This window comes from Arvicanthis niloticus, chromosome 30 (genome assembly GCF_011762505.2).
Source record: "Arvicanthis niloticus isolate mArvNil1 chromosome 30, mArvNil1.pat.X, whole genome shotgun sequence".
Taxonomy (NCBI): Eukaryota; Metazoa; Chordata; class Mammalia; order Rodentia; family Muridae; genus Arvicanthis; species Arvicanthis niloticus.
Genome location: NC_133438.1, coordinates 19,061,611 through 19,198,700, shown reverse-complemented (window position 1 = coordinate 19,198,700; position 137,090 = coordinate 19,061,611). Strand labels below are relative to the sequence as shown.

The following is a 137,090-nucleotide window of genomic DNA, read 5'->3' as shown; positions in this document are numbered from 1 at the left end:
ACTCTAACTCTATTTGATGTGCTTATTTCTAAAGCAGAACGTGAGCAGTGGGCAACAATTCTTGATGGGTTTTTGTTTCACCTCTGATTCTTCAGCTTTTATGCACCCCTTCCCACTAGCAAAACCACACCTCCCAGAACCCAAAAGCAAAAGCGATGTGACCTGTGACCGAACAGAACACAATGACTAAGAAAAATCACTGATTCACAATTCATCTTTTACTTGCTTTGTTTACATACATCACATTCACATGTGAAAAACAGATGCTTAACGGGTGTAAATTGGGTTTGTCCCCTTTAAAACTGTCAGCGGGGACTGGGAGAGCCATCAGTAGGTAAAGTTCTGCATTAGCAAGGCCGAGGAGCTGAGCACAAATCCCAGACTCCAAAATCCCGGTATCCTGAGTTTGTAACTCCAAAGCTGGGAAGCAAAGACGAATGGATCCCAGGGATAGGCAGCCAGCTAGCCTAGCCTGTTTGCTGAGCTCAAGGCTAGTGAGAAAGGGTCTCAGAAAAAAAGTGAGCTGCGCTTCAGAAGAACGGCAACCAACAGTAGTTTTGAGTTCCACTCTCATGCATGTGTGTAGATACGAACACGAACACAGACACACAGGCAGAGAGAGAGAGAGAGAGAGAGAGAGAGAGAGAGAGAGAGAGAGAGAGAGAGAGAGAGAGAGAGAGAGAGAAATTAAAATAATGTGGACACTTTCAATTTATACTGACGTCATTCATTTAGACATTCAATAATGAATCTTACAATGAATGCCATATGTATAAAAAATGAATGTGTGTGTGTGTGTGTGTGTGTGTGTGTGTGTGTATCATTGAAGCAAGGGGCTAGAGTTGGATCATAGAGAGAATGATCTGCATATAGGAACTCAAGCCACACACGAAATATGAGGTTAGGACTGATGATTGACAATGGAAGAAAAGCTCCCCCCCCCAAAAGCAATCTTAGTTATTTTTTATTATCATCACCAACGAGTCAGCTTAGCGGCCACCCACGAGAAACAGGTTCACTATTTCATACTTAAACATACTTTTTTACGCCAAACTTGGTTCTGATTTTTTTTAATTTGAATGTTTCCAAAAAAACAGATTGAAGGCCAAAGTTTTGCTCCATTGAATCTGGCCAAATACATGTCAACTTTTCTAAAAGCATTCAACAGACACTTTCCAAAGTGGCCTTGAGTCTGAAAGAAAAATGGAATAAGTGTATTGTCAGCAACCCAGAGCAATTAATGACGTTTCTGCTGTCCTCACTGGAAAAGTCAATGTGATCTTCAAGGTTACAGTGTCTCAAGCATCTGGGAACAACCAGGAATCATTAAGGAATAAGGCCCCCTACAGACAAGACAGAGTGAGCACATTGGCCTGTTGGCAACCGGTATAACAGAGTTATACAAAGGTTATATGCCTAAGGTGCAGACTTTCTTTGAGAAAAAAAAAAACAAGCAGGACATGTAAATGTTTTTGTGAGTGTTCTAGATCACAAAATGTACACACACACACACACACACACACACAGAGTCTTTAACCACTTTTAAAGCCAAACACAGTGTAGCACATCTGCAGGGTGGACCTGGGAGACAGGCCATCAGGATGTGGCTTCTGCCCTGTGTTGATGCCTAGACTGCACTATTTGGGTTTTTATATGTAGTTATGAAAACCTAATTAAAATTCTAAAATCGGAAGAATACAACCATGTCCAGCATGCCACTCATGCTGTTGAGCCACAGATATTATACTGCCTGTGATAAAAGCTTGCCTCAGTCTTGTTCATTCTGAGTGGTCAGGGCCACAGAATCTTATTCCAGAGTATAATAAGATCACAGCACATAAAACATCAACATGTCTTCTCCGGGTACACCAAAGGTAAAAAAAATTAGGGTTTGGTCTCTAGGTAGACCTAAATCATTGGCTTCTGGAGCTAAGGGCTGAACTTATCACAATAGCAGAGATGGTACCCTAAGAACGGAAAAGATTTTTATTTTATTATAAATTGTAAACATTTAAATTTGCCCATCTTGGTACCTAAAATGATAGATATTGCTATCAAACCAAACCAATCCGTCTGCCCTGGAACTGTACTGTCTGGAGGCTGAGAAACATCCCTTGCTTTTCAGCTTTGAAATGAGTTTAGCAGCAGCTGCTTCATTCTCCAGCTCTGTCCTCCTGGCCAGTCTAACACTGAAAACATCAAGGCAGCTCTAAAAGAAGAAAGCCACAGAGGGCTCTCATCTGTACGAGGCCCAGGAAAAAATAATATCGTGGCTTCTGATTATGTTTACAATTTTATACGACATCCTTATTTTTCTTTCTTTTAATTTTAAATACAACCCTCTGCAGCAAAGGTTGGGTGACTTTGAACATATTCCTAGTCTCTGACCCCTAGTTCCTTCACTTATAAACAGATAGGGAATTTTACTTTTGTCTCTAAGTGCCAAGGGATTGATCTGCATTCCCCCAACTTTTATCTGAACATTTCAGTTTACTCTTTCCATAGTTAAATCACGCAATCACCATGCCTACAAGAATCCAGAACTATTGCATAAATTATGTGTATTTTATACACAATCTTGAGGAAGAGAGTTGCTTTGGGGAATGAGTTTCAACAAGGTGGGGAAGGCAATTCTTTACATCAGGGCTGTACGTAATCTTCACCACCGCCAACGCCCCTTCTCCATTCTTCCTCATATTTATCTCAAACAAAACCTGACATTGGTAGATAATTAAAATTTATTGACTTTATAAAATCCCCTAATGTTTATTAGTAAATACTTATTAATATTTATTAATAATAATATTTCTTGACAAATAACTTTTTTTTTTTGGTTTGTTCGAGATAGGGTTTCTCTGTATAGCCCTGGCTGTCCTGGAACTCACTCTGTAGACCAGGCTGGCCTCGAACTCAGAAATCCACCTGCCTCTGCCTTCCAAGTGCTGGGATTAAAGGCGTGCGCCACCACCGCCCGGTGACAAATAACTTATTAGTAAAACATACATAGTTTTACTAATGTCTACATTTTAACATTTATCCATACGATTGAGTAGTTATTAACACAACCAGGATAGAAAACTTTTCATCACCTGAGGAAGTTTCTTCCTACACATTTATAGTCCAAAACCTGCTTCTGAGCAAGAGAGATGACTCAGCAGTTCGGGGCACAAACTGATCTCTCGGACAACTGGAGTTCAATTTCCAAATTACATCTGCTTGTAAATCCAGCTCCAGGGAAACCAAACGCTTCCGGCTCCAAAGGTTCTGACACACACACACACACACACACACACGTGCATGCACACACTTAAAAAATAATAAAAATAAATCTGAAAAATACTGTTTCCACTTCAGCCCCAACTTTTAAATCTGCCCTATTTCTCATTTATGAGCTTGTCTTTTCTAAGAAATTCATGTAAATGGTATCCTACAGTAATTTGTGTCTGACTTCATTCACTCAGCAGAACACTTAACATTCCATCCCTACTTGCACATTTACCAGTGGTTCTTTACACTGAATAGATGTACCATATTGTATCTTTTCACCAGCCATTGAATGTTTGTATCATTCCCAATTTGAGCTATTATTAAAAAAACAAACAAAAAACAACAACAACAACAAAGCTGCAGTGGCCCCTCACAATATGTCCTTGAGAACTGGTACTTTCTGCAGAGTAAACAACCAGGAGTAGAAATGGGGTTGCTGAGCCAGACGTCAAACATGGTTTTAACTTTTTGAAAGATTCATTGTGACAGTTACTTTTCTCCTGGCTGCGACAAAACTCCTGACAAAGACAAGGAAAGGATGAGTTTATTTGGAGTCGGGGTTTGAGTGGCTGAGAGAGTTGGTACAAAAATACTGGTCCCTGGTCACATTGTATCCATAAAGTCTAGAGATGAGTGATGGTATTTGCTTTCTTCTATGTATTCAGTCCAAGAATCCAACCAATGAGAGGGAGCTTCCCACATTCAGGATGGATCTTCCCTTTAGGTAAACCTCTCTAAAAAAAAAAAAAAAAAAAAAAAAAAAAAGATATATATACCAGAGATGTGTGTAGATAATTCTACATTCTATCAAGTTGATAGTCAAGACTGCAGGACACACTGGGAAACTGTTTACTGAAGTGAATGTGTCTTCATTAGTACACAAATGAAGTGTAAAGACACACTGTCAACCTCTATTTTCAAGAAGTCTACCTATTGACTTCTTGATGGGATTATACTTACCCTGTAACTCATACTGGGGAGAATTGTCCTCTAACTACTATGTCAACTGATCTGTGAGTGTGCACAGGCCTCTGCTTGTTTAGGTGACCTTCAGTTTTTTCTCAGGATTGACATTACTTTTAGACGTCTACATTCAACTCTTGATCCCTTTTTTTCTGACTAATTTTCCGAAGTATTTCATCTTCTTATATTATAACTGGAGTTATTTTTTTCGTTGCACATTTAGCTAAAATGGCCTAAGTGTTCATTGCAATATACGAGAATTTTGTGTGTTTACTTTGTAACCTGTGACTTACTGGTTTTGATTGGTTAAAAGATGTCTTAAAATTTCCTAAATATAAATATCTGTAGCTATACATTTCTCTCTTCCATAGACTTTATACTGTACCCACATACATTATATTACATTACATATCACTGGAATATTACATATAATATATTATATATGATACATATAATTATATGTTATGTGTGCAGTATACATACAAATGAGAGGGAAAATATAGTAGTTACTGAGAATATTGTCTTTGTTTGTTTGTTTGTTTGTTTGTTTTGTTTGTTTGAGACAGGGTTTCTCTATGTAGCCCTGGCAGTCCTGGACTTCACTTTGTAGACCAGGCTGGCCTTGAACTCAGAGATCTGCCTGCCCTTGCCTCCCAAATGCTAGGATTAAAGGCACGTGCTACCATGCCCAGCTGAGAGTATTGTCCATTTTTATATTGGATTTAAAGGAGAGAATTTGTTGATCTCTTCACACTTGTATACTTGGAAATCCACAAGAGATTTACATATTGGATATCAGACGATTTCTATATTTGTTTCAATTTTTAAATATTCAAAACTGAGACAATACTTTAAAAATATCATGGAGGTCCACAAAGAGTACCTATGACAGCAACAGATCCAGATTCACAAATCTCCAACTCTGTCCAAGGGATGTACCAGATGGACCTGCAGAGACACCGTGTTCCTTTAGCCTTCATTTCAACGATAGGCTAAGGATTCTTCTGCCTACTCCTGTCTCTGCTCTGAAAGGGCAGGCTCACATTGTCACGATCACTTTCTGTGTCTTTAGAATGACTCAGAGGAATGAAACAGCCAAATGTGTGGAAGTGAGTTGAGGTTGGAGAAGACTGGGGAGGGATTTGCTCGCCACTGTATAATTGATGTGTTGTTCTGAAACAATGAGGGTTTCATGCTAGATCACAAAGATAACAAGGGTCAGCTATAATCTCTTTGGCTCCTTAGTCAATGTCAGAATTCTCTGAGCGTATTTCAATCTCCATGGGCAGCTTCACCTGGAACAAGAAATTGCTAGCAAAAGACCATTCTTTTTCTACTTATCGTGGGCAGAGTGCCCGTTCTCTGGAAATCCTTTGAAGTTTTAGGGAGTCTGCATACACCAGAGCAATTTCTTTTAAACCCTGTCCTCCTGAATCACCAGAGATTGAATGGGGATTAAGAGTTGCATCACTACCTCAGATCGGCTGGTCTCTTTGGAGTTACTCACTCAGGGAACTAAATATGCTTGTCCTTCCTGTTTGTTTATCCGTCTCTATGATGTCCTGATGTTTCCGAGCAAGAACTGGAGAGGGCTCTCATGCAGTAAGAAGTAAAAAGGTGTTTTTTTTCCTCGATTCCTTCACAGATTTCTCCGCGTCTCACCACATATTCTCACTGTCTACATAGTGAGGATCTGGTCTGACGTGATCCATGAGTAATAGCCACCGTATCTTCTGAGATGCTTCTGGTCATGGCTGACTTGTTTTCTCCGCCCTACCAAAGCTGAGAAATATTTTATAACTCACTATATTCCTCCTTGGTTTGTGGTAGCACTGTATGTGCTTCTGAGTAAAGCCACGCCCTCCATCCCACCCTATTCTGAGATCAGATTTGACTCTTGGTGCAAGAGTCACTGCCTAGAACACTGAGATCCACAGTCTTATTTCATAAGCACTTAACTAAGAGTGTTCCAAATCTTCCACTGCACGTGGGAACTTCTAGATTCCTCTCTTCCTACACAGCACTCAGTGTGCACCTCAGAGTTCTGCTTCAGCAACGACCAGAGCAGAGTGCACCGTGCCATTATGCCTTATGTGGGAGCAAACACTCAGCGCGGAGGGCAGGAACAGAAGCTCCTCCAAGAGGGCCCGTTCGGAATGAGAGGAGAAAACATGTCAGGCCCTGGCTTTCTGTTCAACTTACTTAATAACCCCGAGTCTACAGTTCATCTAACTTAAAGACTCCATAAAATTGTGCAGCTGAGGGTGTCCCCTAACTCTTTTCACGTGTCTGCTTGTCACTTGAAAACACTCAGTGAAATCTCAACTGTCTCTCGCTCCACTAGAGCAGTAATTCACTGTGTGCCATGCCTTACATCCTGAAAATAACATCGCTAAAACAAAATGCAAAGAAGGAGGCACTCTTTTTTGAAAGAAAAATGTAAATATACACAGAAAAAATATGAGCAAGGAAAGCATGATTATTAAGAATTACCAGATAGCTCCTGTTCCATTCCAACAAATATTTTGACAGAATAAATGACAAAGTATTGTCTCTCCCCATGAATTTATAAATATTTTACCAGATATATAAAAACATAAAAATTGTCCACTTTAATGGATGCTATATTGTATGAGTTTAGACAGTGTGTGTTATATTGAAGCATTAGATATTGTATAATGTTTAAATCAGTTAAACTGTCTATTTCCTATTGAAAACTTAAACCGTTTCTTGTACTTTCCTGAAATACACAGTAGGTTATTCTCCCACCCTACTGTGCGGGGCTGGTGAGGAGGCGAGCTCCTAGCTCTAGCTTCCTATCCACTCATCAAGCTTTGCCTGTCCTCTCCCTCCCCCCTTCCCTCCTCAGCGGGTGATCGATCTGTACCCTTCCACTCTCCATGTTCTTAGCAGTTCTGGAAGGCGTCCTCACAGCACTTGTCTGCCTGCTTCTGGCTTATTTAACACAATGGTCTCTAGCTCCAGCCGCATTGTCACAATGACACAATTGTGTTTTTCTCTTATATCCAGAGAGCACTCTGCTGTGTGTCCATACCACAACTCTTTTACACATTCTTCAATTACTGGATACGTGAGATATTTCTGTATCATAATATCCTGTGTGAAAAATGGATACAGACAGTCATGAAGATGTCTCTTCAACACACTGCTCGTATTTTCCTGGGTATATACCAAAGTGTGAGATTTGGGGGTCATATGGAAGTTTCTCTTTTATACTGTTTGTTCGCTTCTTTGTTTGAGACAGAATCTCATTATGTAGCCCTGGCTGACCTTGAATTCACCGAGATCCATCTACCTTTGCCCCCCAAGTGCTGGGATCAAATATATGAACCTCCACACTTAGCCTTTTTTTTTTTTCTTTTTTTTTTTCTTTTTTTTTTTTTTAGATTTTTTGAGCAACTGTTTTCCGTAAAGCACAGACTAAGCTACGTCATCATCGACCGAGTAAATGGGCTGCCTTTCTCCACATGCTTCTCAGCTGGCTACAACCGCTCATAAAAGCCATTCTGAGTGCTGAGCCGGGATACTGGTCTACATTTCCGTCTGTGTTTCCCCGGTGATTACCAAAATTGGCCATGTTTAAATACTTTTCTTCCTTCAAATGTCTGATTTTCAGGAGGGTTGGGGGTGTTATTTTGCTAGAGTTCTAGTTCTTTCACACTCCAGATTTCAACCGTCAGATACAGAATTCCACTCATTTTCATCGTTTCCCAGCTTGTCTGGTCACTCCAGGGATCATGGCCCCGAGAATGCACAGAATTTTACTTTCCCTGCTCCCATCTCTATTTTTGCCTTGGTTTCCTGTGCTTTTGGAACCTCAGCCAAGAAACTCTTCACCCATTCCAATGTTCTGAAACGGTTCCCGTTTTCTTAAGTTTAGGTCTTACATGATTGTATTTAACCCATTTTGAGTTGAAGTTTTCAACTATCGAATGACAAGAATCTGCTCTTAGTCTCCTGCTTGTGGCTCTCCAGGTAACCCAGCACTGGCACACCTGCCCTCTCTGTGGCTTCTGCCTTACATTCTGATTATGGGGTGTTCTGCATTTATTCATTTGTGTGGGTCCAACTGTTCTTACATCCTGAGCTGAATCCTACTTGGTTAAGATGAATAATCTATTAAAAATACTACTGGGTTGGTTTTTGTTGAGAATTCTTGCACTTAAGTTGCTGCATAATTCTTGCACAAGAATGCTGGCACTGACTTTTAGCTAGCTGGCTTTCTTTTTTCTTCTGTATGTACACATCTGGTTTGGAAATCAGTGCAGTGGTGACCAGGTAGAACGTTGTGTGAGAATCCCTTCATCGTTTTCATTTTTAGTTAACTCAAGCTAAAGCTTAACCCTAAACTAGAAGTACAAAAAAGTCAAGATGTAATCATATTTATATGCAGAACATCCTGCACCTGGTATTTTGTTAGGAGGAAGCTTTGAGGGGAAAAAAAAAGTTGCTTGAGAGTGACTAAGTGGAGTTCAAAGGTCAGACTCTCCCTGACTCTACATCCCCTTTGTCAGCAGAAAATGGATGCTTTTTGTGGAGAATGTTATCACAGAATAAAATAGCCTGTGGGCTCCTAGACTCCAAAACAGACAGGCAATAAATTATTATATTAATATGTTTAATTAATTACTGTATAACTACCCAAATAATGTGACGCATGATGTAAGTGTTCACAATAAATGTCAGCACTCCCGCCTTGGAATGCACACTTATTCACTTCCTACCAAGGACTCTGAGGAAACAATGAAGATTTATAAACGAATGAGCATCTGTCTCTTTCCTGAAGGTTCTAATCCAGTATGCTAGCAAGGGTTATTGCAGTGTGTTCAGGGACACACAATGGAAAGCATTGCTGGGAACCCACAGGAAAGCAACCAATCCCAAAGTGAGGGCCACAGATTTCATGGTCATTCTTGCTCATATAATGTGCAATGTGCGTTAGAAACCATTCCGAAACTGGCCACCATATGCGCCTCATGCACTCTGGACCGTGGCTCTATGCCTACTTTCGTGACTAACAAGAGCAGTGAATGTTATTGGGGGGTGTTTGTGTGCACTCTGCATTCGAATGCTGATTTCTGTACACAGAGGTCTGGTTGCAGGACCTTGGTATTGTCATTATTATAAAGCATCTCCTGACTTGGTGTTTTGTAAAAAACATTGTTCTCTACCATCTTCTCTTGGTCAAATAAAGAGCTGAACAGCTGATAGCTGGGCAGGAGAGAAAAAGGTGGGATTCCAAGCCGGGGGGGGGGGGGGGGCGGTGTTCAGGAGTAACCTGGGGAGTCACCATCGGGGCATGAGTGAAGAAGTAATAATAGTAGGATGGTAGATAATGGGGTCACATGGCTGGGAAGTAGGCTGAGCTGTAGTCTACGTCCAGCACTGTTCAGTTAGGACAGTTCTGAACCTACCCCAGCTAGAATGCCTGAAGCTTATTAACAAATATACAGGTCTTTGTGTCATTATCCAAAGCCAAGGTGTGAATAGAAAAGCCTCCACTCTTACAGAATGCTTCACAGATCTGGACAGTTGACTGACTTGGCTGCGGCTAAGTTTTGTTGGGTTGTTTTGTCTTCAGCTGTGAGGTTTGCTGCCCCCTGATTGTATTCCGCAAAGCATCACAATAGCCACAAAATGTAGACACTGAGGCAAATGCAAACAGTATTGGGTTGAGTCAGCAAAGGAGTCTCACAGACATAGGACAGGAAGCACAGATGGGCCCTTGGTGAGAGAGCAGAAGAAGAGCCTTGATGTCCGGTGCTCTACCGGGTCCTACAGGACTCTTCCCTGACTTGACCCTTGTCTTTGGATTTTCCTCTTCCTTTACTCCTATAACCATACCCCTCTATTTTGCCATGGCCTAATTTTACTGGATGCATTCCTTTCCATACTAAAATCTTAACTACAGTAGGGGGTCACGGAAGAGTCCCTGAAGGCCGTGATATCTGGGTAAATTTGAAAAGCCAGTGAGGAATACTCAAAGAATGGAAAAACTGGACCATGTTCACGAAGACTCATAGGAGTGAGTTGGCATGGCTCCCCAGGAACTGTACAGCCAGCATTTGGTACAGTTGAGGCACATTTCTTCTTGACAAAAGAGACCAGAACGGCTGGGCAGTGGTGGCTCACGCCTTTAATCCCAGCACTTGGGAGGCAGAGGCAGGCGGATTTCTGAGTTCGAGGCCAGCCTGGTCTACAGAGGGAGTTCCAGGACAGCCAGGACTACACAGAGAAACCCTGTCTTGGAAAAACCAACCAACCAAACAAACAAACAAAAACAAAAAACAAACAAACAAACAAAAAAGAGACCAGAATGTGCAGCTGGCACTTAGGAACAGAATGAATAGAGTAACAGAATGAAGCCATCCACCTTGTCAAACATCTTCTACAATTCAAAAACTCAAGTATGAGTTCTGAAATCTGGTAAACTAATGAAAAGATGAACTGTGATAAGCTGACTTATCACATTATCAATTAACACATTGGCATTAGTGTTGCCACAGGTAAATATTCCATTTTTAAAATCATCTCAATGAGGAAAAATAAGCTTTCAAACCACCACTATTAGAGAGCCATACGTAAATTTGTTTAAAGAATAAGGCAAATGGGATCGAATCACTCACAGGTTGCAAATCTTCAATGAAGATCTAAATTGGGAGATTCTGATTACTGGGTATCAAAAAATTAAAGATCAAGTTTGTCTGGGTTAGCTTTTGTCAACTTGACACAAGCTAGAGTCATTTGGCAAGAAGAAACGTCATTTAAGAAGAAATGTCTCCAGCAGATTGGCCTGTGGGCAAGCCTTTTCTTACTCAGTGACCAGTAAGGACGAGCCCAGCTAACTGTACTCAGAGTCACCCTTGGGCATGGAAAGCAGGCTGGGTGAGCCACGCAAAGCAAGATGCTAGGCTCCATTGCTTTGTAGGCTCTAGCTCACTCCCTGCCTCCAGGTTCCTGCCTTGAGTACTTGACCTGACCTCTCTCCAGGATGGACTATGCTGTAGAAGTGAGAGATGAAGAAAACCCTTTCCTCCCCAGGTTGCTCATGACATTTTATCACAGAAAGAGATACACTGAGACAGAAATTAAAATCAATTTAATAGAACAGAAAACATCTACAAGTGTCCCATTCTGGATAATTTGGATGTTTTTTTTTTTTTTTTTGTGGTTTTTCAAGACAGGGTTTCTCTGTGTAGCTCTGGCTGTCCTGGAACTCACTCTGTAGACCAGGCTGGCCTCGAACTCAGAAATCCGCCTGCCTCTGCCTCCCAAGTGCTGGGATTAAAGGCGTGTGCCACCACCGCCCGGCTATTTCATTTTTTCAAAGATGTCTTAAAACTTCAAACAATTATCAAAATACCAAATTTATGTGAAAATGTCACAATTAGCATTAATTACTAATATCTCTCTTTCCTTCTCTCATACAAACATATACACACTACCACATGAAAACAGAAAATTTATAGTAAAAATTTAACTTTATTAGTGAAATTAAGTAAATTCAAACAAATATGTATTTTAATGTATATTACTTAAGAATATGTATAAAATTATTTCACATATATTTCTATCCAACACTTCAACTTTATTCTTTATAAATACATATTGTTATGGTTTGCCTCTAGAATGTCCCCCACAGTCTTATGATTTGAATATCCAAGTTGATGGACAGTTTAAAAGGCTGTACAAATTTCTGAAAGTATGTCCTGGTTGGGGGAAGTAGGGCTGGGCTCAGATGTTGAAGGGCTAGCCCAATCTTACTTACATCCAGCTCTTTTTCGAGGTTAGCTGCCTTGTGAGGAAAGTTTCCACCAAAATATCTGGCTACCACATGCCCTGCCTACCACAGACCCATGTGTTTCTCTGCTACGATGGGACAACGTCTCTCTGAAACTGATCCCTCCCGTGCCTCAAGTATTTGCTTACAGCAATGAAATGAAACTAAAACATATATTTACACATACTCATAAACATGTGCGCCATCTTTCCCTCTCAGTCTCTCGCACAACTCAGGAAAAAATTAAGCTGTGAGAAACAACATGGCAACATCGATACTTGAGGGAATATACAATTTCAGTTTCTGAAATCACAATCATGTATTCAACAAACTTGATTTCTCATCACACTGAGCAGATTTAGGAGAGAAACTAACAATCACATCTGTGATGGTTTGAATAAACTTGGCCCATAGGAGATGGAGGTGCCATTGGGAAGAAGTGTGTCACTGTGTAGGCAGGCTTTGAGGTCCTATGCTCAGGCTCTGCCCAATGCAGAAGAGACCATCCTCCTGGCTACCCATGAGACAGTTTTCTTCTGGTTCCCTTCACATCAAAGTGCAGAGCTCAACTTCTTCTCCAGCACCATGTCTGCCTGCATGCTGCCATGCTTCCTGCTATGATGATGATGGACTAAACCTTTAAACCTGTAAGCCAGCCCCAATTAAATGTTTGCCTCTATAAGAATTGCCTTGGCCCTTGTCTCTCCTCGCTGCAATGGAAACACTAAGACAGAAGATGGTACCAGAGACTGAGGTTTTGCTATGATAAGCCAGATCATGTTTTTTGTTTGGAGGAATGTCGATTTTGAGACTTTGGATTTGGAAAGCAATGGAATGCTTTAAGTGGGACTTAATGGGCCATCTTAGTAGGAATGTGGAAGACGTTGGTGCTGAGGATGATTTGAACTCTGGAGATCATTCTCATGATGTTTTAGTGAAGAATGATGCTGCTTTTGCCCTTGTCCAAGGAGTGTGCCTGAGGCTAAGGTAAAAAGATTTATATTAATTGCATTGATAAAGGAAGTCTCTAAAAAGCCCAGCATAGACTTTGTTCTCTAGTTTATTCTCAAGAGACACCACAGTCAAGGCAACTCTTATAAAGGCAAATGTTTAATCGGGGCTGGCTTACAGTTTCAGGGGTTTAGTTCTTATCATAACAGGAAACATGGCAGTGTGCAGGCGGACATGATGCTGGAGAAGGAAGGAGCTGAGTTCTGCATCTTGATGTTAAGGGAACCAAACGAAGACTGTGTCCCAGGCATCCAGGAGGAGGGTCTCTTCTGCACTGGGCAGAACCTAAGCATAGGACTTCAAAGCATGCCTATATAGTGATATATTTCTTCCAACAAGGCCACACCTCCTAATAGGGCCATTTCCCATGGGTCAAGCTTATTCAGACCACCACACTATGACTTTGCTGAATCAAGTCTCATTTAATTAACCTTCATTTCAGTCTCATTCATTAATCTTCACCTTTATTCACCTTTTAAAAAAAATTTTTTTTTTACTTATTCACTTTACATCCCACCCACTGCCCCCCTCTCAGTCGCTGCAATACACAATCCTTCTTCCATTCTCCTCCTTTTCTCCTCTGAGTGGATTGGCTCCCCTGGGTATCCTCCAAACCCTGGCACTTCAAGTCTCTGTGAAGCTAAGTGCTTCTTCTCCCACTGAGGCCAGACAAGGCCGCCCAGGTAGAAGAACATATCCCATGGACAAGCAACAGCTTTTGGGATAGCCCTTGTTCCAGTTGTTTGAGACTAATATGAAGACCAAGCTGCATGTCTGCTACATTTGTGCAGGAAGGCCTTGCTCCAGCCTTTATATGTTCTTTGGTTGGTGGTTCAGAATCTAAGAGCCCCAAGGGTCCAGGTGAGTTGACTTTGTTGATCTTGTTGTGGAGTGCCTATCCCCTTTGGGGCCTGCAATCCTTTCTACTACCTTTTAATTCAAGTATGCACCAAACATTTATTAAGTCTGTATGATGAGCTGACAGCTGACCCAGGTTTGAGCTACAACTTAAGGAATATTAGCCCCACAATGAGACTAGAGCATACTGGAAAGAGATTGAATCATATACAGAAAACACAACTTTACAATCCACAGGCTGTGGCACAACAGTAAGAAAGTAAGAAGGACCAGAAGAACATTATCTCCGGAGTGTCTGAATCAGTCTGCAGTCTGCAGGGTAGACTGTGGTTAGAGGACCCACGATTTGAGTGACATATAGGGCTTGAATGGAGGAAGCAGAAACAGGAGCACAGACACAAATCTGCACATAGGAGAAGTGAGACAGTTTAGACGTGTGAGCCATGGACTGAAGACTCACACATCTTAGCTCCTACTCTTTTTTTCTCTTTTCATTTTTTGAGACAGGATTTCTCTATGAAGCCTTGAGTGTCCCAGAACTCACTCTATACAGCAGGCTGGCCTTGAACTTACAGAGACCTGAGTCCCAAGTACTGGGATTAAAAGCATGTGCTACCACTGCCCCCAAACACTTCCAGGAACAAATTGGAAATCACAAAGGCAGTGATGAATCTATCAGTAAAAAAAAATTGAAAGGGCAGGAAATAACAAGATTCATTTGAAAACTGATTCAGGAGGTTGGAGAGGTGGCTCAGTAGTTAAAAACACTGACTGCTGGCTGGAGAGATGGCTCAGTGGTTAAGTGAACTGACTGTTCTTCCACAGGTTCTGAGTTTAATTCCCAGCAACCACATGGTGGCTCACAACCATCTGTAATGGGATCTGATGCCCTCTTGTAATGTGTCTGAAGAGAGCAAAGAGTACTCACATATATAAAAAAAAATAAATAAATCTTAAAAAAAAAAAAAAGAGAGCACTGACTGCTCTTCCAGAGGTTCTGAGTTCAATTCCCAGCAATCACATGGTGGCTCATAACCATCTGTAATGGAATCTGATATCCTCTTCTGGTGTGTCTGAAGACAGCTACGGTGTACTCACATACATAAGATAAATAAATCTTCAGAAAAAAAAAAGAAAAAGAAAAGTGATTCAGATTATATATGTGTTAAAAAATGGTAACAAAACTATGAAAGTATGTAAAATACACATTTGAGAACAGATAAGAATCATTTGCAAGCATAAACGCTCCATGACTTATTAGCTGGCTGTATCCTAATACAACACTGTAAATTGAAAACACTATGAGCCAAAAATGCATTCAGCACACCTGCCAGTCAGCTCCCTCTAGCCCACCATAACCAGGTTTGAACCCATGTTAGTTTGCTGTATAGTTGAGTGTTGAGTGGCTCAAGCAGTTATTGGCCATAGAAAATGGGTTTGTGTAGGAATCTATGTGAAATGTGTTTTGTGAAACCAAGGACAATCACAATGATAAAAGTTAGACATACAGAGACATCTAATCTTATAGGTGGCAAACTGTAAAGTGCATCAAAATTATATTTTAATGATTTTTAATTAACTTTGTTATTAAAAGGACCTGGAAATAAAACACACACACACACACACACACACACACACACACAAATTAACCAGATTCAAAATCTATACTGTTAGAATAGGCTTCTGAAATTGTAAGTTTCACAACAGATTTTACACTTTCACTACTGAGTGTATTTGTTTGCACTTGCCTATCACTAACCCCAGAAAATTCAATGACAAAGTAGGAAAGCAGTTACGTAACTCACGGCCATTACTCAGTCCTTTCTCTTTCCTTAATATTTAGCCTTTCTTGCTCTCTTTTCTATTTGCTATACTGTACCCATATTTATACTTGATTGCATCTATCTATCTATCTATCTATCTATCTATCTATCTATCTATCTATTTGGCTAGATTCCACAGACAAAGGAGACCATGTGGTATTTTCTTTCTGGGATTGTGTGACCTCACTTAACACTATACATCCTTAATCCATATATTTTTCCACTAATTGCATTTTTCTTTAAATTTAAATAGCATTCACACACACACACACACACACACACACACAAAGGGCAGGGGGAAAGCATCCAAATTTTCATTATCTGTTTATTTCTTGATGAACATCTAGATGTAATAAAGTTCTTTACTATAAGTAATAAAGCAGCAATAACACATAAGTGCAAATATTTCTACGGCAATGCATACATTCTCTGAGTATATGCCCAGCAGTATGAGAGCTGGGTTATATAGTAGTTCTATTTTAAATTTTTTGAGAAACCTCCAAACTTATGTCCACACTGGCTGTATTGATTTGCACCTTTCCTAACAATGAATAAGAGTTCCTTCCTTCCTCTCCATGCCGTCTCCAGCATCTATTGTCAGATTTGTTGACAGTCATGCTGACTGCGATGAGAAGGTATCTCAAAGTAGTTTTAATTTGCATTTTCCTGATAGAGACCTAGAACACTTTTCAAAACTATTGGCCATTTGTATTTCTGTTTTCTTTTTTTCTAAACTGACTCTTCAGTTCATTTACTCATTTGTTGGTGGCAGTTTTATTTTCTTAGTATTTAGCTTCAAGAATTCTTTGTGGGTTCTGCTGATGCAATGTAGTGGTGTCTCTCTCTCTCTGTGTGTGTGTGTGTGTGTGTGTGTGTGTGTGTGTGTGTGTGTGTGCTCATCTGAGACAAGATCTCTCTATGTAACCTGAGATTTCATAGCACTCACTATGTACACCTAGGCCTCAATCTCACAGAGATAACTTGCCTCTGTCTTCCAAGAGCCGGGATTAAAGGCATAACTCCCAGACCCAATGTAAAGTCTGGATGATGGCCCCTTTTCTGAAGCATAGCTGGTAAGATTTTCTCCCATTCTGTGGGCTGTCTGTCTACTCTGCTGATTTTTGTCCCTTGCTGTAATTTCTGTTTTCACGTAGTTCATCTGTTGACACTTGGGTTGGTTCCTGTAGTATTGGTGTTCTGTTCAAAACATTGTCTGCTCCAGTTTCTTGATGGGTATTCCCTGTGTTGTCTTCTAGAATACATTTTTGTCTGCTTTTCAAAACACAGACTGTGGAGAATGTAGGTCACAATATCAGGCCACTTTCCCTCTGTCCACACAGCAGCAGTGGACTCAAGTTCGGAGACAAGGGCACTGTAGGAGATGGGTGGCAAGCAGCTCTTCAACAGTTGCCTCTTGCAGATACAGTGATATAAGCAATAATGAGCAGGGACAGAAAAGACTCTACGGATTCACTCGAGCATGCTCTCTGGCAGTAAGCCATGACTGGGGCCAGCTGGAGAGCAGCCACTGGTGGGAGGCCAGTCTGACCAGCAACTGTGAGATACAGAATTGCTGTTTTGGAGCGAAGTCAAGGAAGGATGACTTTAATAGGAACTGATACAAACAACCATGACTGCCCCCAAGAGCCTTGTGGGATAATGATAAACAATAAAATGATACCAGCTACCACTTAGCCAGGCACCTACAATACACTAGGGCTCAGCTGTGGGATGACAGTCTGCTTGGGAATACTTGGTGTTTGCATCACTGACAGCAGCAGCAGCTGTCAGCCTTATGCACAAAGCACAGGTCATCATCTCATACAGAGAACAAAATGTGCTTAGTAGTGTCACAGCAATCCAGTGTACCAATGGATCTCGGATGTTAGGATATGTCTACTCTTAAGAGTACCATGTTAGAATCAGCCCCCTCTGCCTGCTATAGCTCTTATTATAACATCATTGGTTGCATCTACACTTACAAGCAGACATGTTATTCATCATATTTTTAATTTCTAAGGAAGATAGTCCTCTATATACAGCGAATGAACTTACATTTTTGTAAGCAATGCATGAGGGTTTCTGCGGCGGCCCCCCAATTCTTCAGTGTGGCAAAATGGCAACGCTGGTGCTTTCCACGTCATCGTAGTTATCCTAAATGGCTGACACCCATTAAATCACTTCATGCCCACAAAACCATCTGAGGAATAGATACAACATTAACTTGTGATCATCATCACTTTTGGATGAGGAACCTGAGGTAAATAACTAGTAACAAAATTGTCTCTGGTGCCAGAGAGAGATGGCTAAGCAGGTAAAGGCACATGCTGCCCAACTGCAAGTCTAATGGGCTGAGCAGGGTTCTCTAAACCTTTTCAAACGTGGACAGAGAGAGCGGCTAGCCAACCACACAGAGTTGTCCCCTGATCTCTGCATGTGTACCACGGAACATATGCACACGCCCGTCATGATAACTATAATACAACTTTAGAAACCAAATTGTCCAGGGTGATGGGATGAGTTGGTCTAGCAGGCTTCAAACTCCAGATTGGGCTCTTTGAACTCTGTTGTTATCCTGGTCAAGTATCTTCATCGCCTGACAAGTGAGTGAAGAGGATGCCCGTACACTACTTTTTGTGTCCAGTGTATAAGGAGTAACCTTCACGCAAGAATTTATATTTCTCTTTCTGTGAATCAGGCTCCTGTTCATCAACTTTTCTATGAGTAATAGAGTAGCTAGTCTTTTCGAAATGACTCTTTCGACTGGACATATGAACTCTATGCACACACGTTTTGTTTTGGTCTTTTCACTGAGCAATTTATTATTATTATTATTATTATTATTATTATTATTATTATTATTATTGCATGGTCATACTTTTTAATCTTGATTTTTATGGCCTCGGGTTTTATATCATACTTTATTATAGAAAATCTTCCCTCTGAGTTGTATTTTAGTTCTCCCATGTTGTGCTAGTTGCTTTTAAAAAGTTTCTACATTTTACTCTTTGGAATATCTGTCACTGTTTTGTCATGGTAGATGCATGTGAAGTTTTCAGTGTCCCATGTTCGAATATTCCTGTCCTCTCAATAATCTCTCTCAACTCCCTTTAAGGCACTCAAAGAAGCCACCACTAGCTACCTATCCAATTAAAGCAGAAAATGCTGTTGAGAATATTTTGTATTAAGATTTATCTAGTTTACACTGGACTGTGTATTTCATGAACCAGTTAAGGTCATCAAGAGACCACTACCCAGATATCTTTTGGCTCTCTTAGGGTGGCCCCTAATTTCTGACTTTTTTCCTGGGACGTTATATTGTTTGGGGTGCACAGTATCAATGTAGATATGTAGCTTCATAGGTTGTCGCTTGGCCCTACAACTGTGTGATGGTTTTTCTCTGTGTAAGTTGAGCTCACATAAACATTATGAGATAACTACATCTGTTCTTCCCTATTAAACTTTAAGACACTTGGAAACTTATACCCTGTTGATTCATTGGCCCCATGAGCCAGGCTTGAGCCAAGACCCCACTTATTGTTTGGCATCATGAGCTCTAGTCATTGGCAAGGCCTTGATGTGACTGGATGAGAAATGGAGCCTGGGATAGCAGCGTCAAGTAAGATGTAGCTCTGACTGTTCTTGGAATGCCTGGGTGTTTTTGTTTTCCCAGAGTAAGTGGCTGTGGATTCATTAGACGACAACTGTAGAAAACCATTAACACATGTACCTGTTGTGATGGAACACTGGTGTCTTATCTCATCAGCTTAGACAAACCTAGTCTGTGACATAGTTTAGTTGGTAAGGTGTTTGCCTTGCAAGCATCAGGACCCAAGTTTACCCAGTAACCATATTCTTTAAAATGGACATGGCTATATCACAGGAGAGACTGAAGTCTGATATTGGTAGGGAAGCTTCTTTCCTTTTAAAAAATTATTTATTTATTATGTATGCAGTGTTCTGCCTGCATGTGTGCATGCGCACCAGAAGAGGGCACCAGATCCCATTACAGATGATTGTGAGCCACCACGTGGTTGCTGGGAATTGAACTCAGGACCTTTGGAAGAACAGTCAATGCTCTCAACCTCCGAGCCATCTCTCCAACCCAGGAAGCTTCTTTCCTACTGGTGTTAAAAATTGCTATACAGGCTGCTAAAGAGAAAGTCATTGTGGTGGTTTGAATATGCTTGGCCCAGGGAGTGGCACTATTAGGAGGTGTGGCCTTGTTGGAATAGGTGTGGCCTTATTGGAGGAAGTGTGTCACTGTGGGGGTGGGCTTTGAGACCATCCTCCTAGCTGCCTGAAAACAGTCTTCTCCTAGTGGCCTTTAGATAAAGGCCTTTAGATGTAGAACTCCCAGCTCCTCCTGCACCATGCCTGCCTGGATGCTGACATGCATCTCATCTTGAGGATAATGGACTGAACCTCTGAAACTGTAAGCCAGCTTCAATTAAATGTTGTCCTTATAAGAGTTGCCTTGGTCATGATGTCTGTTCACAGCAGTAAAACCCTAAGACAGTCATCGAGAGTCTTATCCAGTTGTAAACTCTTTGAGCTACAATAATGTCCAACTTGGCAAAATATTCCCTTGATGTAACACTGACATGAATGTTAAGGAGGGCAGCCAATCATTTTCTGATTTAACTTAAGGCACCCACAGGATAAAACTCATGCCCAATACTATAAACCTGACTGAGAACTCATAGGAAGTCATAGGCCCTAGACTATCCGCTATAAAATCTACTGTGATTACTTTGTTAAATGCACACAGTATCAAACAGCATTTTAAATATTTATCTGTATACCCCACAAATTGCTGCAGCTTTCAATCCTCATCAGAGAAGCTTCTTTTTGTAGTACATGGTGATGAAGACAGAAACTCACAGCTGATCATAATACATAGAACAAGTAACTGTTGAGTGCCAACCTTACATGGGACCTGTCAATCATCACATACACCCTCCCCATTCATAAAGGGGACCTTTCAATCATCACACATTCTCACCATTCATAAAGGGGACCTGCCAATCATCACACATTCTCCCCACTCATAAAGGAGACCTATCACTCATCATGCATCCTCCCCACTCAGAAAACATTGTGGAAGAGGGAAGAAAGATTTTTAAGAAGCAGAAATTGGGGAAGACTCCTAAACAGTGTTGTGTAGCTACAGTAGGCCATTGCACTTAGGAATTCATGGTAGCCATGGCTGCTTACACAAGACTAAACTAATCAAAATTGAAACATGGATGGGGGAGGCACTTTAGACTAAACCAGTCAAAACTACAACATGGATGGGGGAGCGCTTCAGCAATTGAAAGTTTCTGAGAGAGGTGTGGTCAATTGTCTTCAGAGAAATGGCCCCTGGTAAGCTTGATCCAGTGGATGCTTTTTACATCCATGCATATATGGACAGCCCTGACTGAAACACAGAGGGAAATATGGTAGGGTGGTCTAGAAGGAATTAGGTGGGAGTGCAGGCTTGATATGATCAAAATACATTGTAGACACGAATGAAATTGTCAAAGAAACATTTTAAAAGAAAGATCAAGCCTAACTGTAAGTCGGTGAGTTATGTTTCTAAAATTAACTTGGATCTGGCAGCTATATCAGATGTGACATGTCTGGGTGTCTGCATTCACCCTTGGGGTTATTCATCCTTGGTTTCCTTTGTAGTTCAGATAAAGATTGATTTTGTTGTTTGCCCAGCTCCAGGAACGCCATGCTCCACTAACCACCTACAGAGGTCTTGGTGGAGTGAGCTCTTTGACTGCTACTCCTACAAACTGCTCACTTGACAACTGCACTCACTTCATTGTAGATCCTTAAGAAGATTGTGTGTGTGTGTGTGTGTCTGAGTGTGTATGTGTGTGTCTGTGTGTGTCTCTGTGTTTATATGTGTGTGTGCACATGTATGTGTGTGTCTGTCTCTGTTTATGTGTGTGTACACTTGTATGTGTGTGTGTCTGTGTGTGTCTCTCTGTGTTTATGTGTGTGTGTGCACATGAATGTGTCTCTGTGTGTGAGTGTGTGCGTGTATGTATATGAGGGCACATGCCTGGAAGTCTCAGGACAACATGTGACATTCAATTTTTTCCTTTCACCCTTTCCTGAGACCAGACTCAGGTTAGGTCAACAAATGTCCCTACATGAAGCCTGGTTATATGTATCTCATTAGGGGATTTTACTTCAGGAGTGGGAATAGAGGAGAAGTAGGTTCAGGGAGGGATGGAAGTGTTGTTAGGTTGTACCCAGTGTCCCGGAGTTTCCAGCTGACACACACTGATGTTTTGGAGGTTTCCTTGATAATGTTGTAAGTAAAGGAAGTTACACAGATGTGGTGAGAGCTGCAGTCAGGATGTAGTTAAGTTCTCCATACTCTAGAGCAGTTGCAGGCCCAAGACCAAAACAGTTGACTTCATTCTTCACTCGATTTCCACAGTTTAAAAAGGAGAATAATTAAGATACTGGAGATTTAGCTCAGTAAAGCATTTACCTAACACTTCTAAGAAACACAGTTATATTAGATTCTGTTAGACCCCCAACAGTACAAAAAAAAATCTGGGTATATGAAAGTACTTTGTCAATTGTGTGGGGTTGGGAGCACATGTGGAGGTCAAAGGTCAGCTTCAGAAGTCATTTCTCAGGGACCATCACCTTCTTTCTTGAGTCAGAGCTCCATGTGCAGCTTTCTTATCTGAGTCCTCACAGGATTTCACAGCAAAGGACTTGACTTTACTCTTGCCCAGCTTTGTAAATTTAAGACCCAAGTTGACGAATCATGGCGTTCCTGCTGTAATAACTACTGAGCATTTCAAGTTAAAGGCAACGTCTTCCCAAACACAGCATTGGGCACTCCATCGTAGCATTGACTTCCTCTGAAATTCCTAGAATTTTTGTCATGTTTAAAACTCAATAAGTGTTGACAAATGGATTATGTAAGCATTATATCATCCAAACCAGTATTCTTTTTCTACTTTCATGCTATGAGAAGTTTTAAAAATGTCTGTGAGCATGACTTTCAACTTCTGATCCTTCTGTCTCCACCCTCCAAACACAAGGATTATGGACCTGTGCTGCCCTGCCCTGGTTACACACTTTACACACCCTAACTACAAAGGAAGCAAACTAGTTTTTTTTAAACTTCTCCAAACGGCAAGTCTACCCTGAGATGATGGTGGTATGGATTTGACATCTCTGAGGATCCAAAGTAAATGCATAATTACACAGAATGCCGAGCAAGAAAATGATCCTTTATTCCATGATAAAGTTTGAATATTTTTTAAAAGTGTTTTCTTCTGAGATCTGTGCTGCAATAAAGAGCTACCCCACCCCCACCCCCACCCCCACCCCCACCCCCACCCCCACCCCACCCTCCACTCCCAAGTGCACACATACACTATAATTATCTTTGCTCCTAAAGAAAGAACATAAAGCTTACTTGCTGCTGGCTTGTCTGGCTGTGTTCCCAGCCTAGCTCATTGTCACTTCCTTTGGGTCTGTTATTCCCAGGTGGCCTGGAGGATTGTTTGTTGCCTTGTCTTCATCTTGGCCTGTTGGTGTTTTGGTCTAATTTTCTGTTTGTTTTTTTTTTGTTTTGTTTTGTTTTGTTTGAGACATAAGCTTGTTAGTAGCTCAGCCTGGTCTCAAATTCTTAATCCTTCCTCCTTAGCCTTCAGCATGGTATTAGAGACACATTCAACCACGTCTACAACACGTAGAATTTTTAGATGATAAGCAACATTCAAATATCCTTCCCTGCCCGGCAGTGGTGGCACACGCCTTAAATCCCAGCACTTGGGAGGCAGAGGCAGGCAGATTTCTGAGTTCGAGGCCAGCCTGGTCTACAGAGACCAGGACAGCCTGGGTTACACAGAGAAACTCTGTCTCGAAAAATCAAAAAAAAAAAAAAAAAAAAAAATCCTTCCCGAAGAAAACTTCTCATGTCCCTTGCCTCTTTTTAGCTATCTTCTGCTTCTTTCCAAATACTATTTTATCATGTGACATGTATGCTAGGCATAATAATAATATAATAATAACAGAATAATAGATGTTTACTGTTACTGTTATAACTGTGAATAGCTATAGATTTCACTAACTTTAAACAATTCTTGGAGTAGAAAGAAGTCCTTGTAAGTTGCCATTTTGCTAATGAAATGGCTCTTTAAAAATGATTCTCCTGCTTAGATCAGGAAATAAAAATAAGTTAGGAGAGACAGCTCCCTGGGTAAGAGCACTTGCTGCAAGAACATGGGGACATGAGTTCAAACCCCCAGCCCTCATGTGCTAGCTGTCAGCCTAGCTCCAAGTTCAGTGAGAGAGCTCGGTAAGAGATTGCAGGGCAGGTTATCTGACATCCTCCCCTGGCCTCCACTATATGAGTGCACACTCAACACACGCACACATACATGTATGCAAACATGCACAGTTGGACAGGGGCTACATAAATAGTTTTAAAAGAAGATTACGATGGAAATTTATTAAGTATAAGCATGATCTGTTTACATAGCATCCTCTCTATCTAAAATTTCCACATTGTTAGGAATAATATATCTACATGTTTTATACTTGGGGATCATCTGCTTTATTTAACAAACAGCAGGCAAACAGGGATGGAAGAAAGGAAATATGTGTACTAAATTGAATTATTCCAGTTGGTTGTTCTTGATCCAATCTTTGGTGAAACAGCCAAGTCCCTCTTCTTGGCTGGCATCCCACACAGTCATGATAGAACCCAGATGCCAAGAGTTAATAAAAGTAGGTTGAATGAACAGCAGCAAACTGGCAAGCTGTCATCATCAACTCCCATGGCCAGGATGCCAGAAGCAGCTAGGGCCCACCCTGAGATCATGTGTACTTAAACCAACACTATCATGTAGAGTACTGTATATATTAGACTACTGAAGAGAAAGTGTGTGAGACCATATGTTTGTAGAAAAATAATTCGATATAATACAGTTCTACCTGTGAGAAACTAAGTAGAAATGTTTGTGTGTTATTTATTGTTGACTCTTGGAACATTGAGATACTCTTTACATTTTCCCTCCTTTCTGTTCCTTGTGAGATTGCTTGTTTTTTTTCCCAGAGTTCAGGTCTGTATTGGCAATGCCCTTCCTTTCCCCATTTTTGTTTCTCAGTGGCTCCATCATCTCTGGGCCATACAGGAAGATAGCCTATGCTCCTGTAGAGCAAACAGCAGAAACTCCAGGTACTAGAGCGTGGCAATCTCGTATGAGAGAAAGGAACGGAGGGGAAGAGAGGGAGGACGGGCATGGAGAATATTTGTCTGCACGAAAGCCTTTTGTAAGTAACTGTAAAGAAATCTATCAAAACCAGATTTCGTTACTGTGCTCAGAAACTTTTGTGTAAGATATTAATCACTCTCTAATCACTCTCTTCTCTCCACATCCTGGAAGCAAGCCCTGTGAATAAGAATGTACCAATGTTTCAGAGAAACCATAGAAAAGCTGAAGTCATGTCTACTAGGAAGCCTAAGAAAGACTGGTCCATGCATTCTATATCTGTAATACTATTTCATATATTCTATATGTTCTTTATATTCTATAATCTGATCATTCATTGCAGGGGAATCGAGATGGACATCTTTACTGTCTACCAGAATTATCCATTCGGGTTTAACAAAAGGGATAATTGGTTAGCCAATCATATGTAGCTAAGATTTTTTTTCTATAGCTTTCTAAGTCTTTCTATAACTAAGACTTCTTGAACCCTGAAATTCCTCCGTGATTAGAGGTGGCCCTATGGTCTTTACATCCTGTGATTAGATACCGCGTTTCTACTGCACAGAGACCTCCAACCTGGAAAAGGACAGGTCTAGATTCCCTAGCCAAGGCTGGCCTCATCTCATCTATGTAACATGCTGGTCTACATCTAAAAGCCAAAGTTGGCTCCAATATCCCTTTAGCAACCAGTGTTCCAGTGACCAAATAGAATCGAGTCCTCGCCCTTTGGGAGAAGAGATGTGGGTAAGATGGCAACTAATACCATGCAGCAAGTGGTAAATTCTATAGCTTAAAGTGGGAGGGAGCCAAGGGTGTGACTGGCAATGGTGGCAGTTTTAGTTGTGATAGTCAGAGGAGACTGAGAAGGTGATATCAAAGGCTTGAAGAAGGTGAGGGAGGCTCAGAGAGGGACTTACAGGAAGCAAGACCCATCAGGTGCACAGCTCTAAGACTGCAGACAGCCTGGTCTTCCAAGGACTGCATTGATGATCAGTGCGGCACGATAGTCAGGACTGCGGGTTGGAATGACAGACAGATAGATAAGATGAAAGAGATAAAGCGGCTGACCTTCGAAGATAGTCGGACTGGCAAGGGCAACAATCTGACCTTCCCCTCCTTCTCCTAAATCTTGAATACTCCAAATACTTTTCCAGGACTCTCCCCTAAGAAGCCAGTGGACTTCCCACCCTTTATTTAGAGAGCAGCCGGAGGATTCACTGAACACATCCGGATCGTCTCCCCTAGCTCGGCCCTCTTCCCGTGTATGCCCTCTTATTTCTTGCTGCGGTCAATAGGAGTGATGTCAAGTTTTTATAAGTATTTTCTTATTTGCTCTCAGTTGCTATGGAGATATAAGCTTGTGGAGATGTGTATGCTGATGGTTTTTCAGCCTGTTAATCTGAGGGCAGAAAAGGGGCGTGGAAGAATTTACAGCTAGAGATAAGCACTTTCTATCCCGTCATTAAGAGAATCAACGAGAGACAACAGACCTGCGGCAGTTGAGAGATGCAAGGGTAGAATTCTCATTCCAATTGCACTGAATCTGTGACAGGGTGTCCCTGATGCTCGCAGCCATTATGTTGCCACTGCACTGAATAAATATGTGCTTCCCAGACAACAGTAACATTTGGTAGTTAAGACAGCTGCTTTGTCCGGGCGGTGGTGGTGCAGGCCTTTAATCCCAGCACTTGGGAGGCAGAGGCAGGTGGATTTCTGAGTTAAAGGCCAGCCTGGTCTACAGAGTGAGTTCCAGGACAGCCAGGGCTACACAGAGAAACCCTGTCTCAAAAAACCAAAAAAAAAACAAAAAAACAAAAAACAAAAAACAAAAAAACCAAAAAAAAAAAAAAAAAAGACTGCTGCTTTGCTCAATGTTGTCCCATCATGGAGGGTTGAGGAAGAAGGATTACTTGAGCCCAGAAGTATGGGGCCAGCAGGGGAAACATTAGAAGATCTTGTTTCATTGAAAAAAAGTAAAATGAAAAGGCTTGTTATCTCTCAAACAAACCCCTTTGGTATCATAGGGATTTTCATGTCATACTTCACTGTATCCAGATAACATTACAGTATCCAAGCACGTCCAACTTTTTGATATTACAACATACATATTACAAACATTTGTAGTTTTGTCAGCTACAATGTCCATGCTCAAGAACCACACAGTCAAAAGAAAGCTCATAATGTGTCAAGTACATTTACGATTTTGTACTGGGCCACACTATTCTCAGATGTAGGTCACATGTGCCTGTAGGAAGGAGCCTTAGAATACTTTGAGTCCCAGGCTGAAGTTAGAAGACAGAAGTAATGATTTACATGCTCTGGATTATGCCCACCTTACTGTCTTTATAATCACAAACATTTCAAAAAATTTGTCCACTCTAGGGGCTATTAAGAAGAAGACTTTCTTCTGTCCCAGATGCTGTGTGAAGCATGCATTAACTCTTCATGTGTACTAGCTTGTTTAAACAGTCTCTGGGTATCACTTTGACACTTTACAGATGAAAACAGTGATGTTTGGATATTCAGGAAATGTTCCCAGGACTCCAAAGCACTGCATCGTGTCTCTGTATTCAGTTAAAGGCACACATCTCCACCTATTTTTTCAGAAGGAGGCTTGGAAAACAGTAGATGAACACAGCAAAGTACAAAGGTGCAAAAGCATATGGATGTCATCAGAACTATTGTTAGAGCCTTTCGGATTCCTCTGCTGGGTGAGGGTATGTCCTCCTCAGCCATGGCTGCAAAGCTGTAGGAAACCTTGGTTTCTTTGTGGTTTATAGGCTGCAATTGGCTTGAGAGCCTTGTAAAATTAGACACAGACACATTATTTCAGTTTTTCCATTATTGAGTCCAGTATCAACCAAGAAGCTAAGAATTTTGTGTCCAGGGAGGGGAAACTCAAGGAAATAAGCTAACTGGACTGAGGTGCTCCTGACTGCGCAGCGGCTGTGGGGTGAGGCTGATCCATGATTCAGCTTTCTCCTGGACTCAGGATGAGAACGGTTCTCCCCTCAACCACAGTAGACACTGGACAAGTGGTGGTGAGATTCTAGAAGGCCTCCTAGTGGGAGACACTGATCAACTCCAAGACAAACACTCCACTAGCCTTGTGGCCTGGTTGGCCAGGGCTGTCCTGATGAACCATGACATCTGCAGCTTCTCTATCTACAGATTCAACCAACCATGTGTTAAAATTACCCAGAAAAAGGTGCTGAGTAAGCATAGATACTTCTTTGCATTATTCCCTAAGCAATAATTTGCACCTCATTAGGAATTACAGGTAACACAGAGATGGTTTGCACCTGGGGATGCTCACAGTTGCTTTGCAGATGCTGCACCCTTTGCTATAACGAACTTGGACATCTCAGAATACAAAGTCCTGGAGTTTTTGCCACAAGATCATCCACTCTCTTTCTCTGAAAATTTCCTCGCTCTTTCATTTACTGAATTCCACTTAAATTCATCACATTCACAGAAAACTAAATGTCACGTATGACTTTGTGGCATTCTAAAAAGTTCCATATTACTTACTTGTGATTTTTATAAGTTGAATGAATGAATGTTTTTCCATTGATATAGATTGTTATTCCAGAAATTCATTCTATAGTGGGAACACTTTTTATATAATTCATATTTGTAAATATATGTTTGTGTTTAAATATATACACAAATTTTAACTGTTTCTTTTAAACATTTTTGATATTTCATGGTTTTTTTAGACATGATAACTTTATTGTTGGAATTTTCCTTTGGATACTGGATTACATTCTTAATAAAATGTGGTTATATTATACAAAATTTAACAAAGATTTCTCACTTTTCATTTTTGCTCATGATTTATTACTTCACATTTATTTTGCATTTGTTTTAAACTATGAAAATTATGTTAGTCACAAAACAAATTCAAATTATTTCTTAATTCATATTTAAAATGTTTCATAAACATTATGGAATAACTTGGGACTGAAAAGCTCATGTGTTCCAGGAATTGTTAACACATATACACTTCAGCAACGGAGATAGTAAGCTTGAAGATCATATTTAAAGTGGCCAACTCCTGGAAGTTAACAACGAGCAAATGAGAGTATTTATAAAAAGCGATCCTTTGTGTTAGGATATGGAATCCACTTGGCCTATGTCCAGAAATGGTATAACTGAGTAATGCATACACTAGATCATAAAAACAAAACAAAAAATAAACAAACAAAAACCTTTTACCCTGCCTCACAATGGCGTCACTAATCTTTTTTTTTTTTAAGATTTATTTATTTATTTTATGTATGTGAGTACACTGTAGCTGTCTTCAGACACACCAGAAGAGGGCATCAGATCCCATTACAGATGGTTGTGAGCCACCGTGTGGTTGCTGAGAATTGAACTCAGGACCTCTGGAAGAGCAGTCAGTGCTCTTAACCACTGAGCCATCTCTCCAGCCCGGCTTCACTAATCTTGATTCTCCCAAGCAACAATGAAATACTCCTCTTTTACACATCTTTGCCAACATTTGCTATCAGAATTCTTTGTGATAGAAATTCTGATCAGGTGGTTTATAAAAGTAATTGTAATTTGCATTTCTCCCATAAATAAATAAATAAATAAATAAATAAATAAATAAAGTCTTTCTACAATGGAAATGAAATGGAATCTCCATAGATGCCCATGAACAAAAGAACACATAATGAAAATGTGTACACACTCTTAAGATCATTTTATTCTGCTTAAAGTAAGAAATGAAATCTATTATTTTACCTTCCTCCCTCCTTCTTTTGTCTTTAGCTACCTCCCCCACCCTAGTTTGAGAAGCCCATTGTCTTAGTTAGGGTTTTACTGCTGTGAACAGACACTAGGACCAAGGCAATTTTTATAAGGACAACATGTAATTGGGGCTGGATTACAGGTTCAGAGTTCAATCCATTATCATCAAGGCAGGAGCATGGCAGCACCCAAGTAGGCGTGGTGGAGGAGGAGCTGAGAGTTCTACATCTTCTAAAGACTACTACAGGAAGACTGATTTCCAGGCAGCTAGACCTAGGATCTAAAAGCCCTATTCCCACAGTTCATTATCATCAAGGCAGGAACATGGCAGCATTCAGACAGGCATGGTTCAGAAGGAGCTGAGAGTTCTACATCTTCATCTGAAGGCTGCTAGCAGAATATTGGCTTTCAGGCAGCCAGGATGAGTGGGTATTAAAGCTCACTCACACAGTGATACACCTACTCCAACAAGGCCACACCCTGTCTCCATCCTCTGTCACTTCCCACCACACTCTACAGCTGATAGCCTCTCTTCCTTTAATCATTATTGTTACGTGTGTGTGTGTGTGTGTGTGTGTCCTGTTGTATTTCATAAGGGTTGCTTGCATGAACATATGTGGAGAATTATTTACTTTGACTACACCACTGACAAATAACTCTCTTTCCCTGAGCAACAATTAATTACCCATAGCTACTCAGGGAGGGATGGAGTTTCACGAAAGTCTTCTATGTGACTTCATCTTTTTGTGTCTGATATTTAAGAATATAACTTCTGATAAAATAATTTTCTAATTCTGAATTAAATTTGGCAGACACCTCTAATAAGATAACACATTAATAAGCTTTCAAAAATAAAAGTTTTTAATAACTCAAAACATGTTAGTGTCCTGTTAATTTAAAAAAAAAATCTGTTCTTTTATTAAATAGTCACTGGGATGCTGGCATGTGCCTTGAGTACCTCCCTTTTTCCGTGCAATAGAAATACAATGATTAATAAACCACTGAGTGATCCCCTTGCCCCATGGAGGTCTAATATTGCTGTTAGGTGGTAGCTGATAATCATGAAATCAAAGTAACACATATAAACTAATAGCAGCTATGAAGAAATGATATCAGGGCTGATGAGATGGCTCAGGGGTGAACTTACTTGCCAGGCAAGCCTGACACTTCGGTTGAATCCCCAGGGCCGATGTAAAGGAAGAAGGAGAGAAGCAACACAAGTTGTCCTCTGACCTCCACATGTACACCATGGCATGGCATGCATGTTCACACACATACACGCACACAGAGAGAGAGATAGAGATAGAGAGAGAGAGAGAGAGAGAGAGAGAGAGAGAGAGAGAGAGAGAGAGAGAGGTAAAAGAAAGAATATCCTAAGTTAACAATGATTTAAGCTATAAAGTAAATAATTTTGTCAATAAGCTATATTAAATACATACATTGTCCTAGAAGTTTCCAATCACTCCACAACTCTGTTTAAAAGACTAATCATCATCTAAACTTAAATGCCAAGAGTGAACTCCTCAAACTTCTGTCTTTAGTTGGCACCAACTCTATGTCAGTCGCTCAGGACAAAACCCTTGTGTCCCTAGACATCTCTTACTTCTTTATCCTTATATCTAATTCTCCTGTGGATTCAAGGAATTCTCTTGGTGGGAAACACATATTGTGCCCCCCCCTTCTCCTTTCTTATATTTAGACCACTGAAGTCTAGTATTAAATCTTGGTAGTTTTGTACCTTATGTCACCTGCCATTCGCTTTTCCTGTGAGAACAGTCTATTGTTAACACATGACAGACTGAACCTGCTACAAGCTAAATCAGAGTGTGCCACTCTCCTCTGAAAGGTCCCACATATGGTCCTATAGAGGAATTTTAATACAGCAACATGGCTGTTCTGGCAAGGAATCACATCCAAGGAGCTTCCGAGTGTGTGTGATCCCACTGGAATACAGACATGTCTTTAATCCCAGGAGACAGAAACAAACAGATCTCTGAGTTCAAAGCCAGCATGGTACAGGGCAAGTTTCAGATAAAGAAAAGCTTAGGTCCAGGCAAGGTGGTACATATCTTTAGTCCCAGCCCTCAGAAAACAGAGGCATGCATATCTCTGAGTTCTAGTCAGTCAGTTCAGCTGAGTCAATGAGTTCAGAGGCAGCGCAGTGGAGTGGAGCTTGTATCAGTTCAATGCAGGTCAGCAGAGCCAGTTGAAGCCAGAGACTAAGAAGAAGTCAGGTTAGAACAAATTGCCAGCGTTAGTTTGAAGCTACAAAGAGCCATTCAGGGAGAAGCTGGGAAAAGACACATTGAATCAGTCATCTTGGAGAGGATTTTTGAGCTCGCACAGCTGAGTTGAACCAGCCAGCCAGAGTTCAGAAAGAACTAGAGAGGGAGTGCTTATTCAGTAGTAAGCCTCAGCACAACAATTACATCAGGTGAATAAAAGTTACTCTTACAGGTCTCCCATTAAATTCAAAGAACAGTAGCCTGCATAGGATGAAGGCTTCAATTGGCCTCTAAACTTACCTTCTGCTCCTCTGTCCTCATTCTTTCTTCACTACACTCTGCCTTCTTTGCAGAGGAACTGCCAGGCACATGCTGGTTTCAGTCTTTGCTCTGCCATCTCATCTGCCAACAATCACCAGAGGTTCCCTTCCCTCTCCCCTCCCTTAGTTCTTCGAATCTTCCACAGAGGCTTACCCTCCTTCTATCTAACATGGCTATCTACTTCCACACTGTCCAATCCCTGACTCCTCTCGTGTTCACATCTGTCTTCTTAGGGCTTGATACCCACTATCATACATATGATCTTAAAATAATGCTTTGCACTATGGTTGTAGCTCAGTTGGTAAAGTGCAAAAAGCTGTGGGTTCCATTACCAATGCCACGTTAAATGTGCACTGGGTGATGCATGTCTGTAAACTCAGTACTCGGGATATGAAAGCAGGAGAATCCAAAGTTCAAGGTCACCATTGGCTACACAGAACAATACCAGGTGTGTATCATGCAATCAAATACATAGTTTTCAAAGATTATATATATATAATTTATATTTAATAATTATATATAATATATATATATAGTTAGTTAGTCAGAGTAGCATAGTAAAAAAGTAGAAACTTTCACTTAGCAGACTTCAGTCCAAGTACTGCATTTTCCAGTTGGATGAGCCGGGCACATGACTACATATTCTGAAGCCTACGTTTCCCAAGTTGTAAAACAGATGAACAATGGTGCTATTGTGATAACTATATGGGAAGTAGCCAGTGTGCTACAGTTTTATGGGAATAGGTATTATATCTGGAATGTGTATTTTTTTTAAGCAGAATGTCATGTATCCTAGGCTTGGCTAAAAAAAAAAAAAAAAATTATAATCCTCCTGCCTCAGCTCTCTGAGTGCTGCAATTACAGATCTGTTATACCATACCTACTTATAACAATATTGTTACCAGAAATGATTGTTTAAAACATATAATGCTATACCTTTTTTTCCAAACTAGTTCCTACAAGTTAATGTAGCTTGAATAGAATGACTCACTTTGGCACAAAAGCTACCATTTAGATCAGTAAATTCAGCAATGGCATAGATTCTTCCAGAGTCTTCAAGATTTCCCAGAGAGTCTGGGTAGCTCAAGGAACTCCCGGAAAGGGACTGCAGCCGGAAGACACATCCATCTATTGATAGATTTACTCAAGTCCCCAAATATCCACGGCAACAAATTGGTGTCGTTGATAGTATTCAAAGTTTAAGAAACAGGAAACGGGTATTTCTTAAGAGTAAGTTGTGCAATGTTGACGGACAACAGAAGAAGCAGAGAGAGAGAGAGACATGTTCAACTTTGCTTTTCAACTTCAAGAAGAATGGACTTTAGGCCAAAATGAGTAGGACCAATCTTAGCGGCAGCTCAGGAAGAGCATGGTGTGAGCCTGAGCTCCTTAGATCTCTGGTCCATTGATATTGTCTTAAAGATGTTTTAAAAATCATTCTTATTTTATATGAGAATTTTTTATATTATTTTTTATATTTTGTATAGCATTTTCCTATATGAATGCATGTGTACCAACTGTACCAACTGTACATATTAACCAATGCGGACACAAGAGGATGTCGGATCCCCCAGAATTGTCATCGGAGACAGCTGTGAGCCAACGTGAGTTCTGGGAGCTATCAAGTGCTCTTACCCACTGAGCCACCTCTCTAACCACAGTTGCTTATTGTCTGTGAGCTGGACTGAGATGTATTAGTTCAGGACTAGACAAGGACAGCAGAACTACCAAAGCTGTAGTAGTAGCCATGCCCCCAATTGCAGGTCAAGAGAGCTCAGCTTTAAGTCATGTGTTAAACTGATCAGAGGGTATAACAGAAGCCCACGGAACTAGTAAAGTATGTATTTATTAAAAACCACTTAGGTCGCTGTCTGAGTTAGGGTTTCCATTGCCGTGAAGTGACACCATGACCAAGACAAGTCTTATAAAGGGCAACCTTTAATTGGGGCTGACTTACAGGTTCAGAGGTTCAGTCCATTATCATCAAGATGAGAGCAGGGCAGCATCCAGGCAGGCATGGTGCAAGAGGAACTGAAAGTTGTACATCTTGTTCTGAAGGGAATCAGAAGACTGGCTTGCAGACAGCTAGGAGGGAGGTTTCTCAAAGCTCTTCCCGACAGTTACATACTTTCTCCAACAAGACCACGCCTACTCCAACAAAGCCACGCCTCCCTGGACCAAGCATATTCAAACCACCACAGTTGCCTTCTAAATTTTTATGTTCATATGTGTAGAAGAGTGCTGCTCTCAATCTTGCAATGTACAGAATCGATATAGTAACTTATAATTAGCCAAAGTGCTGAGAATAAGTGACTGTTGAAATCTCAGTCATAAACAGGACATCTACATTGACCCATTCTGAAAGGTCATAGAAGATGGGGCACACAGAGAACGGGGAGGGAGGGATGCTTGAAACGCTGTCTTCTAGACACAGCGTAGCTGTTGCACTAATAAGCCCACAGCAGCTGTGGTTACCTGCATTAGACCAGCACAAGACTGGACCCATTAGATGCTCAGCAAGCTCCTTTAGGAGCTATCTGCAATTAATAGCTGCTGGGAGAGAAAAGCAAATTTTCTTTAGTGTTGTAGCCACTGGCATCTAGGACATAACCCCACACCCATGCACAGGAAAACTAATTAAACTTACACACAGAGAGATGTGAAGTAGAGAGGGGTGTGTTAGGGAGATGGAAGGGGTCCAGAAGTGTTAGAAGGAGATTAAAAGAAGGGAATGGGGATAATATTGATCAAGTACATTAGATACATGTAAAAAATTGTCCAAAATAAAATTTCAAATATATTAAAACAAATGGACAAAGAAGTCAATTCACTTTCATCTAGTGGGAAAATTATTATTATTTTGTTTTGTTTTGTTGTTTTTAAACGTATCTTTTCCTACTGATCAACAAATAACTCCACGAATTTTTCTGTCAGCCACTAAATAAAGATAATGCTACCATCAGGCTGGAAAAAGAAAAAAAGAAAGAAAGAAAGAAAGAAAGAAAGAAAGAAAGAAAGAAGAAAGAAAGAAGAAAGAAAAGAGAAGAAAGAAAGAAAAAAGAAAGAAAGAAGGAAAGAAAGGGAAGAAAGAAAGGAAGAAAGAAGAAACATTTGATACAAACTTATGAGCCACTAAAAAAAGCTGATAACATCTCCATTAACCTGGCAAAAACAAGCCCTTGGCTCATGCCGGGTTAAACTGGGAGGTGATTCCTTCCTCGTGTAGATTGGAAGTAAAGTGAGTGCACTGTGAAGGTGACTCAGGTCTGTGTGTGAGAAGTTGTGTTCAGAGAGGACTCAAAAGCCAACTCAACAGTTCTCACAGGAGGATTGAGGTCAGCCCGAAGGATGACTGAAATGAAAGTGACCTTGTGGAGTGGAGTGGACAGTGAAGATGCCAAGTACTGAGAGTCTGACCCAGGAAGCGCAGCTGAAAGAGAAGCCCAGGTGTTTGCCTGAGGGGGAAAAAAAAGGAGAGAGAGAGAGAGAGAGAGAGAGAGAGAGAGAGAGAGAGAGAGAGAGAGAGAGAGAGAGAGAGAGAGAGAGAGAGAGAGAGATATTTGGGGACTTTGTTTCCAGGACAAAAATTCAGTGCTTCAGGGTGGAGTTAAAGGCTGGATGTTTACTGAGGTCTGAATCAGGAAAGAACGTCTCAGATACATTATCCATTTTTATCCTCATGTGCTGCAGGGAGACCCGAACTACCAATCTTTACAGAATCTGTGTCCTTGAAAGCTGCCTCTCTTGTGTATCCAGACCCACCTCCCCAAGCTAGGAACAGTTGTTTCTCTCTCAATTGGTTCTCAATGTGGAAGTGTGAAGCAGCTAAGACTCTTGGGTCTGGACTGCTGCTGAGGGTCTGTGGGTAGAGCACCTGCCTAGCATTCATGAAGCTTTGGTTGGATTCCTAATGCGGCATAAAACAAGGCATGGTGGCGCACACACTAAGGCACTGGGGAGGGGGAGACAGGAAGGTCAGGAGTTTAAAGTTTGCTAGCTACATCGAAAGTCTGAGCCAGTCTACAGTGCGATACATGAGAGTCCCTGTCTCGGAACAGAGAAGAAAAAGAAAGAAACTGTTCCCAGAGGAAACTTATTTACCCAAAGGGCGGAGGTACTAACCCACTTCCTGTGATCGCGGGTGACTTTATAAACTGAAAAGATATCAAAATTGGTGGTGCTGCATAGTGGTAGAGCACCTGCCTTGGTCTCAAGCAAGCAAGAAGGGGAAAAAGGAGGGGAGGGAGAAGGGAGAGGGTATAAAGCTCCAAATTAACCTGTAAGTCCCACCTGCCTAGGAACTGGAACACTGGGAATTGTAGTTCTTGGAAAATAACAAAGCCTCATGGGAAAGTATGGTGTCTCTAGGTTTGTGCTTATAAAACCCCTTCAACATGTGGCCATCTCAGCTGGGAAGTTCCAAGAAACGATCCTGACCAAAGTCCATCTCTTGGTTCTCCTGGTTAGAATTTAATATTTAATAAAGCTTGCTTTACATTTGGCCCCAAATGGTATAATTGGCATTTCTCTGGTGAATCTCGGGATTAACAGGGTAAAGGAGGGACAGCGAGGGAGGAGGAAAGGAAAGAGAAAGGACACAGAAAGTGGAACCTATAGATGTCACTGATCTGTGGTGGCCCAGTGATGTGTTTATAAAAAGATAAAGAGATGTAGAATATGTTCTATGGGTGTGTGGTGAGGTATGGGGGAAGGGGATGTCTCAGCAGGCCCATGCCGAGGCATCCCTTCCCCCTGAGAGACCAGCCACATGATGGTATAGTATATAGAATAGAGTTTATTCAGGGCATGGGGAAGGGAATTAAGAGGTTAGTTGAGGCAGAGAGAGAGAGAGAGAGAGAGAGAGAGAGAGAGAGAGAGAGAGAGAAAGAAGGAGGAAGAGGAAGAGGAGGAGGAGGAGGAGGAGGAGGAGGAGGGGAGGGGAGGGGAGGGGAGGGGAGGGGAGGGGAGGGGAGGGGAGGGGAGAGGAGAGGAGAGGAGAGGAGAGGAGAGGAGAGGAGAGGAGAGGAGAGGAGAGGTGGGGCCATGAGTATGTGGAGAGAGGGGAGAGAAGAAGAGCTCAAGAGGGTAAGAGAGAAGCAGGAGGCAAGAGAGCAGGAGATCAAAAGAGGGAGGAGGGGGCAACCATCCCCTTTTATAGTGGGCCAGGCCTACCTGGCTATTGCCAGGTAACTGTGGGGGTAGAGTTTAGACAGAATGCTAACACCCAGTCTTATCAAAATATAGAACGACACGGCACAAACCTCTCACACAGTATGGCAGTTGTTTCCTGCTTGGTAAATGGGATTCCAGAACTTTCCAGTGCCTGTTACACCTTGGAAATGGGTAACCTGCTATGTCTGGATAAGAAGGTCAGTTCGATTACTCCAGTTCAATAAACAGTTTTAAATTTGGGCTTCTGTGCCTTTAAAAAGCGTGCTTACCTTCAAATTAGTTTTGGTTTATAGACGCCCCCTCAGATGAAGTGCTTGAGAAGAAAGGAACCCTTTCAAAAAGACCTTGGGAGATATATGAAAAGATTCTTTGAAAGCCACTGCACTGGGAACCGCCTTCCAAGGGCTGCTGTTGGCTGCCGTGATCAGTGTGGATGAATTGAAGGGCTTAGCTTTATTTTTAGTTTCTAGTTGTCCACTTTTTCCTACTGTTATCAAATAAACCCAATATCCTGATCTTCCTGCTGTTCGATTTACAAGAGAACTAGCAACGTAAGAAGCAGCCCTCTTTTCCTCTAGTAACTTTCCCAGAGGAGTCTGCATGTCTGAGGGGCTGTAGCTAAAGAGAGCCCATAGGTACACATTTAAGAAAATGGACATCCAAACCCTCACTTTTGTTAAGTGGTAGTACTGTTAAAACACTGAGCTTTGGGGAGATGGAATGGGAAGGTGTCGTGTTTACTAAAGAAGTGACTTCCTAGATGACCCTGTTTAGACAGAGGTGGAGGAAGGGGACCTCATTACCCAACTCCATGTAAGAGTTTTGGCACCAGACGTATACACAGAGGCAGGGTAAAGAAACTACATGCCCAGTCCATGGTATGGTTAAGGGAAAGGTTCATATCACGGGTAAAAGAGAGAAAATATCCAGAGGCACCTGGAAGGGTACAGAGCAGAGAGAAAAGAACGCAGACTGGATATGGCCAGGGCTATCTGTGAGAGAAGGAAAACTAGCAGGGACACGGGGAAGGAGGGCTTGCCCCATGAGTACAAACAGGTACCTGGCAGGAGGGAAGCATGTGGAGGATCAGGGGGCTGGAGTGAGGTCTTTGAAACAGTTCTTCCTAGGAGGTTCTGAGGGAGCTGGAAGCTAGCGTGAACTTTGACACACAGCTCAGGTCCCTTCTGGCCAGGGGTAAGGGAGATGAGTCAGGGTCAGGGTTTGGCAGATGGGAACTGATTTCACAATTTCCCGAGGAATGCTGGCTTTTATCTGACTGCCAGAAATCCTCCTATAGTCCAGGTTGAATGCACTTCTGGATGTTTGGACCTCTTGAGACTAACATCAACATAGTAGAGTCTGGCCGTAGACCATCCGATCATCCTTCTGCAAGGTTTCTAACCTGAGTCCAGTCAGTCTCTCAATACTCCAAATTTGTTCATTGCCGATGTTGACTTCTGATGAATAAATATTATGTTAAGCACCTTAGGTTCACAAGCAAATTCAGTGCTCACAGAAACCCCTGGAAATGGGTACCGTGTTTTCTCCTGGCTACTACAAGGGCAGAGAATGAGACCAGTTTTGCTCAGACAATTAGTCAGTGGTGATGCAAGCCTGGAGCCTGGCACTGTCATACCTATTCATGAAAAACACAGCTCTCACTTTTTTTTTAAGGGAATAAAATCATTAATTTTGGAGCCAAATAAGAATGACTATACACAGAAGTGCAGACTCAGATTACCCAAAATACCGTGTTTCAACATAGTAATAGTTTTATGGAACTTTTATACTAACAAAAGCCAACTATTAAGGCATTTTAAAAATACAGTGGTGAAATATCAGTGTGGTGGTTTGAATAAGAATAGCCCCTACAGGTGTAACTCCTGAGATTTGCTGTAGAAAAGCCAGTTGTACCACTTTGAGCCAAACTTGAAGCAAGCTTTATTAAATACTGACCAAGATGGTGTTGGGTCACAATCACTCCCTGGAACTTCCAACTGAGTGGCCTGAGACATATTTTCGGCATTTATAAGAACAACCCCATAGGCTGCCATACTTTCCCATGAGGCTTTGTTATTTTTCAAGAACTATACCTCCCAGGATTCCGGGAAGTTACCTGGTCCTTGGGAGAGTGGGGCTTACAGGTTAATTCCAGGTATTACATAGGCTTATGAGTTTAAATGCTTGATCCCCAGTTTGTGCAACTGTTTAAGAAGAATTAGGTAGTATGAACTTGTACAAGGTGTGCCACTGGGAGTGTGGGCTTTGAGGTTTTGAAAGCCCGCACCATTCCCACATTCTTGCTATCCTTTCTGCCTCCTGTTCGCAGATCTAGACACGTGCTCTCAACTGTTCCTGCTGCCATAACTTTGCTTCACCATCTTGGACTCTAACCCTCTGAAGCACTAAGCTTAATTAAACGCTTTCATTTATAAGCTGTGTCAGTCATATCGTTTTGGCACAGCAATAGAAAAGTAACTAAGACAGTCAGCTATGTGGTTACAGCCAAAGGCAGGAAGTCTCTACTGTGGGTCTCAGATAACTTTGTAGGCCTTGATGACATTGTCAGCCTTGGGTTGGGAGAAGCAAAGGACTCTGTTTTCACATTACATTAGTATTTTATTAATAGTTACAAGAATGTTAGATCATACATAGGTGGTAGACAATAATAACCATGTAAAGGTCAAAAAGTATCCTAAGATTATTACGGGAGAGGGTGCAGAAAGAATGTAAGTGCTGGAAGATGGGAAGGAATACCATAAAACACTGTCCTCTGGACATGACCTCTGTTTTATGGATAGAGTCAGCATTGGTGGCTATCCGCACAGGATCGTCCCAAAACTAGGCCCAACAACATCTCAGGATGGATGGCAGAGGTGCTTATAAGGCCCTAACCGTCTCTGAGGAGCCATTGGAAGTTAATGACTGATGGAAAAGTAGAAATCAGTAGCCCTGCTTGATGTGGTCTCTGGTAAATTGCCCTTGCTCAAGTAAATAACCTTCCAGCTATACCTATGCTGACAACCAAAAGACACTGAGATACTAAGAAGAGGAAGGGGTCAGTGGGAGAAGGGAACGGGAAGAAAATGGGGTATGCTCAACTGCATTTTACATATGTGTGTAAAATTGTTTTGTTTTGTTTTTTTTGGTTTTTCGAGACAGGGTTTCTCTGTGTAGCCCTGGCTGTCCTGGAACTCACTCTGTAGACCAGGCTGGCCTCGAACTCAGAAATCCGCCTGCCTCTGCCTCCCAAGTGCTGGGATTAAAGGCGTGCGCCACCACTGCCCAGCGTGTGTAAAACTGTTAATAAAATTTTTTAAAGCTCAAGATAATTTGACTCTAAACCTGAAGTAGCTTTTCCACAACCGATTGGTGTTTGTTTGTTTGTTTTGTTTTTGTTTTTATCAGACTTGTAGAATGCTTTTTGTTTGTTCGTTTTATCCTGGAAATGTCAACTCACACACCCACATGCTTCTCTCACCTGAGAAATCTCAGGTGAGAGAAGCATGGACCCACCCACGAGCTGAACTCAATCTGTGGGATTTTAAAGAAAGAGAAAATCCGAGGTGGGAGTTGCATGGCTGGGGCCTGGGATGTCTGGCCACTAGGAATTAAAGGAAAGCCATGTTGGGAATTTTCATAAGCCACAGATTTGACATCAAGCCTTCTAGATGATTCATCAGCTGCCACATCTGGCACCTCAGTCTGCAAGAACTGGGCTGTATCAACAACGAGCTGAGGGAGAGCAGCATCCTTCCTGTTCTTTCTCTCTGAGCTTTGGGATTCTGCCAGAAAAGCTCGAGACCAGCCTTAGGAGGTGTACTGGCAGTGCTGAGGAGTCCTTAGCCAAAAGCTCCAAGCTCTTCTGGGGATCAATGAGACTCATCTGTTGTGCCTTACTCAAAGGTAGCCTTTCCACCAGATAATTGGTTTAGCACAAAGGAGCCTTTGTGGTTTGGAGCTCACAGTTGATTGCTGGGTTAAGATAAGTGTGGTTCTCTCCTTCTTCCCCCAGGAGGCCTCAGATAGTCAAGTACTTTTGACCTTGTGAAACAGATATCCCCTTTCCCATAGAGGATGATGGGGGGAGGGGATGGGGGAGGATGTGTGTGTCCATTGTTCCAAGGTTAGCATGTGTTTTCACCCCTCACCTTCACACAAGCCTCAGACATCTCCCCTCACCAGAGAGTTGAGAGCAATGCAGATTGAAGGCCCTTCAGATAAGTGGAAACTCTGCCCCTCAAAGAGTTCCACAACCAAAACTAGCCCAACTAACAACATTCCTCTTCAAAGCATTTTCTCATGTCTTGTTCTTATGTATCTATTCAAAATAATTACAGAAGGTGCAGAAAATACATATCATCAAAAGTAGGAAACTTGAAGTCAGAGACAATTGCCATTAGTAATTTTATATATCTCTAAAGCTGTTATTATTTTTAAATTTATTATATTTATAATTATATTTTATATAATTATATAATTTATATTATATTTATAATTAAATATTTATGTGTACTATATTACAACTCTCTTCTTGCACCAAACATTCTGAAGCCCCTTCTCACTCCCTCTCAAATTTATAACAGCTTTTTCTTTATTTACACATGGCCTTTACTTAGCAACAACACATCATAAAGGACTTTCCATACAAAAAGTCACACATTTTCTTTGACTGCAGCCCTACAAACTGCAAAACCTAGGTACCATCCCATCCTATATCATCAGGTTCCTTGTCATTCATTATATATATATGTGTGTGTGTGTATGTGTGTGTGTGTGTGTGTGTGTGTGTGTGTTGGGGGCTGACTTTTAGCAGAAATCGGCTATCAGCTTTGCAGCCATCTTGAGCTGACATGAGACTTGGATTACAATAGCTTACAACAGCTGAGAACACTCCGATAATCTTGGTTTAGATACCTTGAGATTAAAGGTGTGTGAGATTAAAGGTGTGTGAGATTAAAGGTGTGTGACTTAAGAGTATGACTTAGAAGTATAGAGATCAGAGTTAGAGACAAGACCTAAGGGCATGATTATAGGTGTAACTTAGAGGCGTGGCTTAGAAGTGAGACATATAAAAGGCAGAGACAGAACAGATCAGAAGACAGACTATAGAGGGAGAATCAGACAGGAGACACTTAGAGGAAGAGAGACTGAAGAATAAACAGGATTGAATCACATCCTGTCTGGTCTCCATTCTTTGAGTCTGCCCTCACCCTCGCTCTTGCTGAACCCCAACCCGCAGACCGGAGCAGCAGCTTGGGCCGGGATACAGTGGCCGCCCAAACGTGGGTCGGCCCGGGCCTCAACATTTTGCCTGGGCTGCAACATTTATTTTGGCCGCCCCAACGTGGGGCTAGTGTGGACCCCAACATTATTTTGGCGCCCGAACAGGGACTCGAGCTTGGGCCTCAACATATATACGTATATATATACGTATATATATACACATATATATGTATGTATATACATATATATAGAGAGAGACAGAGAGACAGAGAGACAAAGAGAGAGAGATACATATAGATATATAAAAACAGCCTGCTAAGTCTATTTACTGTTGCTTATATGCATATGTTAACAGGGCTAACAACTTAATATTAGATATCCAGTTGGTACTGTATAATCAATTGAGACCTATTCCTGAGTAAGCTTAATTCTCTCAGCAGTTGTTCAATATCTTTATCATCGGCTACTATTAAAATATAAACACTTAAATACATGTGTTTGGGGTGAAATTGGATCAAACTCTACATATGGCCTTTGCTTAGCAACAACACATCATGAGGGACTTTCCACACAAAAAGCTACATATTTTCTCTGGCTGCAGCCCTACAAACTGCAAAACCTAGGTACCATCCTATATCATCAGGTTCCTTGTTACACTCAGCCACATCTCAACAACTGTCATTTATGCAGTATCAGCCAAGTGTCTCCTCAAAGTAAATTGCCAAAGCTCAAAATAAACACTAATTTAAGGCTTTGGAAATACCTTTCTGGAGAAAGATGGTATTCACTAACAGTTTCATTAGAAATGTTGAAAGTGGCATAAAGAACTTCCAAAAGAATAGAGCAGACTGAAGAGTCCTCACACAGTTCTAACAGAAACACCAAGCTGGGGTTTCTGTGCCTCATCATAACCTGACTCTCAATATACTGACACCGGGACTCTTAATAATTCACACCAGAAGATGTAAACAATTATCCCTCTGGTGTCCTCATCTCAAAGTTGTGAGGTGAGATTGTGGTAGAGATAGTTAATATCCCAGAGCCATGGCCAGCTCACACTGATCTGAACAACAACGCTACAGTGTGGAGCATAGGAAGAAGGCACAGACAAGGCTAGCACGTGGTATAAAAACCGACACATCCAAAGTACAGACTTACATATCAATCTAATACAATTCATCACTTAAATGCCAGCTCCTGTCTGGTTGTTTTATAAATCTCAAATTTTTCTAATCTCATAGTAATCCTATAATAAGGAAGATGCTGTTTTGATCTTACCTTTTTTTTTTTTTCCAGAATAGGCTAAGTGCTTCGTTAGAGTCCCTATGTCTAACCACAAAGCTGCTTTGCCCACTAGATGTCCCGATCACACTAAAATTATTCTCGGCAGTGTCTGCATCCAGGGATACTGAATGCTCCTTTCTCCAGTGAGCAGGAAGCATGCTCTCCCACTGGGAGAGCCACAGAAAACATGAAGAAAACAACGTTGCCCGCAAAAAGCCACTTCATACCCAAAATAACAAACATGACTTTAGATATCAATGCACTACCCGTTTCCAGTTTACTCCTGCTCTCGGCATTCATCAACTTCAGTTACCCATTTCCTGCAGAGATACATCTGTTCCCTCAATAAATAAACTGGGAAATCTAAGTTCTTTGACACTTTAATGTATGTCATGCCTTTCAGTCTGCAAAATGACCAGTTCAAAGGTTCTGGGGCTCAGTACATAGGATCTAGAAACTGAGCACAATCGCCTGCCTAGTGTCTCCTCTTTACTTTCAACTCCATTCCTATCCACTTGCCTTTGTGAGCTTCCAACTGGCATGGAAATCATGCAGAAATGTGAGGAAGATAAGCAGATGTGTTGAAAGACGTATATATGTAGGGACATTGATTAGACAGATCTGATAATCGACTCACATATAATATCACATTGTGTACTAGGTGTGCAGGTGTGTGTGTGTGGGAGCAGGGTATGTGTGTGCATGCACACATGTGTGTGTTTTTAGGATGAGAGAGAGAGCCATATGATAAGATTTTCCCACAATTCAAGACCTTGTATTATTTCTTAACTTTAGACAGCCTCTTATTCCGTGAGCAATAGAATTTGTTCTTAGATTTCCTCATATCTTGTCTTCCTATCTCTCTGCAGTTGATAGAAAAGTCAAATCCATTGTTGCATTGTTTATTGAAATGCCTACTCACACAAGTGAGCCTGTGCAGGCTTCTTCTACTCTGCTATGAAAACACCCTGAGGCTCTCTCTCTCTCATCCTAAAAACACACACGTGTGTGCATGCACACACATACCCTGGCCCACACACACACACCTGCACACCTAGTACACAATTACCATCTGCAATCCTACATTCCTCTGGACTTCAGATGACAAGCTATCACCACTTCTTCTTGGATTCTTTAAACGTTATATTCTTTTGTCTGTGTCATTGTATTTTTAATGGTCTGAAGGTTGAGTCCTCCAAACTTCAGAAGTTACAAGCCTAATCCCCAAGGTGGAATTCACAGATGGGGCCCTTTAACATGTTCTTAGGTCAGGAAGTGGAGGCCTCACAAATGGGGGATCCATCCTTTTTATACAACAAGCTGAGACCACCTGTAGCTCCTTCCACCCTGTGAGGGCTAGTGAAGAAGGCTGTCTATGAGTGTACTGTAGCCCTCACAGACATCAAATAGCAGCGTATTGATGGTAGACTTTCCAGCCCCCAGAGCTGTGAGGAGCTCGTTTCTACATCTGTTTCCCAGTCTATGATATTTTCGTGTAACCAGTACAATCTCAATGTATACCCCATAATAAACTACTATAAATATAACAGAAACTTTCATGCACTACCCTTGGACCCCTTCTATCTCCCCTCAATAAATGTTTTATCACACATGACTTACACCTTTAATTAATTACACACATTTTAATTAATCCTATTTAATCTTCCGTACTCTTAAGCATCTTTTTCAATAGCACCATTGTTAAAACTTTCAACATCTCTTCCGGTTTTTGTTTTTATGAGACATGTAAGATCATATGGCCACACTTGAGTAGAATGTCCCAGCTTGTTCATGTCACATTGTGTCCATACAGCTGCTGAAATTATTTCTCTTCTATTTAATCTCTCTCTTCATTCCTTTCTAAGTTTTCGTCATCCCTGGCCTGAGCCATCACAGAAGCCTCTTGTATCTGTTCTTGTGCCAACTGTAACAAATAAATGTAGCGCTAGTTACATATGAGTTTCAAATAAATAAGCAATAACTAGTTAGTATTTCCCAGACATTGAATGACCAACCCATAATTTATTTCTGGCTCCTCTTCTCTTCTCTTCTCTTCTCTTCTCTTCTCTTCTCTTCTCTTCTCTTCTCTTCTCTTCTCTCCTCTCCTCTCCTCTCCTCTCCTCTCCTCTCCTCTCCTCTCCTCTCCTCTCCTCTCCTCTCCTCTCCTCTCCCTCCCTCCCTCCCTCCCTCCCTCTTTCTTTCTTTCTTTCTTTCTTTTTTTCTTTCTTTCTTTCTTTCTTTCTTTCTTTCTTTCTTTCTTTCTTTCTTTCTAAGCAGAGTCTCACTATGTATCTCTGGCTGTCCTAGAACTCACTGTGTAGACCAGGCTAGCCTTGACCTAATTCACAAGCTCTCCCTGCTTCTGCCTCCCACATGCTGGGAGGAAAGATGTGTGCTACAGTGCTTGGCCTAGAAATGCATGTTTGATATTATCATCAAGGTGAACAAAGAGAACTTACCATATCAGTCTCTCAGTATGTTAGAGGTTTCCTCATTGGCCACAAAGTCAAACTTACGTTCTTTGAGATGGCATGCAAAGCCTTCTGGACTTGGCTAGTCTCACCTTTGCAGTGTTCTACCATTTGATGGACTCTAAGGACATAACTGCCTTTGTTATTGTGCTCTTAGAATTCACAGTGCCTTGGACCTGGCAGGTCCTATCTTGTCTGAACACTCTCCCAGATCCATGTATGACTGGCCACCTAACTCTTCATTTTCTGGGACTAACTGCCTGTCTTCCTCTGATAGACCTACTCTGTGTGTTCTCTCTGTAGACTCCAGAGTCCTCACCTTGTCCTTGTTTCTGTTCTTGGCACTCTCACAATCGACACACATCTATACATCTCGTTCATTTGCACACAAGTTTACTGTCTAACTTTCCACTAAAATATACATTATATGAGAGCCTTAGCATATTTGACAGTTTCTGATAATGATTGGTTGGTTTGTAACTAGAAGGAAGGAAAAGAAATGAATAAGGCTGGAGCAATTGAATCGACAAAAGAATGAGAGTTCAACCCATGGGCATGAATTCCCTTGGAGGCTTAACTTCTGGCCTTTCTTAGCTTGGTTGATGCCACAAAACAGCACAGATTATGTAGCTCAAGCAGTAGGAATTTATTAGCACCAAGTTTTGGAGATTTAATGTCCTATTTCAAGGTGCCAGCATGACCAATTTCTGATGAAGCTTCTCTTCCTGGCTTGCCGAAGCCCACATCATCTCTGTGTTCTCAATGCCAGAAATTTATTGATTTGTATACAGTCATTGAATGCCACGCTAAAGGCCCTACTCTCATAACTTTATCTAATTATTGAATTCTAATTACCTTTGAAATGCTGTCTATACATACCATCAACTGAGGGTTAGGGCTTTAATGCTTAAATCGGAGGAGTACAGTTCATTTCTCCCTCTCTCTTCCCCCTCTGGGCTCAAGAACAATCAGTGAGCTTCAGTAAAGTGCTCACATCTTCATGTGCTCCCTGCCATACTGCAAACTTGAAATATTTTTGCAGCACCTAGTTCCCTACATGGCTGCCTCCACAATCAATATTGTGAAGTCCGTGAGGACTGCATCAACTCTTCATCATGTTACATCTGGTACAATGACTGGCAGGTAGAAAGGATATAAGTATGCATTGATTAGATAAATAAAAATCCTTGAGTGAATTCCACCACCTAAAAAGGCACTAAAATATGACTTGGGTCACTCATATTTATATTATGAAGCGCATAAGAACTATTCAGAGCAGTAATCTCAATTAAAAAGTCTGCTTATAGTTCACTCTCCTGGCATCAAGGTGCTGTATGAGTTCGAAGACAATCTATATGGATTGCTTAGGGATACAGCATTAAATTGCTATAGACAGAGTCACCTACATAATAGAATTTTATTATCTCACACGTCTAGGGCGCACTGTGAGGTAAGTTGTTGGCAGGGTCAGTGCCTCTTGAGGGCTGTAAAACAATGTTTGAAATCTTCCCTGTTGGCTTATACATGGTCATCGACTGCTTTGCCATCCTTCACTGCCCACCCTATAACCATCTATGTCAAATTTCTGTAAGAGAGAAGTGTACTGGGTCATGTATCATCATCTGTGTTCAACTTCTGTCTATAAGTAGTTGTACTGAACTGGGGCCACCATAATGAGCTCACTGTCACCAATTCCCACTATAGAGACTCTGTATCTAAATATAGTCACAGATGAATATCCTGTTAATTATGACTTTAATGTAGGAAGTTAGATGGAGGCCAGATTCAACCTCTAGCACAATTTTGCTGTGGAAATGAGAAAAGCAAGAGGCATGGGATACAAGCCATCAGACAAAAGCAAGGAGAGGAGAGACACCCCAAAACCCCAAAGACAAGGAGAGAGCACAACTGCAGGAGTGAAATACAGAAAAAAAAAAAAAAAGTATGCACAAGAGAGAAAAAAAAAACAACAAAGTAGAAGACAGAGACTAAACAAAGGCAGAATCAACTCATGTTAATGAACAGGGGCTTTGGCAAAATGCTTGGGTATATTTAGAACAGCCAATTTAAAGAAGCGGGAAAGGCTATAATACATTTTATAAAGCAGTCCTTCAATTGTGGCCACGTGGTTTTAAAGAGTACTTCTTAGAAGGTAAGCCTCCAGGCACATGAAAATCGTTAGCTGCTTAAACTGAGTCAGCTTCCACTGTGCTGATGGTTTCTGGTGGCTTGGATTGCAGAGCCAGCCACCTCCCATCACAGAGCAGAAAAGGAAGAAGTGTACTGGGAAGTTCAAAAATTAATAAAATATCGGAAATTCCTTCTCATCTTTGTTTTTCCTCTAACATGCTCCTTTTTGCCTCCTACCTTTTAGGGTATCCACTTGACTGTCCAGGAGGAGTGAATCATGGGTAAGGAACCCCAGGGAAAGGAGATGCAGGGGTAGAATAAGAGAGGAGAGACTAGCTCAGGAGGTGACTCACCCTTCATAGGTTGTGGCCATTAATAATTTTACTTGGCAAAAGCTTCCTGAATCATCACACTTCCTGACTATGCCGGATGTCTGTTAAGATTTAAATTAAGTTCATAGATTTTAAAATGACAAATGAACATACAGCTCATTAAAGCTGCAGTGTTTACATTAGGTGTTCATATAGTGACAGAGTCGCACCAGAAAGACGTACATGCTGCTCTTCGCAGTGACCTGCCGTGATATCACAAGTGCTTGCTTCTCTTGCCTACTTCTGGCTAATAATAATAATAATAATAATAATAATAATAATAATAATAATACAATGTTAGTTTTAGATTTTAAGATGACATTTTAAATTCAGTCTAGGTATCTAAATTCATGTCTTTTTAATTCTTTTTTTTTTTTTTTTTTTTTGGTTTTTCGAGACAGGGTTTCTCTGTGTAGTCCTGGCTGTCCTGGAACTCACTCTGTAGACCAGGCTGGCCTCGAACTCAGAAATCCTCCTGCCTCTGCCTCCCAAGTGCTGGGATTAAAGGCGTGCGCCACCACCGCCCGGCTGTCTTTTTAATTCTAATTCCCCCTGCCCGCCCCCCCATTTGTTATTTGCCACCACCACCATCCCCCTTTGTGATGTGTATCATTTCCTCATAAGATATTAAACACATGTTTAAATTTCTGTTAATGACACGGATAAAGTAAAGCATGTGTGAGAAAGAGTGACTGGGAAAGGAGTCACCTCCTAACGTACAGAGAAGGTTTGAATGGCTGAGAGTCACATAAGCTTAATTAATAAGAACTGCTGGTTTAGCATCTAAGTTCCTCCCACTCCGTGTGCCTGACCTTCCCTGGTGGAGTCTCTTCACCACAAGTCCACCGTAAAGACAAACTCAGTATTTCACTCCATCCCTACAACAACTCCAACATCCTATGAGCTTTGTAAGTCACACCAAGAACTCCTAAAGAGACTGGGGTGGGGGTGGAAGGATGATGGGGACGCAGATAAACTACATCACACATCACCCACAAGAATCTCGGAAAACTTAAGCTTTCTGCTCACCCTCAAACTCCTTTCTCTCTTCTGCCCATCAAAAAAGAAAATCTTTTCCGCTGTGGCAGAATTCAAATCTAGTCTTTAACTGGAGTTCTTCAGCTACCAGAAAGAGAGCCAAGCCAATGGCCAATAGTGGCTTTCACAAATAGTTCCCACCAAAACTGCAACAAAAGTAACTAATTAATGACTATCTTTTTTTTTGTCTATCAAGTCTATTCTTGAAGTATACATAAAAATAAATAGGGAAGGCAACAAAATAAATTTAAAAATAGGTGCTATAAAAATACATGTGAGAGTACGTGTGTGTGTGTGTGTGTGTGTGTGTGTGTGTGTGAGAGAGAGTATGGATGTGTGTGTATAAGTGTACATAGTATATATAGTATATATTATATGTGGTGTTTGTGTGTGTGTGTGTGTGTGTGTGTGTGTGTGTGTGTCTATGTGTGTAGTGCAGTGATGGTGAAATCCTGAAGTTAAGAGAAAATTACTTTCACCAAATGGGTACATACTGACACTCATACCCATAAACACACGTGGACAAACACCAATTAGAAGAGGAACAAAAGCCGGGCGGTGGTGGCACACGCCTTTAATCCCAGCACTTGGGAGGCAGAGGCAGGTGGATTTCTAAGTTCGAGGCCAGCCTGGTCTACAGAGTGAGTTCCAGGACAGCCAGGGCTACACAGAGAAACCCTGTCTCGAAAAACCAAAAAAGAAGAAGAGGAGGAGGAGGAGGAGGAGGAGGAGGAGGAGGAGGAGGAGGAGGAGGAGGAGGAGGAGGAGGAAAAAGAGAAAGAGGAGGAGGAGGAGGAAAAAGAGAAAGAGAAAGAGAAGGAGAAGGAGAAGGAGAAGGAGAAGGAGAAGGAGAAGGAGAAGGAGAAGGAGAAGGAGAAGGAGAAGGAGAAGAAGGAAGGAGACGGAGAAAAGGAAGAAGGACAAGAGCTCTTTCAGCTCTGAACTTAGCCTACCCTTGCCCTGAACTTTGGAGCTGACAACCTGGGAGCTCCAGGTGACAAGACAGGGCTTTCTAACTTAAGCTGCCTCTGTGTGGAAATCTTGTCCTGTACAGCCTCTCAAAACTCAGGACTTTTGTAAAGAGAGAATCCACATTCCTGTCATGTGAGACAATGTACACATTAACTTTTCTGACTATGTAACTACTTCCCTGTGTACATCAAAATATTCCACAAAACATAGAGATAACAGTACAATATAGTTAGTGTTTTTAAAAGTACATTGCAATAGTGTTTCTTAGAACACGTGGAACCTTTCAAAACAATTCTTCTTTTTTAAGAAATCAAAAAAAAAAAAAATGCTATCCTGCTATATACCCAAATCGTATACGGCTGCATAATTCATTTGACTGAGCAAGATGAAATTTCGTTAGAAATACCAAGACAGCTTCCTCTAATCTGTGACCATTCTAGGCCCAAGCAGCATCTAAAGCTATGTAGAACAAAAGGGTAAAAAGACTTTCTTGATGGCTGTCACAAATCCAAATTCAAGCTTTTTTTTCCAGCCATTTACGCCATTGCTCGGCAACCGGTTAGTAATTGCTCAGTTACTGTTTCCAAGCATGTGGGCAGCAGCTTGTAAAGTCAGGGTGGCCAAGGAGGAAAACCTGGCCTGCAAAGTTTCCATCAAATCTGTCTGAACTGCAGACAGGGCTTGAGTCATCCTGACTCTGCTTGGTTATTGAAGTTATATGGAAACTTTCTTCCATGCCTTGGCACTGCTACCAGCTCCAACAACTGCCTCCAGTCTTTGGGTGCTCTGTGCTGCCGCCCCTAACTGGTCCCTGAAATACAACATGGCTTTGTTCTATCCCCTTCCACACTATTTCTGGGTTTCAAGATATATGCATACAGGTTATCTCTGTTGCTCCTGTTTTAAAATAAAAATACACTTTAGATTTCAATACTTCATTTCTAATTAGCCATTGCTTCTCAAAACCAATTGAGCTATGCAGTGTGAGGTGGTGCTTGGCTACTCTGGAAATTCTGATAAATACAACTATCTTATCATGTTCCCCGAATAACAACCCTTTTTTTTCTTCCCACAAGTGGTAGCATCTCTCATCAATGACTTACCTGTGACTTACATAGCTGTCATCTGTCTTATTTAGGGTGTGGAGATAAGAACTGGAGAAGTTAGTTTAAGAAAATATGCATTTCCAAAAGGCCACAAAGAACTAAAATTAATGTAGCAAACCTTATATAGGAACAGTTAAGAGCCCCCAAGGAAAAAGCTTTCAGGACAATGAACTTAAGCTGCTTTGGGGTCATCCATGTACTTAGTGTAGGAGGCTGCACACCAGGGCATGGTCCTCTGTTTTCTGAACCTCACTTAGGGAAACTGTGCTATCTTTCAGTGTTGTGTAAATGCTAGATGCTAAAGCTTTGTGAGTGTGTATAACAACAAGGCATCTGCACAAGGCCACAGAGTGGTCAGCAGTACTGTGTCGTTTCCAAGGCTTGGTACTCTACAATAGGCACACCAGATGTGAACACTGGGGAAGCTGGCCAAAGAACAACCTGGACCCTTTGAGCTTTTTTAAAAAAAACAAAAAAACAAAAAAACAAAAAAAACAACAAAAAAAAAAAAACTTCTTGTCAATCTACAATAGTTTTAACAGTACACTTTGAAAATTCAGGAAGATATTTTAAAAAATCTTCCCAGAAGATTTAACACTAATGAAATAATACTAAAATGTAGCTTGCCCCATTTCTAGTATATTTCATGTCCTTAAGTACTATGCCTTCCTACTTTAGTTTTCCCTGTCTGAATACCTCCCAAATCCTCTCCACCTCCCCACGCTGGTCATATAAACCCCCTAGTTCCCAGAATACAAGCCATTCAATAAACACTGAAAGAAGCAATAGATTCAGTGAGATTGGGGTTAGGCTGGACATGGGCTGGAGGGTAGGATGAGACAGATGGCCCCAGACAGGAAGGGCAGTGAGGCGGACAATGGAGTCTTTGGATGGAATCCCTTACATCGTAGCCATAACTGAAGACTTGAGTCTAAACTGATGCTCTTGATTTATGAAGGTCCAGTTTAAACTCTGTCAGCCCCAAAGCAGAAACTGAGGGAAGAGCTGGTGGAACCCTTTCTGAGCTGTGATCCAGATCAGGTGAAAGATTTATCACAATTGACTGCTGTGTCTAGTCTGCCTGAACCACTGTGCCCGATCCAGTGTAAATTTGTGGTTTTGCTTATAATATGTTCAAGTAATAGAATTATTTATTCCCTGATATTTTCTACCTCTGAATGTGGAGGATAAAATTATCCTTAGGATTTAAGGATATACCAGTGACTAGGGATTGTCATCAAGGTTGACCAAAGGAAAAAAATGCTCAGGGCAACCACAAGTAGTTAGGACGGACTGACTCATCCTACAGGAAGTAAGAGAGTCAAACTTCCAAATCAGAGGCAACAACCAACAGGCACCATCAACAAATCTGCTGACATTGACCCAAGCTGAAGGGATTGTCCTGTTTTTTTTTTGTTTCGTTTTTTTGTTTTTTTGTTTGTTTTTTGTTTTTTGTTTTTGTTTTTGTTTTTGTTTTTGTTTTTTTTTGCTGAAAGCTTCATACACTATCAAAAGTATATACAATACCTGTGGTACCCAGTATCTAGTATCTAGTAACTCACTCTCTGTGAAGTAGGTACTAAGTAATCACCTTTTGTGGAAAAGAGAAAACTCAGTTGTACGAGGTAAGGAGTCTGCATCACACACACCACCAAGGAGACGGAATTTAACTCCACCCCACTGTCTGCAATTTAGGGATGAACTCATAGCCTCTAGACCAGAGGTTCTCACCCTGGGGAGTCAAACAACTCTTTCACACGGGTCCTCTAACATATTTACTTTATGAATCATAACAGTAGCAAAATTACAGTTATGAAGTAGCAACGAAAATAATTTTATGGTTAGGGTCACCACACCACGAGGAACTGTATTAAAGGGTCACAGCGTTAACACAGCGTTAGGAAGGTTGAGGACAACTGATTTAGACACTGCTGTCTTAGGGTACTCAAGGATGCTGTGCTACATGAGTCTTTAAGAGATTGTCAGCCATGGGCCAAGGACAAGGAAATGGGCTGCTTGGCAGGAATATGACATTGGCCAAGGACAAAGAAGTAGGCTTCAAGCAGGAATCTGACATTAGACTAGAACAAAGAAGTAATTTCAGACAGGAATCTAAATTTTAGGCTAGAACAAGAAAGTAGGCCTCAGACATGTAAATGACCTTGGACTAGGACAGGAAAGTAGGCTCAGATACTGTGGTCATCCTGATAAGCCTTTAGAGACAGTGATCACGGGAGTGTAACTGGGTTTAATGCCTTGCTTTTTCTTTGGCTATTTGTGTTTATTGTCTTGCTTGTTCCTCGACTATTTGCATCTATTGTATTGCTAGACCCTCAACCTAGAACTGACCTTAATACATGCATGCAATCAAAATGGTATAAAAGCATAAAGGAAGAGGGGGTATAGGCTAGGGGGTTCTAGGGAGGGGAAAGGGGGAAAGGGGATGACATCTGTATTGTAAATAAATAAAATATCCAATTAAAAAAAAAGAAAGAAAGAAAAAACTCCAAAGGCAAAGCCAAACAAAATGGTGGTTAGTTCTTCAGCGATGACATAGTTTTCCTTCAACAGGACCAAAAATGAATCAAAAGGAAGTAAAATGATGAAAAAATGAAAAAAAGAGAGAGAGAGAGAGGTTATCAGCAACAAATAGGGCCAGTAACATGTTAAGAAGACAAAGCAGAAGTATTCCCTGCAATGGTTCATTGTCAAATTTTCTTAACTTTAAGAACAATCAACTAATTGTCCTGTGGTCCTTCGTCACTCCTGGAAACTGCTGTTATTGACAGTTCAGCAATGAGCTAAGTGGCCTCCCCAGACTTCTAAACCTATGAACCTTAATTTGCACATGAAGCAACATGAAAACGACAGGACTGACTTCTCCTTCAGCTCTACATCCAGAGGTACACTTCACTACTTGTTATTCCAGCTACACTCATCCTGTGGGTTTGGGATGAGTCTAAATTGCCCTGATTCTCTGTCATTGAAAGGCTGAGGTTTGCTGCTGTCTGGGTGTTTATCCAAATCCCAGTCCCCTGATGGAGGGAGTGATTGTGGTCCACCAGGGACACAGTGTAAAAAGGAAGTAATTTCTTCCAAGAGCCTTGTTTGTGTTTTTGACAACTGTTTCAGTTTATAAGCCATTTCCATTCCCATACCCTGCTCTCCAAAAGTAAACAAACAACAGCCATGGTGATGTGGGGGTGTGGATGGAAGAGGAGGAAGGAAAGAGATTTCCACAGAGCAAGAGGATGTTTTTAGCGAAACAAAATTTAATTTGAAATAAACTCAAGTCCCCAAACCAGATGGAGCACAGACATTAAGATCAGTCCAGTTTATAAGCATAAGCACATCCTTCAGAAACCCCATCTACACATACTACATGCTCACACACTACTGGATATTCTTATATCAGATTCCAATAGCACTGGTGGCTAACAACAAACTTCTTCATGTGAGCAGGCACAGTTCTTTACCCACCTTCCTCATCTGTCTACCCAACTACACAGCAGGGAAGGTGCTCTCTACTGGTCAGAAACCAGTGACAGTTATTTCTAAGTCTTTGAGAGACAACAGACTCTCTTTTTCTCAAATTATGACACTGAAAATTCTTCCTGGAAGTTTTTTGGTTTTCCTTTTTGTTTTTTTAAGGATACAATTTCACCAAGAAAATGCATTTTTGAAAACTCGAACTAAGTTTAGAAAAAAAAAAAAACTAACTTTTAGAGTTTCTCTTCCTCCCAACTCTGTTCCCAAGACCTTAGCTGACTTCCTCGTGTTAGAAAAGTCCCCTCTCTACAATGATAATTTATTGTAATTTCTTTTTTTAAAATTTTGAGACAAGGTGGTTTTTGTGTAGCGTTGGCTGTCCTGGAACTAGTTCTGTAGATCAGACTGACCTTGAATTCACAGAGATCCACCTGTCTCCCAAGTGCTGGGATTGAAGTTGTGTGCCACATCTAGGCTTCATTGTAATTTTGATTCAGTAAAATAGGAGCTCATAGACATATCCCAGATGACTCAGGGTTAAGAATACTGGCAGCTCTTCCAGAGGATCCAAATTCAATGTAGCTCCATCGCCTGCATAGAGGCCCACAACCATCGTTAACTCCAATTCCAAGTGATCTCATCGATGCTTTCTATCCATCACAGGCACCAGGCATCAAGGGGTACACGGAATGCATGTACATGAAGGCAGAACCCTGTACAAAATAAAATTTTAAGCCTTTTGAAATTTCTATAATTATATATTTTACTGTCAATGGACAAAAAAAGGAAAATCCCACTGTCTGGGATTATTGAGTTTTACTATATAAAAGTAAAATACCAACTTGAAAAGACCAAGGTATGACCATTAAGGATGCTCAAATTCTTCTTCCTTACCACACACCATGAGCTATGACCACACAGGTCTTGGGGACCAGACTGCAAAGCAAAGTCACTCACTGAAAGGTCACATAGCAGTTGCCATGGTTGCTTTAGTTAAGTTCTGGTTTGCTTGCTTGTTTGTTTGTTTTGTTTTTGATAGAATGGGCTTTCTTTTCTTTTTTCAAGTTTTAAGTGAGCATATGTCAATTATGAAAAGTGGACTTCATTTTGAAATTCTGTGCATGTGTACAATGTATTTTCAGCACATTTACTCCATGGCCCTCTTTTGACCCCATCCCCCCTCTCCCTGATCCCATCCCCCCCTCACTGATCCCATCCCCCCCTCACTGATCCCATCCCCCCTCTCCCTGATTTCATCCCCCTCTCCCTGATCCCATCCCCCCTCTCCCTGATCCCATCCCCCCTCTCCCTGATCCCATCCCCCCTCTCCCTGATCCCATCCCCCCTCTCCCTGATCCCATCCTCCTCTCCCTGATCCCACCACCCTCTCCCTGATCCCATCCCCCCTCACTGATCCCATCCCCCCTCTCACTGATCCCATCCCCCTCTCCCTGATCCCATCCCCCCTCTCCCTGATCCCATCCCCCTCTCCCTGATCCCATCCCCCCTCACTGATCCCATCCCCCCTCTCCCTGATCCCATCCCCCCTCACTGATCCCATCCCCCCTCTCACTGATCCCATCCCCCCTCTCCCTGATCCCATCCCCCCTCTCCCTGATCCCATCCCCCTCTCCCTGATCCCATCCCCCCTGTCACTGATCCCATCCCCCCTCTCACTGATCCCATCCCCCCTGTCACTGATCCCATCCCCCCCTCACTGATCCCATCCCCCCTCATGATCCCATCCCCCCTGTCACTGATCCCATCCCCCCCTCACTGATCCCATCCCCCCTCACTGATCCCATCCCCCCTCTCACTGATCCCATCCCCCCCTCACTGATCCCATCCCCCCTGTCACTGATCCCATCCCCCCTCTCCCTGATCCCATCCCCCCTCACTGATCCCATCCCCCCTCTCCCTGATCCCATCCCCCTTTCACTGATCCCATCCCCCCTGTCACTGATCCCATCCCTCCTCTCCCTGATTCCATCCCCCTCTCCCTAACCAGCCCTTTTCTACTTTCATGCCCTTTTATTTTTTTAAGAAACGGATTTCTAAATCTTGAAAACACATTCTCTTAAAAACTAGAAATTATCTGAGGGAAAAAATCATTTGCTTCTAAGTCATAGTAATATGAATGGACGTTTTCCCAAATCCCATATTTTTAAAACCATGTTTCCAAGGAGAGTCATGCCAAGGGCCATGCATGGGTCAGTGGTATTAATCATTGTAAACATTGGTCGATAAGACTACATGAGTTTACTATTTACATATGTAAATGTATAATTCATTTGTAATTTAAATTATTATATGTAGTATGTATATATATATATATATATATATATATATATATATATAGTATGGGCAGTCTTGTAATGAATATATATATTACTTTAAATTACTATATATATACTATATATATAATATATAAATTACTTTAAATATACTATTTTATATACTATATATATAGTAATTTATATAGTATATGTATATAGTAATTTATATACTATATATAGTAATTTATATATTATATATAGTATATATATACTATATATTATATGTATATATACTATATATAATATATAGTGTATATTACTATATATAATATATACATATATTATATAAAATATGATATATATATTATATATTATGTATATTATATAATATATATTTATATATATTATATATACTTATATAATATATAAATTACTTTAAGTATACTATTTTTATATACTATATATATACTATATATATAATATATAAATTACTTTAAATGAATATATATTACTTTAAAGATGAAAATTTTCATTTTTGAATGAGTTGAAAATCATGCTTTATTGAACTCAGAATTGAAAAAAATAGACCTGATAATTAAATCTGTAAGAATATACTAATTTTATTTTAAATTGTAGACATAGAAATTATTCATTTTAGGGAATTCACCTATAAGATATATGTCCCCAAACATAAAAGTGCATATTTGCAATGTTATTCATTGCTGTATCTTAGTAATAATGTTGAGAACAACCTATACAAGAATGTGAGGATCTCAATAGTCTTCACACATAATGGCATATATTACAAAGGGAAAATACTGTGTTATAGACAGAGTTTGTAACCAGCAGATCAACCATGTGATCACTGTGGTTCAGTAACAACCACACAAATCAACACTGTGTTTCTGCCAAACACTGAGGACAAATGCCACCAGTGTAATGTCCCGGCCCTAAGCAGGCAGCAGGAGTCTAATCATAAGGAAATGTCCCACAGACCCTAATGGAAGGCAGTCTGGAGAAACATTCGAAAACGTCAATGCTATTTGTTATAATCTGAGAAGTGAAGGTGTGGTCGTAACATCAAACAGCAGAGAGTGTTTAGGGCAGAGAGTGAATCTGCTTTAGATCCAAGACCAGAGAAGAAAGTATCATGAAGGATATTATTCAAATATGAAGTTTCATAGCTCAATAAAGTGTGTGTCAGTAAAATCTTGACATCAAATTTCCTGGTTGATTGTGTTCGTACCCTGAATCTTAGGAAATTATACACTGAAGTATTGAGAGTAAGTGAGCCAGATGACTACAATGTACTGTCATAAAGCTCATTTAATATGTTTACATAATATATGTTATACATATATAATATATACATCCTTATAGAATAGTTCAAATGTTCACAATTGGTGAGGCTCAAGTTGAGGTTATATGAGAATACTTTATGCTTTTTGTGCAGCTTTTCTGTGTATTTCGTGGTCTTTCTAAATAATAGTTTTATGGTAGTTGTTTACATTTTAGATTTAAAATGTAAGATCTTATTGTAGAATAAGGATGATGTACTGCCTAGCTGAAGTTTCAATCCCCTTAGAGTCCACAGTCCTTCAAATCACGATATTTATTCTTTCAGAATAATATTTCCCATGTGTCTTTTTCCTTGTTTTCTCGCCTTTTTAAAATTTTGTTGTGAGCCATACTGGAGACTGAGTCTGAGCCATAAACACAGCAGTGCAAGCATGCTTCCACCACAGAGGTACAGCTCAGCATTACCCATTTCTGAGGTGTTTACTTTGGTCGTTCGTGAAACAAGGTCTCACTCTGTAGCCTTGGCTGGCCTGGAACTCACTAGGTAGACCAGAATGGCCTCAAAGTCACAGCGATTCTCTTGCCCCTGCCTCCCAAGAACATGTTAAGAGTGTGCACTACTACGCTGACCTGCCAGTTTCTTTGTAATAAAATAGTGAGGCACAGAAGGAAGGTACATGGGCTTTTCTCAGACCGGCCTTTGTATTTCTAGGTCAAGCACTCAACAGTTTAGCCATTACCAGAGAACCTATAGGTATCTGAGCTTCCAAGGCTACACTTAGCTCAGGGTGGTAAACATCTAGCACTTACCTTTGTATAGAGCGCTCTAAAGCCCAGAAATTATTATGTGTAGCAGAGCCATGTTGGAATGGAGGAACATGGAAAGGACTCTATCTACACGTAGACTATCATCACATGGCTGGACAGATGGAAGGAGTTTCCAGTTTGAGTCTTATCTCTCTGTAGTATATACTATCACTTTCACCACATAAAACTTCACACTAGTGCTGGGAAGATAGCTTTGTGTATGATTGCTCCAAAGGATCCTATGCCCTCTTCTGGCCTCCTTGGGCACCAGCACATGTGGATATACTTGGGAAGAAGAATAAATAAAATGAAATTTCTTCTAATGTCTATAGAAATGAATAAGGATGAACTATAATGAAAATGTATAATGTGACTTTAAGGATTAAGGAAAAATAGAAAATTTTATTTTATAATTTTTTTCAACAGGAAATTTCTCCCTTCTGTCAAATGGCTTTATACATCCATTCAAATAATAGTTTCAAAGGTGGGCAAATATGTCTTCAGTTGCAAAATTTCAGAGACAGGCTGTGCTTTTTCCTGATAAAAGTCAAGGCCAGTTAGGAGCTCCACATCTCGGACCCGGGCAGCATGTGCTTGAAATCTCTCTTCAATCCAAACGTCTTCAGTTTTGTTTTCCTGAAGGATGAAACACAAAACGGTTTTCCACATGGTGTCTCTCTCCACCGGCATAAAGACATTTTACTACTGAGGTGACTGGTTTGTAATTTCTTTTTATTTCCTTGGCTCTTCATTTGATACAACTAAATTTTGTCTAATAAAACAAAAGTCCTAAAAGAAATACTCTTCACCATAAACTCATACCCACTGCGTACTTGCTTCAGTCACGAGTTTGTGCGGATGCACATACATATTCATGTGTGTGCATGTGTAGGCATGCATGAGGAGACCAGATGTTGATATTGAGTTTCTTTTTCTGTTTTGTTTTGTTTTGTTTTGTTTTGTTTTGTTTTTTTGAGACAGGGTTTCTCTGTGTAGCCCTGGCTGTCCTGGAACTCACTCTGTAGACCATGCTGGCCTCAAACTCAGAAATCCACCTGCCTCTGCCTCCCAAGTGCTGGGATTAAAGGCGTGCGCCACCACCACCCGGCGATATTGAGTTTCTTTATCAATTAGTTCTCCCCCTTATTTTTTAGGGTCACTCATTGAAGCTGGAACTACGTGACTGGGTTATTCAGGCTGGTCAACAAGCCCCAGGGATCCTCTCATCCCAACCTCCCCAGTGTTGGGATTGCATGTGTTCGACACACCATCCACAGTGAACTCAGGTCATGATGCTTGCCTGGAAAGTACTTATCAATGGAGCTATCTCCCCAGCCCCTACACACAATGTTTTAAAAGAAGTATCATCTAGATAGTATCTTTTTGTTCTTAGGTTCAAAGCTAACATTACTAACTTGCATAAGTCAGGATGAACCTCAATGTTTTTTAAACTGTTACTACATATCAGTGTATAGTATATAGTGCTGGTTTGTGTTTTCAGACTCACATTGAGGGCATTGTAAGTGCTATACCTTTCATTTATTTTTCATTTGTGACAAATTTATAATCTATCCATATTGATGGATCTAGACCTAGATGAGTAATTTGTTTTAGCTGCAGTCTCTGACGTTTCTTCATTATAATTTAATCCAGTTTTTCAAAATTACCAAACTGATAGGATTGGGTACTTTTCCTATTCTAAATAATACAGTGATGAATAACTTTGGGTGTTCTCCTGTGTTAAAGAGTATAGGTTTGAGGATATATAAATAAAGTTGCTAGGTTGTTAAGTACATGTAATTATAACTGCAAAATATCAAATGTTATGTCAGTCTCTACTCTTGTAGGCAGTAGATGGTCCCCACACCTCCATGTGTTTTACCAGTCGTGAGTATAGATAGCAGTTATTACCCTAGGTCTCCATTGGTTTTAACTCATGATAGTTATAATCATAACTATCATTATAAGTATCTCTCCCATATTGCTGTATTTTAATTCCCTCTTCTTCCCACTCCATGTGTGTGTGTGTACATGCATGGATGCTTATGCACACGTGAACTGGATCTAACATTTCATGCTTCATTCAAGGTGCTAGAATTGTTATTTATATATTCATTTATGGAAATAATTTAATGTCAACCTTAGTGTAGAACTTCAATGCTTGTGTCTAAAAAAAATAAACTGATGTTAGCCTAGTGAGTATCAACCACACACACACACACACACACACAGACCTTCATATATAAATACTTGTTTACATATGCAGATTTGTGTTTAATATTAATTCTATATGCAGATTTGTGTTTAATATTAATTCTATAGATCATACATCTACAGAACTCTACCCACAAAGAGCAGAAACACTGCCTGTTTCTGTTTCTGATAGAGCTGCTTTTGTGACAGCTCGGATGAGAAATGAATAATCATTTTCTGGCCCCAGGTTCTCCAGGCATACTCACGGGACAGCTTTCTATGTTAGTAGGCCGATGAGGGACAATGAAGGGCAGGACATCCAGCCACCCAGGGCAGCTGTCGGGTGTGTGGGTTTTGTTTTTACAACTTGTCAGCACCACAAAGTAGTGTGTTGGGATAGGAACGTCAGTGCCAGCTACATATCTGTAAACGTAATTGAAATGATTTGACATCATTACAAACGTCTTCTTGTTTTATAGCTTTAAAGGAAATGCCAAGGTGAAGAGCCGCTAAAGGACTAGGCGGAAAGCACAGATCGTGTGGAGAGTGTAGTTTTATCATATATGACTTCCACGTCGGTGAGCCACAAAGTTCTAGTCAAAATCTATAGTATGGTCATTCTCACATTATAGCAAATCATTAGAATACAAAGAAAGCCCATGAAACTCTGCCTCCTGTGTTTTCCAAGTCCTTTGGCCTCATACATCACAGGGGTGTCTTCTAACGGAGTGGATGCTAAGGACAAAGGATCCTGTCTCTTATGTCTGTGCACTTCTGCTGCACAGGTGGGCCATCTGCCCCCCAAAACTCTCACTTAATCAACTTTAGTATGGAGGTATCCACAGGGTCCTCCTGGGGGTAGATCCAGAAAAATGACGAGACGCTGGTTGTCTTTCTAGCAACAAATTCAAACGCACACGTTGTAAGTTCTGAGTGAAGATAACGGTATCTGTTGACTCTACTAGAGGAAACCTGTGAGTTCCTATAGGCAGCAACATCTGACCGATTCAGATTCAGACTGTCTGCATCTCCATTCTGGCTTTGCCAATAGGAGAAAAATCTATCAAGCAAGTTACTTAACCTCTTCTAGCCCTGATTCCCTCGTTTCTGACTTGGGGCTAATGGAACCGGACATCATGTGTTTTGTAGATTAAACAAAGCCTGCATAAATGCATAGAAAACTGCCTACTATGTAGGAAAGAGCTCTCAAAATATTTGTTAAAATTAGCAAATGACAAGATGTAGAATCTACTAAATAATCAAACAAAAGCCAGGTCTGTGGTGGCTGGCACGCACGCACGCACGCACGCACGCACGCCACCCCAGCACTGGAGATACAGAAGCAAGAGGAGAATCAGGAATTCAAATATATCCTCAGCACCATAGTGAGTTCAGGGCCAGCCTGTGCCACCTTTGACCTTGCCTAAGCAAGAGGATCAGCAGTTCAAATACATCCTCAGCACCATAGTGAGTTCAAGGCCAGCCTGTGCTACCCTTGACCTTGCCTCAAAGTCAAATGAAGAACAGTGACAGGAAAGAGCAGGAAAAGCACAGGGCTGGCTATACACCTAGTGTGAGGTTTACTTTATCAAAAAGTGTCAGTAGAAACCGGAGCTTTGCAGACTAGGACCTGCCATTGTTTGTTTTTATCCTTTTGCCATTTTGACAATAAAAGAAGCAATGGGACTGCTTCCTGGAAAAGCCTAGTACTGAAAGACACTGTAGTGGAAAAGTAATTCATAACAGCCTGTTGTAATGGGCTTGGTATTAAGGTATACAGGTTGTTCGGGCTGGTTTTCTCCTGAACTCTATTTGCATTCTCTATTGAAACTATTTTGTGGATGGTCTGCTGTATCTGTGAAGTTTACTAAGGTAAGCTTAGTTTGTACTTGATTTTTTTTTTTATTTTATACTTGGTTTGATTCTATATTTATTGATATGATTCTGACTCTACATTTCCTCCAGAAAAATCTCATCTTGTCTTTGTTCACATTTTATAAATTTTCCAGTAAAATTTTTTTTGTTAAACTTTACCTGGGAATAGTTAGTTTTAAGTTTTGGTCGTATAATTTTTTTGGCTAAATATTTAGGGAATTTAAATTGAAAATTGGCATCAACAGCAACTAAATATGAATGGATTGTGCATATACTATGTAATATTGAGATTTTACAGAATCTAGTTAAAGTTTTGAGATTTCCCTTTATGATACTCTATTTTAAATCAAAAAGTCAAATTACTTACTGTGTAATTTCATCTGGAGCATCAAAATGGCCATCATAATTATAATCAAAGATGGGTCCACTAACAACATTCACTCCATTTCTTTCTACAGCGTATTTTATGAGGAGAACCTCATGGAAGTAGTCCCACATTTCTAAAAAATGGAAAAATTAGGTGTTTAAAAAAATCTGATTTTACTGAATGTAAAAATATTTTCTATTGTTGGTATATTTAAATACCATCACATTCCACTCCAGTAATTGCCCACGGTGATTAGATAATTCTGCAAGATAGTTATGCAACTAAAACAAGCAGCCATGCTGAAGAGAACTTTTTATCATTTTATTAGCGCAAAATGTATCTCCAAATTCCTTCAACGGTGAATATTAACACTCGTCAGATCACACACGCTATATTATTAATTAACATTCTGGAAACAGACATTTACATTCCTTTCACTTACGGTGAATGTTAATGAAATTTAGCTTTATCAATAGCTCTTAAGAGGTAAGAATGAAGGACAAACTTAAGACAATTATCAAATTCTAGAAACAAGTCAAAATTGTAGTTAGTTGCAAAGAGATGACATCAAGAGGGTTTTTTTTTTTTTTTGCCTATATTTAAAATAACAGAATAAAATGACTCAGTGTAAATAGAAAATTACAATAATAAAACATAGGTTTAGTTTGGCAGGCCAAGGAGTCACTTTGTTAGTTTAACATTAATACGTATGCACCACCGAGCCTGTAATCTCGGCTATTACGGGGGTTTAGGAAAAAGGATAACAAGTTCAAGGACTGCCTAGACTACAAAGTGAGTTCAAGGTCAGCCTGATCAACTTATCCAGACCCTATTGCAAAATAAAGACTAGCAACAGACTGAGCATATAGGGCCAGGTACATGGGTCAGGGTGCAGTGGTTGTTCAATATATGTGAGGCCCTAACTTTAATGGCCAGTGTGGGACAGGGGAGAGTAGATACTTACTTTTGAATTCTTCATACATTGGGACCAAATTACTTGTAATTAAAGCATCATATTGACTCTCATTATTTCCTTTGATTGCTGTAAAAACAATTGTGCTGTAGTAAGTATAGATTTCAGTGACTCGTTCTTTGCTCTCATTAAGCCTCTTTCTACTGTACCTCTGCAAATCTCTAAATCACGAATCTCTCAAAATCAAACAACTAACTAGAGTCACATACCAGGTATAAACCAGTCCCAGAAACTGATGTTGTTGACATTCTCGTGAATACATGAAAATGACGTGCCCAGATGAAGGGGGGGGGGACTCGAGTTTTAGAAAAGTCATACTTGTTTTTATGTGACCCCAAAAGAGATTCTTTGGGGTGGGGGGGGAACAGCCTGAAATTCATCTAGCTGGTTAATTTACAGTTCAAAGCCGTTGGAAACAAAGCCAAGCAGACAGATGGGGCAGCTTTTGTCCTTTGCAGGAAGCAGCTGCCTTCTCCGTGAGGACCTCAGCTCAGGCAGTAAGCCAGAGATAATGTTTTCTTAGATGCTTGTGTCTCTTTCCAAATACCCTTCGGTTGTAAAAATTAAACTTAAACCTGCTGAACTCTCTCCACATCTGGGCCTGATTAGAGCTAATCTGTTGTTCCCACAGAAAAATTTATTAGCCTTTAAGGAAGCTGGTGTACCACCTCTGGGCAGCCCTCGACCACCGAAGCCTCTTAGGCGGCCCAAGCAGGTCATTTGGGTGGAGAGAATATATGTTTAACGCACACGCCACATCCGCCGACTGAGGGCTTCCTAGCCGCTCTAAAAGAGTTTCACTAACCAGGAGGATAGAGGAAGCCACGGGTGATATTCTTGTCTGCTAAATAGAAGGAACATTTTTGGCTCTCAGAAGGAGCAACCCTGACATCAGCCCGCAGACAGTCTGGAACTGTGGGAGGAAGAGATGATGTGTCTCCCTGTTGAAAGAGAGAAAGGGGGGAAAAATTACACCCACAGTTGTGGCTTGCCCATTGCCTTATTTGGTTCATAACTTCCTAGACTGTTTTTCATTTACCCTTTTCCTATTGTCTTAGTGAATCAGGTCTACACCAGCCATGGGAGTGGATGTTTTCAGCTATGTTTGTCTGTGAGGTTCTCTACTGGTTAGGGGTATGGGGTGGGGTGGGGACATTGGGAGGACACATCAAATATACCCTGGGAACGAACATTTGCAGAATACAACCTGAACTGAGAGCCAAAGAATGATAGAAACTACTGTGAAAAACAGTCTTTTTTGGGATTGAACTTTTCTCTAGGGATATGTTGTACATGCAGATAAGAAGTAGGTGGATGAGAAATGTTGGGGCTAGAGGGATGGCTCAGTAGTAACACCGCTAGATGCCCCTGGGTACAGCTCCCAGCACCCAAAGGGCAGCTCACAACTCTCTGTAACTCCACGTTCAGGGAATTTGTCACACTCATCTAGGCCTGTGGGCATCAGACAGACCCATGGTGACATATATACACGTGGGCAAAAAAATCATATATTTAAAATAAAATAAATAAATCTGTTTTTAAATTGGAAAACAAAATATAAACATTATATGTAGATAAGAATTAGCTACATTGTTTTTAAACTGAGTAAAAAATTCTAATCAGCCTAAAATTAATTCAAACAGTTATAGTTACCTAAACATAATAACATAAATAATGTATTATATATAACATATATAACAAATACAACATATAACATATTATATATACATATATGTGCATGCATATATATTTTTTGAGACAGGGTCTTGATGACTTTTAACTCTTCATGTTCAGACCTTCACCTTCCAAGAAATTACAGGTATTTCTGCCAAGTCTTGCTTATAAGGTAGTGTACAGTGAACCCAGAGTTTCGCATCCACTGGGCAAGCACTCTGCCAACAGAATTACATCCTCAGCCCCCAAACATCCTTAATTTGAAGTAAAATAAGTTTGTAAAATAAATCATAAAATAGATTTTAAAGTTGTAATTTCTTTTTAAGTTACATTTAAAGACTAATACTAAATCTCATCCAGCAAACACGACTGGCGGCGGTTGAGGACCAACCTCCACACTGATGAAAACAGCCGAGTATGCAGTTAGCACATTGAATGAACGCATTCAGATAGGTAAGAAACCTGCTTTTTGCATCCATTATTTCACACGCTTTGATGCACTTATTCTGCACTGTGGCTGATAGATATTCTCCTGAAGAAAAAAAACTTGCAATAACTTATTTAACAAGAAAATTATGCTAAATTTGTCCTGTTTCTCATTCAGTGCACCGTGTCTACAGCTACGTTGTCTAATGTTAGCTACGTTGTCTGTATAGCATGTGTGAGGTCAGTTCACAACAGAGAAGGCAGTGCACACTGCAGTGTTCCCAGGTGGAAGAGCAACGCCAAACGTCAAGAACACCTGAAAGTTGGAGACGGGGCAGCCCGGGGAAGGCAGGCAGGGGCTGCCAATGCTGGCACAGTGCAATTCTCCAGTAGAAAGCATTTCCAGGAGCTCAGTCCATTTCTCATCATGATTAAATATATACTTTTATTGTTGCTTTCTTCTAAGGCTCATGAAAAGGCCTTAGTGATGAAAACACATAAGAAAATACAATACATATTCAGAAGCTAAAAAACAGGATGGAGCTTCCTTTAAAAGGAAAACAACTAAAAGCTAGACACTGCTCATATATGACGCTCTCCGCCGGAGCACACCTGCCCTCTAGGTGTTTACCTAGAGCAGTCCTGGCCTAAGCACCACGGAGACAGGTAAACACCATGTTGACTGCAGTATGAGTCACTAAGAGGCACCGATAAAGAAACATGCCACATATGTACAACGGAGCCTATTTAGCCTCGAAGAAGAATCAAGTTATGTTGTTGCAAGAAAAGTAGATACAACCAGAGATAGTTATAGTAAGCTAGTTCAGGCTGTCTTTGAAAACAAATATTGTGTGTATTCTCATGCATGGCTGGTGTGTGTGTGTGTGTGTGTGTGTGTGTATCATATATATCATCTATGTATCTATGACATGCAAGTAGAAGCCAAATTATCTTGGCAATAGTTCTTAATACGTGAGTCATGACCTTCTTCCAGGTTGTCTATCAGATATCCTGCACATTGGATATTTACATTATGATTTACAACAGTATCAGAATTACAATCAGGAAGTAGCAACAAAATAATTTTATGGTTGAGGGAAAGGATCACCGCAACATGAAGAACGTATTAAAGGGTTGAAGCGTGAGGAAGGTTGAGAACCACGCTCTAGGGACCAGCAGGATGGAGGAAACCTGAGGAAGAGGACGGTAGGGGCAGGGGGAGATGCTCTGAATATAATGTACATGTGTATGAAAAGACCCTCATGAACACAGTACCATGTACAGTGACTATGTAAAGTGAAAGCAAAATCAAATGAGGTGAAGAGAAATGTGCAGAAGTTAGAAAGCAGATAATGTTAACAGAGGTGATGATCAAAACCTAAATACATCCTCTGACCTCCACATGCAGACACACACACACACACACACATATATATAAATATATATATGAACATACACATACATACTTACATATACACACACATATATACAACACATGTACACACACAGATTTTAAAAGTTCCTAATGCTGTGGGAGATGTGTATATATGCTGTTTTTTATATAAAATATATATGTAAAACATTATATATATCACATATATAGTATATACGTATATATTGTACATATATATTATAGAATGATAGGTATTTTTCAACATTAGCTAACTTTTTATCAATGAAAGTCTTTGACTTCATGCCAAATTAAATCATCAAGTATCTCCACTGCAGTTCTTGTTTTGTTTTCAGTTTTCCATCTAATTAGGCAAGTAACTGAGCTCTTCCAGAAGTCGTTGCGGGAGGACCATGCCTCCACGTCACAATTCCTCCCCAGAACGCTCCGGAGAAAACAGAAATTACAAACACCCACCTAAACCTCAGAGAAACAGAAGCTCTATATAACTTAAAGACCAACCAATTGCACCGGTGCTCCAAAGAGCTTATTTAAACCCTGATCTCTCAGACAGAGAGCTGATCTACAAGGCTTCATGTGAATCTCCAAACATCCTTCTATGTAATTTTCTTGAACCACAACACACACACAGAGTAATCTCTGAATTAGAAAGCAGAAGATTGCTAGAATCCCATCCTGTCAAGTGGATGGGGAATACACAAGCATCTCTCTGGGACTGGAGAAGGAATGGAGTCTTCTGGTAACAAGTTAATTTTAGAATAATAAAGAACTGTACTAACAGCCTAGCCTGAACCCAGTTCCAGTCTCTCTGCCCTTGGCATTGTCCCTGCTCCTATTCCGTCAGGAATGCGGAATGCGGGGCTGCAAGGGGAAGCATCAACCCATTAACCCCCTGCAAGCCCTGCCAGCCAGGACTTTTCATGGTCAGGAACTGGATGAGGAGCCTGACCTGGAACATACAGGCCCACTCAGAGCAAACACAAAATAGAGATTATTTTAAGGGCCGTTGAAGAAAAACACAGAACCCTGAATAGTGTGCCCATTAAGAGAGGAATGAGGCCACCAGCCTACACAGGGACTCAGGTAACTGTAGAATATTTACCCACATTGGGAACAGACACTAGCATTCTGTCAGCCACGGCTGCGATGGAATCATTGTTGACTGTGAAGAAAGCTTTAATTAGGACTAGAAAAATATGCTTATTTTTTTCTGCAAATTGCCTCAGTTGAACCAAGAAGAGGAGATAAACTAGACCCAGCCAGTTATTTTCTGTCTTTAAAGGAGATGGTGCCCTTAGCTCAAACAGTAATAGCTAGGGTTTGTCATGATTTTTCCACTCTAAAACTTTCTGGTTATTTATTCATCCTTCTGCTTGGTGATATAGCTTTGTCCTTAAAATGCTGAGACTAATTCACCCGATCCATATCATTTAGTTAACGATATACAGACAGTGCTGTTGTCCTACAGACCCGAGTAAAACTCTTCCCTCCCCGAAAGGGTTCATGGATGGATGGGGTTAGACTTTCCTTCATCTACAGTTCCTTAGTTGCTAATGAGACTGAATACTTGAGTCATTTTTCCTGTTTGTCTGCTGAGATGTTTGTCATTCTATTGTTTAGGTATAGAGGCTGATTATCCGCCTTAGATCCTAATCACAATCCATGATATCCATCAGTTGTTTCTATGGGCAACGCAAATGTTCTGATCTATGATATCCCTTTCAACACACACTAGCATTAATGCAGTCTAATTAAGTTCTTCTGTAATTTTGTTAGTATTGTTCCAAAAAGCCCCAAGGTCATAAAAAACGCAAGTGAGAAATATGGATTTCCTATTTGTATTTAGGACTATCAGTCAGGCAGCAAGTTAGCTTTGTGTACAGCGTGAGGCATCGATCTAGTGTTTTCTTCATGATGGGTACCCAGACATTCTGGCACCATTTGCACAGTTGGGAGTTTGCCAGAAAGTGAATAGGGAAGGAGATTTACCGAGTGGATCCTCACCTTCAGGCCAGAGGGACCTGTGACACAACACACACATTCATACAACATTCTAGAGTGCTACAACCTTCAAGGAATCAGAGGCAAGAAACCTTGTAAGTCACCATCACCTTCAGGGTACACCTGCCTTACACTCCAGGAAGATGGATGGATAGTATCATCCTCTCTCTTTTTGCTTCCTGTTTGACTTATAGTCTTAATATGAATAGTAAATCCATATTTCTCACTTATGTTTTTATGACATTGGGGTTTTTTGGAACAATACTAACAAAATTACAAAAGAACTTAATTAAACTACATTAATGCTAATGTGTATTTATTTGAACCGTCTTTTCCTCCCTCCTCACCACTCAGTAGGCTGGCCTAAATTATTATTTCCAATTTCTCTGGGTACAACACAACACCTTCCTTCTCTCTTCCCACCTATAAAGGCCTTTATATCATAACTACAGCATATCCTTAGAAGTGACAAGAGTCCACACTGGCTTTGAGAACTCTTCAATAAAACAGAATTCAACCCTTTCGGTGTCCAGAATCAGAATCTTTCTGCTGCTCACTGCTCACCGGACTGGGAGCTTACCGGCTTCGGGACAGTGTATGAACTCCACATGGGCATCTTCATGGCTTTTCCAAACCCACTGATGTACTCCCTCTGGTAAAGGAGACAGTGGTCTTTGTTCTTCTGTATCACCCTGGGCCTCCCAAATGGCAAATTTACTTTCACTGTTGCTGCAACTAAAATTGAAATGACATGAAACATTAGTGAAATTAGTAAAATCGGTAACCACCACTGCCTACACAATACACAATACACAATACACAATACCACTGTGTATTGTGTATCAAGTATTTGAATTAACATTTTACAACAACCGTGGGAGACATATTATTATCTCATTATGCCCACCACAAAATAAAGTTCAGATGAGTAACTGGGCCAGCCCAGGGGCTAGGCAAAGATCTGAAGTCTGCCTTCAGATCCATACTATTTCAGAGATCATAAGATATAGCTTAAGAGGGAAAAAAAGACTCAAAAACAAGAGTGCTATTTTACAGGATGGATGACCCACCTTAATAACTGTCATAGAAGAAATATTAGAGTTTTTATTAAAAAAGTATGTCTGCTTTGGTCTGAACGTTTATACCTTTTCAAAGTCATACTGAAATCTTGTACCCCAGGGTGATGGTGTTTGGAGGGGAAGCCTTCAAGAGATGATTTAGGTTGTGAAGTGAAACCCTCAGAAACAGGATTTAAGCCTTAGAGATGAGACCACAGATTTTTATTGATGTCTGTTCTGTGAGGTTAGAATAAGATGGCAGGAAATCTACCTGCTGGTACCTTGACGTTGGACTCAGTTTCCAGAGCTCTGTGAAGTAAACTTCTGTTGCTAAGTCGACATGTTTACAGTGTTTTAACATCCTGCAGAGAGGGTTTGTTATCCTGCCGGGGCAGGAGCTGATAGCTTCTAGTATCTGTCTACCTAAGTATGTATCTCTGTATCTACCTACCTACCTACCTACCTACCTACCTACCTACCTGTATCATCTGTTTCTATTCATGTGTTTGTATTTATATGTTATTATATAATTCAACCAGAACAGCTTGACAATATCTAATATGTATTATATATATATATATGTTATATATTTATATGCATATATAAATAAATTTGAACTGAGCATATGCAAGTTTTTTCCTTACCATTCACCCCCAAAACAATGTACTATAATCACCATTCTGACAACATTTATATTGTATTGTATATTATAAGCAATTTTAAAGTGGTTCAAAGTTTATGGGAGGACATAGACGTCACATGCATGTACAACACTTATTTATATAAGAGACTTCAGCATCCTCAGGTCCAGAGTATCCACAAAGAGGTCCAAGAATAATCCTCTATAGATATTAAGGTTGACTGCATCCCCACTTTACAAAGGTACAACCGAGGCATCATGAGTCCAGTACAAGAATACTTACAAAGTAATACATAATGGTTAAACTAATGCAGGGAAACACTTGTAAATCCCCTGCATTGACTTCTTAAAAATCTTTACAACTGTGTGAGGTGGGTCCGAGTACTGCAGATGAGGAATGGAGGTACAGTGAAAGGAAATGATTGGCCCCAGGTTAGACCTCAGGACAGCTACAGGGATCGGGTTCATCTGTTCATATCTTAGCCAGGGACCAGCAGACATGGATGAGGCACCACACTGAAAGGATGTTCCTGGAAACATTATGACTCCACGCTAGCTAGCTCTTAGAGCTCCATGTTTGCTTGTTTGTTCCTTCTTTATATTGTTCATAAAATCTAACTTCAAAAGTCTTCATGAGTTTGGTCTGGGAAATCTCCAAAGGGCAATGTTGTGTATTGTTAGCTCTCAGCATCACAGTTACTACTGACTTACCCTCTCCTTCAGTGAGATTTAGCATTTGGTTTACTTGTTCTTCTTGCTGCCAGAAGAGAGAGAGAAGGGAACAGATAAATCAGTTTTAAAAATGACCAAGAACATTCGTACACCAGAAATAGAAAGTGTTTTACTATTGAACAAAGACCTCAGACTAATTTGAGATTATGTCACCACTCAGAAACAGAGGGATTTCTGCCCCCATTGTGTGTCTGTGTGTGTATGTGTGTATGTGTGTTTGTGTGTGTGTGTGTTTGCAGAGATATTGTTAATGGGAACAAGCATCTTGACCACAGATGGAATTAATTTGGGATGGCTGCATCCCAATGCTTCTCAACATCAATGCTTCTGATGTCAATAGTTTCCTTAAGGACTTGTTAAAATTCATACTTGGATTGAGCAAGCACGGGGGATGGCCTGAGATTATGCATGTCTTTCTGACTCAGAAGAGGTATATGAACTGGTTTTGAGACCACATTTTGAACAGCAGGAGGCATTCTTTACGGAGCGGGACTCCGGGATTGTAGTCAGATCAACTCGGCTTGGAAAACCTTGAAGAGTTTATTTAACGTCCCTTGGGCCTCTCTTTCTCTACAATGAGGAACAAATCATCAATTTTATATTATTGATTCTTATGGCAATTCTAATGAGGCTCTCTGGAACAGAATGTAGATACTCTCCATCTGAAGCTATATGCACAGAGAAGCATACCGCACCCCTCCGAGGATATTTTCCTGTGGACATAAGAAGCTTTACTGAACTTTGTCTCTTAAAGCCTTCATCCCTAGCAGTGAGGAACAATTTCTATGCGTGTCACTCTTCTGATTCTTTGTTCTTGGGTCTTTTCCTAGCAGTAAAACTTAACCTTATCAAGAGTCTCTTGGGATCGGAAGCCCTCCTTCTGGACTCAGCCCAGAGCTTAATCTGTTAAAAGGACTGGGTCAACACATACTGCCATTTTTGCAGTGTTCAACTGCAACTGTTCAAGAAATGCCACACAGCACACACACTACTGAGTGTGCCTAAAGCCAGATTATAATCCCTGCCCCTTCTGTTCATAAGTAGCCAAGGATGGTCATCTGATTTTACTGTAAGAAAAGGGTTTAAAAAGAAACTTTAAAGAGCACCAAAACTGCTATTTTGAATGGTTAAAGAAAGTTGAACGCACACACTTGCTCACATAGTATATACACCATAATCTCTCACTTCCTGATAAAGTTCAGAGAAACCATATTTTATTTCCTCAGTAAGTAAGATGGCACCTTTAAGTTCTTGTAAAGACATGGAATTGTTACTCACCGTCTGTACTATGGGGCATGAGCAGCTTAGTGGGTCTTTAGGCACTGGAGTAGTGAAACCACAGCCAGAAGACGTTGACAGTTCTCCTGCATGCGATGGGTTGTAAAACGGGGCCTTCAGAAGATGATTCAAACTGCCATGAGAACCGTTGTTTGGTGCCGGTTGAATGTGCAGAAGATCTGTTTAAAAAATAAAAGTTTAATATAGCTTGGAAATGGAAGGCAACAATACCTTGGTGGGATGTGGGGGACAAATCCACCCACAGTGTAATGCCTGCTATCAATTCTGCCACCTGTAGTTACACTTCGAGATGTGACTTAGCTGACTTTCATTCCCCAAAGTCCCCAGCCTCTGGTCTGTCTACACTGGGACCATCCCCATGATGAACCTGCATGAACTTCTATTTCTCTAGAGAAAAGCTTCACTGCTTAAATGATTCATTACTTTGCCCCTTAAGCATGCCGTGAGTGTTAAGTATTAAGATGCCATCCTCTTTGTTGTCTGTTGATATTGTTGAGACAGGATCTCACTATGTAGCCCTGGTTGGCTTAGAATTGGTTGTATAGACCAGGGTGGCCTGGAACTCCTCAGATCCACCTGCCTCTGTCTCCCTAGTGCTGGGATTAAAGGCATAAACCACCATACTTGTAAAAAATGATGTTCTTTGGGCTGGAGAGATGGCTCAGTGGTTAAAAGCACTTGTTGTTCTTTTTAATTTTATTTAATTTAACTCTTTTTGGTGCTAGAGACCTAGTAATTCAGTGTCTTCAGGGTCAAGACTAGGGTGCATCAAGGAAAATATCAGAGCACAAAATTTAAGGAGCATTCATTCTTAGTGTTGTTTTTCAGGGCTCTATTCTGAGCTCTCTGATCTGTTTCTCTTCTTTTAACTTATGCTGCTATTATGACCTTAATTTTATTTCCTCCAAACTTCTATGTTAAAATAATAATGCTTCATAACTCAGAATGTGAACATAGTGTCCTTAAAAGACATAGTGTACCCTGTTATTATCTATGGTAGAAAATATTGACTGCATGTCTTTCTTGAATAGACTATGCTTTATTTTTAAATAAATGGTCTAATTTTTAAAAAAAAATATTTTGCAGGCATCATCTTTTTAGAAGCTCTGAATGATAATGGAGTCATTTGAAACTATGCCTCACTAACCCTTTTTGCTGAAGAGGGGCTCTTTCTCAAGTCTAGTTAACTAGCTTTGGTGAGACAAATAAGGGCAAACCACCTTTCCCTGAGGCACTGGACAGGTATCTACTGCCAACGCTGTTAAAACCTATTAAAAATCACTATTAGCATAGCTGATGCTAACACGGGGCCTCACAGCTCCCCAGTCAGCCGCTGTTGGACCGTTGCTTGTTGCTGTTCTTTCTACCTTGAGCTTATGGGCTCAATTCCAGAGCCAGCACAATTGCTTTTATACCAACAGTACTTATCTCAACTGCTCCACAGACGCCCTTCCTGACAAAGACTATAGCTGGTTTCCTGGGCTCCTGAAGGCAGAGCCACAGCCAGGGCTGTTTGAAGATCCTTTCTAATGGACTTTGTGTAGTCACAACCCACCATGAACTATAGTTCATTCTGCAGTCATCCACACCGAGGTCAGAGGGGTGCCACTTCCCTGGCTATCTGACAGGAAGAACGCCATGACGAGGTCCACAATTGCTAAGACACACAGTCTCAAAAATTGTGATTGGTGCTAAGAGGCAAGTGGGTGATTGTCCCAAACAAGTGACTGTGATTAGTCCAAACAGCAGGCAAGTCCCTCAGAGACTGGGCTGAGAGATAGCCTCCTGCACTGCCTCCTCTGAGGTTACAGATTCAGGCCCGATAGAAAGACTTGGCTTGCATGAATGGTCTTGTATGTAGATCTATTGTCAGAATTGCAGGTTGAGCTTGTAGCACAAAGATGGATCATTGTCTCTCTACAGGCCTCCTCTATCCATTCCTAAAAGCTCTTTGTACTCTAAAGTCCCCAAGGTATGAGGTATGAGCCAGAGTCTGCTTTGTCTTTTCATGACCAATTTGAATGAACATGCTCCCTTCCACTAACTTTCAACTTGGTTTTACTGTAGAGCACCCAGTACTACGATGAACTTAGACTCCCGTGACATACTATCACCCAAGACCTCCTTGGCTTCTATTCAGTCTAACCATCTCAACAAGACCAGACTCCCTGACACAGGCCCAACTCTGAGAGCCAAGAATTTGTTAAGACTGCATTAAATTCTTTTTAAGATTTTATTACATGTATGTATGTACGTATGTATGTATGCATGTATTGTGATGGGGAGAGGCACATGTGTCACCTCTATCTGCTAAGCTATCTGACCCCACCATGCTTTAAATAAGGACTTTTTGTTCTTCTAAGTCATATTCAGTTATGACAGCCAGACTAAGAAAATCATAGCATGTACATCTGACTGACAGTGAAACTGCAACTTCCTCCCTAGATTGTCAAGCAAATGATCTCTCTTGATAAGTAGAACAGAGCAGGCATGTAGAAGATTTGTTTCCTGAAATACTAATTCTGTAAACTTTTTTTTAACACTTCATGTATTAACAAGCTTCTATCTAAATAAGACTTTATTATCCTCTTTCGTTCCAGAAGACTTCTCAAATATGTGAAAACACTTTTTAGCCGACTTTTATATATGTTTGTATGCCCATGCACATGTGCAAGTAGGTGCACATGTATGTCTGTACATGTGGAGACCAGAAAATGGTATCAGGTTTCTTCAACCTCTTTCAAACGTAATTTTTGAGACAAGGTCTCTCAACGAGGCTGAATCAATCGGCTAGACTGGCTGGCCAGTGAGCCCCAGGGATATATATGCCTGACTCTGTTCCACCAGTAACTATAATGGAAGGCTTTACCACAGCTACTGGAGATCCCAACTCAGACATCTATGCGTGTGCAGCAAGCAATTTACTGACCGAGATATCTCCTTGGACTTAAGTGTGTTTATCTTTTTTTAAAAATAGAATTATTTTAATTTTCTACATTTTATTAAATTAATTATGTAGTGACTAGAATACTTTTTAAAAAAATCTTGGTTTCTTAGGATACAAGATTTATCATTATCAGTAAAACAAAAGGAATCACACACGTGACTGAAAAACACTGAATAATTTTTTTTTCCGTATATTTCTGTTTTCCATTTTCTTAATACAGGGCACCTAGCCTTCAATTTATCCCCAATTTCAAATTAGAGCTGACTCAAATATACTCACCACACAGTAGATTATAGACTTCAATATTTTCAAATGGTTCGATAACAGTCTTCTCTTTAAAGCTGGGTCCATGTGCCATAAAGATCGCCTACAAGGTGAGAATTATATCATTACTGCATGACATCTGACTCACAAAAGTTTAGGAAGAGACACACATTCCCTTTCTGGGACCACCTATTTGTTGCCTAGGCCTCTTTTAGGGATGTGAAATGTGTTTTAAAACAGTTTCTGTCTGTGACCTGCACCAATCACACTCAGCTGGGATCCAAGATATATTTGCTTCTGTCTTAACCTGCTATCCCAGCTCCTCACATGCACTAGATTAGGGGGGTCCAGCATCATGGAGAAACCTGTATCATCATAATCCCAGGACATCTAGAGAATACACATTAAACATTCATCATATCATACTATGCACTGTTCCTTTGTTTTGCATATCACTGAATGAGGAGATAGGTTGATGTTTTGAGCATTTAACACTGGTTAAGTTCCCAGCTCCTCTATTTCTCTGGCACCTCTTCATTACACATGGGCTAGAGAGACCTAAGTGTTTGATTCATATCTCCTTAATCAATTCTAACTTGACATTATTTAACAGACCTCATTATTTAAGACTGCAAACAACTAAAGTAACAAATACAGAGTTCTTTTTGGTTAACGGTGTAGCCAAAACAACTGATGTTTTAAAGGTGGGAGAATCAGGTTGCAGAAACCACAGGCTTTTCTCTGGTTGAGGGGTGTGAGCTAAGCTTCCTCTAGCGGCTCCTCTCCACCGTCCCTTTCCTGGGCTTCGGAGCTCCACAAACTCCTCGTTTTCTTCCTCACTATCAGGAACTTCTGTGTCTCTTTGCTTGTAGCTGTTTCCTCCACATCTTCCTAGAGTAGAGATGCCCTGCACTGAGTACCTGCACTTTCTCTTTGTCTGTACTCGACCCCCAAACACAGAACCTTGTCCCCTATGTTTTTATTTCCATCTCTTAACTTAAAATTCAAAATCTCTTGTTGCACATTTAATATACACTTCAGACTTGTAAGCCCAGCTATTCTCTGGCTTTCTCCTTTCAAATCATCAATAGCCATGGTTGAACACCTTCTGGTAGCTTGCCAAGGCTCTCTTGTCCCACAAAAAATGATGGACTCCAAACTAGGACCTCTGAATTGGCTATTTCTTCTGCATGGGACACTCATTGTTCCTCGATATTGGAAAAATTAGTTGTTGCATCTTCAAGTCTCTGCTTAAATGTCACCCTGGAATCTCCAGTTCTTTCATACTAGTTAAATTTGCATACCACCCACAAAAGCATCTACCCAAAGCCTCCCCAGCAGCCTGCACCCTGCTCTAGTTTTCCTCTGTGCCCCACCATGCCAAAGCACATATGCCTGCTGTCTCAGTCATTCTCTCTCTCACTGTTGACTTGTTTCTGGTTAAAAGCTGCAGTAAGTTACCTCCATACTCTTGAATTCATTGTTGTAACCGTGTGTTCCTCCGCCACAGCTGGAACTCCCTTTGCTCCTGGGAAAAGGCAACATTGTTACACACTGGTCAGCGTGCTGACCTGAGACGCTATTCTAAGGTAAGCTTTAGATTTAGACTGGAATACCCTCTGTTGTGGAAGTAACTTTTCTGGCAACTAAATACATATATGTACATGCTCGGATTCACAACCATTGATAAACAGAAGAAAAGGGCAGAGAGAACGAGATCTTTAGCTTTTACAAAGAGAATTTCAAAGATGGTTGGCTCTAGGACATTGACAAAGGAAGAACACTAATGTGAATGGATTCAAATGTTTTACCTTCAGGGTAGGTGGCGATGGCCCAGCAGATAAGAGGCACTTGCCACCCAGCTTGACTGAAATCAGGTCAGTCACCAACTCCAGAAAACTGCCCTCAACCTCCACATGCATACCATGGCACATGTGTACACACACACACACACACACACACACATGTTCACTCACATACAAACAAACAAAACATGAAATTTTTGTAAGATTTCAAACTCTTACAAAACAGTTTGTAAGATTTTACCTTCAAACTCAAGATCAATATGATTGAGAATTCAAGTAATTTAGCAATAAGGCTTTGAAATCCGAGGAAATATTAACTCCTGATCTACAGTGGAGACAGATAGGGAAATAATAAGAAACCATGATCTGGCTGGAGAGATGGCTCAGCAGTTAAGAGCACTGACTACTCTTCCAGGGGTCCTGAGTTCAATTCCACATGGTGACTCATAACCATCTGTAATGGGATCTGATGCCCTCTTCTGGTGTGTCTGAAGTGTACTTAATAAATAAATCTTTAAAAAACAAAAAAGAAAAGAAAAAATAAACCATTACTTGGGAGTAACATGATAAGACCATATATTCTGTAAATTCAGTGTTTATTTTCAACAATCTGGGATCTCCTCCATAAGCAGCTACTTCGTTAGTTAAATGACTATTCAATTAGTTTGTCCTTTGTCAAGTTTTTCAGTTTAACATCTGAAATTCATGCTATCAATTTTATGTACAGTTGGTCAAGCAAAAGTAGTGATAAATGAACTTAGGTTTTCTCAATATTTTATTAAACTGGTTCAAAGTTTGCCACTGGAGAGAAGAAAATTTTAATTTCCAAAAGATGCCTTTGGAAGGTTTCTCTCATCTGCTTCCTCTCCCTGTGTTCACAGGGGCAAACACACACACACACACAGAGAGGGGGGGGGAAGGGGAGAGCAAAAGGGGGATGAAGAGTCAGGAGACAAGGATAGAGATTCTGTTAGTGCTGGACTTTCCACTGACCCTGAATACAGAGAAGTAATGTAATGGCGTAAGAAACTGACTCTGGGAGCTAAAGTGATTGTGTTAAAATCACTTGCTGCTCGTCCAGAGAACCTGGGTTCAAACCCATATTCCACACTGTGTCTCATCAATTGTCTGACTCCAGTCCCAGGGCATCTGATCCCCTCTGTTGGATTCTGAAGGTATTGCATGCATGTGGTGGTGCAAGACAGAAATGAAGGCAAAACACACCAGGGTGCATAACATAAAATACAAAAAATTTGACAGTTTGAAAATTCATAGCTGCCACTCAGTTTATATAGAATTATGTCAGCATTTGGACTAGCACATGCTCAGTTCAACCTAGCACAGGATGGGACACCAGAGGAGTCCCTGGCCAGTGTGTAAGCTGGGTTTCCCTTAGGGTGTGACTCTACATCCTTATCTAACTTAATTCCAATAAAACTGTCCGACTGGTAGTATGTGGTAAAGGCTGCGTTAAAAATAGTCTTACTCTGATTGCCCAGATATTTTATGTCCATGGGACGCTGGAATTATTTGATTAAAGATAAAGTTTTTTATTCTATGTTGGAAGCTAGAGTGTTCCCTGGAGAAAGACATAAAAGGTGTAGTGGGAGATCTTTAAATCTTCAACCCAAATAGGACCGGTCAACGAAAACACAGCTCAGTAATTATGAACATATTCTGTAAGCCTAGATTAGGCAGATACCCCTACACTACTCTGTTCCCCAGCTATGAGACCCTTATAACTTGATAGTTTTCCAGACCCTGCGTCTGTCCTTCTACCTCCTGCTTCCCAGTTGTCCTCTCCTTCTCCATTGTCTTCCTCCAGTCCCCCCTCTGCTCTCTTCCACCAACCTTTATTTCTCCACCTCCTCTTCCTCTGCCCAATCACTGGCTCCAGCCTTTATTTTACAATTGGCATCAAAATACAAGGCCAGGGCTATCCACAAGACTTTGGTAAAATGAAATTGGTGTGTGTGTGTGTGTGTGTGTTCTTATTTTTAAAAATCTTTGCACCTCCATCTCCTAGGATCGTTTAAAGAAACACCTATACAGTGTATGCAAACTTTCATTCAGAAGTAAAAGAAAAAAGTTTCTCAGAACAGCTCTATTCCTGTCATATTCCACGGAGAACTTCAGTCACCTGTCCTTGTGCTTGATTGCATTCTTCTCTCCCAACCTATAAGCTGGCCTTTGGAGGCAATTGGTGCTCTGGTGATCAGCTTGACTTCCAAATACCACACACATACAGTTGCTAATAAATTGTACTCAAAGGAAAAGCACTTGATAGGCAAAAGATTAGTGTTTTTCCCCCTACATAGCTACTTAGAAGGCCTAACCTTAAACTCACAGGATGATACTGGCTAGACATTTCTGCTAGTTTTTGATCTTGTTTGTTTTTGTTTTTAAAGACAGGGTTTCTCTATGTGGCCTTGGCTGTCCTAAAACTCATTCTGTAGACCAGGCTAGCCTTGAATTTATAGAGACTTTCCTGCCTCTGCCAAGTGCTGGGATTAAAAGTGTGTGCCACACCACCACTGCCCGGCTGCTGCTAGTTTTTGAAAAAGACACAAAGCCGACCATTTAGAACTATGCCTCTGTACCTGGTGCCTAGAAGTATTTTGGTGGCTGCACCCACTTAGATCATTCTGTACCGATGGCCTCCTAGCTTCTGTGATGTCACACCCTGAACAGTACATACTTGAAGACAGTGCCTCCATTTAGATGCATACACTAAATTACTAACATCTTGTGTTCAATAGTAGCTTAATTTGCCTCACATATTGTCAGGAAATCGTTTTACAGAACATAGTTCTCTAAAGCTGAAGACAGAAAAGGCTAAAAAACACATTCTCAAAGCAAGACTAGTGCCATCTGGTGACACGGTGAGGAACTGCATACTGTCTGGTCAAACTGCATTTCCAGGTTTATTCTTAGACTAAATTCAGCCAACACCCCCCACCCCCAATTTCTCTTCCTGCATACACACACTGAGACCAACCTCCCTATCTTCTTTCACCTTCCCTTCCTTTTTGAATGTGTGTTTTAACCATTGTATTCCCCTACTGTTTAGCTGTTCTCTCCCCAGCATTACCACACTGATACCAATCGGGTCAAGAAATATAGAATGACAGTGATTCTGTTTATAATCATGCATACATACAGAAATAATAAAAGAATACTTTAAAAATCAGAATCAGGACGGTGTGGTAGCATACACTTTTAATTCCAGAACTCAGGAGATAGAGGCAGGCTGTCTCTGAATTTGAGGCCAGTCTGGTCTCCGGGTTGAGTTTGAGGTCAGCCAAGACTACGTAGTGAGACTCTTATCTCAAAAAACAAAACAAGGAACAAGAAGCTAGGGAGATGGCTTCCAGAGGTCCTGAGTTCAATTCCCAGCACCATATGGTGGCTCACAACCATCTCTATAAAGGGATCTGATGCCCTCTTCTGGCATGCAGGTGTACATGCAGATAGTGAAGTCCTACATTTACAAAACACACACAAAGCTTTTAAAATCCTCACAATCAATTAGTGACAAGAAAATGACCAGTCTGTTCTCTGTCTTGTTTGCTCAGTCTTTCCCTTGGGGCTATTTTCTCTGCAGGAGGAAGGGTGACTGTGTTGCAAATACCTGGCCACAGGCAAGCATTGGATAGCTTTGTGAATTGAGGGAGTCATAGATTTTTGTAGGATGGAGGATTCTGGGACCAATTAGCTACTCTGCCACCAGAAGACCACTTTATGAGAGCCAGGAAGAGATATGATCATAAAGAGCCAGCTAGACATTCTGTCTGTCTCAGACTCTCAGCCTGGATGATGACAAAACCTCTCCTCTTATCTGTTCCTTAAGAGGCAACCCATTCGAGGCAGCAATGTGGTGTTGCTCTTTTGGGGTAGTGATGAGAATTCTCAACCTTCTTCCATCTTTTGATTATGAAAATGAAGGCGCTAACAGTAACTGCCTAACAAGAATATCAACAAGGAAGTGCTGAGTTAGCACAAAGAGGCCAAGGAAATGTCAGGATCAGAGAAGCTTACCCCCAACAGTGGGCGGAGGGGAGGTGGAGCTTCAGGAGCTCACAGCCAGAGGCATCTGCTGGGAATACATGAGTAGACACAAACCTGAAAGCCAGCCATTGCCGATCCACCATTAGATGAGCTTTGTCAATTCTGACATTTTTGGCAAAGTGCAGTCGTTTTGGCAAATCGGGAGTCAAGTAGGGTTTGAAGTGTTGGTCGGGTTTTTGACACTGCAAAGACATACAAGCATTTCTCCCATGGCACATCAAATACACAGGCTACCTTTTAAAATTTCAACACAAGGCAAGTACTTAAGCAAGTTTTAGAAGTCAGGGGATTTGGGCAGGAGTGGTCACAGCTCAGCGGTGACAAGCACTTGCTGTGCCTGCCAAAGACGTGGGTTCAGTTCCCAGCTCCCACACTGTGGCTCACAACCACCTATAACTCCCTGTCTAGGGGATCCTATACCCTCTTGTGGCTTCCTCGGGATCCTGCAAGCACATGGGCACATAAACTCGTTCAGAAAAACATACACATAAACTAAAAATAAATAAATGAAATTTCAAAATTAGTAGCTTTAAGATTAGTTAATTAACTAGCAATATTGCCTTACTATTCACATGGCCAAATATAATAACCATCGTTATCATTACTGCAATTACTATGTTGAAACTTAAATTGATTGTTTAATGTCTTTCTTATATTTATATTCTTGGGTATTTATTTGAAACCTTCACAAATTTCTCCTCTCCTTTTTTTTAATGGAAAATGAAGTATGTGTAGATTTATAGTGAGATTTATATGTGTTAGTAGATATACACAGTAAATTTATATGTTAGTAGATATGGACACTTATATACAAATCAGTTTAATTATACCAATTCTGATTTCGATCATAAAGGTGTTCTAACCTTTTAAATAACTATTTCCTTAGCTTTCAAACAAATCACTTAAGCAGATTTTGAGTATATATACGCTCCTATTTGTGAAAAGTTCATGGATTCATCAAAAATTAGCAAAATTTTGTTTAAAAAGAGTTCAATAATTACTATTTTAATTTAATTATTGGCTCAGAGGTTAAGAGCACCTCTAGACGTCCTGAGTTCAATTCCCAGCAACCACATGGTGGCTCACAGTTCATCTGTAATAGATGCCCTCTTCTAGTGAATCTGAAGACAGTGGGTGTACTCATATACATAAAATAAATAAATAGATCTTTAAAAAAATAATAAGCACACAAGCATCTATTCATGCAAAATAAAAATGAAGACATGAGAAACAGTTACAAAGGAACTTTCCTAAACTCAGGAGAAACAAAACAGGAACAAAAATAAACATTAGCAAGACTATGAGGAAATGAAAACTCTCTTTCTTGTTCTCACATATTTCAAGCCCTAATATCCCATCTTTATGAGCAAGCTCGTGTCACTATTACCTTGTTGGTAATGTGCAGAGAAAAATGAGGCACTTCGAGACATGACATAGAAACAAACTTTAAAAGAAATGTCAGAATGGGAGAGTAAGGAGAAATTATCAATGAAAGAGGAAAGGAAGGGTTCATTGCACATTTCTGCCATTTTTTGTTCACACATTTCTCCACATGCAGTTGGGGCGAATCAAGAGAACACTGGGATTAGAACACCTGCTTCGGAGGAAGCATGTGCTTACTGTGTTTGAGAATTTGATGCAAAGCCATCAGATTTAAGGTTAATGTGTCTCTCATCATCGTTAGCATTCTGCGGAAGTTCCACCAGTTCAGGCTGAGCCTGCACTACTACATTTCTCCAGGTGTTAGGAACCTTTGCTCCCAGTCTGTGCAGCTGCATCCCCAGCCTGCAACCCAGCCTACAGTGGATGCTGTGGACAGGGATATTGGAGATGTGATCATCTTGACCAAAAAAACCATCAGCTGCATACAGCTCATTAAGTGATGGAACACAGAACAGTTAAGTGGATGTTGATACTTTTTAGTGTGAGCACAGCATTATGCAGTTCACCAGTTCACCAGAAGGGGGCGAGGTTGTCTATGTATGAAGGATTTCTGTGCTAGAACCTCGTTTAATTTACAGTAGGTTCCAGGTGACATTAACCACTGTGCATTCCGTGTTTCTTTATCCCCAATAGTTTTGCTTCATCTTCCAGATTTTTGCTGACTGCTTGTCACCCATACTTACAATTTAGTGTCACCCCAGCAATAATAAACTCATAAATTCCAAGCAATAGGAATATATCTGCCACTGTACTTTAAATACAATATTAATACATCATAGATCTTAAACATAGAAATATGCCATAAAGTGTTCTAAAATGGACTTACACTGAGGTTTCTCACGATCTCTTCAGAATTAACTGTTTAAAACAAAAAGATAAATCACATTACACATAAATCACTGCCCAAAAAAATGTGCATAACTATAGAAAATTTGACCCCACACATTTATTTACCAATAACTGTCATCTTGAATAAAAATTGTCAAATTGAATAAAAATCATTTAAATCAGGGAATTACTTTAGAATTAAAGACTGGAGTACAATATAGTTTGGGTCCAGCAGTGAGAGACAGCAAAACTCGGGACTTCTCTCTCTTTTTTTTTGGGGGGGGGGTTGGTTTTTTGTTTGTTTGGTTTTTTTGTTTTTTCGAGACAGGGTTTTTCTGTGTAGCCCTGGCTGTCCTGGAACTCACTTTATAGACCAGGCTGTCCTGGAACTCAGAAATCCACCTGCCTCTGCCTCCCAAGTGCTGGGATTAAAGGCGTGCGCCACCACCGCCTGGCTGGGATTTCTCATGTGCTTCTGTGTGGTTTCTCCAAAAAGCCAAAAAGGAGGCTATAGTCACAATACGCTCTCAGAATGTGGTAGCTATGACTACTTTCTCAATGTCTCCTCCTGCGTCCTCCACACTTACACGTGAAGAAGTCCTGAGGTATATTACGACTCCTGATTCGAGGGGCAGGTCCTTGATACATATAGAAGTTTATTTTAGGAAAATAGTCTGTCATGTATTCCACTCTGTCACAGGAGGTCTGGTCCATTCCTGAATTATAAAGTAAAATAAAAACCTCATTGGATGTGTATAAAAGGTAACAATTGTCTATGTTTGGTATTGTCAAATAGAAGATGTTTTATGTTACAAATCTCAAACACAGGCAAACTGAAAAATCTGTACAGTTTAATCCATTGTTATTACTCTTTAAATGGCAGAACTTGAAAATGGAGTTAGTGGATGAGAAGAGACATGCTCATGGAGTGAGACTCAGCAGGGAACAGAAACGACCATTCCTTTAATACCAATGAATTAAAGGATCCGAAAGTATTTTCATTCGAAGGTACATTTGGGATTCATATGAGCACCGTGTTCTCTAGAACTGGTTAATTAAGTCTTTTAAATTTTTAAATTAAAATTTTAAATTAAAGTTTGCTTTTAACACCCCCCTTTTAATGAGATGTACATAGGACGTTCTTCCTGTGGTTCCAAACAGCAGGCAAGCATATAGAAAATCATTTCAGAGACTTTAAATGCACAAGATAGTGAGAATCCATGGGGCAAGAAGCAGGTTTATGTGTGTGAATGCATGGCCCGCAGCAGGTGTGTGTGTGTGTGTGTGTGTGTGTGTGTGTGTGTGTGTGTGTGTGTGTGTATGCACAGCCTGCAACAATGGGGCAGACAAGAACAATGCTAAGTACACACCTGTCCACATAATCTATGGAGCTTAGTAAGGCTCGACCATTCCGGGAAGTGCAACAGCCCTGAAACACAGCCAACTGCTGCAAAGAAGTCCCAGCTGAAAGACAGCCTGAAGCACTTGGTAGACCAAGTAACAAGTGAATCACATTTTTACTATTAACTGTTTACTATTACTACTATTAACCATTTCACAGAAAATAAAGCATATGGACAGATATTCAAGATTATTAAATAATTAAAGTGGAAACTTTAGACTTGTTCTCCCCATGATTTAACAAAAACCCCATCCTTTGTGTCTTCAGTAGCATCTATGTCTAGAAATTCAGAGATAAAAATAGCACTGTTGTTTTTGTATTATCTTTGGAGAGAAAAAATATAATCAATGATTAAAATATAGTTTAAAAAAAAAATCCACCATACCGTGATCAGCCAGAACGATTATATTGACACAGTTGTGTAAATTCCTCTGTTTCAGACCCTCCATCAACATTCCAAAGGCATTGTCAACTAACTGCAAGGCTTTAATTACCTAAGAAAGAAAGAACTGAGAGTTAAAATTGTCATTAAATTGTTTCAGCTCACTAAATAATTACCCAATCAAGCAAAAAAAAAAAAAAAATCAAACATTTTCTTCTATAAAATTGCTGGGATCTAAAAAACAACATCAGAGACAGCAGCTATGTCAGGAGAGTTACCATAGACAAATTCTCTCAATGTCTATAAATAACAACAAAAAATTTGAGTTGAACCATGTCTCCTATAAAGAAAGTCTGGCCAGATAGTTATAAGACATGAAAGATACTGAATAGCAACAAACACCATTCGACTGTAGTTATTCTTCTCAGAATGCCTGATGGGAGCGGAACGAGCATCAGACTTCTAAAGAGTTGCACACATTCTGAAAGTTATGTGATAATAGTAGCCAGACAGTTAAAAAGAAGCATATTCCACAACAAATATTCTATTCCTATGCAAATATTACCTGCAAAGAAACTCGTCATGTTACTGACTTGCAATTATAATTACGATGTATATGATATTCCTCAGTGTGTGTGTGTGTGTGTGTGTGTGTGTGTGTGTGTGTTGTTGTTGTTGTTGTTGTTGTTGTTGTTGCTGGACCCCAAGCTCACAATCACAAACAGGTAAGCTGAACTATTCTCTCTGTCCATAAAACTTTTACAGAGAACCAAAGCATAGGAAAATGTTCAAATACCATTAACAAAGAAACTCAAATTGTAAATTCAACCATTCATATTACACAACCCTGGTTTTGTATGTAAGTATCTCATTCTTTCTGAGAAAAACAAAATGAACAGGAAGCTAACAGAGATATCAAGTTATGTAAACAATGCTTGTCTCTGACTAGTAAATTGGGATTCATTTTCATTTAACTTCTATAGTCTCTGTGTTTCATGATTTTTCTTTACTTCATCAATATTATACATTGAAATGACTTAAAGTTTGATGAAATTGCAAAGTTGTAATTTTTCAGTGTGTTTTTGGTGACACAGTGACTATCACAGTAATGGATTAGAGAAATGTGTTGTCTCTCTTACTATTACAGCAACTAGTAATAGCTAGTTGCTTTCTTCTTTACAGACAGACTTTTACAAATCAGATAGAGCTAAAGACATCAGTGTATTATCACATGAAATCTTCACAGAACAAACTCTTGGGTATGGCTCATGCTGTTGGGATGTTCTCTTGAAAAGACTTAGCATGCTCATAGGCCCCACAGTTACAAAGAGACAAAGAATGGAACCCCACCCATGATCCTTCTTATACTTATCTATCACCAGCTCCAAGATGCTCACCTGACTCTTAGTCTCAGAGTATTTACAATCTAGTCTGACCATCCCTTTCCCAGATCCAGTGTCCCATTCCCACTGCCATCCTACCCTACCCTCCCAATCACACCAAAGGTCAGTTCTGCTCTTCCCCCAGAACCTGATACCCTGCTACCATTGGACCTCCCAAGGTCATCTTTCATGCGTGCATCCTCCCCACCCCAAGGTCAACACAAAATCACACAGGGTGAGAAACATATACCCTAACCATACTTCTAACCAACCATGGCATCTTTTATACTCCATAGAAGGAGAAAGTAAGCAGTACAGCGTTGTGAACAATACTGTGTAAAAGGATTGAATGTTTATGGCTGCAGTTCAGGAGAGAGAAAGAGAGAGAGAGAGAGAGAGAGAGAGAGAGAGAGAGAGAGAGAGAGAGAGAGAGAGAGCTCAGCTTCCCTTTGCCCTGCAGACAGACATGGGGCATGGGGTCTCCAGCACCATGGTGCTTCGCCTTCTCAGTGGACACTCTGGGAACAGTGTATGAGGTCCTGGCATCATGGGTTAACTGGTAAGACCCAAGTGGGCAATTGTGATAAACAGTTTCCTCCCTATAAAACTGAATTGAAAGCTGCAGAGGGTCCAGCTGCCTGCAAGCTCTAACAGCAATGCTTTCCCAAAGGCCCACCATCGTCTCAGATGAAACCTACCTCCATGTTTCTCTATAGTGTTGCTCGCCTGGACTCAGCACTGTCAGCACTGAAGCTAGTCTGAGTCTAACGCTCTCTTCAGAATGACTTGTTTCCCCCTTTTTTTTTATTCTACTGGAGATATATGTAGTGATTTCTTACTAGATAATGAGTAAGACTCATTACTGAGATCTGAAGAAGGCCAGTCTGTGAGTGTTTCATCTTCCATACTAGGCAATCATGACAAATCAAGACTCAGGAGAATGAGGTGAGAGGACTGAAAGACAGTGACAGCCTGACTGTGCTGTGCGGTATGACTCTGTGGGAAGGGGGGAAAGGAGGGAACGAGGAGGAGGGGGAGGGAGAGGAAGAGAGGAGGGGAGGAGGTAGAGTAGAGGGAAGGAAGAGAAAGAAAAAGAAGAGGGAAGGAAGGAGAGGAAGATGGAGGAAGAACAGATGGGCAGAGTGGGTGAGGAAAGGGGAAGAGACAGGGGAAAGGGCAGGGAAGAGTGAGGAGGGGGAAAGGAAGAGGGGGAGGGGGAAGGAAAAGAAAGACAGGGAGGAAGCAGGGTGGAGAAGGAGAGGAAGGGGAGAAGGGGTAAGAAAGGGGAAGGAAGTTTCTGGCCTCCTATGGCTTCCTCACTGGCCAAATTCCAGCGTCCTCTAAATCATGATTTTACACAGCCTCTCGAGTGCAACCTTCCATTATGTCTCAGTTAAATCATATTCTTAAAGGCTTTATTACATTTTTTTAAATCAGCAAAAAAAAGTTACATGGTGTTAACTTCTTACTTTCTTTATTCTTTCAAGATAGTTTCATGTACTAAGGCATCATCTTTTCCATCCCTAGGACTACCCAGCATATTAGACCCACCAGAAACTCTTCTGTGTAGCCAAGGAAGATGGGATTTGGTGAGTGAAAAATCTAGAACTAATTAATAAACTTTTAACATATTGCCTGGACCAAAGCACACTAAAATAGCCTTTGTGCTTTTTGTTTGTTTGTTTGTTTGTTTGTTTGTTTTTGTTGTTTTTCAAGACAGGGTTTCTCTGTGTAGCCCTGGCTGTCCTGGAACTCACTCTGTAGACCAGGCTGGCCTCGAACTCAGAAATCCACCTGCCTCTGCCTCCCAAGTGCTGGGATTAAAGGCATGAGCCACCACCGCCCGGTGCCTTTGTGCTTTTAACTTACAGATTTTGGGAGCTTTGAACTAAAATGTGATTGCAAATAATGATAATGATAATAATAAAACTGCAAAGCCTTGCAACTGTCTCTGTCCATTTCTCCATCCGTTTTCCTGTTTGCCATGAGTCTTAGGCAGGTGTTGTCCTAATCTGTCTTCTGCCATCCCTCTTTGCTCCTTCACCACACGCCCTCTTCTGTGCACATCCCCGTGCTTCTGACCCCCCAGCTCCTTCCCTGATCTCAGCTTACCGGACATATTCAATGGCCATCTGGTAACCTCTCCATTTACACATCATGCTTGCAACAATTGCATAAAGAGAATCTCCCCAAACCAAAGTAAAGCCAATGGCACCTCATCATTCACCTATTTGCATATGGCAGAAAGCAAAAATGCACCATTGCTCTCCCACACCCACCCATGTCACACCACCTCTGTCCTCTGACTAAATCTAAAACATATCTTCTTCCACCCTTGATGCTGGCCTCCTCCCAGATCCAAGCCTACCCTCTCTAGTAGACTATTGCAGAAACCAATGTTTCTCCCTCCTCATGCCCAATAAAAATGGTCTCTAAATACACACAGGACTGGCCATTCCACTTGCCAAATAACAATGCCTCAGTGCTTCCTGGTGACCATTTTTATGGCCTGCAGAGATCTGCATGGTTGGGCACCAGGCTTTTTTGTAGCCTTCTCTCTGGTTCCCAGTGCCCTGGTCAGGGATTCTAAATGATATGTACACAGTGCTTCAAAGAGTGTACTCAATACAGAGTGATTACCTACTGTTATCATTCTCTATACTATTTTGGTGCTGTGCACTTTGTAGAAGGGGGCCTGTTAGTATTCTGTCTAAGCTCCGCCCCACGGCTACCTGGCAACAGCCAGGTATGCCTGACACTATAAAAGTGGCTGCTTGTCCCCTCCTCTCTCTCTTGTTCTCTTTTGCTCTCTTGCTTTGTCTGCTTCTCCCCCCCCCCCATGTGCTGTACTCATGGCCAGTCTCTACTTCTCTACGCTCTCCCACTCTCTGCTTCTCTCTGCCTCTACTGCCCTCTTAACTCCCCTCCCCATGCCTTGAATAAACTATTCTATAGTATATTGTCATATGGATGGTCCCTCAGGGGGAAGAGATGCCTCAGCATGGGCCCGCCGAGGCACCCCCTTTCCCCACACATCCATAGAACATATCCCTCCTCTCTATTTTTTTAAAAACACATCCGGGCCAGTAGTCTGTCTCCATGTGGCCCTTCTTTGTTGTCCTGTAGCCTATACTCAGTCTACTGGCCATTTGCAAATTTTGTTTCCTTTTCATTACTCAGGGAGAATTTCTAACATGATTGATTTTAATGTCAACTTGGCACAAAGGAGAACTGTCCACAAAGGAAGCCTCACTTGAGGGATTGTCCTGATGGATGTGGGAATGTTCACCTTGACTGGTGGCTGCCCAGACAAAAAGAGGGGGGTGAATTTCAGGAGGAATCTTAGCTTACCATTTGCTTGTTTAGCCTTTCTTGCTACAAGGAGTTGATTTTCTGGACTCTGGGTGCCAGCCTGAGACTACTGAGGCATCCCATTCTGTAGCTGGCAGATACGGCTCCCCAGCAAGAGAGCACCATTATGGAACTATTCCAATGACTGAGGCACCCAGCTTCAAGGATGGAACAATCACTGTGTTTGCAGTATCTCAGGTGTGATTTATCTGTCATTACTATTTTAAAGTCTGCTTCTTGTAATCTCTGTCCCCTTCATTCTGTTCCTCCAGAGAACCCTGTCTAGAACACTCTCCCAGCAAACCACAATCCCACCAGCATCTACTGGAACAAGACCTCATACACACCCCTGAGCGCCCAGGTTCTGCAGCATTTTTCATAATTACTCTTAAAACTTAGAACTAGATACCTTTATAACTAGATCACAGAAAAGAGAGGAAAAAGAAAAGTTAACAGGACCTAATACAGGTCAGATACAGAGAAAGATAAATGCAGAGACAGTGTTCACCTAAGATGACTAATCCTATCAAACATGCATAGAGACAAACAGACAACAGTTAAACTAGAGAATAAACCCAAAGGGGGTTTGTGGTCAGTGAGTTCTTCACCCTCATGGCCATGAGAATAAGTGTAACATGTCACATCAAGTTCAGAATGGTACCAAGAAGCTGCAGAGGCCCACATGTGTTGAGAACTGAGCAGGGTCTTGCTTGCATTAGGAACAATTTTGACTTCAAAAGAAGAAAGAAAATGGTCTTCACTGCTAATAGTAACAGAAGGAGCCACATGGCAGTGGGAGACAATTGTTAGATGAGATTCCTCAGGGAATCTCACTCCTGGGAGCTGCTACATTATGCTAAATGTGGGGCTTAAAAGAGACATCAGTGGGGTTTAAAAAGCAGAATCCCTTTGTGTGTTGGAAAATAGCATTTCAGGACAACAGTCATGAGGGAAAGTAGTATGAGAATGGCCTAGCTAATGAAGAAATTGATCTGAGCAGCCTCTCCAGTGAAAGTAAGACCCATAAGAGGATAGGTGCCTGAGGTGTTTGGGAACACTACGAGTGGCAGTGTATACGGTAGGCACCCAGGACACACCACAGAGACTGGCAGGTGACTTTACTTAAAATGCCCACGTTACAGGGCTGAGTGGCCATGCAGTATCTGGCCTTGAATTTTCAGTACGAGAATTTACAGTGCCTTATCAAAGTCTTCATTGGGTTGCCAATAAAAGGAATTAAGATAGTTAATTAGGCAGATATCCTTCCTAGAACTTTTGACAATTTTATGATTTAACTATTAAGCTGAAATATTGATTTTAGACTTTCAGTTACTTGGTCTCGTGTATCCCTTAAAGGTGTGTGTTCAGTGGAGATTTTCATAGTCTTGTCTATTTTTGTAGGTTAGGCCTTGATGACTTTTCCATCTGTTGAGAAACAAACAAAAACAACAACAAAACCCTATCTTACTCCAGCACTGACTGGTCCACTTGCATGCCCCGCAGAATCAGGTTCTTCCACATATATGGTATAAAAACTGGGTCTACAAGTAAAATTGAAACAAAGGAAGACATTAACTTGAGATAAACCTACAGATGGATTCGTGCTCTTGTGGATCATGAGCGTGCCGTCTGTCTCTGCCCCACTCCTACCCTTATCCAGGCTAGAGGCTCTCTGCCCCACTCCTACCCTTATCCAGGCTAGAGGCTGGAAGATACCCTTGGCTTGAGTAAAGATGAGTTTCCTAATGGGAAGTAAATGTATCTTCCCAGATAAAAGCACGATTGTGGCTCAGTTGTGAAGCATCTTGCTTTTGTAGCTAAGACTTCTCTTAATGGGCCAGCCCTTTCTACTTCCCAGTGTCTGGCCTTTGGCTGACTCTGTTCTGTGCCTGGTTCCCCTATCATGTGGTTGCTGATGTGAAGTTTGCCTGACACTCTCAGTATGTGCTGACTTTAGTCTGTGGCTCTGGCACCTACAGCTCCTGGAATCTATTCTCAGAAACAAGAACCACGGCCTCTGTCATTCCTGCCCCACTTCAATGTGGTTGTGATATCTGTTTGCCTCTCCAATAGGGGACTGACTCTATCTCTATTGTTGGGGTTAACAATGCCCCCCACCCCAGAGCACCTGTTCTCAGAAATAAGTCTTGGGAAGTGCCCATTAGAAAAAAGTGACAATAGCTGGCTTAGTGACACATGCCTGTGTCAACTCCAAACACAACTCTCACCTCCAGGAGGATCAAGTTTACCGTGGAGCCAAATTCGACTGACCATGGCCTCACAGTTAGTTTACCCCAAATTCTACATCCAACACAAAAGCAGATTCCTGGAGCTCTTACAGTAACAGAACAGAGGAAGTCATAAATCAAGATACTTTCAAATACATTGGTGTGAACATCTGAGAGGTGGGTTACAGGAAAAATGGGGACAATCCTGTGATCAGCCCTAGAAGGTATTTGGTAGTAGTCTTAGCTCTTCAATGGTTGGAAACTAGAGTTTTGTTAAGTTAATATATTCCAATATTTTTTACATGTTAGTCACTGGATGTTAGGTCTGATATCGAGCTGGATAAGGAATGGCTATTTAGCGGGCTACACATGGCTTAAAATAAATTGTAATTTGGCACTAGAGCTGTCCAACTCTCTAACGAGTGCTAACGAGTTAATCAGTCTTGGGGAAGGTTTCAGTTAGAAAAACATTTCTCGAAACAGCTGTCATACCTGCAGTCTCAGCACTCAGTAGGCAGAGGCAGGAGTATTGCAAGAAGTTCAAGGCAGCCTGGTCTATCTAGTGACTTTCAGGCTAGCAGAACTACATAACCAAACCTCTCAAACTAACAGAAGTGGTTGGGAGCAGGAGGCAGGAGGAGTAAGAGGGGGAAAAGACAGACAGGTAGAAAGACAGACAGACATGGAAGAAAGGAAGCAAGGAAGAAGGAAGGAAGGAAGGAAGGAAGGAAGGAAGGAAGGAAGGAAGGAAGGACAAAGGGAATTCCAAGGGTCTTTGTTTGTTTTTCACTGGCGACACTACAGAAGGCCCCAGTCTCGCCCATATACACATCACGATGGAGCACTCTTAGGCCGAGTGGTCACTCACCGTTCAGCTTTGGGCAGGTCCAGCCATTGTAGCAGTGTAGCAATCCTCCTTTCATATGGGACAGAACTGAAATAAAAAGTTTTGAAAATTTAATCAGATAATTCCAACATACTCTTCCTTAGAGAGAGGAATTTAATGCTTCATGCATCCATTCTGTAGTACAAGACCAAAACACTAAAAGAGGCGTGGCATACTCCACTGAAAGGGGCGTGGCATGCCCCACTGAAAGGGGCGTGGCATGGTCCACTGAAAGGGGCGTGGCATGCCCCACTGAAAGGGGCGTGACATGCTCCACTGAAAGGGGTGTGGCATACTCCACTGAAAGGGGCGTGGCATGCTCCACTGAAAAGGGCGTGGCATGCTCCACTGAAAGGGGCGTGGCATGCTCCACTGAAAGGGGCGTGGCATGGTCCACTGAAAGGGGCGTGGCATGCTCCACTGAAAGGGGCGTGGCATACTCAAAGGGTCACACTGTCAGAAGATTTTCCACAAACACATCTAATCAAAAAAGGTCACTTTCTTTCCTTTTGACTCGTTTCTCCTTTAACTTTTGCACAACCGAAGTGAAAACTGTTGATGATCAACAAGTCAAGCTGACAACTTTTAACTGTTGACTTTTATTCATTATGCATTCACATGACTTGGTTGTCTATTGGTAAACAGTGTACTTTCATTTGAAACAACAGAGTTTGATCAGTCAGTGAGAGGCCTTGAAGACTTTCACTCCGGCTGACATCGTGTGATGATTGGCTTCATATGTTAACCTGTCACTTGTGATTACTTGAGCAAGAGCTCAATTAAGGAATTGTCTGATTCAGGTTGGTCAGTATATCTACAGGGGATCATCTGGATTATTAGTTGATGTAAGGGAGCCCACTGTAGGTGGTACTATCAATAGGCAGGTGGGCAAAGCAGCATCAGCACCCCTCCATGGTTCTGCTATGTACAGAGCGTGCATGCCAGAAGCCATTGAAATACTTGACGCAAAGGAGTGCTTGCTGTAAGTGGACTGGCACAGGGACCTTTGTGATTGAGAATAGATCACAGAAGAGAAGAAACAAAGATGTGGAGAGAAGAGCCTCTGTAATTCAGGCAAGGAGATGAAAGTGCAGACCAGAGCTGTAACAAAAGCTTCTCAGGCTAGCCAGTGGTGGGCATGCCTTTAATCCCAGCACTCTGGAGGCAGAGGCAGGCAAATCTCTATGAGTTCATGGCCAGCCTGGTCTGCTGATCAAGTCCTAGAACAGCCAAAGCTACACAAAGAAACCTTATCTCAAAAAAAAAAAAAATCTCAGACTGCATCTTCTATGAAAGCCAAAAGCACAGACTGACAAGCCAGGTGAGGGATGTAAGAGGACAGCACCAGTCCCCAGGCCATGAATCCTCAACTCCTTTTATCTCAATATGGAGACATCAAGTTCAGCATAAGCAGGCAGGTGAATGCATAGACATTCATTTGCTCTGAGCTCTTCACATGATCAGCTGTCCAGTGCTTCTGCCTTTGTGGCATCTTGCATCTCTCAATGACAGATTTCAACCCAGAAACGCAACCTTAAATAAATACCTTTCTCCCAGAAGTTGCTTTACATCAGGATATTTAACCACAGCAGAAACAGCGCAAAGGTGCACACCTCTGAGCTTAATATCCAGATGACTGAAGAGAACTGACGTTCAAAATGTGTCCTCAGACTTCTACATAGACTGCACAGTGCACTTAAGGACAGTACACACACACACACACACACACACACACACACACACATCAATCTGTAAGACAAACTAGTAAATGAGGAGATTGGAGAGCCTAGATAGATCCTTATGGGAATCTACTTTCCCTACTTGCTGTAATTCCTGTAGATGGTAGGGAAGGAGCCATTGACAGCCACATCTGATCCCGGCCAGTAGTAGCAAGCAGCTTTTAAACCTTGATACATTGCTGTTAGCCAAATCTATAAGGAATGAAAGACAACAGGATAATTGTTTAAGAACAAACACTATAACCTCCGGCAAACAACTATCTTAACTGAGAATTTGTTTTTGTTTTTTGTTTTGTTTTGGTTTTGGTTTTGGTTTTGGTTTTTTTGTTTTGTTTTGTTTTTTTGTTTTTCAAGACAGGGTTTCTCTGTTAGCCTTGGCTGTCCTGGAACTCACTCTGTAGACCAGGCTGGCCTGGAACTCACAAATACACCTGCCTCAGCCTCCCAAGTGCTGGGATTAAAGGTGTGTGCCACCACTGCCCGGCTTGTTTTTGTTTTTACAGTAAAATAAAATTTATGATCGATCAGTCTCCCTCAACAATAAAACATGTAGTAAGGTAGTTAACAGCTCATTATTTCTCCCACACTGAATTAGAATTGCACAGTTCTTTACCTTTAAAAAAATTGCAGAAGAGTATGGAGGGAAAATAGATATCTTTTTGAAAGAAATTAAATATTGGCCCATTGATGATACAACACCCAAATTTTAACACAAAACTAACTGAGTAAACAACCATAAATGTTTTTTTTTTAAATAGTAGTAAAACCTTCACATCTTCAGCCATTACAAACTACACAGATGGTGAGAAACTCAGGTAACTGAGAAGACTGAGCCATTGTGACACAGAAACAGAGACTTGGAAGCCACGATGAGACTGCTACATACCGGCTGTCCACCCCACCAAGCGGGATTACTTTTCTCCACTGAAGAAAGTGAAAAATTCTTGTTGAGGTACACATCATACATGTTATTGTCAACGATGCCATGTGACTCTGGATACAAGCCCTATAATTTTTATTACAAAAATAAGATTATGAAGTATTCTTTAGTAAAATCTAGGCAGGCTGCAATAGCAACAGATCTCTACTCAGACCTAGGAAGAATGGTACACTTTTCAATGTAACAGATCTGGAACTATCAGGAAGACACACAGATTCTTATCTTCTGATTAATTAATATTCTTTAATACAGTTCCTTCTGTTGTGATGACCCCTCCCCCAAATTATTTTATTGCTACTGCATAACTATAATTTTGCTACTGTTACGAACTGTAATGTAAGTATCTGATATGCAGGATATTTGATACATGATCCCCAAAAAGGAGTCACAAACCACAGCTTGAGAACCACTGCTTTAGAAAGTACAGCTTGTTGGAAGAAGTGGGTTGTAGGTCACAGGGACAGGCCTGGAGGTGTGTTTGTTTATATATTTACTTTCTGTGCATGTACACATGTGTGTTGTGGGGTATGTACATGCTACAGTAAGCACAGGGAGCTCAGAGGTCAACTTTGAAGAGTCATTCCTCTCCGTTCACTATGTGAGTCCTGAGCATAGACATTCTCAGGCTTGGTGAGAACAAACACCTTTACCAGCTGACCATCTCGACAGGCCTTGGAGTTTTATAGCCCTGTCCTACTTCCTGTTTTCTCTCTACCTCCTGTTCTTTCTTGCTACATGACCAAGCTCCTGCTACCATGCCATCTACTGTGGTGGAATGGATCCCCTCATACTGTATTCCAGTATAAGCAGAGTACTTCTTTTCTTGCTTAAACAGCTTTCTGTCTGGTATGTTGTTCCAGCAAGGAACAAAATAACCAACATACTATATAACACAAAATAGCTAACAACTCTTGCATACTTAGTAACCTGTTTGTTACCAACATTTTTTTCATTTAATGAGGAGAATCTATTTGCTTTAGTTGTCTTATCTTTTTTTTTTAAAGTCACTAGAATGAGTCCATTTATGAAACAAATTTTGTCAAGTAAAACTAGTAAAAATTATATATGAGTCTAGAATTTTTCCACATGGAAGTATCAGTGCTTACAGAGTGCTGCGCTTCCCAGCTGACTTCCAGTTAAACGAAGGGCAATCAAAAAGCCCAGGAGAATGGTCTTTCTCACACGGTGAAGGTTGCTGTGGCCTCACAAAGGTATGTTAGCCTAATGCGAGGCCTGTATGGTTAATGTGTCTGTGTCTGTATAGTGCAGTCAGTTCCTGCCCCTGGCCTGTCAGCCTTCCACTGGGACAAGCACTTACCGTGACAATGGTGTAATGATTTGGGAAGGTTTTGGTGGGATACACTGCTCTCATATATGTGGAATGGATTCCACATGTTTCTGTAAGAAAATAGAGTAAGACGTTAGAGATGTGTTTCTTGTGGTTAACGAAATACCAGCATGTTTCCCAGAAAACTAAAAAGGGATTAAAGATGAAAAGAGGGTGGAATTCTGACCCTGAAATTTTATCTATTACTTTAAAAAAAAAAAAAACAGTCCATTTCTAGGAGTCAGGTGGGCTTTTTCCTGGGAGGAGCCAGGAGGCAGTGATATTAAGCTTTGCAAGGCCATGTGGTTTCTGCTGTAGCAACTCAGCTCTATTCTTTGCACGAACACATCACAGGTAATCCATACACAAGGAATGTCACTGAGGTATGCAATAAATGTTACCGGTAGACATTGAAATTTTAATTTTATATAATTTTATATAGAAGATCTTATACTCTTTTAAATCATTTAAAATTCATTAAAAATAATCCAATTCTTAGCATATATGGAATCAAATGCGTTAAAGGTAGAGTTAGCCGAGAAGCCCCAGCTTGGCGACCTTTAAAATAAAGTACCCTAACGTGTACACACCGCTGGCACTGTTTTCTTTTGCTTCCTCTCTTTATGTGTCTGATAATTGCAGTAATGACTTCTACACAGAATTTGGCTCTCCTCTGACAGTTTCTACATTTAAAACATTCAGCATAACAAAAATCATCAGACCTTCCCCCCTTACAGAGCTGAAAAGTATACAAACTGCAAAACCCCATGGCACCTGGTAATGTTCTCACAGTAAGCTCACTCTGCTGCTTGTTATATTTGGGTCTGTTCCCATCTGATCTGTGAAGCTTCCTGTTAGATGTTTTCCACAAAGTATGGCATTAATTGTGTTTCCATTGTTCTTCTGTTTTTGGTGTGAGCAATAACCCCATGAGAGGAAGTCAGAATGGCTGGAGCACACTGCCACTTCCTGTGCAACACGGAAGACAAGGTGCGTTTCCATACCCAGGTCCCATGACTTCTCATTCTCAAAGGCCACTCATCCATTATGAAGTCTATTTACGTTAAAACACAATGTGAAATTGGTCAATGGCCAAAATGTCACACTCCGAAGCTGAAAACAACTTTCTCCCAAACAGACATGAGCCTGCTCTACTTCCCAGCCTTTGTTTGGTGTTTTTAATAGGATTCAGATATTTTCTCCATCAGAATTAATTTCCTGGAAAACCATATTGTGTCCACTGCATGTGGCACTTGATGCAAAGCGGAGAGGTGGGGGTATCTCCTGCTTTGGACATTATAAACTCAAATTACCATGAAGTTCTATGATAAAATAAAATGAGATTTAATCTACTTTCATCGTTTAAAGAATGACATGGGGGGCTGGAGGGATGGCTCAGAGGTTAAGAGCACTGGCAACTCTTCTAGATGTCCTGAGTTCAATTCCCAGCAACCACATGGAATTCCACAACCATCTGTAATGGAATCTGATGCCCTCTTCTGATGTGTCTGAAAACAGCTACAGTGTACTCATATAAATACATTAAAAATTTAAAAAAAAATGAAATGGGAGAATAGAATTTATACAATGAACAGGAATATAGAGTCAGTTTTTGCTTTTATTTCCTTAGAACATGAGTGGGAAGGACTCAAGTTTGTAAATGTCAGAAGATACTGGATATTAATGAAGTGGAAGTGAGCATCCTCCATCTTAATTATAATGTCCAGGGCCCACCTGCAATTGTCTTCAGACTCTGGCTATCACCTTGTGTCCTGAGTAATAACCAGGACACTAGAGGACAGCCTGAAGAAAGCATAGCCTCCCAACAGTGTGTTTCTTCTATATCTACAGGGCAACTTTAATTTAATCTAGATCCAATAGAAAGTCTCTAGATGGACATGATGGCTTGCTTCCACGGGGAAAGAAGGGCCATCAGGGAAAGGTTATATTTTGACTACATACTTTCTAATGCCTAAAAATATTAATTTTGTATACATAATTTATTTACAGAAACCATTTTCAGAGAAACAAAAATCTAGGGCAGATAGCTCAGTTACCTTCGTGAGCTTGAGAAATGGAGTTTGGATCTCCAGCACCCACATAAAAAGTGGGGCATGGTTATGCGCATCTTTAACCCCAAGCCTACGGAGGCCAAGATGGGTAGATCCTTAGAGGTCATCTACCAGCTAGCCTTGGCGAACTGTTGTGCTCCAGGTTCAGCTAGAGATTCTCTCTCAGAAAATAAGATGGAATGTGATTGTGGAGGCAACCTGGTATCTGCATGTGCATGTACAGACACTCAAGCATATATACACCATGCACAAGGAAGGAAAGAAAATGCTAAACAAACAAAATCCAGAAATGCAAACAGGATAAGCATGTGTAAACAGGCTGACAATCTCTATGACCATAAGGACAGAGAACTAGCTAAGGAACAGACAAAGTCAAGGCGTGAAGAGGTAGGAGCTTCAAAGCAATCCTAATAAAATATGAACAAGATCATGCCAGGAAGTGATGACAAATCCACAGACTCAAGACATGGCTTTCATTGTTCACATACCTTGCTTGTACCTTCTGAGAAGACTAGTCAAATGGCTAATGTATGTTTTATATGCAGGCAAAGTGGAACCTGTAAGGTCTTTGGGGTGTTGATCCTCCAAGTAATTGTAAGTTGTGTGCCTAAACTCATGGAACACAGAGAATAGATTAAAGAGGGGTTGGTGCTAGGAGGCTGAAGTAGGAAGCCATGTTGTTCTTCGTCCCACCACAGGTTCAGTAGCAACACATGCATTAGTTCCTTGTGTGGTAACTCCTCTTCAGAAGCTCCCAAAAGACAGGCACAGTCACAGGATAACTACCATAATTGTCACCCAGCACAGTTCTGTATCCCATGTGGTCTACTACGAACCTCTATGGCCCAGCTTTTCCCGGAGGGGGTGGGGGGGAGAATTAGAACACACATCTGACAAATACAGAGACTGACAAATACATAGGCAGATGCTTGCAGCAAACCATTGGACTGAACACGGGTCCCCAATGGAGGAGTTAGAGAAAGGACTGAAGGAGCTGGAGGGGTTTGCAACCCCATAGGAAGAACAACTGTATCAACTAATCAGACCCTCCAGAGCTCCCAGGGACTAAACCACCAACCAAAGAGTACACATATGTATCAAAGGATGGCCTTGTCACGCATCAGTGGGAGGAGAGGCCCTTGGTCCTGTGAAGGCTTTATGTCCCAGTGTAGGCCAGGGTGGGGAGGTGGGAGTAGGTGGGTTCGTGGGGAAACATCCTCATAAAAGCAGGGGAAGTGGAGATGGAATGTGGGGGGAGGGGGAGGAAAAACCAGGAAAGGGGATAACATTTGAAAGGTAAATAAAAAAAATAAAAAAAATAAAGAAGAGGAAGAGGAAGAGGAAGAGGAAGAGGAAGAGGAAGAAGAAGAAGAAGAAGAAGAAGAAGAAGAAGAAGAAGAAGAAGAAGAAGAAGAAGAAGAAGAAGAAGAAGAAGAAGAAGAAGATACTTCTAATGAAGAAACTTCCCAGTTAAAATGCTAGTGGCAGGGTTTTCTCTCACCAGTTCTGAAGAGCTGGAGTGACCCAGCATATTCTAATTCCCCAGGAACCAAGAAAAGTGAGAAGGATGAACTAGTCTGCACATTCACCCAGTTCCGAATGCAGACTAAGCTGATTCCTCTGGATTACATCTAATCCCCTGACTTTTCAGGGTTTCTGCAAAGGAATGGCATCTGTGTAGTCCACTGTATAAGTTACTTTTCCTGACATTGAAATAACACACCCAACACAAGCAGCTTAAAGGAAAGAGGATTTATTTTGGCTCACAATCCTTTGTTGTAGTGAATTCAAAGCTGCTAGAGTTTGAGGTACTTGGTCACATTGTATTTAAAGTTAAGAAACAGAAGACAATGAATGCTTTTGCTCCTCTAGGTCTTTTCCTACCTCAGGGGATGGTACTACTCTTTTTGTATAGGTCTTCCCACCTGATCAAGAGAATCTCCCAGACGCATCTCTAAAAGCCCATCTCCCAGATGGTTCTAAATCTCATCAAGTTGATAACTGAGATCCATCATCAAAACCTGCCTTGTAACACTAACAGAAACCAGTCTACTGGTCTGGAAGCCAGTGGGATAAAAGCTAGAAGATATATCTAGTATACTAATTAGCATGCTGCCTCTCCATCATCACAAGGAAAACAAGCAAGAGTCCAGGATTCCAACTCATTACTCTTGTATCAGAAAGAGTTAGAGAACTGTCTAATGATAATGAAACTATGCTTCAGTCTTGCTTGTTTGTCTGAGATCTAACATATAGTTCATTTCTGCACATCCCCTAAGAACAAAGAAAAATGTTGAAGCTACCATGGGATTGAGAGACCTCTAGCTATATAAGGCTGCTTGGTAACTTCCTCTTATACAAGGCCAGTAGACCATGACTAAGGGAAACGACTGTCTTGTCTACCAATAAACATGGATATAGTCTCTAATAAGTAAAGGAACAATGAAGACAACAAGAAACCAAGTTCAAAAAAAAAAATAAGACAGATTTTCAGAAGCTTGCCTTAATTAAGCAGCAAAATAGGATTTATTTAACAGGGAGTTAAAAAATAGCTATTGCAAAGGATCTCATTACTGATACACGCACAAAATCAGAATTTCATAAAATAGATGGACAGTATTTCAAATTTACCAAAAAGAAATGATGGAACCAAAGACCGCAATAACTTCACTGAAAATTTCACCAGAGCTCTGCAAATTGCCTAGACCAAGAGGAAAAGGTCAGAAAAGTCAAGAATTTCACTGGGAGTTATTCCTACAGAAGAACAAAATTTAGAAATGATTACAAAGAGCAAACCAAGATGAAGAGCCTTACAATACGTCAAGTGGACCAATATACAGATAACGGGACTTCCAGAAGAGGAAGAAAAAGAGAAGGAGCTTAAGTTTATTCAAAGAAATAAAAGCTAAAACCCATATCTGGGAAAGGGGAATAGACAGCCAACTCCAGAACACCTACAAACACACAAAAGACATGAAACTAGGCAAACAAATAAACCATACCATTACACATGCAATAAAATCATCAGAAGATAAATAATGAATGCATCAGAAGGGGAGCCTCTGTAAGACTGTAAGTAGATCCCCCCTTAAAAAAATCAGAAGTGAGTACAGTGATGAATTCAAAGGGCTAAAAGAAAGATTAAAAACCTACCAAACAACAACACTGTATCCGGATAATTCCTCTGAGAAGATAAAGAAAAGAGGGAGGGAGATAGAAAAGAGAAAACAGAAAGGTAGAGAGGGGGAAACAAGTTTCCATGGGAACCTGAGTTCATTAGCACCAGACTTGTCTTGAAAAGGAGGCAGAGATGAATCACATAAGAAAGTGAAGAAGCTCACGGGCAAAGGTGATCATACAGACAAATACAAACTATCTTAACTCTCTGCAAGTGGTAGCTAGTCACATTTAATTCCAACATAAAACATAGAAACTAAAGCAATAGTGTAACTAACTATGAAGAGGGATATATAATAGACATAGGTAGAAATTGTGACTATGTTGGGGGAAAAGTGTCAAGTTCTGTACACAATTAAATTTGTTATTTTAAAATAGACTGTTATAATCATAAGATAAAAATATGTATAAGTGCCATGGTAAATACAAAGAAAATATCTGCCGGGCGGTGGTGGCGCACGCCTTTAATCCCAGGACTTGGGAGGCAGAGGCAGGTGGATTTCTGAGTTCGAGGCCAGTCTGGTCTACAGAGTGAGTTCCAGGACAGCCAGGGCTACACAGAGATATCTTGTCTTGAAAAAACCAAACCAAACCAAAACAAAACAAAGAAAATATTTACAGATACTATACAAAACAAAATGAAAAAACTCAAAGCATGTTTTAAAAATTAAGCACACAAGAAGAAAATCAGAACTAATGTCAAACAAGAGCAATGTGTAAAAATGACAATAAGGAATCTTTCCATGTCCAGAAAGCAATGTATGATAATGACAATAAGGAATCTTTTCATATCACTGATTACATGAAATGTATACATCTAATAAAAAGGGAGAGTGGCTGGTATATTTTTTTAAAACTCAAGTATATATTAACTATGAGATTTGACTTATATTTAAGAACACAGACAAGACTGAAAAAAACTATTAAATTGTGAACCAGTATACACAAAATTTGTCAGGTAAAGTGGGTATATTTGGAAGTCCACTATAAACACTGCACTCACAGACAATACTGCCTCATACACTTATGAGGGTAGGTCTAACGCCAAACGTTCTTATCAAAAATACAGTAGAAGGCACGGAAAAAATGGTCTGCTGGAGAGAACTGAAGAGGCTTACTGTCTGTAATTGCCAACCTCGCAAACTTATATCTCCAAAAAAATCCTACAAAAGAAATTTGTTGAGTTTTTAGCATCTGTTTGACACTTATTTTAGCCTCAGTTTTCCACTTAACTTTCCAGGGAGGTGGCTTGCAACCCAGGCCAGAGCCATTCTACCTCACTGGGAGGGTTCCAAGTCTTGTCTCTAGGCAGTCTATGTTTACAGAGTTCCACACTAAGATGAAATAATGCCATAAGCCTATTACAGTATGTGTGTGGTAGTCATATTCTCTGCCATTGCATAGTTATTGATATGTCTCACTGTTGTGTGGTTTGAGATCATACTCAGTTTCCACAACTGTTGTAGCTCACCTTTGGCAGCTTGATGGGACAGTAGAGACAGGTACTTACACTTCCTTAAGAGTGGTGCCTATTTCACCTGAAGGCTACTATAATACGGGTCCTATTTCCCAATATCTGTTCTTTATCCATAGATTACTTAGCTTTCAGTCAGTGTGACCAGAACCTGGATAAACAACAGGAAAAACAGGATCTAGCTTGGCTTATGTTTTTCCATGGATCGGGGTTCAGTCCTTGGCTACTGGGTTTCTGTGAGGTTGGGCAGACCACACAAGAGTGTATAATGGATGAAATTCTCCTTCTCTTGTCAGCCATGAAGTGGCAAGAGAGCGTTAAGAGGTAGCCAGGGACAATACTCCAAGAACCTGCTTACTTACTTTTCCAAGTCGGTTCTAAAGTTTTTGCAAAAGTTTCCAAACACCTGCAATAAAGCCATCATCTGAGAACCAAGTGTTTGAAACACAAGCCTGAGGTGTATTTCAGATCCAAACCTTCATACTCCAGTTCCCTGGAAACTAACAAGGAGGTCGTTTGGGTTGACAGACGTAAGTAGTGAGGTTTTAATGCGCTGGCTATCAAGATGGCGTTCAAATGGCTAAAAGTGTGTTTTAAGCAGAAACAAGAAAGCTATGGTTGAAATATTTGTAAATCACATTTCCAGTTCTCAATAAGATAAGAAAATCAAGTAAGTTTCCTTGAAAACAGATTCAATATGGCCTTCTATTAACCTCCCTTTTGAAGACAGGATTTCATATCCATATTACCAAATAAATGTCAATAATGAGGGGGAAACTGGAAGCGCTGGGCCAGTGCTGCAGAGAGAAGCGGGCTGCCTTTCCACGTCATCTTGGCATGGGGTTAACTGAAGAAATCATCAGATCTTCTCTTTTCATTTTACCAGTGAAGAAACTGAGACTCGGAAAAGTCGATCGGCTTACCCAAGCTTAAAGAGCCGTTTACCAATAATTTGAAGAAAAAACAAGAAACTGTGATTGTATATGAGAATTTTGGAGATACAAGAGTCTGGAGAGAAGGAAATGAAAGACAAGAATTGCAGAGCGGCCAATGCTAAGAGCCCCTGAGTTTGCTCTCAGCCTGTGAGCTCGGGCATTCAGATTTTATGATTATCATGTTGAGTTTCAGGAAGGCCCAAGTGAGCCGGGCGGTGGTGGCGCATGCCTTTAATCCCAGCACTTGGGAGGCAGAGGCAGGCGGGTTTCTGAGTTCGAGGCCAGCCTGGTCTACAGAGTGAGTTCCAGGACAGCCAGGGCTACACAGAGAAACCCTGTCTCGAAAAACCAAAAAGGAAGGCCCAAGTGCATTGCACTGTAATAAAGATGATGACAAGAACTGCATGTCTTGTAACTTAAAGCCTTGGAATGACCCGACAGCAACCCGTGGAAATGACCATCTTACAAACCTGAGGTCTCATAGCAGTGAGTGGCTGGAGTCAATTTCTACACGATGAGATACCAGAAGTGGAGATGGAGCCTGAAGATCAGAGCCTCCAGTAGAGTATAGACAGCAGACATACCCAGCAACCCTGTTGAGACTCAGAACTCAGTTGACAAATGCTACCTTTGAGTTGGTATATGTATTTCCATCGTTCAGAAGTTAAACTCAAAGATGGACCCCTCAAAAATGAACAAAATGATGAACACCCACTTAAGAAAAGGTCAAGAAGAACTTTCAAGTAGGAAAATCTTTCCCTAGTGTAAATATAGAGACCATAGGTCTAAGCCATGAAGATCTTGAGACGACCTGGGTCTAAGACTAGCCACCAGTGCCGTCAGGAGGAAAGCCCTCCTTCAGAGATGGGAGCAGTGGGCTCCTTATTGTTCACACTTATTGGCTGGCCCGACTTACTCAGTTTGTCGATGTTCGGCAACAGGGTACTCCATGTTTGTAAATATTCAGCTCTAAAGCCGTCCATGGAGAACAAGATAACTGGTGGCAGGTCAAACCTGAAAATGGAAAACAGAAACTTAAACCTGTGACCTTGGTACTATGTAACCATGAGAAAATGCTTTAAAACATGGTGAGAAAACGATTCTGGGTCAAGCCATCTTTTGAATGTTCCCGTTGTATAGATTTGGTTTCTGGTGGTGACATAGTTTATGGTGTGTTTCTTACTCTAAAGCTTTAATTTTTTTTTTACTTTGTACTCATTCTAAGATATTAGCATGTATCCACAAACCTTAAAGCTCATTGAGACCAGTATTTAACAAAAAATGATGGACAGCAATTTTGGAGTTACAGCCATAGGCTGTATTTTTAAAATTTGTTATTTATCTTCTCTTTTTGTCCATTGCTTGCATGATATACATGTTCACGTGTGACAGATGCATACCTTCATAAATTTTATTAGCCAAACTCTGCCTGTAGCCATCACTGAGAAGAAGAAGAATGTAATACCTCAGCTGCTGCCCTGATTCCTTTTCATGACTGACATCAGCAAACCCCATCTCCAACAGAATCAGAATGAGCAGTATCTTGACTTTTAGGAACAATTGTTCTTACTTTGATACTGAATTTGCATATAAATTAAATCATATAGGATATATTGTGTGGACTCTGTCTTTTGCTCATTTATTGTATTTGAGCTATCTGCCTTGAGACTTAAAATGTGACTTGAAATGTTTGTTTAGCTTATTGGGCATGCATGAATCACAATTCGTTTCTACTCCTGGTTGACAGGCACTTGGGTGTTTTTTGATGTGACGTGAACACAGTAAATTTGTTCTTCATTATATCACTTTAAAAATGGGTATGACAGCGAACCAGCGGTGGTGCAGTGTGTAAGGTGGCCTCCTGCAGAGGGCTGGGGGGGGGGGGGGCCTCTGCGCTCTCTCTCTACCCATTCAGTCCCACTCTACCCATTCAGTCCCGTTTTTCTCCTCACGTGTCTCATGGGAAAAAAAAATGGGTATGACATAGCAATTTTCACCTCTGTGTGCAAGCAGTTATGTATTCCATTTCTTTTAACAAAGGCATACTTTTTAAAGTTGGTTAGAGAAAATCCTTAATCTAATAAATTACCCAAATATGACTGAAATCAAAAGTCTGAATGTTGGTGCCATGTAAAGTAAGAAAATTGCTTCTACTTCCTTAACATGGCTGAGTAAAGCTAGAAACCAATATGGCCATAACTTTCATATCTAGAACAGTTTGTTTGACTGCTTAGAATACTTGTTGCAGAGTAATTAACAAATTTCCAAGTAAGATTTTGTGCCAGATGATGAGTCTAAAGGCAGAAAGGAATCACAGTCCTGGGAAATGAAATCGAGAGATGGCCTGCACAGGCTGAGGGCTGAACCTCAGTACAGAGTTGAGCACACAGAAGGACGTCAGATCCTCTATAAGCCTTCACGAGCAGGCTTTCCAGGAGATGTGACTGCTTGCTAAAGGACCAATAGAAATCACATCAGAGATGGGGCTAACGCCCAGACAGGGCAGTGCCTTGCACATGTGCCCAGAGAGAGCTGATACCTACAAATACATGTGAGTCTCAAAAACACTAACCTAACACTGTTAGGACAAGAAATCCAAGAGTAGGAGGACATAGAGTGTAGAGAGCTTTGGGGGCCATTTCTGGAAACTTGGCAGAAATTTGACGTGTGGCTGGAATGTGGAAGTAAGCTCAGGCAGGAATCTGATTTGGGGCTAGAAGTAGACTTCAGGCAAGAGTTTGACTTTGGGCTAGGACAGGGAAGTAGGCTCAGATATTTTGGTCATCCTGATAAGCCCTTAGAAACAGTGATCACAGGACTTTGCTTATTGTCTTACTTGTTCCTTGACTTGTTCCTTGTTCCTCTTATTCCCTTGCTTGTTTCTTAACCTAGAACTGACCTTATTATTTGCATATAATTAAAATGGTATAAAGGCAGACTGGGGAAAAAAAAAAACCTGCTTCAGCCTCAGCACTGGCTGGGGTCATGCTACAGTGTTGTTTAATTGTCTTTTCTTTTTAATCCTTGCTCCCTCCCTGGAGAACCTGTTGACTGGCTGAGCTGGCCTGGTCAATAGAGCATGGTTCCATTGATGGGAAAGTCTAAATCAGGGCTCAGTGGGGAAATAAATCAGAAGCTAATTGATCACCTTTACAGAATAGAGGCTAGGAAGGAACATGAGGTATCTTATTGGGGTAAAAATATTCTGTGTATTATAAGTGTCCACCGTGCACAAGAGGTGAAGGTAGTTCAAAGCCATCTAAAGTTCAAAGCCATCCTTAGCAACATAGTGAGCTCATGGCCAGCCGAGGCCACCACATGAGACTTAGTTTCAAAACTGGGGGCTCAGGGTGTGAAGACTATTTACCTCAAGGAGATTTTACAAGGAATAATATATAAGATCGTACCGCATAAATTGCATATTGGCACATAATAGAACATATAAACTGTAATTCAACATTATTAGCACTATTGCTACAGCTGAGCTACACTCCCAGCTCACCTCTGATTACACATTACATTACAGTAGCAAGCATCCCCTGCCCCTTTCTTTAAATCCTTTACTGCTTACATAAAGCCTTCTGAGCTTGGAATTGTTAATTTCTCAACATGTAATCTTTATGCTTATTTATGTGTACATGTGTGTTTCACACGTTGCTGATGTCTGTAGAAGATAGAGGACACTAGATCCCCTACAGCTAGAATTACACCCAGTCTTTGAGCTGAACAGACGTGGGTGCCAGGCACCAGAATTGGGCGTCATAAAAAAGCAGCAAGCATTTTGGCCAGAGCCATCTCTCCGGACCTATATTGTTATTATTTGGCTTTATAAATGAAGCTCAGAGAGGTGCATAGCGCAGAGCCCCATGGGCAAAGCAAGTATTCAAGCTTTGTTGTACATCTTAGCTGTTCTTCCAGAGGCTGTTGCTGAAGAGGGCTGGTGACTCTAGCACGAGCCAAATCACATGACAGAGCCAAACAAGGGACTTTATCCCTCAACAAGGGTCTTCCTAAATGTAATCATGAAAAGGGTGAATAGATGGTGAGGTTCATCAGCGTGACAGGCTCAAAACAAAAGGATTATTTGTCCTTCTGAACGTAGGGGATAAAAGGACACCATGTGTCTATCTAAGTAGCTATGTTTATGCTGTTTATAGATCAATGCTGTTATCAGTTTTGGTCAGAGAACCATCTTTTTGCAGTGGTCAGCATTTAATTCAGAGACTCATACCTGATCAAAGTGCTGAGAACAAATTTTTGAATACTTAGTCATAAATGAAATGTCTATGTCACCAACTCAAGGCTCAGGGAATATCATAGAAAAAGGAACAGATAAGATATAAAAATAAATGAAGGTAAGTATGCGTGTATGTGTGTGTCTGTGTGGGTAAGTGTGTCTGTGTGTGTATATGTGTGTATGCGTGAATGTGTGTCTATGTGTGAATGTATGTTTGTGCATGTATATGTTTGTGTATATGTGTGTGAGTGTGTGTATGAGTGTGTGTATATGTGTATACATGTGTGTGAGTGTGGGTCTGTGTGAATGTGATATGTGTGTATGTATGTGTGCATGTGTATGTATATGTGTGAGTATGTATGTGTATAATTGTGTCTATGTGTGTATGTGTCCCTATGTGCATGTACGTGTATGAGTGTGTACATGTGTGTATGTATGTATGTGTGAGTGTATCTGTGTGAATGTGTGTGTGTGTGTATGAGTGTGTGATTGTGTGTGTATATGTGTACATGTGTGTATGAGTGTGTGTATGTGTATATAAGTGTGTGTACGTATGTATGTATGTATGTATGTATGTGTGCATATGTGTATATGTGTGTGAGTGTGTGTGTGTGTGTTGTGTGTGTATAAAACATTGACTTCCAGACATGGCTGTTGCAATATCTCAGAGCAGCCATGATAACCTCCATGAAATCTCCCTCAACACCTTGGCCTGGGGCTCACAGGGCCTCATTTCTTCCCTGAGGATACATGCAGATAACGGTTGTTAGCGAAGGAGAGGCATTTTCTGCAGGGACAGAGCACCTTGGGTGAGGGCCCAGTGATCTTAAAGAACAAACAATCCCACCCACAGGCTGTATAAACAGTTCTAATGAAAGTGGGTGGGAGGAACTGTTTATGAAGAACAAGGGAGTTAACAGGAGTGAAAGGGACAAGAAGGGGTAAAGGGATGAATGCTGAGGGGACCCTGCAGAGATGCAAACCCTGAAGAGGTGAAATGAGAGCTCAGTTCAGATCAGCTTTGTCAACCTGGATCAGACTTGGTTTATTATCAGTATATTTAAAACAAAGTACAATTTGGGAAAAAAAAAAAGTTTCCAGGCAGCAATCGTTCCCACTTCAGGTGCACAATAACGCTTAGAAACTCCTTTACAAAGTGCATAGAACTGTGAGGGTGGGTTCTATAGCTAAAGCAATTAGAATCTAGTAGTCTCTGACTAAGTTAGTAGCCAGAGGTCAGCAGGCATGCATGTGACATGCCTCCTAGGGATGGATTCTATTAACTGAGAGCTAGGGAGAGAGTGTGGGATAAACATTCCCGTGGATTTGAGTGAAGTCTACTTCTATAGTAAAAAGTGGATGAAATCTGCCTCCACAGGTGGCAAAAAAGGTCACCAGGTCATTAACAAAATCTACTCCCAACCTTCGGGGCAAAAAAAAAAAAACCAGGTATTTTATCTCTTCCACAGAAGAGAAGCCCCTGTGTGTTTAACATTCCTGGTTTGTGACCCCAACAGAATACACTCCAACTACATTAGGTATGTATTATGTATTATGTGTTATGTATATTGTTAATAAGTATTTTTATAAACTTAGCTTAGATCCTATCCCTGTCTCCTCCATATCAGTGTCATTTATACATAAATTAAATATACATATAATTAAATATACATATAATTAAAAATACTATGCTCTTTTCTCTGAGACAGTGAAGATTTTCAAACTCCTACCTAATTTTACTGCTAAAAGTTCTGGGTTCTTATTTTAGGACCTGGTCTTTCTAGTCTAATAGCTAACAATTTAGACCCTTTATTTCCAAGATCTCCGTCTCAAGAGCTATAATTTAATATGGTACACTTTTTCTTTAAAAGCAAGGCATCATCTCTCTATATTACTTCAACTGTTTTCCAACTCCTTGGCTCAAGTGATCCTCTTGCCCCAGTCTCCCAAGTAGCTGGGACTCCTTATCTTGGTTATACCACCATGACTGGCTCTGTAAACATTTTTCTTAATGAAATGATGCTCTTTTGAGATGCTGATTCTTTATAAAGCCAAATATTCTTTTCAGCTTTTTGCCACCACCCCATCCTCTAACTGCTGGGCTCAGTGAGTAACTGGAGGAAAGGAAGATAACACTGAGGGGAGGTGGCAAGGGGCATGTCGTTAGGCATAACGAGAGCAATGGTCACACACATAGGAGGAGAGACATGGTGAGAGGTTGTTTCCTGGCAAAAAGGCCCTGCCACTGTGAGCTTTTCTTTCCCTGAATCCCTTTGCCTCTCCTTAGCTGGAAGATGTGTTAACTGTAAGGGTGTTGGTTGACTAAAGAGTCCCAGCGGGAGTAAATTTAGTCTGGATTCCAATGCTGCTCGCTGGGCCTTGGGAATGTTGGTATATGCCAACAAGTATGTCCAGAGTGAGGTAACCCAGACCCAGAAAGACAGACATGGACTTACAAGTGGACATTAGCCATGAAGTTCGGGATAATCGTGCTACGATCCACAGACCCAAAGAAGCTAAATAACAAGAAGGACCCAAGGGAAGACGCTTGAATCTCACTCAGAAAAGGAAATAAAACAGTAGTCAGCGTGGAAGAGGGGGTGGGGAGGGAAACAGGGTAAGAAGCAAGTGGGAGGGGTGGGGAGAAAGAGGGTTGGGAAAGAGAATAGAAATCAGTTGGGGACTTACGAATAAGCCATAGACCAGGATGCAGGAGGCTCCTGGGAGTCTATGAAGGTGACTGTAGCTGCACTGACAGCAGCTGGGATATGTAGCCTGAAGGGGTCACCTTCTATAGCCAGGCAGGACTTCCAGTGAAGGGAGGAGGACCTACCCAGAAAACCCTCGACCCAAAATCTGTCCTGTCCACAACATGTGCAAAGATATAAAGATGGAGCAGAGATTGATGGAATGGCTAAGCAATGACCAGCACAACTTGAGCTCCTTCCCATGGGAGAGAGTCAACTCCTGACACAATTAATAAATATAATCAAATAATACACGAAATTAATTTGTCGTCAACAAAGCAAATAAATGCCTGTTGGCTGCGAATCCACAAGGAATCCAAACTTTTGTTAGCAATTATATTTTGTGAAGATAGTGTGGAAATTCTCCTTGGCCTCCCCCCTTACAGCATCATGTGCCTGCTATTAAAGGAAGATAAAGTCTTGTGACATTTAGGCTTACCCTTCTGGGCACTGGGGCTGCTGGGATGAGGCACAGGCTTCTGTCACCCATGGGATTTCTCCTGCAAAGCAGATCATACTGTTTTAAGACAGCTGTGCCACATACAGAGAGAAGCAGAGTTTATCTGGGTGTGTCTTCTCCAGCTGCTAAACCACTGCCACTTGGATGACTGATGACTAAATTCTTCCAGGACACAACATGCTCTATCTCATGTAGTGACAAGGGCAGTGGGCCCCCATAGACTTGAGTTCAGTGATTTACACTGCTAAGTACCAGGAAGGGAAGCCACTCCATCCAGAAAAACAAAGCAGTATCCTCAAACAAAAGAATATTTCTTCATCAGTGCATTTGTTTTTCTCAAGTCCTCAACTCAAGGAAATGTTCACAATGGCTGTAATAACAACAGACTTAATAAAACCTAAAAGAGGAAAGAAGAAAAGAGGAAGAAAACCATGAAGAAAAGAAATGGCTAACTGTAACGGTTGGTTTCAAATAGAAAACACTGAAAAATCTTAACAACAAAAGTTTGATGCATGAATGCTTCCCTTTATGAAACATTCCAGTTAACTGACAAAGAAGAAATGACAGAAGACACATGTGACCCTGTGCAACTCCTAATGACAGACATAGTGTGTTATCATGATGCAGATCAATCAATCGATAGCAGAGTTTCAACAATGCTCTGGCCCTAACTTCTAAATTTCTGGAAAGGTATGGAATGGTAAATTACTTAAGTCACAAAGGATTCCATCAGCAAAACCTAGACTAGGAAACTCTCTAGAACAAAAGACCCCTTTTCTCCAGAATATAAAATGTCAGAGGCACAAAAAGAGAACATAGTTTTTTATAAGACTTGAAATACATGGGTCAGTTGCAATAACAAGCACTTATTTGGATTTTGCTTCAATCTTTTAAAAACTATTACGTAAACAAAGATTGGCTATTTCAGGACCTGAAGTAATTTTGTTTATGGGTAGTACTATATCATGTTTTTTTGTTTGTTTGTTTTTTCGAGACAGGGTTTCTCTGTGTAGCCCTGGCTCTGTAGACCAGGCTGGCCTCGAACTCAGAAATCCACCTGCCTCTGCCTCCCAAGTGCTGGGATTAAAGGCGTGCGCCACCACCGCCTGGCTATATCATGTTATTAAATCTTTATGTTTTTTTTTTTTTAGACACATACTGAAAATGTTCCGATGCTGTGATGCTGATGCCAACTTTGAATTAATCTAAACTTTTGAGAGGGAGGAGGAGAGACAGAAACCGATAGAGACAAAAGTCAGAGACAGAGAGGAGAAAGATGGCAAGAAAATAACATGCATAGTTTTGTTTTAAAAAAATAGGGACGATACAATGTTGTAGAGATAGCTCAGCAGTTTAGAGCACTGGCTGATGTTCCAGGCCCAGATTTCAGGTCCCAGCACTCACATGGAAGTTCACAACCATCTTTAACTCCAATCTCAGATCTGTCACCCTCTTCTAGACCCCTGGAGAACAGACACAGACATACGTGCAGGCAAACACTTCTACACACAAAACTATTTTTAAAAGAAAAACAAATTGATCTGTAGATAATGCAGATCACGGTCCTAGACTCCACGGCAACGTCTCACTGTGAATCATTTAAGATGCCAGTCTACAAATCGCTCAATTACCTAGATAAACAGGAGACTATCTAGGTCACTCCTTTCACAACTCAAGATAACAGTTCACTAGTAGAGAACAACGGAGATATACACAGGGTTGGATTCTTCCTGATAACAAATAAATAGCCGAGTGTTCTGAGAGAGGACAAGTAATTTCAACGCCTCCAGAGGCTACAAATTCAGCAATTTTGTTTCAATGTTCTTTCCATCCCCTACGTGCTCTTCATCCTTCTCTTTCAAGCAGGTTTACAACCTAGTTGCTTATCTTACTGAGTCAGTTCACCTTTGCCTTGCTCGCTCTGCATTTATCTGCAAGTCATGCTACGTTTATAAAAATGATGCTTCGTCAGCAGGAGACGGGATTGGCCGTGAAAGGATTTTTTGCGGGTAGGGGGTGGGCAGACGTGAGGAAAACATAAGATGGCTCTCTCTGCCTCTGCTTGGTAGAACGTCATCAGAAGAGTTTTCCAAGCTTTCAAAGTTGTCAAAACATAAAAACCGGAAGCAAGCTCTTCAAAATTATTTCAACTCCCTCCAAACTACTCTCTGAAACTATTTCTTTCAATCTAAAAAAGCATTACATTTAATTTGTAAATAAAGAGGAGATTGATTAGCCTACCAGACTAACAAATGTGCATCAGGCTAAACTTCAGCCTGGTTTACAACAACTGCTTCTCGTGGTACTGTCAAGCAATGAACTCAGATAAAAATTTACATGATCTCTGCACAAGCCTTCAGATAAAATACTGAAGTTACAAAGTTGGAGCAAAAGAAAAAAGAAAACAAGGACAAGAAAAACTACCGTCAGTGGAATTAGAAAGCTGTCAACCACAAACCATACTTGGCTTTCTAAATACTCAGGCTAAAAAAAAAAAAAAGTATGACTCAATAGTTACTATTAAGTATTTGGAAACCGTTACCATCTCAGACCACTTCCCAGGAAGACTGTTTCTGATTATTTTTAATTATTTTTCATACAAAAATATGAAATATATGTGACATATGTGTGTATATGTGTGTATATATTCTCTACTCAGGGACTATTGTAATGTTTCTGAGACAGTTAAGAGTCACACAAACAAAGAATAAAATGATCATATACTAGGAATTAGTCAATCCTTTTTCGTTTCATAGAAAACTCATAAATAAGGGCTTAATTAAGGACCCAATCCCCGACATTAAACATGTAAGAGTTACAAATACGTCCTACTCATGGAGAAGCAGATGCCTCTTGGAACCTGCCCTGTCATAGTAGCTACTGCTGACCAATAAGCAGACTACAGCTGAGCTCAGACATGGGCCAGAGGGGACCAGGCACCCTACCACTTGAAATCCCTTGTTTGCACACACGATCTATGTGGGAACTTCTCTGGTAGCCAAGCTTTTTTCTTGCAATTTGTCAGACCCATAAAATATTGCAACGAAGATGCCTTATAGAAGAAAGGATTCTGTTGAGCTTAAAGTTCCAGAAGGATATGAATTGGCTGTGACAGGGAGGCTTAGACCCAAGTGGCATGGCAGCCAGAACAGGAAGCTGAACACTCGCATCCTTAACCGTACATACAGAGCAGAGAGAGCAAACTGGAAGGAGTAAAGCGATTTTAGCTCTGAAAGCCCACCCACAGGGACACTCTGCCTCCAGCAAGGCCACGCCTCCAGAGCCTTCCCAAACAGCACCTCCATCTAGGGGACCAACATTCAAATCCTTGAGACCATGGAGGACAGTTCTCATTTCTACCATTTCCAGATTAAGAGAACTCAGCTCTATCAACATTTATACGCTGACTCCTGTCTCTTATTTCAAAACATAGAATCCAATTTAATTTCTCTGGCATGTTTAAAACATCAATTCAGTAAAGTGTGGAGTTACGGGGACGGGGATCTGCAGTAATAAAGAAGTTCAATGCTCATGTAATGTGCAATTTTCATAAGTCATCAAGAAAGCTGAAGCATTAGCAGACTTCCAACGCTATCAAATCTTTATGAAGCATCTGCTGTAGCCAGAGTCACAAGCTTGCACTGGGACCTTGCATCTGCAGTAAGTCCCTAAGGGTTCTCAGTCTGTAGAACACTCAGGACACAAATTAATTAATACCTCTTGTTATAAAACCTTCTCCACATGCTTTAACTTTGGGAACTGCCAAGTAGTGTCTCAAACTGTAAGTGTACATGGCATCATCACTGGACTGGAAACCCCTTGCTGTGTACATGGTGACAGGGGTACAAAACGCTTTTCTCTTTATGAAATAGACTTCCTTTCTAAAATCCATTTCATCTCACACTAGAAACATTCCATCTTTTCCTGTACATGGAGTAATAGCTAAACGTTCTCTCTCTTTTAAAATCTTTGTAGCTTAGGATAGCTCTACAAAACTCTGAGTTCCAGTGCACCCCTAGAGGCAAATGCACCAACAGCCTCTGCTTACCTTGGCATACAGTCTTGTAGTCAGGGCAGCAGTCTTTCCTCTGTAGACAGTCATCTGCACAAGAACAGAGGGCTGTCTCCAGTCTGCTCTCCCCACAACGGAATGAATTGCACGTCCATATCTGAGCTGAAAAAGTGTGCAATGCAGTTCTGAGCAGTTAGGTACAGGATACAAAGACTACCAATGCCACAATGTTCCTTCCCCGTGTCATTACAATACAGTCAAACTCTTGATTTATCAGATTTAATGAGTGAAAATATGTTGGGAGCCAACTCATAGCAGAAAGCGGCTATCAGCTTTGCAGCCATCTCAAGAGCCATATACCCTGACATGAGACTTGTTTTTCAACAGCCTACAACAGCTGGGCACATTCTGATAAATATCTTGTTTATCCCACATAGCTTGTTTTGCTGTTTAGTGTCCCCAGCTGCAAGGCGCACGTGGTATCCAAGCCTGCAAGGCACACGGTGCACATGCTATCCTCACTATACACGCCTGTAAGGCTTAAGTCATATCCACACCTGCAAGGCATGTGGTATTCACTCACCTACAAGGCACGTGGCAAAGCGTATAAATACCCCAGATTTCCTTTCAATAAACGAGACTTGAGACTTGATCACACACCCTGTCTTGTCTCCATTCTTTGCATCTTTTGCTAGGCCCTGACCCGTGGACCGGAACAACAGAGCAAGCAGGTCGGGACATTTTGGCCCCCAAGCCTGAGGCAGAACAGTCTGCAACACAGTAGCTCCAAAGCGTGATCAGAGAGCTTGGGCCTCAACAGAAATACATTGTACAAAACAAAACAAAACTGCTGCAACTCCACCCTCCTTGCATGGTAACAGAGAGTAATGAGGCTTTTAAAGTTGAGCTTGTACTCTGAGTTTGCAGATGTTCTGGATCCTGGTCCTTCTCAAGTGTGGGAACTCCACGTGTCAAAGCATCATGAGCACTGACAATATGAATTTAAATCAAGAGCTGCCTTGCCCAGCCTTGTCTAAGGGCAGCCAATAAAGGAGGGACAGAGGGTCATAGAAATAGGAGCATCCAAGAATTCCATGGAAACCAGGCCATTATCTACCATTTCACTTCCTATATAGTTATGCCGCAACTGCAGTCAAAGTGTGGCCTCCCGCGTTTACAGAGAAGGAGGAAACGGCGATAGTTAACCTTATATAGTTATCCAGAACAGAAGCTATGTGCAGAACTGTGCAGTCTCGAGAGATAACTAAGGCCTAATTTCCATAATCATGTGACAGGGAAAGTCGAGGAAGGCTAGGTGAAGAGACACAGATCATGTGACAGTAAAGGCAGAGGAAGGCTATGTCTAAAACTATAGATCATGTGACAATGTAGGCACAGCTGTGATAAGTTAAAGCCAGTTAAAGGACGCCATAGCTCGTCAGTGACAAAGCGGGCCCTAGAAAAGAGGCTGAAACTCTTCTTCAGCCAATGCGGTCAACAACTAGATGTTGGGTGCGTAGCCTCTAGAACTGAAAGAAAGGACTTCAGCTCATTGTTTGTTGTTTTGTTTTGAAAGATACCTAGCCTATGGTGCTTTGTTATGGTAACCCTGGAAACTAACACAGGGCAGAAGGCTATCATCATAACTAACATGCTATAGTGACTGTCAGAACCCTTACTTGATTTTACACAGGTATCTTCGAAATCCCAGCAGCAGTCTCCTCGGCCTGTGCATCCTGAGTCACAGCGGCAGCCCTCCAGGCCTCTGTGTGAGGAGTCAAAGCATTTTGTCCTGCAGCTGCCTGTCAAAGAAAGACAAAAGACAGCCACACTTAGAAGTTGGCCACTGTTTCATCCCTAAGGGGTGAGAGCACAGAGAAGTAGTTAGCATAGACTAAGCAAGGAGCAGGGTGACTCCATGGAGTCACAGGAAAGGGGCCGGGGTTTTTTTCAAATTAGCAATGTGTAGTTTGGAAAGGTAGCTCTCAAAAGGGGTGAGGACAACGCTCTCATGCCCTGCTAAGAAGCTTGAGGCCCAACTGTGCTAAGGGCAAGTCATTAGAGCACACACACACACACACACACACACAAACACACACACAATAGCAACATAGATTTGCATTTTTAGAAACTCACTCCAGAAAATAAGTGTCAGGGGTGGTAGTGGATGAAAACTCACCAAACCAGTCAGGGATTTTTAACCCAAACCAACAAAGAGCAAGATGAGAGTCTAAAGAAAGATAACAGCAGTGTACACAGAGATGATACAAATACAACCTAGACAAAGTAAAGTGCATTTTAGGGAAGTTTTTTATGAGGAATAAAAGAGGAGTAAGTTAAGAATGATTCCTAACATGGAGGGCAAGGATTTCAAACAATATAAGCTCAGTGAGCAAAAGATACCTACTAATGTGTCTGGATACTGAGTCCAGGAAAGAGAGAGATAAACTACAGATACTAGTTTTGAAAACACCAGCATATTCATGGTTAAACAAGAAGAATGTTATAGTTATGTTTAAATAATATTGTATTTATTCTAGAATTTCATACATACACACAATGTATTTTGATCATACTAACCTCATGTCTTCACCGTGACTACTTCCAGACCTACCTCCCACCCCCAACTTCCTGTTCTCTTTTCATATTTTTATAATGCACTGAACACAATTTATGTTGCCCATATACACATGGGTATGGCACTACCCACTGGATCATGGTCATTCTACCAGGGGTCAAATTCTTAAAGAAAACTGATTCTCCCTCCCAGTCAACCATCAGTTGTGAATAGTTTCTCAGGTGGGATAGGGGAGTCACTCCCCACTTCCCCAATCCCCATCCCCTTTACAGCCCATGCCAGCATGTTGCCAGGTGTGATCTTATTCAGGTCTAATGCAGGCATCCCCAGCTGCTGTGGGTCCTGTCATGTCCAGAGGACAAGTTCAGCACAGTCCCCCCTGACTCTCCTGCTCCTCTTCCTTGATGTTTCCTGCACGAAGTATGTGACAAGCTAAATATAATTTATCTTGACTATGAATAGAATGAGGACTAAATTAATAAATATTATCTAAAATTTTCTTATGATACTTGTTTTCTGCTTTTTAATTCCCAGTTGAGGGCAGGAAGTACATGGTAGTATGTTTGAGTGAATTCTGTTCTGTCAACATTAAGTCCATTCTTTGAAACCACTACATAATTTTAGATTTATGAATTGTCACTTAAAATCCTACATTTGAGACAGGGTCTCATATGGCCCAGACTGGTGTCAAACTCTTAACCAAGGGTAATTTTGAACTCCTGGTCCTCTGGACTCAGCCTCCGGACTACTGGGATAAGAGGCATGTGCTACCACACCCAGGTCATGAGGTGCTGAGGATTGCACATGGCCTTAAGCATGCTAGATAAACCGGGTGGTGGTGGCGCACGCATTTAATCCCAGCACTTGGGAGGCAGAGGCAGGCAGATTTTTGAGTTCAAGGCCAGCCCGGTCTACAGAGTGAGTTCCAGGGCAGCCAGGGCTACACAAAGAAAACCTGTCTCAAAAAACGTATATATATATATATATATATATATATATATATATATATATATATATATATAGAGAGAGAGAGAGAGAGAGAGAGAGAGAGAGAGAAGCAATCCACCAGGTCTAGCCCAAGCACACCAAAGTGTTATGTTAGCATTGTTATACTTCAAGCATTGTGATGGCTACCAGAGTATAATGGGGAAAACAAAGACTGGCCATGGAAACCTTACATTAATAAGAGATTCCTTAAACAATGTTAATGAAATAATAGTGACTTTCAGTATATTAGGACAACTTGGTCAGTTGCCAGGGAAGAAACTGAATCTGTAGATATTCTTGCCTCATATACAGAAATCAAGAAATATCAAGGCCAAACAAGATATAAACACCTTGCGAGTCAAGGATAATATTCAAAATGTATTTAAAAAAAAAAAGAAAGAAAGAAAGAAAGAAAGAAAGAAAGAAAGAAAGAAAGGAGAATAGGAAGACCAGATGAAGACAGTGGTAAAAAAAAAAGTCACAGAAATTAATGTTTCTCAGGGTGGTAAACCTCCCAAATCCAACCTACTCTATTTAACTCCAACATATACAAAAGGGAGCATTCAGATTATTTTTAAAGTATTATTACAATAGATTGGTTTAAAATTGAGCAGCTGAATCTTTTTATCCAAACTAGTACTGCCCGCAACCCCACCTCTACCCCATATCCAGCTCAAGAAGGAAAACTGTATTTCCAAATATTCATGCAAAACAAACAAAATACACACACCCAAAAAAAAAAAAAAAAAACAAAAACAAAAACAAAACCCCATGGGCTCGCCCTCAAGGAATCTCATTTTCATTTTATATATAAGCTCTAGTCATACAAAGGGTTCCAGGATCCAAATCCTTATTGTCACTTGTTTTCAGGACAAGGGCTGTGGATGCCGTTGTCCCAGGCCCTAACTGCCCTCTCGGCTTCTGTTCTCACGCGCCCGTGTTGGGCACACAGCAGCCTTAGCTCGTGCATGCTACATTTGGAAACAAAGCAGATTATTTCATTCCTCAGCTCAAACTCTCCAGTCCAAATGCAAGACTAAGCTTGATATACCAACCCCTGGAGATTCACTTCTCCCTGGCTGATCCCACCCTGTGACTGTCTCACTCTGGCCCTGTTAAGTCTACATCTCGACCTCCTCAGTGGACCACAGCAGACATTCATTGTCCTGGTTTAGACCTTGGCACTTGCTGTTTCTAGTTACCTGAAATAGTCTTCCTTGGAGAGAATCACCACTTTTTTCACTTCCATGAGCTCATAATCCAAATGTCAGTCACTTCGCACCCACATCCGACCTCACATGCATGCCCAACATAACATTTCCTTCTTTTTGGTTTCTCTCATTATTTTTTTCCTTGGACTTCCCCCCTTCCTCCTCCCCAATACTATATGGCTGAAAATGGCCTTCAACTTCTGATGCCCCTGCTTGCTCCCTTCTCAGCGCTGGGGCTACAGGTGTGCTCCACCACAGCCAGTCCATGGGGTCCTGAGTACCAACCACTGAGCTGTTCATGCGTGCTAGGCAAATACTTGTCCAACTGTACCAATGGGACTACGACCTCAACCTAGAAACACTCTTGAAAGGATCTTTGCCTGTCTTCTTCACCACTACACCCTTGTTAACACAAGTCGATGTTCAGTTTTCCGTGAGCATGTTAAAAAAAAGAGAAACGTGCACACATGACAATAGGTTTTAAAGAATACACAAACAGTTTAGAAGCCCACACATTGCCAGTTTGCATTGCAAATGAGTAAGGATTACATGGAGCCGAGAGTGGTTAAAGTTGTTCAGAACTTGTGCTTAACAGAAGACGTTGTCCTAAGACTAAAAGGGCTGACAGTACTAAATGCCATGGAATATTGGAAAGAATGAATGAGGCCAAAGGGGCCCTGATTGAAAAAGTAGAGGGAGATGCTGCGAGGACAGCTGAGCACTTGGGATGAAGGGAAGAGAATAAAGAAGCAAGCACTCTGGGAACCCAGGCAGAGGTATGCGGAAGTAAACAGACCAAAATGCTGAGACAATGGGAGATTTTGTCCAGAGATTAGTCTATGCTTTTTGAAGTCAACATATGCAATGTGGAGGATAAAATAACCAAGAACTAATGCCCATTTGTGTGTATCAACCACATTATGATACCACTGAAAGAGCTTGCCAACGTTCACTCCAGCCAGGAACAGCCACACCCCTCAGAGACACACAGTCGGGTGACCACACAATGACAGGAATTTTCCAGCTAATGTTATTATTATTATTTTTTTAATAATCTCTGTGTTCCTGTGTTGCGTGGAAGAACTGAGTGTCAGTTCTCACATGGAAACCTGACAGAAAAATTGTCAGCTAACCTCCCCAGGAGCCTCCCTGGTACAGAGATGCTAAATCCTTTCTCAGTGAAATGTATCAGTCTCATTGAGAGAGACATCAAGTGAGATAAAAACAGACTTCATACTTCACCCAAGTTAAAACACCAACACAATCTACTAAGAAATATAGAAAGTGAGTTGGCTCAGAAAGTTAAGGCGTTTCTCATGTAAGCCTGGCAACCTGAGTTGAGTCCCAAGAACCCATAATGAACGAGAAAACCAACTCCCCAGATTCTTGTCTTCTGATTTCCACATGCATGCTGTGCACACACACATGCACACACATGCACACATCATACATATATGCATGATACTAAATAAAATAATTTTTAAAATCCTATATAAAATTTTATGTTATTACTTATATAAATGGTATATCTGCTATTCATACCAGTAGGATAAAACAAAGGGAATATGGTCTTATAATTAAGAGTATATATCTCCTATTTTTCTTTGCTCCTTATAGGAAAAAAAAGAAGCTTTTTTTTATGGTCTACTTTTTAAGAATTTGGCATTGATTAACCATATATTGGTATGTGAAAGATGTGACCGTATTAACATGTTATTGAGGCACATAGGACGTAGACATAGCAACAAAGACTTTGAGGGTCCAGAAGCTGGACAAAGTCATCAGACATGTCTAGCTGCTGTAGGAAGTGGGACATTAATTCCCCAACTCCTCTGGACTTCGTTTTCCTTTCTGTGTGTCAGGGTGAAAGAGGAAAGTCCATGAACAACAATGAGTAACACTGATTATGGAGGAGGTAGGAGAGAGCTTAGGGGCTGGAGAACAGACAGGTTCCAAGGACTAAAAGCTAGAAGAACGAAGAAACTAGTTTGGGGGACATGCATTTTGCAAAAATGCCTGGGAACATACCTTGCTCTTCAGGTTTCCTGAGTCCCAGTCCCAGACCTAATCCAAGCGACACAATCACCAACAAAGCAAGAAGAACCTATTACAGAAAGGAGAAGTCATCTCTGTGGTTTTTAAAAATATAAACAAAATGACAAATATGTATGTTCCTTTCCTCTAGACTGCAATACTCAGTAGAGGCAGCATGCTACTTACCAAAGATTTCAGACGCAACAACGACAAAAGCATGATATTCCATTTAATGTCCGACAAAAAGATTTGGAAAGTAATTATTTGTTTTTATTCATACCTGCTTTTGAAACAAGCTCCCATGTAGCCTAGGCTAGCCTCAGACTTACTTTGTCACCAAGGATGATCCTAAACTCTCATCCATCCTGCCTCCATGCCTGGAGATCAAATCCAGGACTTCATGTATTAGGTAAGTATTCTAATAACTGATATGCATCCCAATCCCATGAGAAAATGTTCTGTAGATCATTTATTATAGACGCCCAGATTCAAAACACTGTCATATTTCAAATCCATTAAGTTTAACTCCAGATTGAGTTAAAATCAGGCATTGAAACCACCAGAACTATATACCTTCACTTTCACCTTTTTTTTCCTTGCTAGACATTCCCTTGGAGAATATTTGTATGAATTTACTCCGGCATCCAGTAGAACTGTGAAATCCTTAAGTGTCTCATTGCTAATTAGCCAGAGGACAAGGAGAATAATTAACACATGTCAACGTACAGTATGCAAGTCGTTAACTGAAAGGGTTTCTTTCTTTTGCTCTTCACTTTACAAACACGAACTCTTCACATACTCTGGAAGCTTCTTCATCAGAGAGTGTTGAGTTCACTAGGGCCACTCCTGGTGGACGCTGTTTCAAGACTGTCCAGGAAGCAAGGGTAGTGGACATTTTTAAGAAAAAATAAGCCAGGCAGTGGTGGCACACGCCTTTAATCCCAGCACTTGGGAGGCAGAGGCAGGCGGATTTCTGAGTTTGAGGCCAGCCTGGTCTACAGAGTGAGTTCCAGGACAGCCAGGGCTACACAGAGAAACCCTGTCTCAAAAAAACAAAAACAAACAAACAAAAAGATAAAACCCTCACCAACAACCAGTATGAACTTGAGATTGTTAGGGACATTCAGATTGGAAACATGAAGAGAGGAGGTAGATCAGTCGCTAAAGGAGCAGTTACTTCATTATGGGGGGAACAATGGGGAGTGCATATTTAAATGGGCCACAAAAAAAAAAAAAAAAAAAAAAAAGGGTTTAAACAGAGTCCCCCACTTCTCCAAAGTTTGATAATGAGTGATAAAAAAACAGGCTACTAAAGGCAAGGAGCTTTTTAACGTTATGTTTTGGGTCAGGGAAGATAAATCAGGATGAAAGTGAGAAAGGAAGCAAAAGAAATAATCTCCACTGGGCAAGTAAATAGAATGAAATGTCGATAATGATCAACAGATCAACAGTTCCTTAAGACGGACAAGTTAAGTAATTTCATTTTCTAATTTCCTGCTGGTACAGTATTCACACCATTCAAACATGGCTTGACCTCCAATTACAAACACATGGAAAACAAAATCCGTCCAATGTGGTCTCAGATTTCTGTCAGAAATGCTAGACACAATTACTTAACACTCTAACCTACAGAGCAACACAAAGGAACACAAGTGTGGAGGCAGGCACTTCACATCTGCCACCAAGCTTGTAAGACTAACTAAAATGAACAGCTGTACTTACCACACAAAGGATCTTGTACTTCTTGACACTGTCTTTCTTAACGGGCTCCTCCGTGGCTAACACTAGCCTGGAATCCATTGTTTCTGTGATGGTGTAAACCTGTTTAGCCAGAAAATAAGGCTCTTTCTTTCCTCTGGGGAGGGAAAAAGGAACTGTCCTGACTGCCCCAGCTGTGGCTGACTTTTAAATCCGGGAGAAAAGCAGAGCTCTGTAGTGATTGGTCAGCTCAAGAAGGGAAAGCATTGTCCACAGAATAAAGTCCATTTCTCAGATATTGTGGACAGCCTTAGAGTCAACAATATATACTAACCAGGATATGTAGATAGCAAGAATAGTGTATTAATCAAACTTATAAAAAGCTAATCATTTGTTTGTTTTCCTCTGTGGCAGGAACTCTTATCTCCTGTCACTTCTTATCTCCTGAACACCAGGATTACAGCATGTGTCCCTACAATTTACGAATTGCTGGGAAATGAACCCAGGGCTTCATACCAGCCTCAAGCTCCACCCCAGCTCAGCTGCTTGCTGGGTTTTGTTTCTGTTTGTGTTTTTAGGCAGGATCTTATACCGTAGCAGCCTGAACGGTCTCAAGTTTTCCAAGCCCTCCCTTCTCGGTCTTCCAAAGTTGACAGGAAGCCCTGTACAGGGAGTTTGTACATTCATATAGATTCCATGCTGCAATTGAAAACTCATACATTCACTAAAGTCCTGGAGGGCTGGAGAGACAGCTCAGCAGTTACGAGCACATGCTGCTTCTGCAGAGAAAGTTCAGATCTCAGCACCTATGTCAGGCTGCTCAGGATGGCCAGCAATTCCAACTCCTGGAACCTGATTCCCTCCTCTGCCCTCCAAGGGCCCCTGCACTCATACACAAATAATAGCCCCCACCTCCAACACATACACACACACACACACACACACACACACACACACACAAATTGTGTGTGTATACACACAATATACATTAAGTAAATAGAGTAATTAAAAATGTATTTGATTATAGAAATTCTGAAACTACTATAAAGATTTTTTTTATTTATGAGAGGTGTGTGCCTTACATTTTATAATGTCTACAGTTTAAGAATTATTTTAAAGCAAACAACAAAATAGTATGTGTGGTGGTTTGATAGGAAAAGCTCCCATAGGCTCAGATATTTGGATGCTTAGTCACCAGAGAATGGTACCATTTCAAGGAATCAGAAGGATTAAGAGGTGCAGTCTTGTTGGAGAAAGTGTGTCCCTTGAGGGTGGAATTTTGAGGTTTCAAAAGACCAGTCTCTCTTCTCTCTCCTTTCTTTCCTGTCTCTTGTTCTTTCTCTCTTCCTCCCTCCCTCCCCTCCTCTCTCGGTAGATAGATGGTAGATAGATAGATAGATAGATAGATAGATAGAGGGATAGATAGAGGGATAGATATATTCCTACCTATGGATATAAAACTCTCCAAAGGTACTTCTCCAGTGCTATGTCTGCCTGCATGCTTCTGCACTCCCGGGCATGATGATAATGGACAAACCTCCAAAACTACACGTAAGTCCACACTGAAATGTTTTCATTTGATAAGAGTTGCCATGGTCATAGTATCTCTTCACATTGATAGACTAAGACATTGTGTTTTCTCTGCTTTTTGCATTATATCGTATTGTATTAATCAGGGTTCTTTAGAGTCACAAAACTTAGGGGTAGTCTCTACATAGTAAAGGAATTTGTTGATGACTTACAGTCTGTAGTTCAACTCCCCAACAATGGTCAGCAGCAGCTGTGAATGGAAGTCCAAGGATCTTGCAGTTGCTCAGTCCCACAAAGCAAGCAGGTCAAGGAGAGTGAACCTTCCCTCTTCCAATGTCCTTATGTAGGTCTCCAGCAAAAGCATGGCCCAGATTAAAGGTGTGTATCAACACGCTTTGTCCCAGATGATCTTGAACTCAGAGATCTCCTTGCCTTAGTCTCCTGGGATTCATAGCCACTACGCCTCAAGATCTCCATGCCAAGATCCAGGTCAGAAACTTATATCTCCCAGGCTCAAAAATCAGGATCACAGGTGAGCCTTCCAATTCTGGATTGTAGTTCATTCCAGATACAGTCAAGGTGACAACCAGGAATAGCCACTACAATGATATTAAGCAGCTTTCCAAGTAGGAAGAAGTTGGACTGGACCAAGTTTTTATTAATTCTCCTATCTTACCCTCCGGGCTACTATGAATGCAGATGGAGAATGTGCCACAGACTTACTTTATGATGCTAAGGCTGGACCCAGCAACTGACAGCTGCAGAACTTGAGTCTTTGATATTTTCTTTTCTTCTCCATCTCTTTCCCCACCACAACATGGCTTCACAAGTCTAATGGCTTCAACATCTATGTGGTTCAATTCTTGGCTTCCTCTAGTTCCAGCCAAAGGGAACTCCCTGTTCACAGGTCCAAGTCAGTACCTTCACTCTAAGCTGACCTGATTGATAAAGGATTCCTGGCAGCTGGAGGTTGTTCAGCCCTGTTTGAAGGGTTACAGTTCATCATGGCAGGAAGGATTTAATGACTCTATGATGGCTGTTTTCTCATGCCTTAAGAAATGTCTTCATGCCGGGCGGTGGTGGCACACACCTTTAATCCCAGCACTTGGGAGGCAGAGACAGGCGGATTTTCTGAGTTTGAGGCCAGCCTGGTCTACAGAGTGAGTCCCAGGACAGCCAGAGCTACACAGAGAAACCCTGTCTCAGAAAAAAAAGAAAAAAGAAAAGAAAGAAATGTCTTCATACACGTGGCAAACTAAGCCTCTTTAGGGATGTTTGCTCAATTAGGCAATGATTGCTTAGTAAATGTAAGCCCTTGGGTTCAGTTTAAGTACTTAGAAATGACACATGTCCCTTATTATTTTATTCTTCTCTGTCAAGTGAGTACATTAAAGCTCTGGTTGTTTAAATGATGTGATTTTTTTTTTGTTTTTTTTTTGTTTTTTGTTTTGTTTTTTGTTTTTTTGAGACAGGGTTTCTCTGTGTAGCCCTGGCTGTCCTGGAACTCACTCTGTAGACCAGGCTAGCCTCGAACTCAGAAATCCACCTGCCTCTGCCTCCCAAGTGCTGGGATTAAAGGCGTTCGTCACCACCGCCCGGCATCACCTTTCTTCTTGACAAGTCTCTTTTTATTCATATTCATGACATTTTGTCTTGTTTTATATCCCAGAGTTTAACAAGGGCTGTCTGTATGACCATAGGTTTGGGACTGTCCATTAGAACCTACTGGATTCGCCGGGCGGTGGTGGCGCACACCTTTAATCCAGACTGGGTTTACAGTCTAGGAGCACGGATTCCTTCTCGTGCTGCAGGTGCTAAATCAAGTCAGGGAGCAGTTAGTCACCACCATAATAATTGTGTCACTACTGCACCAATGGGCACATTTGCCTGGCAGGTGGTTATTGTATAACGCAGTGTTCAGAGCTTGGTATGATAGTTTCTGCCTCCCTGAGACTCCCCTGTCTGCAGGCTACATTGGACACTATGAAAGCCATCTTACAGAAAAAAAAAATCTAACCTATTTATGGCTTGGTTTACTTATATTTTGTATTCAAAATATCTGGTATTTCTGGAAATAGGATCTTTTTATCTTAATTACAGTGGGCAATCAAGTAAAATTACAAAAACCTGCATTTGGGCGGAGGGTCCTTTGGAGCCTCCCTGACCAATAACTCCCACACCTGGCACTGGAGTTTTCTTTTCGTGACCCAATAATTATAGGATTAATACGATGGCCATCTGCCATCAAATACTCCATTGTGTCTTTTAACTGGTTATCTAGAAGGTAGGTGCCCTGTTTTGCTTTCTATCGTTGTGATAAGCACCACAATCAAAAACAATCTGAGAAGAAAAGAGTTAATTTCGTCTTATAACTTACAGTCAGTCCTTAAGGGAAGTCAGGACAGGAACTGAAATAGGGGCCCTGGAGGAGTACTGCTTATAGGTCTGCCTCTTTATCATTTGTTCTTATACACCCAAGACCATCTGCCCAGATGTGGCACCACCCACAGTGGGTTGGGCCCCCCCATGACAATCATTAATCAAGAAAAGCCTTACAAATTTGCCTACAGGTCAAATTCTTGAGATTCCTTTTTTCCCAGACAGATTGCATCATGTTGACAAAGACCAGTGAACACATGTTGGTTTTTCACAGGCACCCTTCATAGTAACTTACATTCTCCCCACATTTTAGTTCAGAGGGGGCTAAGCCTGTATCTCAAGCTGGCCAAACTTAATAATGTATGCAAGTCTCCTTATGTTCTTGGCTTTCATAGCAGCAGAGCTGTAAGGTTGAGGGTTATGGAGGTCAGCAGAGGCTGGGCACTTTGAGATGCCGGAAAGGGACATCAACTGGGAAAGGTGTAGCCTCAGCTGCAGTGAGATCCTGGGATTAGAAGGATCATGGAGAAAAGCTGAGGCTTGGCATCATGTGGCAGAGTCAAAGTCCTGAAAGAGAAGCCAAGAAGGCATTGGTATGGGTGTAGCCTCTAAAGACTTCAGCATATGGAAGATGCCAGGGCTGGGGTGTGAGCCCCAAGGATAGCAGCAGTTGCCCAGTAGAGCCTGCATGAGCCTATAAGATGCACTCTGTATTCTGTGAATGGCAGAGCCAAAGAAGTGGAGCTGTGCAGGCCTTTGGAACTTAGAAAATTGTGAGTAAGCCCCAGACATTAGACTCTCAGCAATTTATTACGTTGCATTTGGGGTTTGATTGAACCTGATTGTAACTCTGCCCTGGTTTTCCCCTTTTGCAATAAGAAAATATTTAACTTGCTTTTTTTTTATTTTATGTGAGCTTAAACTCAGGAGACTTTGAACTTGTAAAGAGACCTTCAACTTTTAAGCCACTGGAATTTTTTAAAGACTGTAGGAATTTTTCAAAGTTGGACTGTGTCTTACGTTGTGTTGTTATTAATATCAACAAGATCTTGAGGACAAAAAAGAAAGGAAAGCCTATGGTTTTGTAAGGCCTCCACGAAGGGAGGACCTCACCCAAGCCTCAGGAATTCTCGGCCACCCATTAACTCACAAGACACTGAACTTGAAGCAATCAGCAAGAGGTATATTTTAATCAGTATACTGAGGTCAAGACCCATGACCCACACAGAGGCAGTGGGGTCTGACCCCGGGGGCTTTGGAGACAGAGAATTTAAAGGCAAAAACCACAAGGGGGGGACCACAACCCAGAGGGAGTGAAGGGGTGTTATTGGAGAGTACCTGTGGAGAGTCCCAGCCCATTATTCAGTTTGTGACAGGGTCCAAGGAACTGCCATGGGGAACATTTTGTATAGGCTATTCTCTAAGAGTCTATTCGTAATCAACCATCTATCTTGTGGTCAGCCAAGTTCCTGAAACACAGAGCTCACGACCAAGCTGACCTGCACTCTTGGTGTCTGCTCTGCCCACTAGGAGTTTTTGAAAAATTTTAACCCTTTCAGTTTAATGGTGATGTGTTTGTGTGTCAAGTTGACAAGGGCTCGGTTGTGCTGCTTAGTTTTTGTCCAACTTGACAACAAACTGGAGTTATATGGGGGAAAGGAATGTTAATTGAGAAAATGTTTCCATCAGATTGTCTGTAGACAAGACTTTGAGTTCCTGCCCTGAATCCTCTTCATGATAGACTACAGCTGTAAGATGCAACAAACCCTTTCCTCCCTAAGCTGTTTCTTGTTTGTTTGTTTGGTTGGTTGGTTTTTCGAGACAGGGTTTCTCTGTGTAGCCCTGGCTGTCCTGGAACTCACTCAGTAGACCAGGCTGGCTTCGAACTCAGAAAACACCTGCCTCTGCCTCCCAAGTGCTGGGATTAAAGGCATGCACCACCACTGCCCGGCCCAAGGATGGATTCTACTAACTTAGAGTTAGGGAGGGAAGAATCTGGGATAATTATTCTGGGGAATTTGGGTGAGGTCTGCCTTTACAAGACAGCAAAGAGATAACTGGGTCATTAACAAAATCCACTTCCAGCCTTCTGGGCAGGAAAATAAAAGAAACAACCCTGTATGTTTAATATTTCTGGTTTCACTAGTGATCTGTGAAGAGGACCTTTGTACCCCCAACATCTCCTCCCTTCCAATATTTAAAAAAAAAAAAAAAACCAACTAGTGGTCATTCATAATAAAGGCCAAGGTTGAATGCATTGCCTCCATAGCTAATCTAACACAGGCAAGCATAAGAGAAGTATAAAAGTAGTTAACAGAGGACCTAGGTCAGGAGAAGCCATCCTCAGTTCACTCATCTATTAATTAATTTGCCATTCCTCCAAGTCTCAGAAACCTTGACTTCCAGGCCAGAACTAGAACTTGGATGGTAGGTGGTTAAGCTAGACTGGGAGAGTCTGGGGAAACTAGACACACTAGGGGGTTCAGAAAAGCAGACCAGCCGGGCAGTGGTGGCACACGCCTTTCATCCCAGCATTTGGGAGGCAAAGGCAGGCATATTTCTGAGTTTGAGGTTAGCCTGGTCTACAGAGTAAGTTCCAGGACAGCCAGGGTTACACAGAGAAACCCTGCCTTGAAAAAACAAAAACTAAAATAAAAATAAGATAAAAAATAAATAGAAAAGCAGACCAATCACAGAAGAAGAAAAAAAAAACAGGATGAGAGAATCACTCATCAAAGATGGCTTTGTGGGGAGGTGATCAGCTTCAGGGAAGGTGAGTTACAGGGAAAAGACAGAAAGCTATATGAGAAGATTGATAAATAGGAAAAACAAGAGAAAAGTAACTAATTTGGTTAGCAGTTGGCCCAGACCAAGGACAGATATTGAAGCTGTAGAGTGGGGACTAAGTTATGAGTCTGGTTGTCATCAGTATCAGACTAGGCCCAGGAGGTAATGCTACACAATGCAGAGTTCACAACATGGGCTAGAAAATGCAAGTAAGTAAAATGGACGCACTACCAGACACTCAGTCGATGAGGTGTGGTAGAGTAGAATCAACGACTGGGCCATGATAACCACGTTTTATAGTACCTGTGCAGTAATGAAGTATACAATCTCTTTATGGATCAATGTAGAGAAGCAGTCGATGACTTACACACCACTGTGCTGGTTCTGTTATGTCAACACCTCTGAGATGCTCTTCCAGCCCAGAAGGACCGAGTCCTACTTTGCCTCAAGTACTGAAGTTTACCCTACCCTCAGTAAAGTTCCTGAAAACTTTTTCTAATCATTGCAAAATTCAGAAGTAATTTGATTTCTAAAAATGCCCCAGGCTTTCATAAGTTTTGTTTTACTGTCCTTATGAGGGAATGGTCATATCCTAGAAAGTCTCTGAGGAAGATAGCTGAAAATCCCTGTGTGGACTGAGTCTCCATTGCAGTCTATGTGGCCGCATAAGTTAAGATATGGTCCACATCTATTCACTTCTTTGAAACCTGGAATGAGCTGAGCTGTTTTCCTGGGTCCTGAGACTCATTTCTGACGTGACCACTACTTGGTGACAGGAATCGAATCACTTCTGCTTTTCATTTGTAGAGATATCTGTCTGCTGCAAGACATTCGAGGAAGATTTATCACATAACTTTCTTGATAGTTTTAGTAACAACACTGTATTCTAAGCCCCGTCCATAAGTGTCTAGCAAATGAAATGGAGATATATTAATAGGTATAATCTGGTTGGTGATCCAAATCTTTCTCAAAACCCGGGATTCTAGAACTAGCTATTACCTCAGAAGAAGCTATGTCCAAGAAATAAAGGGTCTTTGAAGGCTTGTATATCACCCACAGGAATGAATAATAAACATGAGGGCTGCTGAGCCACAAACTCTGAGGTGAGACTTAGCTGGTGCAAGAATGTTGAACTTCTGACTTGACTTTAAAGAGCCTTAATCTGAAGAGACAAAACGTGAGGGCCATGAAACAGTGTGAGGAGTGCTGTGCCAGCGGTGCTGATGTAACACCAAGGGAACAAAGCAAGAAGTGAGTGTTCTTGCCGGGTGGTGGTGGCGCATGCCTTTAATCCCAGCACTTGGGAGGCAGAGGCAGGCAGATTTCTGAGTTCGAGGCCAGCCTGGTCTACAGAGTAAGTTCCAGGACAGCCAGGGCTATACAGAGAAACCCTGTCTCAAAAAGAAGAAGAAGAAGAAGAAGAAGAAGAAGAAGAAGAAGAAGAAGAAGAAGAAGAAGAAGAAGAAGAAGAAGAAGAAGAAGTGTGTGTTCTAAGGGAAGAGGTATAGACAAATAAGTTCTTTTTCAGCCTTCCGAGATACAGAAACCATATAGATCTATTGTATGTATGTGTGTGTACATACATATATAATACATGTACATTTATATACATATATACATACATATATAAAGAGAGTGGTAGAGACTCTACACACATTGAAAGGTGAGAACACAGACTTCTTGCTCCATTTGGAAGCAGGGCTTTGGCAGCCTTCAGAATGCTATCTATTCATGTTACATTTAAGGTGTCTGATCTGCTCATTTTCATACGTGCCAAAGTGGGAAGCCCAGAACGCTCAGCCTTGGGGATTTTCCAAGAGAGCATGCTCAAGCCAACCCATATTGGTGTTTAAAGTCTGCCCAGCAGTTCAGAGTTTCGAAGCAGCAATTTCTTCCTCTACTCTCAATCATGGACACTCAGGAAGAACTTCTAGGCAACTGAAGAAAGGCAATTATAACAAAATAAGGTAGGAGTAGAGGGACTTCAAAACTATCAGCAAGGTGGCACATACCTGTAATCCCAGCACTATGGAAGATGAGGCAGGAGGATCACAAGTTGGAGGCCAGCTTGAGTTAGTGGTTAAACCTACATCTAGAGATAGATAGATAGATACATAGGTAGATAGATATTTCTGTAATTAAAATAGTCTAAAGCTGTAATAATGGCTGCACAACTTGGTGAATATAAGAAGAATTAGTGGGTTCTTGGCTGCGGCTGTCACTTAGTTAGCTGATAGAGTGCTGGCCTAGCATGCACTTAGGCTTGAATTCAATGTTCAATACCACATAAACCATGTGTGGTGCTGTACATTGTAATCTATCACTGGAGATGTAAAGGCAAGACGATCAAGGCAAGATAACCTTCAGCTACAGATTGTGTTTGAGGCTAGCACTGGTTACATGATACCCTGTTAAGAAGAAAAGGGGGCAGGGGTGGGGGCTGGAGAGATGGCTCAATGGTTAAGAGCACTGACTGCTCTTCCAGAGGTTCTGAGTTCAATTTCCAGCAACCACATGGTGGCTCACAACCATCTGTAATGGGATCTGATGCCCTCTTCTGGTGTGGCTGAAGACAGCTACAGTGTACTCATATAAAATAAATAAACATTTTTAAAAGAAGGAAAGGAAGGAAGGGAGGGAGGGAGGGAGGGAGGGAGGGAAGAATGACACTATAAAACACAGGGAAAACAATGAAGTATTTAGTGAAGAAGAACTTTAACATCTTTTAGATACTTGCTACCCTAATTTGCTCTTTAAAACACTGTCCAGAAGCTTTTGGGAGAATTAAGAGATTTTCCCTCTTTTTTGTCATGATCATTACTGAGGGAAGCCAAGGCTGCAACTCAAGGCAAGAGCTCAAAGAAGAAACAATGGAAGAACAGTGTTTATTGGACTGCTTCTTTACAGCTCAGTCAGCCTGCTTTCTTATACAGCCCAGGCCTATTTGCCAGGGGATGGCACTGCCCACAGTGGGCTGGGCCCTAGGGGATGGCACTGCCCACAGTGGGCTGGGCTTTTCTACATCCATCATTAAACAAGAAAATGTGCCCATGGACATGCACAGGCCAATGTGATGGAGGCAGCTCTTTAATTTAGGGTTCTGCTTCTGGGGTGACTCAAATTGGTGTCCAGTTGATAAAAACTAACCAGCACATATCAAACGTACTTAAAATTTCACATAGAGAATTTATTTAGCTTCTATCAAGTAATAAACAATGAAGTAA

General features: G+C 41.1%; 1 protein-coding gene across 5 annotated transcripts; it reads right to left on the bottom strand.

Moving 5' to 3' along the window:
* Window positions 1-60,289: 60,289 nt before the first annotated feature.
* Enpp3 (ectonucleotide pyrophosphatase/phosphodiesterase 3) lies at window positions 60,290-131,199 on the bottom strand. Of its 5 annotated transcripts, none has more exons than XM_076928024.1 (27): window positions 131,078-131,199; window positions 128,913-129,680; window positions 127,195-127,293; window positions 125,467-125,542; window positions 120,342-120,464; window positions 118,699-118,824; window positions 114,630-114,690; window positions 108,123-108,220; window positions 99,540-99,619; window positions 98,168-98,287; window positions 97,364-97,473; window positions 95,525-95,590; window positions 93,897-93,969; window positions 87,699-87,807; window positions 86,499-86,627; window positions 85,910-85,941; window positions 83,695-83,822; window positions 79,229-79,295; window positions 77,783-77,870; window positions 74,536-74,714; window positions 73,237-73,282; window positions 71,408-71,562; window positions 66,121-66,256; window positions 65,307-65,384; window positions 64,343-64,475; window positions 62,367-62,523; window positions 60,290-60,543 (listed from the first exon to the last, which is right to left on the bottom strand). In XM_076928024.1, the coding sequence occupies exons 3-27, from the start codon at window positions 127,270-127,272 to the stop codon at window positions 60,373-60,375; spliced, it is 2,619 nt and encodes an 872-aa protein (XP_076784139.1). In that variant the 5' UTR covers window positions 127,273-127,293; window positions 128,913-129,680; window positions 131,078-131,199; the 3' UTR covers window positions 60,290-60,372. The 5 variants fall into 5 exon arrangements, with proteins under 5 accessions (XP_076784139.1, XP_076784140.1, XP_076784138.1 ...); XM_076928025.1 differs by having other exon boundaries at window positions 128,913-129,299; window positions 131,078-131,190; XM_076928023.1 differs by having other exon boundaries at window positions 128,913-129,897; window positions 131,078-131,171.
* Between the last annotated feature and the right edge of the window lie 5,891 nt (window positions 131,200-137,090).

Coding starts and splice junctions, on each gene's coding strand:
- Enpp3 (XM_076928024.1), bottom strand. CDS start 127,272: ATGGATTCCAGGCTAGTGTTAGCCACGGAGGAGCCCGTTAAGAAAGAC. Junction 120,465..125,466: donor CAGGAAACCTGAAGAGCAAG/GTATGTTCCCAG, acceptor TTTCTTTGACAG/GCAGCTGCAGGACAAAATGC. Junction 66,257..71,407: donor CATACACTGTCCCGAAGCCG/GTAAGCTCCCAG, acceptor CTCTTTCAACAG/GGAGACACATCATCTCTTCC.